Here is a 144179-nt window from a genome sequence, read left to right as displayed (position 1 = left end):
GCCTCTGGGTTGTTCTGATAGATGCCTATGAAATTGATCTGGAGTATGTTTTTATAAAAAAAAAATGTGTAAATGTTCTCAAAACGTCTATAATTCCTTGCCTTACTAAACTCTTTTATTTATGAAAACACCTTAATAAAGTCATCATTTTTAAAAACATGTGCAAAGATGGGGTCTTAGGAAATATTGAAAACAAATCTTTTGTCATTATTGAGTGAGACAGATTGTAAATTTTCTCTTGGTGAGTAAGGAAACGAGCTTTCTCGTTTGAGGGGACCCTCAAACATAGAGAGAAGGGTCCCGGCGGAGAGGGCCCCATGGAGAGAAAAAGGCAGGGAGAGATCCCAGGAATGGGAACGGATGCATCAAGGAAGTGATGCCTGATGCTGCATTATTACTGATTCCTCTGTTGTACTCCAGCCCATTACCAAACCCTCGGTGAAATGACATTGCTGTGTCCATGGTGCTGTGAGGGACAGAGGAGGAGAGATTGATGTGGGGCAGACACAGAGAGCAGCGACAGGAGCAGGTCAGCATCCAGAAGGGGAGAAGGGGAGATGGTGAGTGGGCGAGCCCCTTGGAAGTGCCAGGAAGTTTGAGGATGGTGCCGGGCTTCACGCTGGGAAATGGATACATTTTGTTCAGTCATTTAAGGAAAGGGCATCCAGAAGGTTGAAGGAGACACAGTCCCTGCCTCTAAAGCTGGCGATAACCCAGTTAAGGAGAGGAGGCATGCGTGTGCATAGAAGCACACACACGAAATGTACCTGGTAACTCAGGCAGCAAATGTGACATGCCCATTCACTGAGCAGAAAAGATAGGAAGGCTATGAACGTTTAGATTACTTTGGCTGGGGCCAGTGGCGGTGCTGGTAAATGTTTAACAACTGCCTAGAAAGAAAATAAAAACTCTAATTTGTAGCATTTGCCAATTTTCACGGTGTAAATACCATACTTCTACCATGATCAGTTTCAAGTTGCCAAATTGACTCATTAAACATGGAGTCGGGGAGAGACACACAAGGGTGCCTCATCACAGAGTAGTTCCACTTTAAAGGTGCAATAGATGTAAATGAACTCGAGCATAGATTATAGTAAAATGTATTATAATTCAGAGGTGATGAGTTCTGGACATTTCCTACCTTAGTTTTTAATATAATTTATTTACTTGTGAGTTTATATAACTTAATTTTTAATAATGCCTGCGTTCCATAACCAGCTCACGAAATTCATGAAATATTAACAAATGGTTCTTGTGAGCTGGTGTGAGCCATCTCTAGTACATTGTTGGCTGAAATGTCAGGGCAAGCTTTCTGGAGAAGACGGACTTAAAACTGGGCTTTGAAGGATGAGGAGGAGTTTGATAGGCTTGACAGAAGGCACACTAAGCAAAATAAACATGTGGCAAATGAGTGGCCAGAAAAGCAGAAGGCATGAATAACAATGATGAAGTTTCCTCCTATTTCTGTAATATTTTAAGGTTAATAAAGTACTTTTTAAACAGACAAAAAAGGGATGGAGAGACCAAGTATGCATTAAATACACTTGTTAGGCATTTAAAATATATAAACAAAGTATCAAATATTCATGATATACTAAATATACTAAATATATGAGGCACTCACTATTCATGAGGTCTAAAAATGGTCCCTTTGCTCACACCTCAACTCCAGTCCTCAGAATCCCTGCCATCAGTGGGGAAGGCTGGTGAGGCAGGGAGAGAAATTGGATAGATATACGAATATTGCAAAATCCAGGGCTCAGCTCATGTTGTCCTTCACTCTGCTTACATCTGAACCCATCTCTTTCCCCTTGTTTCTTGCTTTTTAAGCTGATTTAATAAGCTGTATTAGTTATCTATGGCTGTGTAACAATTATCCCCAAACTTAGTGGCTTAAAATAGCAAATATTTATTATGTCAAAATTCCTGACCGTGGCCAGATTCCTGACCCCCAGAAGTTATGACATAATGACACAAGATCTGTCCCAAGGCTCTAATCAAGGTCTTGGCCAGGGGTGCAGTGATCTCAGGGCTAACTGGGAGTGATCCACTTCTAAGCTCACTTAAGTGGTTACTGACAGGATCCACCAATTTCTCATGCGGTTTGGCCAGGGGCCTCCCTCCTCCATTCCTTGCTATGTGGCCCCTCCATAGAGCAGCTCACAACATGGCAGCTGCTTCCCTCCCATTGAGAGAGAGACCCGGCAGCAGAGGGTGAGCAAGACTGAAGCCAGAGTCTCTGTAGAACCTCATCTCAGAAGTGACACTCTATCACTTTTGCCAGATTCATTAGAAGTAAATTGTTAGGCCAGGCACAGTGGCTCACGCCTACAATCCCAACCCTTTGGGAGGCTGTGGCGAGCAGATCACTTGAGGTCAGGAGTTTGAGACCTGGCCAGCATGACAAAGCCCGGTTTCTACTAAAAAAACATGGTGGTGCATGCCTGTTGTCCCAGCTACTCGGGAGGCTGAGGCAGGAGAATCGCTTGAACTGGGGATGTGGGGCTGCAGTGAGCCGAGATCATACTACTGCACTCCAGCCTGGGTGACAGAGCAGTGAGACTCTGTCTCAGAAAGAAAAAAAAAAAAAAAAAAGAAATCATTAGGCCCAGGCAATACTCAAGGGGAGGGGATTACACAGTGTGTGAATACCAGGAGGTGACCGCTGGGAGTTGTCCTAGAGGCTGCCTACCACACAATGCTCTGTGACCTTTGATTGAGCCTGCTCAGTAGTGAACTTGAAAGTGGTCATTGAATCCAGATAATTCCCATACCACAGATCTCAGTCTTTCTCACTCTAAGTCTCACAACAAGCTTGAGATGTAGGTATCATCATTATCATCATTTCCATTTTTTAGCAGAAGATACTGAAGCATTGAGAGTTGAAGTGATTTGTCCAACCTAGTAAGTCAAAGACCCAAACCTTGAACCCAGATCTCCTCAATTCTGGGCTGTGGCCTTTGCCTTTTGCCATATTGTCCTGGGCTGAACAGTGTCCTCTCTCCAAATTCATGTGTCCCCGGAACCTCAGACTATGACCTTATTTGGAGCTAGGGTCTTTGCAGATCCAATTAGTTAAATAAAGACAACGTCCTGCTGGATTAGGGGTGGGCTCTAAATCCAATGACTGTGTCCTTGTAAGAAGGCTGGTCAGACACAGTGGTTCACACCTGTAATCCCAACATTTGGGGAGGCTGGGGTGGGCAGATCACTGAGGTCAGGAGCTTGAGACCAGCCTGTCCAATATGGTGAAAGCCCGTCTCTACTAAAAATACAAAAATCCGCCGGCTGTGGTGGTGCACGCTTGTAATCCCAGCTACTCCGGAGGCTGAGGCAGAAGAATCACTTGAACCTGGGAGGCAGAGGCTGCAGTGAGCCAAGATCGCACCACTGCACTCCAGCCTGGGTGACAGAACAAGACTCCATCTCCAAAAAAAGAAAAAAAAAAAAAAAAAAGAAGGCTGTGTGAATGCACAGAGACACGCTCGCTGGGAGAGCACCATGTGAAGAGGGAAACAGAAACTGGAGGGATGCCGCAGCAAGCTGAGGAATGCCATGGTTGGCCCACAACCACCAGGAGCCAGAAAGAGTCCTGGAAGTGTTCTTTCTTAGAGCCTTCCGAGGGGGTGTGGCCCTGCCAACACCTTGATTTCAGACTTCTAGCCTCTAGAACATGAGAGAATAAATCTGTGTTGTTTTAAGTCATCTAATTTGGACTAATTTATCATCCCATCCCTGGCAAATCCATACATGTATTATCTCTAAAAAGAGATTCCAGGCCGGGCGCGGTGGCTCAAGCCTGTAATCCCAGCACTTTGGGAGGCCGAGACGGGCGGATCACGAGGTCAGGAGATCGAGACCATCCTGGCTAACACGGTGAAACCCCGTCTCTACTAAAAATACAAAAAACTAGCCGGGCGAGGTGGCGGGCGCCTGTAGTCCCAGCTACTCGGGAGGCTGAGGCAGGAGAATGGCGTAAACTCGGGAGGCGGAGCTTGCAGTGAGCCGAGATCGCGCCATTGCACTCCAGCCTGGGTGACAGAGCCAGACTCCGTCTCAAAAAAAAAAAAAAAAAAGAGATTCCAGCCACAGACTGCCCCAATATCTCCAGTGTTGAGGGAGGACACCGTACACCTCAGGACAATATGGCAGAAGGCGAAGGCCAAGCCTAGAGGTTGCAGGCCATCCATGGCAATCCTTGGCTTGCAGTGGCATCAGTGTAGTTTCTGTCTCCCTCTTCACATGGTGCCCTCACTAGTACGTGTCTCCTTGTGTTCACATGACCTTCTTATAAGGACACAGTCATTGGATTTAGGACCCACCCCTAATCCAGTAGAACTTCTTCTTTACTTAACTACATCTGCAAAGACATAAAAAATTAAGACATAATATCTAGTGGGTCAAAATGCACAGATAAACCCAGGTTAGGCCCCATCTTCTAGCCCCTGAGGCTCCAGCTAGGACTCAGTCTTCTCTTTCCTCTCTCGGTAGCACATATCCTGTCTTCTCCAATTCCAAGCCGGCAGCCCCGACGCAGGGCTGGGGGAGGAAACGGGACACAGGGAGGAGATTCATTGCCTGTGATCTCAGACGATGAACATTACAGGACCCAGGCGTGAGGACGTGATATTTTCCTTCTCCCATGTGACAGGCCAAAGATTAAAATCTCTCTCCCCTTCTCCCACTCATGCTCTTGAACTTGAATGCACTTGAACAGTTTGTTCACAGCAGCTCCATGTCTGTGTGTGAGTGCGAGAGCACGTGTGTGTAGAGTCTTTGGTAGTCTCTGCTGCTCGTAATTATGTTGGCTTATAACAAGAAGCAAAGGTCAGGGTTCTGCTGGAAAAGGAGTGGGTGTGGTGGGACCGCTGTAGGACATGTCCTTCTGTCCATCCAAGTTGGTAGGCTCACACAGAGGAATCAGCAACATTCTACAAAAGACAAGGGAGGCCCCGTGCAGTGGCTCATGCCTATAATCCCAGAACCTTGGGAGGCCAAGGCGGGTGCATCACTTGAGGCCAGGAGTTCGAGACCAGCGTGGCCAACATAGTGAAACCCCATCTCTACTAAAAATACAAAAATTAGCAGGGCTTAGTGGCGCATGCCTGTCATCCCAACTACTTGGGAGGCTGAAGCAGGAGAATCACTTGAATCCGGGAGGTGGAGGTTGCAGTGAACCGAGATCGCACTATTGCATTCCAAGCTGGGTGACAGAAAGAGACTCTATTTCAAAACAAAACAAAAAAAGAAAAGAAAGGGAAAAAAGAAGAGGGAGGCAGAAAGGATGCTCTTCGGATTCAATGCCATGGCAAGGGTTTGTGCTCAAATTGCAGTTTTTGAAATGCAAGAATTTTCTCTTGTGGGAGCTCAGATAGCTCATCATGTGAAATTATGATTAAGGTTTAAGGATTTTTCTTAAAATGGGACTCAGAAATGCCTGCCACTGTTTGGCTGATCTGGTGAAAGAAGTTGTACCACTTAACTTTCACCAGGGCCCAGCGACTAGTAATTCACAATTTGTGGTTCAGTGGGCTTTCAAGCTGGAAGGGATTTAGAGATGATCCAAACCCACTCCCTTGGCAAACAGAGAAGCAAAGGCACAGGGATCCTCTTCAGTCCCTTCTCTGTCCTCTCCCTGTCCCAACTAAGTGGACAAAGAACTCTGCTCTCATTTCTCTCCCTATTTGCTTCTCTGCTATCTTCTCCATAAATCCACTTTTCTACCCGCACAGCTTCTGACCCTACATCACTTAGGGTTTAAGTTGTGCGCTTCAGTGGGGTGTAACCATCCATCCATCCATCCATCCATCCATCCTTCCATTCCGTCTCCTGTTACAATGTACCTAGGTTTGGAAGGGTGACACCCTAAACCATGTGTTAGCTACTTCTTCATCAATTACTTGAAGCCCTGCTTTGGACCAGATCCTACACAGGTGACACAAAGCTGCATAAAGGTGTCAAGGAGTGCTGGGCTGTTGAGCTGAACAGGAGGTGGAATAGGATGAATATCACAAAATAGGCACCAACAAAATGCTCAGGGGGTATTCACAGGGGAATTCAGAGCAGGCTTTGGGGAGGAGTGGGAAGAAGCTTGGAGGGGATCCTGAGGGGCTGGGAGAGAGGATAAGAGACTCTTTCTTTTATTTTTGAGACAGAGTTTCACTCTGTCTCCCGGGCTGGAGTACAGTGGCACAATCTTGACTCACTGAAACCTCCGCCTCCCCAGTTCAAGCGATCCTCATGCCTCAGCCTCCTGAGTATTATAGATGGGACTACAGGCATGTGCCACCACGCCCAGCTAATTTTTGTAGTTTTAGTAGAGATGGGGTTTCACCGTGTTGGCCAGGCTGGTCTCAAACTGCTGACCTCAAGCGATCCACCTGCCTCATTTGGCCTCTCAAAGTGCTGGGATTACAAGTGAGCCACTGTGCCCGGTCCAGAGACTCTTTCTCACCCAGTGCGAGCTCTGCTAGACTGGAACTCAATGGCTGGAGACCTGAGACTCAAACCATTATAGGCAGAAAGAGTCTTTAGGGTCTTTGCATTTTAGCTTTATAGGTGAAGGCACCCTTACCCTCTCTTTCCCCAACAGCGTAAAGAAAAAATAAGTCAACGTTTCTCTTTGGATTCATACAAATCCTTTCTCTCTATGTATGGAACCAAATGGCTCCCTGAGAGGCAAATACCCACTTCATCATGGACAAATTTAACCTGAAATTAAGAAGCATGTCAGGGAACGGCCTAAAGGTATCCAGGGCTTCATTTAGCCTTGTAACCCTGACCTATGTCCCTATGTTATCACGGATGTCTTTATTTCCTCAAAGACTTTGCTTTACTGATATCTCAATTCAGATTGTCAAGGTAATTTAACATATGTTATATAATATACACACTTGAAGTGCATATACAAGTTTAAAATAGTTTTGTTACAAACAGACATTTTCTTTCAATAAAAGTTATTTTGTTCATCCAAACACACTTTGAGCACCAACTTATAGCAAACATTAATAGGGCACAAATGCCAAGAGTCACTGGAATGAAGCATGGTGTACCAGTTTTCTGGAAATCAAGCAGACACTGTGCCTCCTCCCTACTGGAGGTGTTTCCTTTTTAGAAACAAGTCTTTGAGACTTGAAACCTACTCTGTAAATCAAATAATCAATATAAGCTTTATGGCAAACTCCCTTAAATTCCATGACAAGGAACTCTGAGGCATGGTCCCCATGCTTTTCTTGATTGATACTGTATGAAATAAGGTTCAGTAAACCTTCTGCCTTGAAAACGTTTTAACCTGAGGCATGTGGCCTGTATTTGCCTTTCGTCTGGTGCTTCCAGCACTTGGTGGGCTGTGCTCTCTCATTCTTCAAGCTTGCCCATGGATTATATAAACGACATCAGAGCAAGGCCCAGAGAAGTCTGATGACCCTTTCTAAGCCGGGCAGTGAGTTGGGATGCCTGAGCCTGGCCTCCAACTTCACAAGTTTATCAGATGGTCATTCATACCATCTTGGGCTGTGATGGACCTAAGATGGCCTATTTTGTGCCAAGGCTCTTGTTTTTCGGATAAGGCAACTAAGGCCCAGAGTGGTTTTTCTTGATCATCCAAAGCTATGGAATCTTAGATTCTTAGAGTTAGAAGGTACATTAAGCCTTTAGTTATCCAGTTTCACCTCCTACCCAAAGGAGAAACGCTTTCCACACACTCTCTGCCAGGTGATCGCCCGGCCTCTCCTTGCACGCTTCTTGCACTGGGGAGTACATAACTTTTTTCTGACTTTTCTGTTTACGGACACGTCTAGTTGTTGTCAAGTTCTTCTCTATAATCAGAGGAAACCCACTTTCCTGTTGCGTTCACTGACAGCTGCATTCCAGAGATTCCAGAACAAAACCTGATGTCTTCTGGGTTCCGGAAGTGCTGCTCTCCCGCCGGCATCCCTTAGCCTGACTGAACCATTATGTTTCCTGGAGAGTTAGGGCCAGATTGACTTTCGGTAGCATGGCTTAGCTAGCTATGTTTATTTATTTTGCTTTCATTTATTAATGATAACCATCACCTTCTATAAGTCCCACCCATTTCCCTTCCTTTTCTGATGTGCAGAAAGCTCTTATTAGAACATCAGTGAGTTCACTGCACTCTTTAAAATCAAGGTTCAGAAAAAAGCTGGAGTGTGCTTCTCTTGACAAGGCTGCTTGAGTATAATCATAGCTCTGTCACAAAATATGCAGGCTTATAAGGGGTTGTCAAATTTTTTCCTGAAGCGGGAGATGTTTGGGAAAATTTTTTTTGAAAGTTAACTGAAAAGGAACAAAGAGAAAAAATCAAGGACTAAATGATTTTATGTAAGTTTCGCATAGCTACAATTTGCAAACTTTGCTTTGATTAATGAGAATGCAGAGGACTCCTGAAAAAGGGAAAAATGAAGTTCTGAGCTGCACACGTAGTTATGAGTCTTGACCTTTCCATTTGATGAGGTTTCTACTATCTTAACCCAGTGAGGAAACAGGTGATATGAATGAACTGAAAATATTAATTTTCAGCCATCCAGATTCAAACTTCTTGTTCTGAAAGGAAAGATATCCAAGGTGGTCATTTAATAAACATGCAGGTTTCTTTAAGCAATGTTCTGCTCAAATGATTCCGGTTATTACATCACATTCCACACCATGACTTTGGAGGGCTCCTGGATTCTTAAGCATTAAAGTTTTTTTAAAAAATTATTTTAAAGCTATTTGGATTTGTATCCCAACATAAAGGAGAAAAATTCAGGTCTTTTTGAGTTCTGCAGATGGAGTCAGTGAAAGGTGTCCTGGTTTTCTTCATTTCTCAGGCAAGTCTCTTGGATTTCCTGTGGACAGCTGCTTGTACCTTCAAATCCTAAATCGGTTCCTCTCTGGCCCAAGCATCCGGTTGCTTCAAGGGCCCACACAGACACAGCTCCACATCGCACAGCCTTTGGAGGAGCAAGTTTAAGGAGGGCACACTCTATGTAAACCTGGCACTGAGTGGTTTCTCTATGGCTCTCAGATTGTGACAGGGACAGTCCTGGAGTCCCTAGGGCATTACTATGTCCCTGAGGCACAAATGCATCACTCCCTTTCTTTTGAAGTGGACTCTCCCATGCACTCTAGTGATTATTAAGCCTCCTGTGGCCACTCAGCATAAGATTTCAGATCTCTTCCTGGCTTAAAATATACTTTTCGGTTTTTCGTCAGCCCTCTTCTCTCACCCCTCTTTGCCCTGAATTAGACGCATATCAGCAGACAGGTTCACAGAACCTTAAACTGCCCACATGGCAAATTTCTATCTTCTAGTTCTCCAGTTAACTTCTTCTTCCTCTTTCTTCTTCGTCAAACACCCAGGATAAGTGAGATCGCTGTCTGGGAAGAGCATGAAAACCAGCTTACCCTTTCCTCCAAATGAGAATGTAATCCCACCCTTTCAGTTTCCCAGCGACTGTAATGAGAATTATGAACAAGCACTGCAGACATCAATTTTCAAATGAAATGTAAGAAGAACCCTTTTAAGTTCCTAATCCTAATTGTAGACTAAGGCAGTATTATTGGAGTTGGTTTTAAAAACCAGATTGATGATGCTTCAAAATTAAGTTATATTGTACCTGCACATGCAAAAGAAAGGGACATCAAAGAGGGAGTCAATTTGGATGTCAAACAGAAATAAATACTGGGCTGAGACATTGAAGACATCTGGCCTTTTTGGAGCCCAATGTTTGTTTCTTAGGTGGGGACAGTTAGTGACTTTCATGAGAGCTGGCTGTGGCTTTGTTATGTCCTCCTCTCACTACTGTGAGTTTATTTCTGTGGGCATCTCATTTCCAGGGCTGAAATGATGTATTGCTTGTTTAATTTGTTACTCTCTGTGACTTTTTTTGTATTTTAATAAACAAAAGTAGTCTTTTAGGGAAGAAGTCAAGGTTGATCTAAATGCATGCAGTCAGAATTAGACTTTTTTTTTTTTAATGTAACTCCATGCACTCTTCACTTGGATGAAATCCCTAAGAATAATATTTGGTGAAAATGAAATGGCAGAACAATAAAGTAACATTTTATGTATTCAAAAATATTTACATCAAGAGGATTTCATTATAGCTTAAATTTAATAGAATTTTTAGCAAATTAAGCAGAATTTAGGAAATGTAGTTTCAGCAGTGGTAAGAATCAAATAGCTTTCCTAGATTATAAAAACTTTGACTATAAGTTTTATCCAAAGATTCATGTTTTCAATTTTAAGCAATAAAAGAGATATTGGGGCCGGGCGTGGGGGCTCACACCTGTAATCTCAGCACTTTGTGGGGCTGAGGCGGGCAGATCACGAGGTCAGGAGTTCGAGACCAGCCTGGCCAACATGGTGAAACCCTGTTTCTACTAAAGATACAAAAAATTAGCCGAGCGAGGTGGCACGGGCCTGCAATCCCAGCTACTCAGGAGGCTGAGGCAAGAGAACCCGGGAGGCAGAGGTTGCAGTGAGCCAAGACTATGCCATTGCACTCCAGCCTGAGCAACAGGGCGAGACTCCGTCTCAAAAAAAAAAAAAAAAAAAAAGGAGAGATCTTGGACATTTTAAAAGTCCAGTTTCTTCATCATGTAAAACTAAAGCCATAATTTTACACTTAGATAGTTCTTCATAACAATTGAGCCACAGAATTAGACTATTTTAAAGGAAATGCAGTTTCATTACTTTCAACCTCGAGCAATAGAAAATTGCTTAGAAGAGAGTCTTTTTGGGATTTGCTCAAATGGAAATAGGACATTTGTAATTAACATGTCATTTGTTTTACAGACTTTGAAGTGTTTTGAATTTATTCTCATATATCATTTTAACACTGCCTCCTGTGATCTTTTTATATTTTATCCAAAATATGTCAGATCCTAAATTGATAACACTTGAATTAAAAGGGTTTTGTTGCCCACGATGAAGCAGTGTCAGTGGCTCTAGTGTTGGGCAGATCTGGGTTTGAGTCCCGGCTTGGCAGCACTGGCTGGATGACTTTGGGTGTGCCGTTTACCCTCTCCTGGGTTCCGTTTCCTCAATGGTAAATCGGAGTAATGACAGTCCTCACTTCCTGGTGATGTTGTGAAGATAAGATGACCTAATGCACACTGCCACTTACAACAAGCCTGGGAACGTAATGTAAAGAACAAGAGCTGTTATCCTGAGATTTCTGGGAAAATCAGAGAGTCCCTGATTCATCAGGCAAACACCTGAATCTGGAAAGTCTCTATGGGCTGTAGCACCCTTCCTAGGAGGACACCAGAGGGCAAGGGCACCTCCTGCTGTGCCCAGGTTTAAACTCTGGGTAAATAACAGATTTAATCTCATGAGAAGCAAGCTCATTTTGTTACGGGTATGGAAACATTTTATCCATTTTCAGACAAGGTAAACAGTAGATGAAAGAATGTCATTTTTTCCAATTTTTCTGAGGTATAGGATGAAAAAATTGCAGTGTGAGTTTCTGAGCAGTCTTAGAGGCCCTTATGCTGCAATAAGTAAGACTGTGCTGGTGTTCACCACAAAGGAAGAGCCCTGGACTGGGCTTTCTCTACACCTGGGTTCTAAACCCAGTTTTGCTGCTGTCCTAGTCCGTTCAGGCAGCTGTAATGAAATATCTCACGCTGGGTAATTTATAAACAACCGAAGCTTATTGCTTACAGTTCTGGAGGCGGGGAAGTCACCAGAAGATTTGGTGTTTGGTGAGAACCTGTTCATCATAGATGACGCCTTCTTGGAGCCTCCTCACAGTCCCTAGTCCCTAGTCTAGAAGGGACTAGGGAGCTCCCTCAAGCCTCTTTTATAAGGGCACTAATTCCATTCATGAGGGTGGAGCCCTCATGACTTAATCACTTCTTCAAGCCCCACCTCTCAACACTATTGCATTGGGGATTTAGGTTTCAACATATGAAATTTGATGGGACACACATATTCAGACCATAACAGCCACCAACAATATGGCTGTGGATAAATACCAAGCTCTATGGGCCTGACTCCCCAGAGAATATGATGGTTCCACTAGTCAGTCCCCATGGTCCCTTGGGCTTCTGAGTCCACAAAACAGCTCTCACAGGTGTAACTTCCGACTCTGGGGATGAATAAAGGCATTAGATGACAACATGGGCCTGTCTAATGAAACCTGCCTTACAAAAAGGTCTAGGGCAAGAGGTGGTTTTCCTCCCAGATATGTAATCCAAGGGAGAGACCCCACCTGGCTGTGCTCTGGGGTGACACAAGGCAGGCCTGCCATCACCTAGTGCTGCTGCCCAATACAAGGCTGTTGGGCACTGTGGTTAAATTGGGGTGTAGGCAGGAGGTCCTCTACTTGGCAAAGAAACAACGGTGATTATTCAGATGGATAACAAGACTTACCTAATGCTTGATCAGAGTGATGGACGGTCTTCTGGGAACTTTCCATATTTAGTTCCAACAGGACATCCTCGTCTCCATGTTGCAAGCAGCAGTTACCTCTCAGTGGAAGCACGTGCTGCGGTTTCTTCCTCACATGGATTTATGTGACACTGTCACACTTGCTCCACCTGAAAGCCAAGTCCACTTAAAATCAAACATTGATCTCTGTTGCTTTTAGGCCCACTTCGGCCTCCTAAAGCGCCGGGATTACAGGTGTGAGCCACTGTGCCCAGCTAACAGTCATAATTTTAAAAATACAGTTTGCTAGTATTTTTCATTGAGGATTTCTGCATCTATATTCAAGCAATACTGGTTTGTAGTTTCCTTTTCTTGTGATGTCTTTATCTTGTTTTGGTATCAGGCTCACAGGATGAGTTGGAAAGTGTTCTCTGTTATTTTTTGGAAGAGTTTTGTGGAGAATTGGTATTACTTATTCTTTAAATGTTTAGTAGAATTTACCACGGAAGCCATTTGTTCTTTTGTTTGTGGGATGTTTTAAAATTACTAATTCAATCTGTTTATGGGTCTATTCAGTTGTTCTATTTCTTCTTGAGTCATCTGCAGACTTTTTGTCTTTATGGAATTTTAAAATTTTTGTCTAAGTTAAGTTGTTCATAGTATTCATGTGTAGTCTTGTGAGGTCAGTTGTCATGCTCCCTTTTATTTCCGATTCTCTACGTCACTGTTCTGGAGATGGGAGTGAAGTCAGTGCCCTGCTGTTTTTGGAGTGACACCTGTGCTTTGCGAGCAGGGCACTAGGTGATGGCAGCAGCCTCTGGTCTTCTTTGCTTGCCTCTTGCTGTGAAATCTCTGTCCTGCCAGCCAGCTGAGATGAGGGTGTTCAAAGCTCCTGTAATCTCAGCTCGTCATGCCTGGGGGAAGAAGCTCCACTTTATGAGTGGGGGCTTAGTGAAGGGAGAGGACCCCTGGACTCAAGGCTGCCCTCACCTGGAGTTTAGCCTTTTCAACACACAGCTTGGAGAGAGGAAGATGCTGGCAGCCTGCCCCTCCTGGGGAACTCCTGTAGCCCTTTACTGGGAACTGGGGAAGGGGGAGTCCCACCTTCTTGGCCACACCACATTGTTCTGGGGTAGGGGGAGGGAAGGAATGGTCATGACTCTGGTGTCACAGACTCTCACAGTTCTTATCGAGGTTTAGATTTTCTTGAATAAACCTTTCATTAACTACATGCCTTTGGGACAATTTTCAGAGACTTTAAATAGCTATTTTAAAAACAATTTTTACCGGTTATGGTTGTTCACTGGAGTTCCTCGTTTGCCATTCAGGAATATACCTTCATCTCCAGCATTGGCTCTCCTGTCCACAGAATGCTTTGTTTAATTCTTGGCTTTATAACTCCAGGTGGCTGTGAACAGTTCAGGGAAGGCTGACAGAAAACAGAAGACTGGGAAAGAAGATCTAGCAGGCATATGTGTGGGGAATTAATACTGAACTGAAGAAATGTTAAAAATATGAAATGATTCACTTTGAAATGAGAAAGTTAGGGTTATAAAGAGCTAGGAAACATGTTCACTGAACAACAAGCAAGTGGAATGCCTACATCACACAGCAGGGTACAGACATTAGACACAAGGAATCATCTCCTGACAGGGCTGTTAAACAAGAATATACTTCCTGTAAAGTTTGCAGAATAGCATTTTAAAATAGGCTAGATCCTTATCTTCACATGGTTAATCTCACAAGTGGTTAAAATGCAGCTTCTCTATCGCCTCACTCATTGTGGTAAGTTTTGACAGAAGGGCTTTATTAACACAAATTATTAAAATGACTTCAGTACTGTACCTTCTGCCTGTAACACTGAACCACAGCAAAAACACCCAAGGGTATCCTACAACTTGTAACAGCAAGGTGCAAGGGAACCAAAGAAGGCTCTTGGCCATGTAGATGATTATCTTGTTCTTCCTCCAGAAAGTTACACAAATAAAAGCAGGTGTTTTTTTCTACTTGACTTTCTGCAAGGCTGACTTAAGTTTACTGTAATACTGCCCAAAGACGAGGGAACAGGGTAAACAGCCTCATTAGCTCCCATGCAACACTAGGATTTTTAGGTCATGTTAGCTTCCTGAACATGGATAAGCTATTGTTCTTCCCCTTCCAGGATGGGCAGATAAACTATACTTCAAATATTTATCCTAACCTCCTTATCTTGCCCACTCTAATAAGGGACTTGGTTGTGATGTCATTTCCAATGAAATGCCAAATATAGAACCATGTCAATTTAAAGAGAAGGATACTACTGAATGAGATGACTCCTTTCAAATGAAAACCCTAAACATCTTAGGATAAATTCATGCTTCTCATGTGTTGGCAGCATTCCAGAACTCAGCCTTTCTTAGGCGCCTCCCACTCTTCAGTGGCAGTTCAGTGATTTCTTCAATAAGCAGAAGTAACAGCAGACACATTATACAGTGATAATCTGTTAGTTTCTCTTAGCAACTGAAATTAAAATATGCTTAACATATGTAATCCCAATTTTCAAAGTTTGATGAAAGTTACTACTTACTAAAATGATACCCTAAGATTGACTAGAATTGTGACTCTGGTATCACAAAGCGGAAACTAGAAACTGTAACTGGTCAAATTCACAAGATATATATGTATGTGTGTATGTATGTATGTATATATACACATACATACACACATACATATATACATATACACATACACATATATACATAAAATGTTGGCATACATAATTTAGTATATACAATTTGTGTACTGTATATCTCACAAGAGAGATATAAGCATAGTTTAAAAGTTGTGGAGATGTTTTTAAACTAAAAAGCTAAATTATCTGAGCTAAAAGAAAGTAAACTTAAAGTGGTTTGATGAACAGCAAAATGGCACCAAGCAGTTAATGTGAAAACATTTTCTCATTTTAGTTTTATTAAAACTAAAGATTTTAAAACTGACTTGAAGCAATTCCATTGTTTATTTTGAGGCGTTTATCTCCCTCTTGAAAAGTAACTAGCCAGCACCGACATGCTACTACATGCTGATGAAGGTTGCCTCACATACTAAAAGGCAGATTTCAAAGGGCAGGAGTGTGGAAATACGGTTGTCAGTTCAGTGATCTTCTTTGACAATTTCTGCTCCTTAGCAGCTGGCAAGATAAGACATGAGCACAAAATATCATAAAGATCTAGATGTATTCCAGATGTTATGAAAAAAAAAAACCTCAATAAAAAACAGCATATTCCTTGGAAAACTGGTAAGACTGAGGTCACAGATTTGTAAAATAGCTTGATTACTGTATGTTGAATAGCCCATGATTTAAAAAAAAAAACTTTCATTTTAATGGAGTTTTAAAATAGCTTAAGTTTTATGTATATAAAGAGTTTTGCAAATATTTCTCATGAACTACTTATACAGAAAAAAGGGAGGGAAGTGAATATCACTTTTTTCCCCCTCAAAATCCTTTTAAGTCTTAAGTTTCTCACCTAGTTAAGAGTTTATAATAAATATATATAAATCGAATTAGCGAGATTAGAGTTATACAAAATTGTATCCACTAATAAAGCTGCATTTGATGAAAAGCATTTTAAATAATTTTCTGAGCCCTATTAAAACTCCGTATCTGTAAAATGCACTATTTTTTGAATTGGTTTGTAGTGTATGTCTCATTCCAAAAAGTATTACAAAATCTGAAGGAATAAATAACAAATTATTGTTTTGAAATAAAGCGAAACAGATTTTTCCATAAATATCTCAAATCACGGTCTCTGAGAATGGCTCAGAACTTCAGGTCATCTGGTTCCATTTCTCTCGACATGATAAATACTCCAATCAGCCACCTCCCAGACTCTATTTGAAGACATTCACTGGCAGAAAACTCACTCCTCTCCATGGCATGAATAATGCAATGATTTGAGCATTTAGTAGTTGTTAGTCACTGTGTTAAGTGCTTTTCTAACATTATCATAAAATAATTCTGGGGTATTAATATCCAGATACAAATAGGAAACTGAATGTCGATGGAGATGAAGCAATTCTGTTAAGTGACAGTGTCGGGTCAGCTAGCATAGAGTTGGTATCTTAGACACTGCAGTAAGCTGTGGCACACTAACTCTCATTTTATATTTTTCTCCCTATATTCTAAGATAACCATCATAGGGTTTTTTCCCCCAAATATTTATGTATTCAACATTCTTATATTCTCATTACAATTCTGGTTACCTTTTCCAGAATGTACACAAAACAAGCCTTGTGACTGTGGGAAACGGAAGCAATCTTTTTCCCACTTATTTTTTGTGGAGACAGGGTCTCCTTATGTTGCCCAGGCTAGTCTTGAACTCCTGGCCTCGTGATCCTCCCGCCTCAGCCTCCTAAAGTACTAGGATTATAGGTGTGCGCCATCACACCTAGCCCTTCTACTCAACTTTGTTCTAAAAAAATATTAATCTATGAAAATTCAAACAATACAAAAATAGCGTAAGATCAATAAATACTAATTTCTCCCTGCCCTCTTCCCTAAATTCACCTCTATATTGTTAATTAGGAATTTGTTGTGTCCTAGTATATTTTTTTCTATTCCTTTATATATTTCCACAGATATGTGTGTAGATGCACATATATGCATATATTGTGCATATATATATGCAGGCAGTCTTTGAACAATTCTGACAGGCACAATTTCAGTTACATGGCTTAAATAACACCAGTCCCCAAACAACACAGTTCATATTTCATTTCCATGGCATATTAGCTGTAATTACTAAGTACAAACTTCACTGTTAGCTCTTCAACCCACAACTCACTAATAACAGGTGTGTCCCATGGTCAGTAACCAATAATGTCACTTATCTCAAAATCCGTCAGTGACTGGTCACCGTGCATCTGTTACGCACAGACAGCAACATGTCGTAGTTGTGTTGCCTTTTTGTGTCCTGGTGATAGAGGCACGTGACATTTTACAAAACTGGAGAGTTAAAACAGGTAACTGGCCAAAAAAGACAAAGAATACAGCAAAGAAATGAAAAGCAGTAACACTGGAAATAAAATTTGGGCTGACTGTGGGAATGCTGATACTGCACTCTTTGATAGAGACTCTAGGTAAGAAGCCAGAGACACTTAGTGAAAGTGAACTTAGTATTTATCAACATAAGTGAAGAAATGGGTTGTAATGAAAAGACGATGTCCCAAAGGAAGTGATGCTGGCATAAACACACAAAAGAACTCTCATAGATATTTTACAACTCAAAGGAGTGTAACAATTTTCCAAGGCATAGAAAAGGTACTTGCCCTGTATTGCAAATTACGAGATGCAAGCAAGCACTGTTCAAATGCTCTTGGTAAGTTTGACAAAAACTTGAATTCTCAGTATTTGCAATGTTTTAAATTATGGTATACTAAATAAATACTAGCTTTACTATGTTTGTCATTTCCCCATTCATTTATAATTGACAGAGAGCTTTTAATATTTTCGCGGATGTTTTTAAAGGTCATGAAACAATCATCTTTTCCTTCATTGATTAAGATTGCTTTGCACAGCTTCAGCTTGCAAGGTCATTTTCATGGTCATGCATTACTGTGAAAAGCAAGGATGGGTTATAGATGTACATATGTGGATGTGTATGGAGCTTTTAAAAATAAGATTTACATTTATTCAGAAACTTGTTTTTCACATAACGTGAGTACAAGTAGACGTCTGATTATTTATTATTATTATTATTATTTTGAGATGGAGTTTTGCTCTATTGCCCAGGCTGAAGTGCAGTGGCACGACCTTGGCTCACTGCAAGCTCTGCCTCCCGGGTTCACGCCATTCTCTTGCCTCAGCCTCCCAAGTAGCTGGGACTACAGGCGCCCGCCGCCACGCCCAGCTGATTTTTTTTATTTTTAGTAGAGACGGGGTTTCACCGTGTTAGCCAGGATAGTCTCAATCTCCTGACCTCGTGATCTGCCCGCCTCGGCCTCCCAGAAGATGTCTGATTATTTTTAATGGCTGCATTATATTCCATGGTATGGACAGACCATTGTTTACTTAGTATGTTCCCATTGAGACATTTAGGTTATTTTCAGTTTTTTCCTATTACAATGTTGACACACTTTTGTGCACATAAGCAAGTATTCTACTAAATCAATTTTCACAAGTGCAACTACTGGATCAGTGAGAAAAATGCTCAGCTTCACTGGTGGTCATGGCAATGCAAATCAACACAATGACATACCATCTTGTATCTAATGGGCAAACATTCAAGTCTGACAATATAATGGAGAAAACGTGGATCCATGGGCTGTCATGTACTTGGCCAGTGTGAGTGGAATTGGTGGAATCCCTTTGGAAAACAGATGCCTACGTGGCCTCTGCACTTCCCACAGGTGGGTGCGCATGACTTGGGCTTCTCTCATCATTCAAATTCATTTGTGAGGCCTGGACTCCCCTATTTACCTTGTTACGGCATTTATCCTTTTTGTTTTATTCATTTTCTTATCTCTCCTTCCAACTACAAGTTCTAGAGCAGAGACCTTGTCTGATTTGTTCATCACTGGGCCTGGAATATGGCATACAACAGGTGCTTAATAGATAGCTGAATGAATGTATTTGCATTTCATGATTTGTTGAGACTGAACATGTTTCATTATTTTCTCTTGTGAACTGCATGCTCATATTGTTTGCCAGTTTTCCAATTGGGATGTCTTCCTCTGATTAGTTTATAAGAGCTCTTCAGATACTACACATAGTAATCCTATGTCCATTTTGTGTCTTGAAAATGTTTTCACAGTTTGCATTTCCTTTTTTCATTTCTGTTCTCTTTCGTTATGTAGATGGTTAAAATTTTTAGGGAGTCACACGTGTCAGCTTTTCCAGTCATGCTTTTGGGCTTTAGGTCAGTCTCAGGAATGCCATCCTCACCCTCAACATTATAGTTCATCTCCTTTATCTTCTGGCGTTTCTGTAATTTTATTTTTTATGTCATGTCATTCATTCCTTTCAAATTCAGTGTGCAGTGCTAGGTACAGATCTAATTTCTGTTGTTGTTCTTTTCAAATGTTCTCAGTATCATTTATTGAATAATTACCCTTTCCCGATATACATATTAAAAAATCTATAGTAATTATGATTGTATGATTTGATCTTGAGGTTATCTGCTTGCAGTTAAAAAATTTTTTTTTTAAACTAAGTATTCTGCTTTCCATTTCCCCAAAAGCTCAAGTAAATCATGGCTTACAAGTTTCTAAGTAGTAGAGCTACCTCATGATATACTTAGAAAGCACATTAAAACAGAAACACGGTTTTAGAGAGAAAATATTTAATCTATTTCACGAAAAAAATGTACAAAGCATTAGAAAAGAGGCATTAGGTTTCCATGTACAGTATAAACACATTCTCACCTTCTATGATCACTTGTATTACACTTCTCCTGACTAGTAAAGCCACTGCACTCTCATTCCAACCTTCTGTTAACACGCGCTTGAAAAAGTCACCGAAAAGTAGTCTTGAAATACATGTAGAAATACAATGTTGTACAAAAATATATTAATCTGTCTACATGAAACACTTAAAAATGCACACCAAGTACATTCTTTTAGAACTAGACTACATCTAGAAATATCAATATATGAACTTGTAAATTGGATTTTCGCTGCATTTTTAATCACCGGAGGAAAAAATATAATCAAGCCTTTGGAATAAGAAACATGAAGTTAGCACAGCAGACCAACTCTATTCTCAGAAATGAAACCATAAACTTTATCCATACAAAAGATGGGAAAGAGTCTGAGTTTCTAAAACTGACATATTTATGAAATGTTGTAATTTGAAACTGCAATCACACAGCAAACTTTCATTTGTTCATAAGCCACATGTAAAGAGATGACAATTACAACATTTCTAATTGTTTCTCAATGCAACTTAACAGCGAGAATTTAAACTTAAAAAAATTAGCCTATGTAAAGTATAATTAGGAAGGTATACCTCAAAGTAGAGAAAATTAATTTGAACTCACATGGGGTATTGTTCCCCTCCTTTGAAAACTGAGCTATTATTAAGAAATGCTAGGGAAAAAAATACTACAACAAAACTTGTTCTGCCGTATCTGTTATTTATATAACCATAATTTCTCACCAAAACTTCTACAGAAACTACTATTGTTTTTAGTAAGAGGGAGGCCTAAGGTGTGGAGAGGAAGCGATGGTTTATTTTTTACAGGTATATTTTGATGATGAATATCACAGGCATGCATGAACAATACATTCCAACTCTATACAAACAAAAACTTGCTAGCATTTTGAAAAGTGTAATAAATACAACAGGCAGCCCATCCTGCACATGCTCAAAGAATGAATATATTTCCAGTGGCACTAAGAACAGTGACTACAAATTCTAAAAACAGAAGATAGTTGTAGGACAGAGTCCTTCTAAATGTTCAGAGAGGAATGTGTCTATTTTTCCCATTAATTAGCATAATTTCTCAACTAACGTTTTGCCCTGTTTACTAACCAACATATATTTTTCATGAGCTTAGCACACATTAGATAAATAAGGAATAACAGGCCAGGTATGGTGGCTCATGTTTGTAATCCCAGCACTTTGCGAGGCCGGTGGCTTGAGGCCAGGAGTTCGAGACTAGTCTGGGCAACAAAGCAAGACCCCATCTCTACAAAAAAATTTTAAGAAATTAGCCAGGTGTGGTGGCACACACCTGTGGTCTTAGCTACTCAGGAGGCCAAAGCAGGAGGATCCTGAGCCCAGGAGTTCCAGGCTGCAGTGAGCTATGATCATGTCACTGCTGCACTCTAGCCTGGGCAACAGAGCAAGATCCTGTCTCTTAAAAAAAAAAAAAAAAAAAAAGGGAAGGGAAAAAATACTATTTAAATTGGGCGGATTTAAATCTGAGCGCTGATTTTGTCTACTTCGCAGCATTAGTTTGAGGTCTCCTTTCATTTTATTTCAAACGGAAATACATAACCAAGTATATTAAAAGCAAAAGGTAGTAAACTATGTCCATATTACTCACACTTTCAAGTTTTCAACATTAAAAAATAACTGACCATTTGCGTAATTCTATATCACTTAAAGCCAACAAGCCTGTAGTAAGTTGCTGCTTAAAGAGGAAGGAATTCATACCATGTCCTGACAGTTACAAGAATGCTTTCTGGTATAAGGCTATTTAGTGTTTGTTCGTGCTTGTTTAGTGCTTTTTAGTATACGGCTGCTCGTATAGGTAGGGAAGTATGTTTGCAAATAGTTGCAATACTTTCCTTTTGGTCCTGGGGCTTTCAATAGAACAAAATGTCCTTTGGTACACTTGAAAGCGACATGCCAGTGAAGAAGAGGGACACACCAAAACAACCAGGCAAACATTCCACAGCGAATGTCTATGGTTTTCACTTTCCAACTCCAACCTTTGAGAAGAATTAAACCAAACCAACACTCAGAAACAGGTGGGGTGCAATCAGAAAAGCCAAGTGAGGCTGCCTCCTGTTCCACCTTACCCAGGCTCTGTGACTAGGGCAGCCTTCTGTAAGCCAGAGGCAGCCAGGCGAACCTCTAGCACTCATAGGTGAAGGGGCCAGGGTTTGTTAGTCATGGAATACATACAGCTAGATTAGTAAAGCCTCTGACTTTTAATACTATTGCTTATATTACCCTATTGCAAAGACATGGGAAAAAAGCAAACTCTTAATTATTCAGGACAAAATAGTGACATGATTATTGCTAATACTTCATTTAAATAAACTGTGCCACAGGGGGAAGAAAAGGTAATCTGGGTGATTAACAGTGGATTCTACTTTTAAAATATGACACTATTATCACTTTCTTATTATCACATTTCCTTATGGATTTCAGGAGAGGGAGTTTATAAGAAAATTAACAAATTCCTTACTGCACCATACTACTACTTAATTAGCACAGTGAGAATGAAAAGGTAAGTCTGCATTCCGTGTTTACGTGATCATGAATCATAATCATTGGTACATAGCATTTTGCTTAATTTCTTTTAATAGTACTTAGTGCGCTGGGCAAAGTGGCTCATGCCTGTAATCCCAGCACTTTGGGAGGCCAAGGCAGGCAGATCACCTGAGGTCAAGAGTTCGAGACCAGCCTGGCCAGCACGGCAAAACCCCCACATCCACTAAAAATACAAAAGATTAGCTAAGCGTGGTGGCAGGCGCCTGTAATCCCAGCTACTCAGGAGGCTGAGGCAGGAGAATTGCTTGAATACAGGAAGTGGAGGCTGCAGTTAGCTGAGATTGCACCATGGCACTCCAGCCTGGGCAACAAGAGCAAAACTCCACCTCAAAGAAAACCAAAAACAAAACAAAACAAAAAAATAGCAAGTAATGCTAGGCTGGCTATGGTGGCTCAGGCCTGTAATCCCAGCACTTTGGGAGGCCAAGGCAGGTGCATCACATAAGGTCAGGAGTTCGAGACCAGCCTGGCCAACATGGTGAAACCCTGTTTCTACTAAAAATACAAAAATTAGCCGGGCATTGTGGTGGGTACCAGCAGTGCTGAGCGCCAGCTACTTGGGAGGCTGAGGCAGGAGGATCACTTGAACCCAGGAGGCGGAGCTTGCAGTGAGCTGAGATTGCACAACTGCACTCCAGCTTGCGTGACAGAGTAAGAGTCCATCTCAAAAACAAACAAACAACAACAAAAAGTACCTAATGCTGGAATAAGTTGACCATGGTAAAAACTTTACTATAACAGAATTGCATATCTTAATATTTGAGTCATGGGGAGGGGTCTACATACCTGTGTTATTTACGAAACAAGAAAGCAGAAGACTATATTTCTAGAGCTCACTTGGACTAATATTTAATACAACAAAATTTTCTTAAATATGAATAACCTCCTTAGGGTTTGAGATAGTCCTGTGCAAAAGGCTCTTTATGATAAGGTCTTAATTACCTTTTGAGGACCAACCGTTAGAACTTTTGAAACAATTTTTGAAACAGCTAACATGGGAAAGCTATTTTTTTAATACATCTATCTGCCAAGAAAAACTCTGGATAGTATCTGAAATTAAGAAAAATTGGTACATAAAATCTTTTGACAAACAACAATTATAGACTGTTCCAAGGTCTGAATAACAGTATATAATGCATAGTTGCTTAATTAAATAGATTTAAATTGCAGAAACAATCATTGCTAGTACTTTTGGGGTTCTTTGGATTAAGTTACTATAAATATACAAAGTTATGAAAGATTTATGTTTTAAGAATACCTACTTTGAGAGGCAATATAGCAGAGAGTTGAGCAGACTCCCAACAGGCCCTGCCACTCCCTAACTGTGTGATTTTGGTTATGCTGGTGTATTTGATTATGCTTACCCTCTCTGTGTGTTTCTTCACCAATTAAATAAGGAAAAACGGTATTTCTCACGTAAGGTCACTCATCACTAATAGATGAGTGCTGGCAAATAGAACTCAATAAATATCTACTCAATAAATATCTATTATTCTGTTTATTTGAAGGCTTAAGAAAACGTCCACGGAAGAACTCTTAATTGAGCAGTTTGTTTTCCCCCTGCATCTTAAGAGTTAGGAACGAGGAGACCTGTGTCTGAATAAAGGCTCCACCACTCACTATTTCCCCTTGTTTGACAGAACTGAACATCTGCTGGCACCAGGCACCACTTTAGGCATCGAGCGCTATTCTGGGAGTTTTCTATTCTTCAGCTATGTCACCACTATCGCCAAGCTGTCTCCTCCTCTGTAAACTAACATCTACCTGACTGATTTATAAGGTTATTTGAAGCTCAAATGAGGCAATATATGTGAAAGCACTTTCAAGATTTTGTGAAGCACCACTGGAGTGAAACTTTTTGGTTAAGATATAAGTACTCTGGTGCAAGCTGTTGGGCATAAGTTGTAGGAATGTGGTTTAGGATGAGTATGTCTGGACCCTCTCAAAGCAAGTTCATTACCTATAGCTCCAGAAAGTGTTTAAAAAAATTTTAATGACACTATAGGCATGCTTCTTTATAACTACAATGTTGTTTATAAAATAGTTATATGCTTCATTATAAAACATTTCTCTTCTTGAACCCAACTCTATGAAGAATATTAACATAACCAATAGTTAGTGGGAGATTTTCCTTTACAAATTGCAGTTGCAAAGAAAATGTAGGGTGATATGTGTTTATGGTCTCAAATTAGCATTATAGTAACTAAGCCAATAATTAACAGTTTCATTAATTACTAAGCACTTTACACACAATATTTCATTGAATATGAGGCAGGTACATTAGCCCCATTTTAAAGGATCAGAATCCAAGTTACTGCAAAATCCAAGCTCTTAACCACTATGCTACGTTACACAATAAAAATACCAGAACAAAAGAAGCTATAACCATTGCTATCTTCACAAAATCACATACTTAAGAGAACCGGTAGATCAAAGGATTCCAGACAATGTTCTGAGCTTTGGTAATAAAAATGACTTTAAAAAAGTTATTATATAAGTGCTTATGATTCAGTTAACTTTAACTCTTTAAACTTTATGGGTTTCCCTCCACCGTGATTTTAAAAATAACACATTGCTCACTGAAAAGAAAAAAAAAATACAAACAGCAAAGTAGAATTAAAATAAAAACATCCATAATTCCATCATTCACAAGAACCACTGACATTTTCCCGCTGTATATATTCTTATGTAACTGTCAACTATAGAATTTAAGTAGATTTTAATGACTGTGGTTAAATGTGATGCCAAATGTAACTACTGTATTTGTAATTGGTAGACATAAATTATAGTAAACTTTGTGCAGGCAGAAAATTATTACATTATAGAGATATGTATTTTCAATATCTTCCTAAATTTTCCAATTACAGAAAAACAAGCAAAGAATAATTTATCTCAGTTGTATAAGCTCAAAAGTATATTGGCCATAAAAGAATCACAAATAATTCTTAATCTTTGTATATGTACACACACACCTATATAAATATACACATACTAAATTTTTTTTTTCTGGCTGTGTTAGGATTTATAGCTTTCTGAAGGTTTGATAACACTATAAATATTATTAGAACAGTTAAGAAAAAAATTATTTTTCATAGTCATTGAATTTTGCTAGAGTTACACTTATGCGTGATTGAACTACAAAGTTTTCCCTTGTTAAATATTTGCTTAAGACAGAATGTTCAAGATAAGCTAAACTCTTTACAGGAATCATATCGAGAAATTCTACCATTTGTGAAATAATAAAGAGAAGAGGAAAAAAACAGTGACAAACTAGCAGAATAATTTAGGGCAAAGATTCAGGTATTATATAAAATGTATGTAATGCCACATTACTGGCATTTCAATTGAGGTGACTTACACTAAAATCTTGTTCTTTTTAAACTATCACTGGACATAATAATTTATGTAACAAGAAGAGCAAAAGATAAAAAATATGCAGAAGTCCTTACAGGATATGGATCGAGTTTCAAAAATAAACTTTCTAGTGCTTCTTCTTATGTGAGAGGTTTATCCTCGTCATAAACTCTAGGAACCTATTTATATTGCTTAAGTGTGATTTATTCAAAATCATATTAATCTATATGAATAATACTTTTAATGTCAAAAACAATGCAGACTGGCAGTGGGTAAGAATAAGAATGTTCAATAAAACTGTATTTTGAAAGTCAAGAAAAGTATAAGCTAAGGCTAACCTAAAACTGTCTAGACAAATGAAGGGGAATAGATTCTAAAAAATGCCTTTGCATTTTCACTGTACATGAACATGTGTAACAAACATTGTGTTTGTATATTATATTGAAAAATAAATTGTCAGATATTTCTAAATTAGCAAATTAAAATTGTATATACTTCTTAAGTGTGAAATGGCTTATGTCCTTAAACAGAAAATGATTGGGCCAAAATATTCTCATCCTGTCCATCTAGAAATGAGAAATATAGTAAGTCAAATGAGATTAAAAAATAACTAAGGCCGGCCGGCAGGGCACGGTGACTCACGCCTGTAATCCCAGCACTCTGGGAGATAGAGGCGGGCGGATCACCTGAGGCCAGGAATTTGGGACCAGCCTGACAAACATGGTGAAACCCTGTCTCTACTAAAAATACAAAAAAATTAGCTGGACATGGTGGCGTGTGCCTGTAATCCAAGCTACTTGGGAGGCTGAGGCAGGAGACTCTCTTGAACCCGGGAGGCAGAGGTTGCAGCGAGCCTAGATCGCGCCACTGCACTCCCAGCCTGGGCCACAGAGCCAGGCTACGTCTCAAAAATAAAGTAAAATAAAATAAAATAACTAGGGACTATTCTCCATAAAAGAGAGTATGTTACACACCCTTTTATTACAGAACATTTCATTTTTTTGATTGCTTGTGGAGAGAAAAGGTTTATGAGGTAATTACATATAATTTTAAACAGGATTCCTTTTAATTTTATATCTATATTTCTCTGTAAAAGTAGTTTCAGCAGATGACTGATTAAATCAATGTCATGATTTATATACATCCTTACTTCAGAGATTCAGCTAACCTTTGAATAAAACAAACTAGTACTACATTTCAAAAAAAAAATTCAAAATAGATAATGATGCTTAAAAAAGATTACACTTCAAATTTAGCACTGTTTTTACAGGGAAGGGAAGCATATTATGCCATAATGTCTATAAATATTTATTGAATAAATAAACATGGTTTACCTGATGTGTTTAAAATCTTGTAAGCTGATTAAATCACAAACATGTTGAAAAGGTCTTAAGAAAAACAAGATGAGGCTTTTAAGTAGTTATAAACTATGACAATAGAAAAAAACCTTTTCAGTATCTTTTTTAAGGGTTAAAAACCAAAAATTTAAAAAGAGTATCATTAAATCACTGTTTCGGCCTTAATATTTTGAAGAGTAATATATTAGGATATACTGTATCTATTAACAGCATTAAAGCACCTCACACTGAAAATTTCGCTTTGAAGGCTTAAAAGTGATTTTTAAAAACATCACAATAAATGACCATAATTTAAATTCTGACTAGGGGAACAAAAAACCTCAAAACCTAAACCCAACAAATCTGCATTTAATGCTTACAAGTGAAATGTACATTTCCAAAACAAGATACATAACCATCAAATTTAGCTGTCAAAATAAATTATTTATCACAGACAATAAGTAATGTGTCCTGAAGTCCCTTTTTCCTTGAAAGTCTTAATACTTCTGGGATTATCTGGTAATACAGTCACTCAAAAACAGCTAAAGGAGTCGGTGCTTAGAGATTCTATGTCCAACTTTATCTGTACAGTTTTAAGGCATTCATAATGGTATGTTAAACAACGAATAATTTATAATAAAAATAGATAAAAACTCTCTTTTAAAAATATCTCAACTGAGAAAACCACAGAAGAGAATAAAGATCGTATTTACCACTGATGTACTCCTTAAGCTTCTATAGCGATGAAAAGACTTTTTTTTGGCTTACAACAGACTTTATGCCTTGAATACTTACAAATGTGGACCGGAGCTTAAGTTCTGCCTAAAGTTACTGTGAAATTTACACATTCAAGTGTGCTGATTGTTATTAATAAAGGTAGAAAAAGTTAGTTAAAATATCTGGTATTATTATTATCAGTATTCATTGCAAATTATCTTATAGTATTCTCTACTGTAGTGTAAACTTCAGTCTTATGCCAAATAGCAACACAGATTACAGTATCATAGTTCCCATGATGATCAATGACTCAGCTAGTATTAGCCAGAGCAAAGGAGTTTGTTTATAATAAAAAAAGTAAGTAAGAAGCATAGCTTTATTTTAATATCAGTTATTAGAACTGAGCAATGGGCACCTTGTTATCCAGAGGCAGAACTGAAGTTTTCTTTCCTTAAATTACAGAAACAGTCAGGATGGGGGACAGCAGGTGGTGGCAATGGGTTGCTAGCTAGCTGGCTGGCTAAAATACATACCTGAGCTCTACTGGAGCTATGCAACCTTGCTGTGTATCCGTTATTTGTAAAGGCTGACTGAACAAAATTGCCTTCATCATGCAAGCACTGCTGTCTGCACTACAGTAATAAAGAAACACGCTGACAGATACAATGGCTTCAAGTGATAAGCAATCATCAGGAATTTGTAGTGAAATTGTTGGTTGACTGGAAATGTTCTCTATATCTCCAGATGGCATCTGTCCTTGAAGCAGCCATTCATTGCCTAAAAATTAAAAAGGAAATTATTAAGACTGTATAAGACAAGTAGAAAACTGGGACTATCTTATGAAGACTAGATAAACTCAATCAACAAATATTTATTAAAAATCTCTAACTGCCAGGCACTGTGGTCTGTGGGAAGGACATAAATATAAATAATATACACTGACCACTCATTAGAAGTTCCCAGTCTGATGATCATTATATCTAATTATTATAGTTCTTCCTTTGTTTGGATACGATAAATTACATATTTATTCCTGTTAAAATCAAGCTGAATGTAGAAAATATGGCTATAAAGCCTTAATCTCTAAAGTTAAAAACAAATCCTATTAAATTTTAGAAATAAACATACGACACATGATAAAATGGATCATTTTTACCAAATAGATAAAAGTCTTCGGGGATATAAAAACTACAAAATAAAATTTTATCTAGGGAATACAAATGTATGTGCAACTCTATAGTGACTTTCTGCTTAATAATGAATTATTAAATATCTAAAAATAATTTAAAAGTACACACACTTATTTATTTAGAAACAGGTACCACTGCATATCTATTCTCTGTGGGCTTAAGTAATGTGAAAACCAAGGGATTTTGTATATCTCATTTTAACACGTAAAACTCTTCCTAGAAATAAACAGATTATCTGTAACAAAAATAGAATAAACCACTAACAAATTTTAAGCCCTCAAGAATTAAAATCATCTTTAAATGTCTTTATTCATCTCGACCTTCTCTTAGAAGGAACACACGTGTCACAGTGGGGAAGCACAGACACATACAGACATTCAGCCTCAGAGGGTGGCAGCGTCAAGAGTCAGCATTTGGCAAATATATGAAATGCTTTCCCACCATGTAAATGGAGAACACTGAACATTTTCTAATCACTTATCAATTACTTGGGGCATCTGTACAAAAACTGGACCATCTACTGAGTGTGATGAAATGCTGTCTACTTTTTAGCTTTTCTGTCTCTTTCTTTTGTTCTCAGGATGAGTCAGCCAACTCAGGGTACCTGCCTTTATCAGTCCTCTTGATGTCTCTTTTAATTTATTGCTTTAGTTTACTGAAAAATCAAATTCGGCCAGGCGCGGTGGCTCAAGCCTGTAATCCCAGCACTTTGGGAGGCCAAGATGGGTGGATCACGAGGTCAGGAGATCGAGACCATCCTGGCTAATATGGTGAAACCCCGTCTCTACTAAAAAATACAAAAAACTAGCCGGGCGAGGTGGCGGGTGCCTGTAGTCCCAGCTACTCGGGAGGCTGAGGCAGGAGAATGGCGTAAACCCGGGAGTCAGAGCTTGCAGTGAGCTGAGATCCGGCCACTGCACTCCAGCCTAGGCGACAGAGCGAGACTCTGTCTCAAAAAAAAAAAAAAAAAAACTTGCATATATTCTAACTTCTTTAAGATTATACAGACCAAAATTTGGCTAAAAATAAGTGTTTCTAAAAAACAAGCCAGAAGAGAAAATGTCCTTTAAATATAAGTGTACAAATGTACTCTATAATATTCAAAAACTTTAAATTATTAGGATTATTGCCTGAAAATTATCTGCTCCTATATAACAAAAATGGGGCCAATATCTTAGACAAATAATAAAGTCTCTATAGACTACTTTACTTGAATATTATCTGTATTTTATATCCCAATGACTCAATATTAATTAGTGTGTCTGACAATGCAGACAAATGTTAATTTGTCAATATCCTATTTTAAAAATTAATATACTGCTCCCACAGTGACACCATTTAATATACTACTCTTACAGTGACTGCTCTTACAGTTACACTGAGAAAAATTAAATTAATGATCTCCAACTGATGTAATACTTCCAGACTTAAACTGGCAGTCTAGGACTTGCTCCGAACCCACAGATAGCTATGGAGTGGCCAGGGTTTGAGTATTCTTCTGTCTCAAAGCAAGCTCCAAAGGTCCTACTACTACATGGTTAGCCTTCTCCCTTGTGGGGAGTGACAAGTAGTGGTTTCCCTACAGACTCAATCACCCTAGAATCAGCCTCCCAAACACTAACCAGCAGTTCCTCCCAGCTAGTCTACCAAGATATCATTATCCTCTTGGTTTAGACACTAAGTTGATATTATAATTGCGGGCCAGTAGCTGCTGCCCTGAGAAAGTCGAAGGTAAGAAGGCATGAATTACCCAGGATTTGGGTAATATACAAAAGTGTGTGAGAGGGTATGAAGGACGAGGAGTTGGGAAGGAAATGGAAAATTGAGTGAGAAAGTGTGAAAGAGCGTGGGAGACCAGGACAGAGGAACATCATTAGAGACAAGTTGTAATTTAGAAGTTCTGAACCACTAAAATTTCACTTTAAAATTTTTGTCCACCAGGTTACAGATGTTGGAAAGCACTACTGCAAGGCAAGCAGTATACTGATTCCTTACCATAGACAAATGAAGTAAGGAGTTAGCTCACACTGTGATTCACAAATAGAAGAAAAGGAGGAATGCGTAACAGTGACTGAAAGGAAGAGTTACAAAAAAAGATGTTAAATAAGGAGGCTCCACTTTATTTTTCTATTTCAGACTTTTTAAGATTCTTTTTGGAACAAGAATAGAATGAAGAATAGGACAGAATAAGTGATGAGGTATAGGAAAGCCCATATTCCAAGCAATCATGCTAACAACTGACTCGTAACTTTTGGTGAGTTACACTACTCTTTAATAAAAGGGAGGAAAGACTCTTGAAGACTAAAGCAAATGGCCAATGTGGGGTTGGATCTGGATTCGTTTGTTCACATCATCTCCTTCAAATCTTGCCCATACAGAGTAAAAATATCTCCTAACAAATAAAAAATAACTAGATTAAACATCAAGAATGTACGATGTATTAGTATTTGCAAGCTTACACTTATACCTTCAGCTCTTAGAAACCAGCAACTGGGTACTCCTTCCGTTAGCTTTGATCCTGATGGGAGGTCCAATCTGAGTTGGAACTGAAGAGTCTGGCCAGCACACACAGTCACAGGGGAAAGCCTAATGCTTGGAGCAGATTTAGGTAGTTTGGGTAATGTCTTCTGTTTTTCTACCAGGAATGGGCCATCTACTACAGCATTTTCAGATCTGAAGATGGGGAGCTAGGAAGTAAGAAAATCTATTAAAACATAAGAACTTTATATTAATTATAGAATGAGAAAGCATATTTTTAGACTTTAGAAGAATAATGAAGTTCTATGTCAATGAAACTAATTGCCATTCTAGTTTGAATTAGAATGTGTTAGTTAGAGGCATACAAGATTTTTGTAGACACAGAAGTAGTTTATCTTAGCAACAACAACAAAACCCAACACTTATGAATGAGACAGAATAAAAGTAACTGTCCACTATATATAGATGGCAGGAGATTAGCAAAAGTTTATAAATTTAAACACAGTAGATACACATTTTCTTATAATTTTCATTGTCAACTATAAGAAGATGTTACTCATCTTATATCAGAGATCTATGTGAAGAGAAATGACACTTACATTGCAACAGTAATCTGTGTTTTTTATTTTAAAAATATACCATGTAAATTACCAGACTTTCAGGAAAAAACTGCTGCATTTTTTTCAGGTACATGTCATACAACAAGAATTAGTTTATAACAGATATTTCTCCTTGAAAATTCTATAAGAAACCATGTCCATATCTTTAAAAATTGGCTATAACTCATTTAAATAAGTTTCTTCCACATTCTTATTTTCAATGTCTTGAGAAATGTGGCTTCTAAAGCTTTTGTTAGATGATTATTTGGTAATGGATTCATCACAGGGAAACAAAGGCTACACGCTGATCTAAAGATCACTGAAAAAAACAAAAAGCTAAATAACCCAACCCACAGAGCAGGTGTATGTACTGTATGTCAGTATGTCTGTACACTTAAAAACAGATCTGAGTCCTCTCCTTTTTTTTTTCTTGAAGGTTCATTAGATTCTCTCCAATTTCCAGTATTTTTTTCAAACTCTCAGCACAGATGGAACTTTTATTTTAAGAATAGAAGGATATCCTTAAAGCAGTCCTGCTGGTCTCTTTGTCAAAGAACACAACAGAAGTATCCACTTACTACTCTCCGGAGACAGCCTAACCGAAAATGCCTGTCAGTGCTGTGAGGATCTTAGTATCATTCTTAAAACCATATCCTTTAACTTATATTTTAAAATTACTTACCACAGATACCATTTTTGTTTCTAAATCCATTATTTTAATTTGATGATTATTGGTGTCTGCCACATACAATAATTGTCCATTCTCTCCAATACACAAGCCTCCTGGTTCATTAAAAGTTGACTCGGTAAAACTGGAACTGGTAACATTATTTGTGTCTCCAGTTCCTGCTAATGTTGTACAGTTTTTTGTTTTTGGATCCACAACTTTAATCTAAAAAACAAAGAACAAAAAAGATCAATCTCATTTTTGCAGTATTGCAGAATATAGTATCAAGCAAGCTAATTTCTGACTGCCATTAATATTCTCAATAAATCTCACAAAAGGAATAGTTATTTCCATATTTTCTTGAAAAGCCAAACATTCAAATTACAGTCTAAGGGGAGATATTCTATTCTAAGAACTAAAAACTACGTAAAATCCCTAGCTCCATCTTGTCTTCTGGAAGCAATCTTTGATGAAATCATTTCTGGAATTAAAAAAAAATTTTTTTAATTGAATTGTGTTTCTTCACAATGGGACACACTTTCACAACTGAACTGACTTTGTCTTCCTGAGCATCCAGCATTGCCTGAGGATTTGCTACCTTTGTTAAACTTAATGATTGCCAGTTATGTCTCAATTACATTAAATTTATGGTCTCACATCATGAAGTACTGTATGAATATCTATTATCCAGTGATTTTTTGTAAAAAGTAAAAGTGCAATAAAACTTAAAACAATTTAATAGACAAAAACGGAAATGCTGCTGAAAACAAAATTATTTACTAACAGGCATTGTAACTATGCAACAGCTCAAAAACGTTCATTTGTTAGTTGACATATTAATTTCCCTGCTACTTGCCTTCTCTTGATATACTGAATATGTTACTAAGCAGCTTTGATGGGTTACAATTCACAACTATTGGCTATTGCCATTGGAACTGGTTCAGTGCTTTCCCTAGTTCAGAATACCATCACAACCTCTTGGCAAAGAAAGGACCAAGAAAAGAGCAGAACAGGCTGGGTTATAGTTGTCAAATACTGTTACTCCTTTCTATATTTTAGAGTGGCAGTTGTAGGAGGCTCACAGATCTTTCAGCATTTTAAACGCCACACACAAAAAGCAAGATATTACATAATTCTGTCACGACTCACCTTGTGATTGTAGGAGTCTGCCACATAAAGTAAATTCCTTTTTTTGTCCCATGTTACTCCAAGGGGGTGCTGAAGCTTTGCATTGATTCCTACTCCATCAACATCACCAAAAGCAAATAAATTCTTCAATTTTTTTAAAAAGAAAAGAAACAGCAGTTATTATAACTTGTACAGTGTTTTGCTAGGATATGAAGTGAAAATTCAAATAGCTATAAATGGTATTTAAGTTAAAAGGGAAAATGCTGATTTTCATATAAATAGGGTTGGATACTTCATTCAGATTAGAAAAAAATGACAGTATTTTCAACCTGTATTAATCTGTGGTGCTTAGTAGTTTTACTCACAATACTACATCTGATTAGGAATAGGTCAAATCCACTAGTCTGGTGCTGTTTCCACCCCACTGCCCAACATCTAATTTACATTTTTTTTCTTTTCTCCAATAATCAATGCTTCATCCTTTCTTTCTCCCGGAAACCTTAACATTTATACATAATAGAGTCAGTTCACTTTTCTTAGATGGAGTGTTCCTCATGTTGCTTTATAGTCCCATTTCCTTTGGTTTGACTTTCATTTTGATTCGCAGATAGGCCAAGGATGATCTCTTTTAAATCTTATTAATTTTCTATAATTCACAAAATTGACAGCTTGCTCAGTGTCTGACTGCACTGTGCAAGAGTGACTGTCCTTACCATGGGGTCTCTTTCTCCTCCTACGAGGTGCTTCACTGCTCCATCTTTCAGAGAAACGCTTCTCACTGTACTGCTCTCACTATCTGCTACAAACAAGCAGCTCCAGGGATCTTCAGAGGCCAAGGAAAGGCCTGAAGGTTGGGCAAAACCTGCCTTGTGAGGATAGGCGTTGTTTCGATTCTCTTCATTTCCACTTCCAGCAAACCTAAGGCAGGTTCCTTTTGTTAACTCACTGAAAAAGACAAGTTCATAGGTGGAGTTAACATGTGGTATATTGTGTGCAATTTAGTTCTTAAATAAATGAATGTAAATAATCAAATCAATAGTGATAAGCCTCGTAAAAAATAAACTAGTGATCTTGGCCTACTTAAATTGTTCAAGTCAGCTTTCACTGTCATTTTTCCAACCATTAACTTATTTACTCACTGTGTAGGGAACTTCTTACTTTACTTTGACATACACAAAACTGAAATCACTTTCAAATGTTAAACAAGTAATCCCTGATAGAGTTAGAATTATAAGATAAAAATAATGATCAGATTATTGATGAGATAGGTTGGTTTTACTACCTTAAATTCTTAACTTCTTAGTTTCATACAATATGAGGTTCTTGAAAGGGAACTAAAAAGACTATCTAGCTCTTGATAGTTAAAAGCTTCAATTTGCATTAAAAATGTTTTGTGATCTTGTATATAAATAGAGACTAGCAAAAGGAATTAAAGAATAGTTTTTGAAAGATAGCCAGGTCAGACATTACTATTATATGAAAAATGATATAATTGTACATAATTATCTTACAATTGCATGGGATAATTACGTACAATTATATCAATTGTACAAATCAATTTCTTATATACATTAGGGAAATTTCTATTTAAAGAACTATTGCAATGATTCCTTTTGTAATGCAGAGAAAGTTTTAGACCCTGGCTTTTAAGTTTATGCCAGAGAGATTGTAAGGAAGACATGGTAGTGTGTTGTGTTGAGGGAAGAGAAGCAGTTGACTCAGGACACAAAATGAGAGTCTGTGTAAATCATTTCTGAATATGCAAAAGCCTGAATTCACCATCACTTACTGGCTGATATGTTCCCGTAATAAGTTAGGTAAGGAGCAGGGGACAGAGGCAAAGGGATTTAGCATGCACAAAATATGGCCACTTATTCAAGAAATGTATAAACATAGCAAGTACCATGTATGTAATAACTAATATGCTAAACAAATTAATTGAAAGGAGTCTACAAGGAGTCTTAATACTTTAAAAAAGAGTTTTCTTAATTAAATAAAAAAAAGAGTAGGGAGAAACAATAACTCTTAAAATGCTAAGGGTCATTACTACTTGAAGATCGGTAGTAAAGATAATACATCCTTAAAACTAAAATACAGGTCAGTGTAGTCCTAGTGCCAATTTCCTATTATGAAGGAGAATGACAACTCTACTTATGAGGAAATTTAGGCAGCTCTGGACCATCTCTCTCTAAAACAGCCATCACCCAGAAGAGCATATTCTGGCAACTTCTGTTACTTCTGTTTGCTGTTTACAATTATGCCTCATGCAAAATCTTATTGGTAATCTCACTGTTCAGGCTACTATCATCTCCTGCCTCAATAACAGAAATAGGCTCCTCAGTGGTATCTCTTATCTCTGCCTCTAGTCTTGTTCCACTCTGAGTGCTGCTAGTGTTCTTTCAAAAACACAAATCTAATCGTGTCACTTCCCAGCTTAAACCTTTCTAGAAAGGCTTGTAGAATATCCAAATCCCTTAAAAGTACTCACAAGGCATGGTGTGATCTGGCTTCTACTGACATCACTAGTGCCAATTCTTGCCTGGAAAACTTCCCACTCTCCCTAACTCCTACTACTCTATCAGGTCTCTGTTTAGTTGCCTCTTCCAAGAAGCCCTCCTTGACAACCAAATCTTACTGATGTTGCGTCTTCCGCTTACTTATATAAGGAACAATTTCAATTTTTTTTTTTTTTAAACAGAGTCTCGCTCTGTCGCCCTGGCTGGAGTGCAGTGGCACAATCTCCGCTCACTGCAACCTTCCGCCTCCTGGGTTCAAGCGATTCTCCTGCCACAGCCTCCTGAGTAGCTGGGATTACAGGCGCACACCACCACGCCCAGCTAACTTTTTGTATTTTTAGTAGAGACGGGGTTTCACCATGTTGGTCAATCTGGTCTCGAACTACTGACCTTGTGATCTGCCCGCCTCGGCCTCCCAAAGTGCTGGGATTACAGGCGTGACCCACCGCGCCTGGCCGAACAATTTCAATTTGCAGTGATTCCTTTTGCACACACTAATTTTTAATTGTTTGCTGATCTGATTCTTCCTCTGTAAGTTCGCTGATGACAGCAACCACATCTTTTCATTTTATCCTTAACATAGTGAGCATATTATTTCATCCCTATTGCCTAGCATATAGTATGTTTCATAAATATTTACTAAACGATTAAATGTCGTAACACATTATATAAATGTGTCCAAAGCAACACGCACAAACATAACACACTATTTGGAATATCTGCTATTTTGAATGATCTATATAAATCATGCTTTCTATTAATGGTAACTTGAGATGATCATCTTCCATGGCTATTTGACAGCCTTTCTGGTTAATGGCTTTTACTCATTTATTCTCAAACCCTTACTGAGCTCCTCTTAGGTACCAAATACTGTGCTAGGTACAAGGGACACAAAAATGAATGGGAGAGGATTCTTTCCTTTAAGAGACAGTTTAGTAGGAGGAAATGGCTAAAAATAGGAACAGTCAAAAGAGAGAAGAGAAAGAGGAAGGGGCAGCGGGTTGGGGCAGGAAAACTTAGTGCAGTGATGTAACTACATACCAGGTACGGTGAGGTCACAGAGAAGAGTATGGCCCGTTCTGCCTGGGGTAGTGGGGGAAGAGGAAAGGCTCTAAGGAAAAAATATGAGAAACTTGGCAGACACGACCCTTGCATCCTTATATCCTTGTGACAGCAAAGCCACCTATGTTTACTGTACATGTTAGGCACCACGCCAAGCTCTCCACATGTATTATTAATCCTCAAAGCAAGCCTATGAGGTAATATCAAGAAGGAAACTGAAGCTTTGGAAGTTCAAGTGGCTCTCCTAAACTCACACAGATGATAAATGGCAGAGCCAGGATTCAATCTCAGGCCTGACTACAAAAACTGAGTTATTAAGCACTCTGCTATGTGGTATTCAACTATTTGAATGAATGATTAGAAATAGTTCAACTATGTCTTAAAAGATAAGGGCCCACTGAATATTCTTAGTTCTCTTCCTAGACATTAAGGCGAATGATTCTTTGCAGGTTCCCTGAAGTGAAGTGTGGCCCTAAGACTTACTCTGGCTGATAAAATGAGAGTAGAAGTGATGTGTGTCAGAGTAGAAATTTTAAGAGTCAGTGAGTAACTTACCACCTCTTTCTCTCTCCCTGTGCCAGGATGACTGGCAAAGCTCCCCACAGCTCCAGGCTGTTTCGTCAGCCTGGGCAACAGAGTAGTGGTCCCAGTGAACCCATGCCAGTGAGCAAGAAACACACCTTGCTTTAAGCCACTGAGAATCTGCATTGTGTGCTATTGCAGTATAACCTAGCACATCCTGACTGGTACAGTGAGGATGGTGATTTTGAAAAAAGAAACTCTATGAACACCAAAATAGTACAGTCTACTCAAAGAGAGAGGCTGTCACTTACTTTTTCTTTGGCAGTTTGCCAGAGTCCAGTAGGAGTGCCCATATCTGATGAGTCCCTGCCATGGCTATCCACAAAATGTCACCTCTTTGGACCTCTGAACCTTTATAAGAATAAATCATTATAATTATATACATATCTGGTTAATACAAACACTCCAATGGTTTTAAAATGTTAAATTTATGGAGGATAACAACATGTTTATGAATCATCTGATAAATAAAAATATTTCCAATGTTTCAAGTTATCTTTGAAAATTTTGTTTTCTGGTGAAAGGTTTACACTTTTAGACTTGTAATTTTACCCACAACAATTTCACAGGAATCCAAAGTATTCTCACTAGGAACACGTCCTCTGCATCTCTGCATCTGAACTCTGCCTCAGCAGTTTGTTAATTTTACAGTGAGCATTAACAACATTTTTAAACATTTGATTTCTTATTTTACATGACACAAACTATTAGAAGTGACACTGGCACACATATATTCTGGGGACTGTCTCTGCTTAATCACCTTAAAACTACATCAAAAGCTTTCCACAATTAATTTTTAGTATACCACAGTGTTTCAGCTATTCTAAAGCCACAACCTGGGACTACTAAAATGAACAGGAAACATAAGCTAATAAAATATTCCGTTATTTTAGATATACTGACATTCAAATAAAAGGCTCAAAGCATGTGATGCACTCAGAGTAATGCTTAGAGGCAACAACACTCAAATGTTAGCCATGATCATTTAGTGAATCTGGACCTTAATTTTACAGTATTTGTACTAGGAAAATATAAATACTTTTACAAACTGAACAGCCCTTCAATAGACACCATAGAGGGTAAAAAGTATAATACAACCTCTTCCGCTTAAGAAGTTTGTTAATTTTACAGTATTAACAATGAATGTATTACCAACAGATGATATTTGGTACCTAAGAAAGCATTCAGTTTAAAATTGCTTATTTCTGTTAAACCTACCATAAATCTAAGATAATAAATTTTTTAGTATTAAACAATAAAAATGAATGAGTTTTATGTTCATGCATAGTCATTGGTATTATCAACTATGGAAATGACCAAGTAAAACAAAAACTTTTAGGAGGTAATAGGAATAAAAACATGGAAAGCCCACGAAAATGAACAATCTTACTCATTCTAACTTAATTTGGAATGTTTTCCACTCACAATATTTCAAAGCCTTTACTGGTTCAAATATTGCTTTTTTCTTTTTTTTTTGAGACAGAGTCTCACTCTGTCCCCCAGGCTGGAGTGCAGTGGCACGATCTTGGCTCACTGTAAGCTCCGCCTCCTGGGTTTATGCCATTTTCCTGCCTCAGCCTCCAGAGTAGCTGGGACTACAGGCGTCCGACACCACGCCTGGCTAATTTTTTGTATTTTTAGTAGAGATGGAGTTTCACCATGTTAGTCAGATGGTCTCAGTCTCCTGACCTCGTGATCTGCCCTCCTCGGCCCCACAAAGTGCTGGGATTACAGGCGTGAGCCAACGTGCCTGGCTGGTTCAAATACTTTTAAAATGCTACATGAAAAAATGTAAATGATTATGTTTTCAAGTCCTCTACCCAGTTCTCTCATTTCTCTGAATGAAATGTAATTACTCTTGTGGCAATGTGACAGACCACTAAAAGAAGAGGGCTCCTGAAAGCATTCCTTCACCAATTCCTTAGCTTTGGAACCAGGTGGGTCTGGATTTGAATTGTAGTAGCTACATCACTTTCTAATGTGTGTGCCTCAATTTCCTCATCTGTAAATTGAGCACACCATCACTCTCTACATAAGATTCCTGGAAGGAATAAAACAGTGTAAGCAAAGCACCTAACATGATGCCTGGCACCATGTTAGGTGCTAAACAATTTGCTGTCTTTCAACTTCTATGCCTAGTGTGCTCCCTCCTTTCCCAACCTAGAAAGCTTACATCCAGATATGAACATTCAGATCTCTGCTCAAGCTTCTTCCCTACTCCCTCGCCCCCACCCTACACACACCCATCATTCTTAGCTCCTTACCTTGCCTATTTTTCACTGTAGCGTTTATCACTATCTTACACGTTACATATTTATTAATTTACTGCCTTTCTCTTCTACTGAGCATAAGGTCTAAGAGACTAGCAGCTTTGTTTTATTCACAGTTTTATTAGCAACCCATAGAATAGTGCTTGGCACATGCCAAATACTCAGTAGGTATTTATTTGTTGAATGAGTAAACTTTCCCCTAGAAACAACAAAAAAGAAAAAAAGCCTTAAAACTATCCTAATGATGGCTGGTATTTCCTAATAGTACTACTGATTCATCTCTAATCCCAGAAGTCTGCTATACATGTAAACCTGTGCTATTATCCTCTCAAACAATGATGCTGAATGGGAGTGGCGGCCCACCCTAAAAAATGCTGTGGATATTTGATGGGTAATATATTATATGATAATATAGTCATGCCAGATCATTTACATGATGACTACACTATTTTATTATAAATTACCCTTATTTCTTCTCTATTTTTTATATATATATATAAAAAATACATAGCACAGGTGGATTATATTACCTATGAATTTCACTTTAGGTATGGTAAAGGAGGCTTTTCTTAAAATGTATCATAGGAAGGGGATTTGGGATCTGATAGGGCTGAGAACTCCAAAGCCACCCATAACAATAAAGCCTTTCAATATCTCTAACAAGCTTCCATTCAAGATAAAAACTCTTAGCAAACTAGGATCAGAAAGCAATTTATTTAATCTTATAAAGAACATTTTTAAGAGAGTCACAGCAAACATCCTACTTAAGAATAAAATACTACAAACATCCCCCGAGAATAAAAATGAGACAAAGATACCCACTATCAACACTTCTATTTAACACCTTATGGAGGTCCTAGTTTGTGCAATAAAGAAGGAAAAAGAAGCAAAGTACAAAAAGATTAGAAATAAAACTGTAGTTATTAGCAGATTGCATAATTATGTACACAGAAAATCTTTACAATTTTATAGAGGAATTTAGCAATGTTGTTGGGTATAGGGTCAATTAGCAAGGATAAATTCTTTTATCGGTTTACAGCAGCAAACAAATATAAAAGAAAACTTGTAACGCCATTGAAAAACATCAAACACCTAAGGGTAAATCTAGCAAGATTTATAGCCTTCTACACTGAGAATCATTATTGAGGGAAATACAGACAGATATTTTTATACAACTTATCTTGATTGAAAAGTCAGCTCCAGCCAATGTTAGGACCTTTTGGGTAACATGACTGCAAGCAAGGTTGACCAAGTAAATGAAAATAAAAACACTCCGTCCTTTCAGCTTCTCAGGTCATAAGCTTTGGAGTCACCTTTAATTCCTCCTTTCTCTCACATGTCACGCATGATCCATCAGCAAATTATGTAGGCTCCTTATTCAAAATATATCCAAAATCTGACCACTTCTCACTACCCCCACCTTGACCTAAGCCACCATTAGGGATTACCGCAAGAATTCCTTCCGAACTGGTTAGTCATCCTGTTCCCACCTTGAAAACTGCCTCTTTCTTTCTCTTTCACATCAATGTCCCACTCCAAGAAAATCTCAGAAGGGTGAGTTAGGCAAATTTAGCTCTAAGCTTTAGGAACAAAAACATTTGCTTTTCTTAGCTTGCTTTTAGAGCCTCTGTCTTGGCAAAGGAGAGCTACGTTGGTGCAGAGCTGAGTGAAAGATCAAATTTAACTCCATTATCTAGTTCTCCAAACAGGTCGGTCTAGCTCAGCTGGGGCTTACTGTAATAAGGCAAAAGCTTTCCAGTGATAGATAAAGTATGGGCATTGGTTTAGTTTTGGTCTCTGTGTATTTATTTCCTTCAGATGCCCGAGGAATGAGAAAAAGTAGAGAAGCAGTGGCAGTGTCAGGTCAGGGTTCAGGTGTTTGGAATTCTACATATCAACTTATGAGGATAATGACTATCATCACCCAGGTCACTTTCTGTGTTGATGGTACCGAGCTAATCATTTTACATGGATTATTTCCTTCAATTTAACAATCTTAAGAAGTCTTATTATCATCATCTTCATTTTATAAAAAGCCAGCTTCAAAGAGGCTAAATAATTTGCTGAAATTCACCCAGCTAAACTTGGAAAATGAATTCATTAGTGAATCTGACTCTAGATTATGAGTGTTCTGATGAGAATGAAGGAACTATGGAAGCGAGCTTGTGCTCTTTGGTTCAGTTCTCTGCTTGCCCCCTTTTCGCCCTCCCTTCTGCCTCTGACCCATGGACTTAGCTCTGGTAACAAGCACCCAAGTGCATTTCTGTCTGTGATCAGAAACAGGGATCTGATTAAATGTACCCATAGCCTTCTACTCCGGGATGCATAGTGAGGTTTACCCCTCTGCCTTTCTCTCCCTGTACCCCTGGGAATGGTCTATGGTTGGATAATGTGTTTAAAGTTTATTTTCTAGTCCCTTGCCTTCCCATTTTTGGTTTGGTTCAGACCATCAGCATCTGTTTGTGACACTTTATGACAAAATTCTTATCTTATAGAAAACAGTGACAACAGCAAACAAACACGAATATTATATTACGCTTTCTATGCACCAGACACTGTTCTAAGTGCTTTACATATATTAATTCTTATCCTCATGATAAGCCTTTCAGGTAGGTACTATTTGTATCGTCAATTTAGATAGGGAAGTTGAGGTATAAAGAGGCTATGAAACTTGTCCAAAGTCACACAACTACTAAGATGTGGACCTGCAAACCTAGCTGGTCTGGCTCCAGAGTCCCTGCTCACAGCCACCGTGCTAGAACTGAAGAGTTTGTTTTTGTAAACAAAAAAAGTTAAAAAAAAAAAAAAGTGGGCTGGCATTTATGTCTATCAAAGTAACAAGAGTCATATTAACAATTTACAACTGTTCATCCTGGAGTGTGGACTCCAAAGCACATAGTTCCATCACTGAGTACGGGTATTAGTTTTGTTCCCTCTAACAAGAATGTGGTAATCATGAACATTTCCATTTTAAATTAAGAGTATACTTAGACCTACACAACAAACCTGCACACATACCCCCAAATCTAAAATAGAAGGTAAAATTACAAAAAAGAGTGCACTTAATATTACTAACTTTCAACAGTCACAAATTAAAACTTTTTTAAAAGGACAATAACAGAGGCTGAAAAGGTTTTAAGAATATTTTTAAAGGCAAAACTCACTCATAATTATCAGTAGAGATCAGAGAAATATTATTAGAAAACAGAAATAAAATCAACAAAAGAAATATGAACATGAAAATTACCTGAAATCCAGCTTTTAAAAAATTCTGTCATTTTAAGCACCTATGACTAGAATCCTCCTAAGAGCATCTGTGAAATTCTCCATCAGTGCTTCTACACAGATTTGCTTCTACAAAGTCTCTAAACCTCTTAGGAATCAAAGTCTTAAGCCACTAGGGAAAGGCAGCAAAGCTGGTCATTTTACAGAGAGCACAGGAAAACACCATTTACAGCTGTGGGAAAAGGAGATGAAAAAATGCTCTACTGCCACCAAGCAGAGTTCTCATTCTGCTAGGGCAGAAGCAGGAGGCTCCCCAAACCAATCGCAGACACCAGATAGAGTTTAGCTGCCAGAAAGAGGAATAGCAACAATGAAAAAGCTCCCTGCATCCTTTCCTCAAGGCCTAGGCACTCAGGGCCTTCCCAAGACTGAGGCTGAACAACAGAGAACACCCCTATCCACAACACAAGCCTGGGGCAGAATAACAACCAGTAGCAGTCTATCCCTGGGACAGCTGCAAGAATGGAGAGAGGGAACCACCACGTGGCTTCGTTGTACAGGGATGACTGAAAGCTGAGAAACACTGAGAAAACCCTCCATCTAATCTAGGCCCATGTACTGAAGCAAAATCAGAAGGCAACAGCTGCCCAACTAGAGGAATTTTTAAAATATGGTGCACTGACATAGCAATAATAAAACCAAGGCCCAGCTCAGCTCCTGACCAAATTGACTCAATCTTTCATAAGTACTATTTATCTCAGCCTCTATTGTTTTATACAAGATGACTGACATATAATAAATAATGAGAAGACACACATAAAAGCAAAAAAATTATCCACTTCCAAGTAACAAAGGAATGATCAGAAACAGACTTGAGGATAGTCCCCAAATTTGGAACTATCTAATACAGACTTTGAAATAACTATGCATAGAATGTTAAAGAACCTAGAGAAAAAGGTGGCCAACACACCTAAATAGATAAGGAATTTCAGCAGAGATGAATCTGTAAGAAATGCAAATGTTATATTAAAAAGGCATAATATTAGAGATGAAAAATTCCTTCTACAAATGATATGGTTTGGCCATGTCCCCACCCAAATCTCATCTCCAATTGTAATCTGAATCGTAATCCCCACATGTCGAGGGAGCGACCTGGTGGAAACTGATTGAATCACGGGGTTAGTTTCCCTCATGCTGTTCTCATGAGAGTGAATGAGTTCTTACGAGATCTGCTTGCTTGGTAAGTGTCTGGCACTTCCCCTTTGGTACTCTCTCGGCTGCCTGCTGAGTAAGATGTGCCTTGTTTCCTCCTCACCTTCTGCCATGATTTTAAGTTTCCTGAGGCCTCCCCAGCCATGCGGAACTGTGAGTTAATTAAACCTCCTTTCTTTATAAACTATAGTCTCTATAGCAGTATGAGAATGGACTAATACAACAGGCTCATCAGTTGACTAGACACAGCTGAAGAAAGAATTAGTGACTCTGAAGATAAATTGGTAGAAATTACCAATACAAAAAGAAAAAAAAGAAGAGTGAATAAAAAGAACGCCATATGCAAGAGTTATTGAATATAATATTAAGAGGAAATCTAACATATGAGTAACTGAAGTCCCAGAAAGAGAAAGGAAGGGGCAGAAAAAAATATCTGAAGTGAGAATTTCTTGAAAATAATGAACATCAAACCACAGACTCAAGAACTCCAAGCAGGATAATTCTTAGATATATCAAACTGCTGAAAACCAAAGATTAAATCTTAAAAGCAACCAGATAAAAAAAATACACTTTACATATAAAGAAAAGAGATAATATTAAAACAGATGTCTTGTGGAAAACTATGTAAGTCAAAAGACAATGGAGTTTTATCTTTAAAATATTAAAAGAAAAAAATGTTAATCTAGATTCACATATGGAGTAAAAATAACTTTCAAAAATGAAAGCTAGATACTTTTTCAGACCAGAATAAAGGCAAGAGAAGTCACTGCCAGCAGACCTGTGTCATAAGAAGTTCTTCAGACAGAAGCAATGACTCCCAACAGACATTTGGGACTTTAGGAAAACAGCCACTGTGGAAAACAGTCTGGCAGTTTCTTGTACACATTCACTTACCATATGACCCAGTAAGCTCATTCCTAGGCATTTGCCCAAGAGAAGTGAATGCACATTACCACAAAACAAGAACTGTGCACATATGTTTATGGAGGTTTTTTATAGCCACTGAAAACTAGAAATACCTTCAAATGTCTATCAACTGGTGAATGAATAAACAAACTGTGGTAGAGCCATACAATGAACTACTACTCAGTGAAAAAAGAGAACAAATTACTGATACATGGAACCACAGGGATGAATCTCAAAAGCATTATGCTAAATGGAAGAAGCCAGACATGAAAGATGACAGAGAATAGGAAAGAGATCACTGCTGCCAGTTGTTGGGGTCAGTGTGGTGATGGTGGGGGGAGACTCAACAACAGGCTATGAAATAACTTTCTGGGATGAAAATATTCTGTATCTTGACTGTGGTAAAAGTTACAAGACTGCACATATTTGTCAAATTTCACAGAATTATATACCTAATAAGGGTAAATTTTACTTTATATAAATTATACCTAATTAACCTAAAAAAACTTAATACCAAGTCAATGTGATAAGGCAGTGTAAGAATCTTCTCTCAAATTTTAGACATAAAGATATAACTTCTTAACAAAACAAAAATGTATTAGTCATACCGCATCAAATTTATTCCTTCAAAACTTCCTGTGTCATCTGATTTTTTTAAAGCAAAAATATTTTTTTCTTGGTATTTTATATCATATTAATAATGGGAGTCAGAGAAGCATATTATTGAAGCACATAAATACCAACACTGTAGATTATCAGACTAGCATACTAAATAGTTGGATTTCAACCATTAAAGGTTGTAGAAGAATGGCTAAATTTCTATCTAGGGAAATTGTTGATTAAAGGGCCAAGAAAGGTTAATGGGATTCTGGTACATTATCCTTTCTATAAATGACTCAAAATCAGGTAAAGTCTTAAAGTACTTAGATACTGATAGGGGTTTTGGCTGGGCGCAGTGGCTCACACCTGTAATCCCAGCACTTTGGGAGGCCAAGGTGGGCGGATCACTCAAGGTCAGCAGTTAGAGACCAGCCTGGCCAACATGGTGAAACCCCATCTCTACTAAAAATACAAACATTAGCTAGGCATGGTGGTGCACACCTGTAATCTCAGCTACTCGGGAGGCTGAGGCAGGAGCATCGCTTGAACCCGGGAGGGAGAGGTTGCAGTGAGCTGAGATCACGCCACTGCACTCCAGCCTAGGTGATAGGGTGAGACTCAGTCTCAAAAAAAAAAAAAGAGAGATGCTGATAGAGGTTTCAACCTTAGTGTCTTTCAGGTTGCTGTCTGGTATGAATGGAGTCAACAGAGACCTGATACACATTTTAGAAACATTACAACGTACCTGCTGAAAAAAATGAACTTACTGTAGTAATTATTTTTGGTGCATGATGTTCTGACCATATTAAGAATGACAATTAAAAAATGAACACAGATAAAACGTAATTTTGTAAAAGTCACTTTATACTAATTATTTTATGACTGTACAGTATAGTTAGGTTAAATATTCAGATACTATTTAAAATACATAAACACATGCATTTACATATTACATGTAGATTTAAAATAATGAGATATTTCTAGTCTCTTTCCTACATCTCTTTTTTCAAATTTTTAATTGACCAATAATAATTGTGTACATTCGTGGGGTACGTCATGTTTTGATCTATGTGTACACTGTAGAAAGATTCACTCAAGCTAAATAACATATCTATGACCTTACCAACATTTTTTTCTCTGGTGCAAATGTTAAATATTCTTTTAGCAGCTGTGAAATAATAACTACAGGTCAGTCACCATGCAGTGCACAATTATCTCTAAAACTTATTCCTCCAACTGAAACTTTGTACCCTTTGATCAACCTCTTCTCTTTCCCCATACCTTTCCCTTATTCCTAGCCTCTAGCAACCCCTTTTCTACATTCATTTTCTGAGATTTTCTTACAATTTTTTTAAATTTATTTTTTATTTTAAAATTTCTTTTGTAGAAATAGTGTCTCGCTATGTTGACCAAACTGATCTCAAACTCCTGGCCTTAAGAATTCCTCTCACCTTAGCTTCCCAAAGTGCTGAGATTACAGGCATGAGTCATCATGCCCAGCCTAAGACTGATGTTTTCAGATTCCACAAGTAAGATCATACAGTATCTGTCTGTGTTTGGCTTATTTCACTTAGCATAATGTCCTCTGCTTCCATCCATGTTGCCATGAATGACAGTATTTAAAGCTGTATAGTACTCCAGTGTGTAGATACACATTTTCTTTTCGTTGTTTTAGACACGGAGTCGTCCTCTGTTGCCCAGGCTGGAGTGCAGTGGCGTGATCTCGGCTCACTGCAACCTCTGCCTCCCAGGTTCAACTGATTCTCCCACCTCAACCTCCCAAGTGGCTAGGATTACAGGCACCTACTATCATGCCCGACTAATTTTTGTATTCTTGTAGAGACGGGGCTTCACCATGTTGGCCAGGCTGGTCTTGAACTCCTGACTTCAGGTGATCTGCCCACCTCGGCCTCCCAAAGTGCTGAAATTACAGGCATGAGCCACCAGGCCCAGCCTTAGATATACATTTTCTTTATCCATTCATCCACTGATGGACACTTGGGTTGCCTCCATATCTTAGCAATTGTGAATAATGCTGAAATAAATATAGGAGTGCAAATATCTCTATGACATAGCAATTTTAATGCCTTTGTTAAGTTGGACTGCTGGATCACATAAATATTCTATTTTTAGTTTTTTGAGGCACCTCCATACTATTTTCCAAAAGGTCTGTATTAATTTACAATCCCAACAGTGTACAAAGGTTCTCTTTTTTCCACATCCTCATCAACATTTATCATTTGTCTTTTTGATAAAGTCATTCTAACAGGTGTAAGGTAATACCGCATATTGCTTTCGTTCTCATTTCCTTGATGATTAGAGATGATCAATATTTTCTCATATATCTGCTTGCCATTCATATCTCTTTTGAGAAATGTTTGTTGATACCCTTTCCCTATATTTTAGTCAGGTTGTTTTCTTGATATTGAGTTGTTTGAGTTCCTTACATATTTTGGATATTAGCCCCTTATCGGTTACATGGTTTGCAGATATTTTCTCCCAACCCATAGGTTGTCTCTTAATTCTGTTAATTGTTTTCTTTGCTGTATAGAGCGTTTTAGTTTGATGCAATCCCATTGGTCTATTTTTGCTTCTGTTGCCTGTGTTTTTGGAGTCCTATCCAAAAAATCATTCATTGCCCAGATCAATGTTGTAGAGTAGAGCTTTTCCTGTTTTCTTCTTGTGACTTTACCATTTCAGGACTTATAAGTCTTTAATCTATTTTGAATTGGTTTTTGTATATGATAGGGTCCAATTTCATTCTTCTGCATGTGGATATCCAATTTTCCCAACACCATTTGTAGGAGGAATCGTCCTTTCCACATTGTGTGTTCTTGGCACTTGTGTTGAAAATCATTTAACTGTGAATACTTGGGTTTATTTCTGGGTTTTCTATCCTGTTATATTGGTTGATATGTGTGTTTTTATAACAGTACCATGCTATTTTGATTACAACAGCTTCATAGTTTGAAATCAGGAAGTGTGATGCCTCCAGCTTTGTTCTTTCTGCTCAATAATACTTTGGCTATTCAGGATCTCTTCTAGTTCCATATATATTTTAAGATAGTTTTTTTCTATTTCTAAGAAAAACGACAACACAGTTTTGATAGAAATTACACTGAATCTGTAGAATGCTTTGGGTAGTATGAACATTTTAACAATATTAATTCTTCCAATCCATGAACATGGGATATCTCTCCATTTATTTGTCTTCTTCAAATTATTTCATCAATGTTTTATAGTTTTCTGTGTACAGATCTTTCCACCTCCTTGGTTAAATTAACTCTTAACTATTTTATTTTTTTAAATGCTACTGTCAATGAAATTGTTTTCATAATTTCCTTTTTGGATAGTCCACTCACTGTTAATATATAGAAACACTATTAATTTTTGTATGTTGATTTTCTTATCTTTAACTTTACAAAATTTATCAGCTCTAATAGTCTTTTGGTGTAGTCATAACGATTTTCTACATATAAGATCATGTCCATCAGCAAACAGAGACAATTTCACTTTTCTTTTCCCATATGGATGCCTTTTATTTCTTTTTCTTACCTAATTGCTCCTCCTCCCATAAGGAACCACTAGCATAAAAATGTACATTTATCATTCTTCTTACTTTTTAACTTTATTATGTCTGAATGGATCTCCCAGTGCTTGTATTAAATGCTATTGTACTTGCTATAAAAGAAATCACATTGTAGATTTCTACAAATAAATTATATTGTACATATTCTGTAACTTTCTTTTATTACTCAAAATATCCCTTGTTATATTTGTCCATGCTGCTAAATGTAGCTGTAGTTTGTTTACTTGCACTATAGAACAGCTCATGTAATAAATAACATCACACTAAATACAATTTAGTAAAAATAATCATAAGTAAAGCAAATAAGGCAGGGAGGTAAAAGTGAAAAGTACTGGTGAAGATTTAGCCCTGGAATTATTTAGAATTGCTAGTGCATGGTAATAAAATGGAGACTGAGTTTTAGTTCACTGTATATTTCAAAATTCTCTACATATGAAGTATCCCTTTAGTCGGATGCACTGCTCCTACTATACCATCCCCCTTGGTGAGCTACAAAACAAATTATAAATGTTTACAACACACAATTCCACAAATAGAATTCTCAAAAATAACCTATATAAAATACTTAAGTGTTAAGTGCAGGTAGTACTAGAAGTTCACTCATTTATTTTATGAATTTTTAAGTGCTTTATAAAAGTTAATAACAAAAAAAGTAGGGTCTTTGAATCATAATTAAATTGGCATCATAAAAGAAAATTATCTCAAATGTACAGGCTTTCAACTAAGCAGGTACTTATATACTCTTCAAATATATGAAGACAACACCAACCATTTAGTCCAAAATTCCATTTTCGATGTATTCTAACTTTGTTTACTCATCAATCCAATTTTAGACATGTAAATGACCATCTCAGTATCACTGACAGCCAATAAAAAATAAGAATACTAATAAGAGTACTCCTGGATTTCTTTTAGTCAATTAATATAAATAATAAAGGTAACATTACGTTTCATTCATTATCAATGTCTACACAATTCAGTAGGGTAAAAGTTCAGTTGTTCAAAAGAAGCTATCATACTTTAATATAAATTTTTTAAATCTAAAGCAAAAGCAGCTGCCTCTTTTTCTTTTCCAAACTAGAGTATATAATGACACTGTAAGTTCCTTATTTATGAATAATAAATTTATTTTTATTATTACTGATTACTGTTTATGAATAATCTTTTGAAGTTCTGAAACTATAATCCTTTCAATATAAGAAATTCAGAACTACATTAATTGGAGGGTGCATCTAATACATAATTCTTCAGAGTAACACATAGTCTATCTTACAGATAAAATAAAATAGGTAGTATTATATATAATACATACTCTAGTATATATAATATATACCTATATTACTGCTAGCTTTGTTTTTACACAATTAACAAACTCTGAGGCATAGGTATAAAAGTATAAAATAAAGCAATTAGCAATAGAATTAATCCAAATGACCATCTCAAGAATATTTTTAAAACTTATATGAAGCAAAATTTACTTTTACATTTAATGTCAAAAGTTCACATACCTGATGTTCCAAAAACTACATCCCAAGGGGAACTAATGGGTTGTTGTTCTCCTTTTGCTCCACCTTCTTTATCTGTACCTTGAATTCCAATGCCAGCTACAGTACTCACCCTCTCAGCCTCTAGGTCAATCTACAGAAATTGAAAGGATGGTTTTATGCAAGGAAAGTTACTTTTGCTTTTGTCTTTTGCTGTGTAAAGATTTTCAATAGAACATTTAGAGTATATGTGCAATATAAAGTTTTATTTTAAAAAAGGCCAATCAATTACAGCATGAACTTCTTATTCAAAAGCACATAATCAGTCCCTTTCATTTCCCCACCTGTCCATTCTTCCACTTTTCCCCTCTTATCCCCGTCTCCCATCATGCCTCCAGATCTGGCATTGACCTCATCTTAACTAAACAAAAATTTTTAAATGAAATTTTAAAACACAATGTAGCAAAATACATGTTTCTACAAATTAAATGCACATATTTCAATTGTGCTCAGTTAGTGATTGACACATACTAAAACTTGTATGTGCCAAGCACCGATCCAACAGTGAGGAAGCCAACCAGCCATCCAGCCATACTCATAACTATATGACGATTTTAATATTTTAGAGAAAACTAAAACACAGATCGTTAGGTAACTTTTTCAACATCCCACAGTTGGTAAGTCAAGAATCTGGGACCTGAACCCAGGTAGTTCCATGACACTATATCGACTTTACTTCATAAACTGAAAACTAATATATTCTACTGGGAAAATATGTTCTGCTTTCATCTCCTGATACCCTCTCCCCAACATTGTATTGGGAAAATTTTCAAACACACAGGAAAGTTAAACGATTTTTGTAACAAACATCCATATACCTACCACTTAGATTCTATTCAATATTTCACTTAATTGCTTTATTATATATTTTATCCAGCTATCAACAGAAAGAAATTTTCCTTACTTCACAGATATCTTATTCCTCAAAGTTACACCAAATATTACACTTTTAGGTAAAATTTACATGTATTCCCTTTAAGATTATGAGCATCACAAGATACCCACCATCAATGCTAATGCTTAAAAGCAAGAGAGGTACTGGTCAGCAATATAATAAAAGGCAACAGGAAGTTTAATATCATAAGGGAACTTGTTTTTGCAGACAATTTGTTTACATAAGAAACAAAAGATTTTGGCAGAAATGGATAAGCTGGTCTTAAAATTCTTATCAAATTGCAAGGGACCTAGGATAGCCAAAACCATCTTGAAAAAGAAGAAAGTGGGAGGACTTATACTTCCCAATTTCAAACCTTATTAAAAGCTATAGCAATCAAAACAGTAAGGTACTGGCATAAAGACAGAGAGATCAATGGAATAGACCTGTCCATACATCTATGATCAACTAATTTTTAACAAGGCTGCTACGGCTATTCAATGGAGAAAGAATAGTCTCTTGGATAAATCTTTCTGGGGTAACTGTATATCTGCATGTAAAAGAATGAAGTTGAACCCTTACTTCACACCATATACAAAAATCAACTCAAAATGGATCAAAGACCTAATTATAAGAGCCATAACTAAAAGACTTTTAGAATAAAACACAGGGGTAAATAATTGTGACCTTGGATTTAGTAATGGATTCTTACGACAACAAAAACATAAGCAACAAAAGGAAAAAATGGACAAATTAGTCATCATCAAAATTTAAAACTTCTATGCATCAAAGAACATGATTAACTAAGTATAAATGCAAGCAGAAAAATGTGAAAAATCATTTGCAAATCATATATCTGATAAAGAACTTGTACCTAGAATATATAAAGGATTCTTACAGAAAAGACAACCCAGTTAAAAATTTGGCTAAGAATCTTAACAGACACTTCTCAAAGATATAAAAATGGCCCATAAGCACAGGAAAAGGTGCTTGACATCATTAGTCATGAGGGAAATGCATATCAAAACCACAATGAGATGCCACTTCATATCTAGTAGGATGGCTAAAATTTTTTAAAACTGAAAAATAACAAGTGACACTGAACACATAGAAAATTGGAACCCACATATATTTCGAGTGGGAAGGTAAGATGGTGCAATTGCTATGGAAAATAATTCAGCAGCTCTCAAAAAATTAAATACAAAACATGTAACTCCTCAATACCAGTTCTAGGTATCTACCCATGACAAATGAAAATGTATGTCCATGTAAAACTTATATATCAATGCTCACAGCAAGATTATTCATAACAGCCCAAAATAACAAAATATACAAAATAGCCAAAAAACAATCTAAATATCAATGGTGAATTGGTAGATAAAATGTCATATTCACACAACAGAATACTATCCAGCAATACAAAGGAATGAACTACTGACGTGCCACTTCACACATGAACTTTTCATTATGCCAAATGAAAGAAGCCAAATACAAGAAAACATATATAATTCTATTTAAACAAAATGTTTGGAAAAAGCAAATTTACAGAGACAGAAAGTAAATTAACAGTTGCCTAGGGATGGGAGGGGATAAGGACTATCTGTAAGTGGTCATGTGGGTTCTTACTTGGGGGATGAAATGTTTTAAAAACCACATATGGTTACAGTTGCAAAACCTGTTAAATTTACTAAAAACTAATGAATTGTAGATTTGAAATGGGTGAACTTTATGATATATAAAATATAGCACAATAAAGTAATTAAAAATATAAACAAAACACTTTGTTTACAAGATCACGTACAAATAAAAAGTAAGCATTAAAAATATCACAATGGGTATGTTAATGTAAGGGGAGTGACAGTGGGGGGTATGGGCAAGTAGGAGAATTTATAATTTAAATAAATTATTCTAAATGAGAAGGGTCTGCATGAAACTATGTTTGTGAACCGTGAATGGAGAAGTGTAATCAACTCAATCCTCTGCAAATGAGGTCTTAAACAAAAATAAAACACAACAAATATTCTTGTATTTTTAAATGGAAAAAATTCTACTTTCCATTTCTGCAGACACCATATTAAGTCATATAATAGAGAACAATTTCAGGTAACCTAAATTTGTTGTGATTACGCTACTTAAATGCATAAATATTTGAAATGCAGCACATGGTCAATACTCCAAAACCCATTAAGTTGTAAAGCAAGAGAAATGACATACAATTAGAAAAGAAGGACAAGTACTCCCTGAATGTTGCAGGCTGGCTATTTTACCAATTCAATACACCATTAGAGGTCTAGCCCCTCTGATGAATTATAAAAGCATACAACCCCAAAAAGATAATGATAAAGAAATACTAATCATTAAAAATTCAGTAATAAAAAACCCCACTTTTCCATAAAATATACACAATGGAAACATTAGTCCTATGAACAGTTCTGCCTATAAAGGGATCTCTGGTCAAATAAGTTTAGAAATGCTGCACAAATATCTCCCTATTAATGCACTCAACAACACATTAGCATATTTAAGTCTGGAAGAAGAAAGTCTCCAAGACTTTAAAAAACACGTCTGCTTTAATGTATTAACCCACAAAATCTGTTTTTCATGTAACACTTTTATATTAAGAGGAATACACACTTTCGAAAGTGCTTCATGAAACAGTATTATTTGCTCACAAATTCATCCAACAAATATCTGTTGAACACCTACCATAGGCCAGGTCTTTTCTAGATGCCAGTATTTAGTAGTAGACAAAACATATTTCTAGCCCTCAGGAGGACTTACAGTACAGTCGCTATCATTATATATTATATGTATTTTTTTCTACTATGTGTATATAGGTGATAATATTGTCAAATAAATGAGGATAAATGTCAATACTGAAAGAAACAGTGAGAAAAACAAGGAAGTATCTGAAACAATGTATTTAGACAGGATGAGTATGACGAACTTATTTTCCAAACACATAGCAACTTAAAGACCAATGGTTTAGCCAAAACAGCCACAGGTAGGAAATACTTGAAATAACTGAGTACATCTACAATGAAATGTGATATAGTCATATCATTCAGGTGACTAATATGCAAAAAAATAAAGTTAGAAAAACCTACAAAACATTATGTATGCATAGTATCGTTACCTTTGTTTAAAAAAATTCTCTACAAATAGGCTTTTTAATATCAATTTATTTTTATAAGAGTAGAACATTTCCAAAAAGACACACACTTTAACAGTGGATGGTTACCTCTGGGAAACTGGAATTGATGGTCAGGGGACTTTCTTTTTAGCTTTATGTATTAGCTGACTTTTTAGAAATAAGAACACATATTACTTTTATAATAAGATAAAACAAGTTTTAAGACGAATTGGCTAATCAGTATTTCCAGCCAAAGCATAAGAGTTGAAGAGAAGCAGGAGTGATATGATTTTTTTTCTAGTTTGAGAAAATTTAACTGAAAAAGGACAAAGGATCATTGTAAACTAGTAGTTAGGAAAATACTTCAAAATGAGGAGCTTTTGAGTGGTTAGGGACACAGCTTTGAAACAAAGGGTTAAAAAAAGAACTCAGTGGGGTTTTCTTTTGTGGTAACGACATACTGACACAAATAGCAACAGGATACTTGAGAATAAAACTAAAGTAAGTACCTCAAAAAAAGCAGAACAAGGACATTGACATACATAAGCATCACCCTTTAACTTCAAATATTTAATGTAGCAAATACAATTCATTTTTTCTGATTATAAGTATTAAAACAAATTTAAAATGAAAATTACCTTTCTTATAAGGTGGTTTTCAGTGTCTGCCACATATATGATATTATTCATTATGGCTACACCCTGTGGAGAATTGAAAGTTGATTCTGAAAATATTCCATCTTTTCTTCCAGGGTTGGGTCCTAAAATGAGATAAAATTTCTCACTTAAGAAGTGATCTCAAGGTAAAACAAAACAAAACAAACTTGTATTTAATGCTGGGATTTTAATATTTAATATTTAATATAAAAACATGGTATGTCCATATAAAAACTAAAATGTTCCTCAAGGACCATTTTTCTTAAGAGTGAGTTTTGCTAATGACAGGGCTCATAGTGTAATTACTAGTGCACTTAAGCATAGTAGCATATAGTGAAGAAAATAATTTTAAAAGCATTCTAATTATCCATTACCTAGACTACAAAGATTTAAAAATAACTCCAATTATTCAACAGATGAACAATTTTTAACATTTTTGAAAGATATGCTCCTTGGATAATACAAGCCCTTTCCCTAGAAAAATACACATGGCTAAATTGTTGCAAACAATCCTAGATCCTGAAGACCACTGAAGCCTTTCCTTTAGGAGCCCAAGGACCCCAGATGAAGAATCCTTATCTACTATTTCACTTTGTCACAAAGTCCTACGATATATCGTACACACTATGAGAGAGAGTGATTCTAGTACACTTCTCAGTTTTAACAATTCATGTAGAGTTTCAAGGGTGGAGAGCATAACACAATAAAATGTAATTGTTACTCCCCTGGCCAGCAAACAAGCCATTCAAGGCCTCTAAATCAGCAGTTCAAACTGCTTTGTGGAACTCCATCGTCCGAGGCAGCCATAAAAAGGTAGTGTAATGGAGTGGCTAGAAAACAAACTCAAGGCCTGGTACAGTGGCTCACACCTGTAATCTCAGCATTTTGGGAGGCCGAAGCAGGCAGATCACTTGAGGTCAAGAGTTCGAGACCAGCCTAGCTAAAACAATGAAATCCCATCTCTACTAAAAATACAAAAAATTGGCCAGGTATAGTGGCAGGTACCTGTAATCCCAGCTACTTGGAAGGCTGGGGCAGGAGAATTGCTTGAACCTGGGAGATGGAGGTTGCAGTGAGCCGAGATCATGCCACTCCACTCCAGCTTGGGTGACAGAGTGAGACTCCGTCTCAAAAAAAAAGAAAACGAACTCAAGAGCCCAATAGACCCTGTCTAAATCCCAGGTCTGTCTCTTTCTAGCTGGTGGTTTGGGCAAGTTCTTTGTGTCTCAGTTTTTCTTCTGTAAAATGGAACTAATTACCTAACTCATAGCATTGTGCAGGCAAAAATGAGTTCATACAAGTAAAATGTTTCGAATAATGCCAGACATATAGTGTCTGCTGTAATTATAATTGTTAATAATACTATTATTATTGTTGATATTGATAAGAGTTCCCTGAAAAAAAAGGGAGAGTTCTGTGGTTATGCGAGATTGGAAAAGATTGCGTACTATACCCCCTCATGAGGAAAATTAGCAGAGTAAAAAATTCGAGAAATATTATACCATCACCAACAAAAATCTGTTAGATAACATTAAAGTAGTGTTTCCTGAGTGTATCTGACCAAATAATTCTTTTTTAAAAATTAAAGAATAACTATATCAAAAGGTAACAGTATTTCTAGAAATATGTTTGGGTAGTATAGCTTGCTTGGTTTCTCTTTCAACAAAGAAATATGTTTGGGCAGTGTAGCTTGGTTTCTCTTTTAACAAAGAATATTCACCTACACTATTTTGAAAATCACAGAATCTATTAAACACTTTAAAACCACTTAAGTTCAAGCTGCTAAAAAAGACACTTTTTGAGTAACAATTCAATTCTCATAACTGCCTGTCATAAATCAAAATACCAAGTAGCCAAAACAAAACAAACACCACAAAACACAACACCTACTGTATCTTGGCACATTAAGAATAACATCAGGGCATAGGACTACAACTAGCTTTTTTATATTAGGAACTGAGACATTCCTACTTTATGTACTAATGCTGCATATATTACTAAAACAGGACTGACTGCAAAGAGATGAATTACTTTTGTCTTTGACTAACATGTTGTCAGATGTCAGTTTGGATAAGTAAGATTAATAAGAATGTACTCCGTAGAGTTTATTAATTATGTACATGTAACCAAGAGGTAGTTTTAGATCTAAGACCAGGGAGATATAGAATAAAATGATCTATGCTTGCATGATACTTATACTCTGCTATACCTATTTCTATTCTGGAAATAGACCCAGACACATGTTCAAGTTCTTATGGAAAGAAAGAGAGAAAAGTAAAATTATGCATAAATTCTAGCTTAATTATTTTATAAACTACTTCTCAAGTTCATGGGGCACTGACATGATCTTTAAAAAGATATGGCTACATTTTATTGGAAAGTGAAACATAATACTTCTACTTAAAATGTCTGAAATCCAAAATTATGTTTTCATAAGAAACAGTAAGTACAGCAGTTAAAAAAAAAAAAAAGATAGAATATACAAATGTATCTAAAAGCTGAACTATTTCCTCTTTTTCACCTGGAGCTTTTTCAGTGTTTCTGTTTGTTTTATGAGGGAGTGAGAAGAGGTTAATTCAGACATCATGCATTAACTAACAAAAAATTTTTGTTAGGAAGTTAAGTCAATGTATATCACTTTTCTATAATTAGTTTTCATTTAGACATTTCAACTTTTATATTTACCTGAGCTATTTTTTTTTACTGTAAAACATATTATATATCATAATCAGAAGCTTTACCTCCAATGCTATATTGAATTTGTCCATTCTTCCAAACGACCAAAATTCTATGATGTCCAGTGTCTGCTATTACCAATCTATTAGTAACTTGGTCTACTGTTACTTTGCCAGGAAACAGCAATGGTGAAGGTGGCAAAGAATCTTTATAGAGTTTTATTCCAACTTTATCATCTCTGATCTGCCCCCTGTCTTTGTAATACTTTAAAGCAATTGAAGTATATAAAAATAATTTATCTTTGTGTCCCTCTCCAATCAAAGAAAACAACATGTTTCCGCGAGGTCCAAGTATGACTAGAGTTGGCCAGCAGGAAACTTCTAGTTCTTGCCAAAGGCTGGCATGTGCATCATTAACCACAGGGTGGGTGATGTTGTATCGAAGAACAGCACTCTTAATGTTATCCAGGACTTTTTCATTTGGAAACTTAGCTGAGTGAACACCAATAATGAGAAGACCATCTGAAAGGAAAACATTATATGTTAAACATTATTAAATATTTATGTTTGAATATCATCATCCACACATTAGGTTTTGGGTCACTAATATTAAAAGTCCATAGATCAAAAAAAACAAAAAGTAGAACTACGCTGGGATCTTCAACTGCATTTTAACACACATACAAAAAACTTACAAATTTAAATCTCGTAACAATCTTGATTATCACATAAAAACACATATCAAATTCATATGGTTATTGAAGGATTAAAACTCCTTTTTTCTTTTAGTTAGATAACGCTATAAAAATAATCTTTATTTTCTTATTAAATGTGGAAATTTTTTCCACCTATAATAAGCCCCTTTGAAATTCAGTTGCTTATGTCTGCTTTTGGGAGGTATTTATTGTTATATCACTCTCTTATATTTTTTGATCTAACTTTACATTACAGATTAACAGAATAAATATAAGCAAGATGTTTCCATAATACAAAGCTTTTGATTTATTTAAAATTCCTATTGTATGGTTCTTAGAACAAGCCTTTCTGTAGACATAACTGCTGAAAACAACATACGTCTCTTATCTAATCAATACATTATTTCAAGAAGTTAGTGACAAAAAAAAAAAAAGTGTTAGGCTGGATTCAGTGAAAAATTTCAATATTTACTACCAAACTAGTAGAGATAATAACAGCTAAGTACATTCAAATCTCCCAACACACCCATCAAAAACTACTCAAACCTGCAAGATGAACAAATAAAACCACACAAATCAGGAGGTATAATTTCCCAGAAGCTCATGCTTTTATTACAACTATTAATTCCGAATCAAAACACAAACATGCATGCTTGAAGACACACCCTGCTTGAAGACAGAGAAAAGTAAACAAAACCAGGTAGATTGTACAGGAGGGTCAAAACTCAGAAAAGCAAGTGACAGAAGAGTGAACTGCCAATTTTATTTTCTTTTTCCATCCTTTTCCTAGCTTTGCCCTGAGAGTGGGTTCCAGTTTTGGAGCTGTATGGGGAGCCAAAACTCCCAATAGAAACCTGGCTGCAACTCTGGCCCAAGAAACCACGTAACCTGGACAGTGTGGGAGAAACCCTGAGGAGAAGAGTTGGGGAAAGCAACTCCTTATCTCTGAGTATGAACACTCACAAGTCTTAGTTTAACCTCTAAACTACAGTACATGGAACAGACTCAAAAAAGTGTAGCAAATGCTTGGGGAGCTGAGAACTGAATAACTGGGTTTACAGAAGGAGAGGGAGCTGATGGAAGATGAGACAGAGTTATAATTTGAATTAAGAGGGTTGAATGCCTACTAAAATAAAGCTACCAATATTCCCTACAGGACTACAACAGAACCCAGAGTTCACATATCATCACATTCCAACGTCCAGGATACAATCCAAAATTACCTGACATTCAAAGAAAAGAACAAGGAAATATGGTCAACTATCGAGGGGGGAAAAAAATCAAGAGATATCGATGCCAAAATAAAGCAGATGTTCGACTTACCAAAGACTTTCAAGCAACTAGACAACTATGCTCCATGAGGTAAAGAAAAACACATATGAAGTAAGTAAAAAGACGGAAACATAAACAGAGAAATGGAAATTATAAAAAATAACTAAAAATTTTAGAACTGAAAAATACCACAAGTTCACTGGATGATCTCATGGGCAAAAAGGACATGACAAAGAAAAGGTTAATGAACCTGAAGACAGCTCAACAGAAATTATCCAATCTAAAGAACACAAAGAGAGAAAGAAGATTGAAACAAAAATAAACAGAACCTAGGGGCCTGTGGAACAGTTTCAAAATATCTAAGTAAGTATAACTGGAATCCCAGAAAAAGTGAATAGATTGGGGCAGAAAAAAATAACTGAATAATGCCCAAACTTTCAAAATTTGATTAAATATACAAATTTAGAGAATTCAAGCTCAGCACACACAAATTAAAACCATGTCTAGACACATCATAAACAAACTGCTGAAAACCAAAGGCTGAACACACACACATACACACACACACCTTGAAAGCAGCTGGGGAAAAAAGATGCAGTGAGGAATGGTTGCCTGGGGAATGTGGGTAAAGGTGGTGGGGCAGTGTGGGAAGGACTGCACACCTGTTACCTTGGGCAAGTTACTTAACTGTTCATCTGTTTTCTCATTTGCAAAATGAGGAAAATAATAGTAAATGCCTTGTAAGTCAGGTGGATTAAAAGAGATATCTGTGTAAGGCATTTAGCATAGTACCTAGTGTAAAGTAAAATTTCAACAAATTTTGCTATTATTATTTTTTAAAGTTGTAAGTACAAAGATTAACAAAAGATAAATGTAAACATTTATAAATATCAGAAGAGATTAGGAAAATAAAACAGCAAAGAAAGTGCATCATGTTGATAAACACAACAGATATAACCAAATACACATAATATTTGTACATTACCAGTCATACGAATAAATACCAATGGGCTTAACTCATTATTAAAAGAAAAAGATTTGGATAAGTTCTTTATATAAAAGATACATCTAAGAAAATGTGAATCAGAAAGGCTAAAAATAAAGGGGTAAAAAAAAGATATGAGAGGCAAATGAAAGCAGTAATATCAGGGTTGTAGATCTTCTCCTTCCGCATCTCCAATTTCTGGGCCAGATGAGTGTTTTGCTCCACTTCATTATCTAAACTGAAGTTTACATAGGTTTCAGTTTATCCTTGTGAGTTCTAGCTCATGTTTGCACGTGCTTTCTGGTTTGCCCTTGTTCTCTGCTACTTTATATCCATCTTTCCTTCTCAACCGCCTGACCTGCCATCAGGAGATATAATTTGCCAACAATTACACTTTAATTCCAAACCAAAGCACAAGAACATATACACACTCATCTCTGCTTGAAGACCCTGAAAAGTTAGCAAACTCAGGTGGGTTGCAGGAGCACACAGAAGCAACAGCCTCACATATACTGGTTAGCCATGTAACTCCAATAACATAAGGTCAACTACCTAAAATGAATCCCCTATTAGTTCTCTCATTATTATCCCCAGTTGTTGTGCTTCTCTGATCAAACTATGACTAATATACCAAAACTGTAATTCCTAGTTTTGGTGTTAGCTCTACATGTGTAAAATCTCCATCCATCCATTAGCAGTTTCCCTACTCACCTATGGTTCCCTTGATCTCCCTATAGTAGATTCACCAGAAAGGGCACATGTGCACAGTACTCTCTGAGTTTTTGGACATTCAAACTGTTTTTCTTTAACCTTGATTGATTCTTAAAGGACAAATGGTTGGATATAATCTTTTTGGTTTATTATTTACACTCATTAAGATTTCTGAAATGTCACTGTACTGTTGCCTTGCTTTGTAAGTTATTTGTGAAAAGCATGGTCAAACTTAAATGTCTTTGTAAACTACCTTTTCTGTTTTTCAATGTTTAAAATATAATAATTTTACTAGGATACTTCTTGGACTGTTCTGGGTCAATTTTCCCTGGTACCTGGTAGGCCCTTTCAATACGTAGATTCAAGGTTTCTTTTCTTTCCAGAAAGTTTTCTTGATTCTAATTTAGATATTTGCTCCAGTCAGCTGTTCTGATTTTCTTGAGGGTCTCCAAGTAGTCTTATGTTGGACCTCCTCTGCCTGTTTTCCAATTCAATCATTTTTTTCTTTAAACCTTTTAACTTTTTTGTTTAAGCTCATTTTCATTATTTAGGGATCCCCCCTGCTTTTAATGCCCCTTAATAAATTTTTATACAAATTTATTGTCCCTTGGACAAACTTAGTTTTCATTTGTAATACAATTTTGAATTTGTCTTCTCTTTTCTGGATTCAGTTAACACTCCTTTCCTTTTTTCTTTTTTGTCCATTTCTTAGTTTTCTAATTTGTGATTCAAACTGTTTTTTTCATTACTCCTAAATGCTGACTGAGGATATTTAATCCAGTATGAAGGAAGGTGTTACAGTTTTGTCAATTTTGTGATTGTTAGAGAATCTGTATCAACATTTTAACTCTGAATTGCACTTTCAGCAATTTTTGCAGTAGTTTTTATATAGGTGTGATCTGCTTTTTTCTATTCCTCTTCATTTTGTGAACAGGGTTCCTAGTTTGACAGCGCCCTCTTCTGACAGTTTCCTTTTTCTGGGCAGTTTCATTTATGAATAGCATTGGTGGAAGGAGGGGTTGGTATATCTTCTTTCTCTTTTGTTTCCATTAGAACCTTAGCTTTTCCCTCGTATTTCCTTCTTTCCCTTCAGTGGTCTGTCTCCAAGGGAAACCACATCTTTCCTAGATAGCTGATTATCTCCCAGGAGCAATACTTCTCTGAGGCTTCCCTAGTCCTGCACTCTTTTAAGAGCTGGTGATACGGTCTAGTATATCCAAACCTGTGTTCAGTATTTTATACTTTGTATTGGAGCTTCTCTTTCTGGGGGTAAGGAGACTATTCTGTTTGTGCTTTGTCTAAGTACTCTGAACCACTCTACTTATTCTCATGGAGTCTTTTAAGTCTCTCCTATACTTGTTCTTGGCATCCACAGACTTACAGCAATAGAACCTTTATGGGAATTTAGTTTATTTCTGAACTTACATGTAATGTGAAGCCATGATATTCTCTGTCTCCTAGTATCGTGAAATGCAGGGCCAAGTGTGGTTTTACTTGCTCTCCCCTTTTTTATTGTTTGGAACAGAGGGGAGGGACAGTGGGGAGATTCAACATCAGGTGGCCACCATCCTCCTCCAAACCCAGAAGTAGCAGAGATAGATTCTTTTTAATAATCAGGTTTATTGACACATAATTATTTACATTAATCTTTCATACTTTAGATTAAATTTAATTGAGTATAAAACCAGAAACTGGTATAAAAATAGGAGTATAGTATAAAATAGAAGTATTTCCAATAGTATAAAAACAGAAGTACTTCCAATATGATAAAGAATAAGGAAAAAATGCCTACTATCTTTACTATTGTTTAACAATAAATTGGGGTGGTGTGTGGGGGATTAGCCAACATAATTAGACAAGTGAAATCAATTAGAGGCATAAGACTGAAAAATTTCTATGTGGAGATATAACAGTACATCAAGAAAAGTCCAGAGACTCAATTATAAAACTAAGTCAAATAATAAAAGATTCAGGGCTAGGTGCAGTGGCTCACGCCTGTAATCCCAACACTTTGGGAGGCTGAGGCCGGCAGATCACCTGAGGTCGGGAATTTGAGACCAGCCTGACCAACATGGATAAACTCCGTCTCTACTAAAAATACAAACTTAACCAAGCGCCATGTAATCCCAGCTACTTGGGAGGCTGAGGCAGAAGAATTGCTTGAACTTGGGAAGCGGACGTTGCAGTGAGCCGAGATTGTGCCACTGCACTCCAGCCTGGGCAATAAAAGCAAAACTCCGTCTCAAAAAAAAAGAAGATTCAGGAAGATAGAATACATAATTAACACATGGAAATCGATAGCCTTTATATACTCAAACAATAACCAGTTAGGGGATATAATGGCAGACAAAACTCCATGTACAATAAACAGCCATATAAACATAAGATTAACTCAACTCAAAAATGCATCTTAAAATTATACCAAGATACCATTTCCTACCTATTAGATTGGTAAAAATTAAAAAGTATGTCAAAACATTTTATTGAAGCAGCACCTAAGAAAGAGGTACACTCACACACTGCTAGTAGAAATACAAACTGGTACAACTTTCCTGATGGAGAATTAGGCAATACCTAACGAAACTACATATTTACTTAACTTTGACCCAGCAATGCCACACCTAGGAGTTTATCCTTAGGCGATTCCACCAGCAAGACAAAAGCATACCCACAAGATTATTTATTGCTTATAATTGCTAAATACGGAATGATCTAAGAGCAAACACACAGGATAGGAGAGTGGCTGAAAGAGGTATGGCACACACACAGTGGAGTACTATGCAGTTATTTTTAAAAGTCAAGAAGTTCTCTATGAACTGTTATGAAGTGACTCCTGGGATAAATTTTTACATGAAAAAAGCGAATGTATAAAAATGTCTGCAGAATGTCATGTTTTGTTTAAAAAAAAAAGAAATTTTTAAAAATATGGGACAGAAATGGGAAGGCAGGAACAGTTAGAAGGGATGGGTGGATAGAATAAGTATCTGTTTCATCCTCACTATGAAGACCATATTGTCTTACACACTGAAAAACAAAGTCAACAAAGATAGGGAGGAGGACTTAAAATGAAATACAAATAGAAAAAAATAAATCTAACTATACTTCAAATGAATAACATAATCTAATGGGGGAAGCTGAGAAGTGGGATGGAATAGCCTAAGTAATTTCCGAATTATCTGAGAGACTAGAAGCAAAAACATCATAGTAGCAATGAGCACATCTATTTCCCAGACCTTGGTTTCTCAACACCATTCCCTACTAAAAGGAATCAAAGCTCCTTAGAGAAATAGCTGACTCCGGGTTGGACTGGAAAAACATTAGATACATCTGGAAATATTTTGGTGTGATTAGTAAGGAAGGGCTCAAAAAAGGACAAAGAAATGCCAAAAGAACACAGAACACAGCCTGAAGGAGATCCTATTAGTCAAATCTTGGACAATTTGAACACGAAAATAAATTATCACAGTAATGATTTATAACCCAGTGTATTTTAAATAAGAATCCATGAGTTAAATCCATATACATTTTATGTACATTATATATATGTAATATTTATCATAAAATGTTATCATGTATCACACATATTTTCCTTCTGATGAATATATCCCAACATTTCCTTGAAGAAGTGATGACTGAAGTGAGATGTGAATGATGAAGTGTTAGGTGCAGAGAACACTGAAGGAGATTCCAGGGAAAGACAACAGCACCTACAAAGACGAAGCATGAAAGATAGAAGAAACTTACGAAGGTAAGCGACTAGGCACAGAGAACAAGGGAGAACGTGGGACAAAATGAGAATAAACATACAGATGGGATCAGTCTCATAAGTCATGGTAAAGATTTATATCTTTATCTTTTAAGAAAAATGGGAAGTCCTATGGAGAATGAAGTGCAACTTTCAAAGATATTTCAAACTAAAATCACAACCTTCCCCTCCAAATATGACCTTTTCAGTGTTTCCTGTCACTGAATGGCACCATCATCCATCCAATTATACAAGCAAAAAAACAATATAGGACATCTCTGTAATAACCAATCAGCCCTCTCTCATCATCCATACTTAATCCACAATCAAGTCCTATTGCTCTTATCAGCTATGACTGGTTTCAAGTTGTTATCTGATCTCACAGAGAGCACAATAGCCTTGTCACAGATTTCCCACATACATGCTTGTCCACCAAGGAGTTATCCACCCTGAAGTCACTGATCTTTTAAAAACACAAATCTGATCATGTCACCTTGTTGCAGAAAATCCTTCATTGGCTTTCAATTGTTTCCAGTATAACAAATCTCATCTCTCCAGCATCTTCTCCACACCCTTTTCCTCCTGCAGTATATTCTAGGACTTCCCTTGGTTCCTCAATAATATCATTACTCCTTTTGCTTTACAGGGTTGACATACAGTGTTCCCTCTGACTGGAATGTTCTCATCTGTTTTCACCTACTAAAGGCACATTGTCTTTTAGAACTGAAGTTCAATTTTTACTTTCATAAGAAAGATTTCTTCCAGATTAAACTCTATGTCATCATAGCAGCCTATAATTTTTTCTATAGATCACTAATCAGAAATTATAAAAATATGTATGTGATTATTTAATTATATGCCTTCTCGTTAGATTATAATGCCTACTAATTACATAGTGCCCATGCATGTTTTATTATTCTCCAGTACAGTGCCTAGTACATAAACGAATGATTTCACAGGACATAAATACTGAAGGAATTTATAAATCTGTATAATAAACCATATCATATTGTCTAAATAGGAGATCTATACTGATGTACATAGAAATACAATTGCCAAATATCCACTCCCATTTTTTTCTGTAAGAACCTCAATATTCAGGTTTTTCTTATTTTGCTTTTTCTGTTAATCATGCATAGTAAAAAGCGGGTGTAAAAGATTCTTCCATTAATGAATCCTTTGCCAATACAGGGATCAAAATTACTCCATTTAAGAGAAAATACAGAAGAAAAGGAAAGGAGAGGGAGACAGGAAAGAGGGAGAGAAGAGGGCAAGGAGGAATGGAATGAGGGAAGGAGAAACTATATCAGAAATTATAACTTCCTTCTTTTCAGTGAAGTAAAACAAACAACAACAAAAACCACACACACATGGTGGCTCAGGCTATTTGTAATACCAGCACTTTGGGAGGCTGAGGCGGGCAGATCACTTGAGCCCAGGAGTTTGTGGCTGCCGTGAGCTGTGACTGCACCAGTGAACTCCAGCCTGGGCAACAGAGTGAGATCTTGTCTCTGACTAACAAACAAAAAACATGATAAATATATAACTGCTTCTAAAATATTAGTAATAAAACCACTTTTTAAAATACATATTTTTAAAGCTTCAAAGGTCTTATTGAGAGATGTATACTTCTAAGTGCACTCAATTACAATTGTATATACTATAGTAGAACGTGTAGTTTAATCACAAGCAATGTAAAAACCTAGTTAAATGCAAGGACTGAGAATATTTGAGGCATTTTTGAAAGATGTTTAAAAAGAAAAAAACACCTGTAATGGTGACATTCTGAGATCCAGAAGACAACCATGGCTTCACTAGACAAAAAGGATGAGACGATTCCAGGCAGAGGGAACACTGTGTCAAGGTGTTAAAGCAAGAGGAATGATGATACTTAGGAACTGAAGGAAAGCCAGGGAGGCTAGAACAGCCTTGAGGAAGGATGAGAAGGGTGTGGAAAAGATGCTGGAGAGGCAAAATTTTCGTTTTTATACTAAGAACAATGGAAACAGGAAAATGAAAGGATCAAAATCGCTGAACACTAAACTGGAAAAGAAATAAGAAGCAAATTTGAAAGCAAATCAAACACTGATGTCAGGCTGTTGTCCACACTAAACATCTGAAAATGTGCCATAAATTGGTAATATTTTCATAGTACTCTAAGAACACAGAACAATACATAGACGAACTACTGAATAAAGAAAATATAATGTGTGTGCAGAAAGAGTTAACATAGTAACCCTGGCTGCTATCCTTTAAAAGGTGTGCAGACAAGATTGGCTCTTGCCTGGCTTCTGGGAGCTTAGATTTCAAGAGGGTTTTCAGCATTCCTAGAACTGATAAGAGTGCCTCACTATGCCTAAAATGTTTGTACAAACAACACAGTTTATGCTGAATACCTGCTTTCCTTCTGAGAGTCTGGACTTTTGAAACATGACAGCAAGCAGAAGCTGCCTACATGATCAGCCCCCAAGAAAAGCCTTGGTTATTTCTGAGCCTCTCTGGTTGGCAACATCCCAAATGTGCTGTCACAACACATTACTGAGGAAATTAAGAGCATCTTGGGTTGACTCCACTGAAAGAAGACTCTAGAATCTTGTATCTGGTCTCCCTTCAACTAGCCCCATGCATCTTTTCCCTTTCCTGATTCTGCTTGGTATCTTTTTGCTATAATATAGCCATGAGTACAACTCTATCTTTTGAGTAGTTGATTCAGTACAACTGAATCTTGTGAGTGAGTACTCCTAATGAAAACTATCAAACCTGGTGGAGGAGCTGGGTGGGGGGTGGCAAGGTTTGAGAACCATGACACAAAGTGAAATTACAGACAGACTTATTTAAAGGCTTAGTTTTACTCTAAAATTAAAAGTGCATTCTTCTAATTTTTAATAAAGTACAAAACAGAAAAAAGCATATACTACATGACAATACTAGCATTTACTCAACAGTAATATGAAATTCAGATTTTTAGAAAGTCTGATTTAGTTATACATTAACATAATATACACCCAGCAATCACATGAAAATACACAAGGTTTTCCTAATAGATGCTTTCCTGTAAAACAAAAGTGCTTTTCCTTAGATAATAGCCATTATGTTCAATTTCAGTACCATATAATAACATACCATTAATGTACACACCATAAATAAAAAACTTAGAAGCTCTCAAGTAGAAAAGGGTTGCAGTTTAACATAAATATGTACTAAGTTATTATTAATTAATAACAATCTTAGGGCATAGTTACTTCTTTTAAAATGTTTAAACATCAGAACAATTCATTACTATTAAATACGTTTTGCTTTTTGCTTTCAAACTTTTTGGCACTTGCGATTTCTCATTCACTACTGTGAAAGTGGCACTGCCCCCTATTACAAACCCGTGTTTAAAAGCTGATTTAGAGGAAGCAAGTTGATTATGAAATTGGACCTCTTTCAAGGTGTTCTGAATTAATAAACACTTCCTTATTCAGTGGAGCATTTTTGGCTTTATGGTAAAATGAGCGGAACATTTCATGGAATTTTAAATATGCTGCCAAATGTCACTTCGAGAACATAAATAGCACTGCTGCAGATACATTCAGAAGTACATCAAATAGTAATGGAAGAAGACATTTAACTACAAAAAAAGCAAATTTAATTTAGTGACTTAGTGACAGCTTATTGAGCTGTCATGTGATCATTTCTGGGTATGTCCGCTTTTATGAATATGAACTGAACTTATCTTCTAATCAGTATAAAAATATTTTATTAAGTTATCAGGATTTTCATATAGCAGCATATTACAGAAGTAATGTTTCTTTGAAATACAATGTTGAGACTACTTACAAAATATTTTTAATGGTTAAAAATTTATTCCACTATGTAACAAACCTGTACGTTCAGCACATGTATCCCAGAACTTAAAGTTAAAAAAAAAAAAAAAAAAAAAATCCATGTTATATTTAAAAAAAAGAAAGAAAAAGAAAGCCTCTGTGAACACGCATCACAATGGCATTCTCAACTATTTCTCATGCTTTTCCTTTTTTCCAATATTCTTCACAAGCCTGCGGCAAATTAAAGTTCTACGGTAATCTCAAAAAAATATATATTCCACAAACAATATTCTAACAACCAAATATAGAAAAACACTAGTCAGTATTCTCTACCACACTAACAAGTAGTTATTGGGCCAGCAAATCATACCCAGTAATATGCTAATAAACCAGCTCTTTTATATGGTGAGAGGAATGGGGGATGAATAGCGATTTTTAAAACCTCTGATTTGTAGCATTTGTTGATTTCCATGGTCTAAATACTCCCACTAAGGCTGATTTCAAGATTACCACTGGCTCATAAAATTTCTTACATACTTAACAAATGGCTCTCACCAGCCTACAGGAGCCAGCTCCAACACACCACTGACTATTCCCTTCCCAGTGGTGCACAATTCTGACCTTGTAAGGTTCATTTTTAAAATAGTTGTTAAAACTTGTTAAATCTTGGCTCACTGCAACCTCTGCCTCCTGAGTTCAAGCAATTCTGCCTCAGTCTCCCTAGCAGTTGGGATAACAGATGCGCGCCACCATGCCCAGCTAATTTTTGTATTTTTAGTAGAGACGGGGTTTCACCATGTTGGCCAGGATGGTCTCCATCTCTTGACCTCATGATCCACCTGCCTTGGCCTCCCAAAGTGCTGGGATTATAGGTGTGAGCCACCGTGCCTGGCCGATTTTTGTGTTCTTATGGTTTCTTCCATAAAATTTATTATTTTAACCATTTGCAAGTGTACAGTTCAGGGTGTTTACTACATTCCTATTGCTGTGCAACCATTGCCATCCTCCATCTCCAGAACTCATTTCATTTTGCAAAACTAAAAATGTTCCCATTATACAATAGCTCCACATTCTCCCCTCTAACTAGTCACTAGCAACTACCATTTTACTTTCTGTCTCTATGATTCAGACTACTCTAAGTACCCTGTATAAGTGAAATTACACAGTATTTGAATTTTTATGTGTGGCAAAAATTGTGAATTTTTTTCACCTAGCATAATGTCCTCAAAGTTCATCCATGTTGTTAGAATTTCCTTCCAAGGTTGAATAATATTCCATTATACGCATACACCACATTTTCCTTACCTATGATCCATCAATGGACACTTAGGCTGTTTCTAAATCTTGGCTATTGAGAATAATGCTACTAGATATAGGTCTATTCAGGTTTTCTATTTCTTCATAGTTTCGTCTTAGTAGGTGTTGTTTTCAGAAATTCATCTACTTCATCTAGGTTATCCAATTTGTTGGTGTACAATTGCTCATAGTACTCATAATCCTTTTTACTTCTGCAGAATTGGTAGTAATGTTCCCATTTTCATTCCTGATTTTAAAAATTTGAGTCTTCTTTTTTCTTAGTCTAGCTAGCTAAAGGTCTAGGAATTTTTCTGGTACTTTCAGAGAATCAACTTTTGGTTGGTTGTACCCAAATTGATCTTTTCTATTATCTATTTTGTTTCTCCCTGCTTGAATCTTTATTTTCCTTCCTTCAGTTAGCTTTGGGTTTAGTTTGTTTTTCTTTTTCTAGATATTTAAGGTGTAAAATTTGATTAAGATATTTGTTTTTTAATATAAGCATTTATAACCATAAATTCTTCCTTAGCCCTGTTTTCACCATGTGCCATAAGTTTTGTCACATTTTGTTTTCATTTTTCTCTAAGTATTTTCTAATAATTACCTATGTGTTTTCTTCTTTGGTCCACTGGTTATTTACGAGTGTGCTCTTTGATTTCCACACTTTGTGAATTTTCCAGTTTTCCTTTGGTTATTGTTTTCTAACTTCATTTGTGATCAGAAAAGATACTTTATCTTTTAAAAAAATCTACTGAAATTAACTTGTGGCATTAACTTATGGTCTATCCTGGAAAATGTCCCATATGCAATCCTGTTGTTGGGTAGTGTTCTCTTGTTGGGGAGAGTGTCCTATATATATTAGGTATAATTCTCCAACTACTATTATAGAATTGTCTATTTCTCCCCTCAATTCTGTCAATTTTTGCTTCATATATTTTGTCTGTTATTAAGTGCCTAAGTGTTTATAACCATTGTATCATCTACATATTAATTTTTTTATTTTTTAATAAATGAGGTATTGCTATGTTACTCAGGCTGGTCTCCTACTCCTGGCCTCAAGTGATCTTCCTGCCTCAGCCTCCTGAGTAGCTGGGATTACAGGTGCAATCTGTGCTCGGCCTGGGCTTTTTATTAGTATATAATGCCCTTCTTTGTCTCTTGTAACCTTTTTAGATTTAAAGTCCATTTTGTCTGATACTAACATAGCCATCCTAGCTCTCTTTTAGTTACTATTTGCATAGAATATCCTTTTCCATCCTTTCTATTTTAATGTTTGTATCTTTGGCTCTAAAGTGAGTCTCTTGAAGAGAACATACAGTTGGAATATGTTATATATTCATTCTGCCAATTTCCACCTTTCAATTAGAGGGCGTAATCCATTTACATTTAAAGTCATTATTGATCAAGAGGGACTTATCTGTCATTTGGCTATTTGTTTTCTACATGCCTTAGAGCTTTTTTGTCCCTCATTTCCTACAGTACTCTTTTTTGTTTGGTTGACTTTTATTTTGTAGTGAAACATTTAAATTCTTTTATTTCATTTTGTGTATGCTCTTTAGTTTTTTTTTTTTTTTTTTGGTAACCAGGGGAATTACATTTAACATCTTAAAGTGATTACACTCTAATTTGAATTTATGCCAGCTTCAATAACATACAAAAACTCTGCTCCTTTAACACCTCCACCCCATCCCTTTCAGTTGTTGATAGCCCCAAATTATATCTTTGTACCTTGTATCTCCAAATATATAAACTAATAATTACTTCAATGCATTAGTTTCTTAAATTACATAGAAAACAGGCCAGGCGCAGTGGCTCATGCCTTTAATTCCAGCCAGCAGTTTGAGAGGCCGAGGTGGGCAGATCACCTGAGGTCAGGAGTTCAAGACCAGCCTGGCCAACATGGCAAACCTGTCTCTACTAAAAAAAATACAAAAACTAATTGGGCATGGTGGCAGGCGTCTGTAATCCCAGCTACTTGGGAGGCTGAGGCAGAAGAATTGCTTGAGCATGGGAGGCAGAGGTTGCAGTGGGCTGAGATTGTGCCACTGTACTCCAGCCTGGGGAATAGAGCGAGACTGTCTCAAAAAAAAAAAAATTACATAGAAAACAAAATGTGATGTTACAATAACATTAGCTTTTAGAATAATTTTAAAAATCTAGTAGTCTCTTAAATCATGTAGAAAACAAAAAGTGGAGTTAAACACCATTGTTACAGTAACACTAGTTTTTATACTTGCCCACGTATTTACTTTTACTGAGATCTTTATTTCTTCACAGGCTTCAAATTATTGTCTAGTGTCCTTTCATTTCAACCTGAAGAGCTCCTTTAGCATTTCTTTCAGGGCAGGTCTATTAGTGAACTCCCTTAGCTTTTATTTATCTGGAAATGTCTTACTTTCTCTCTCACTTTTGAAGGACAGTTTGCCAGGCATAGAATTCTTGGTTGACAGTTTTGTTCCTTTTTAGTACTTTGAATATATTGGCCCACTGCCTTCCGGCCTCCAAAGTTTCTGATGAGACATGAGCTGATTATTGAAGATTTCTTGTATGTGATGAGTTGCTTCTCTCTTGCTGCTTTCAAGATTTTCTCTTTGATTTTAGGCAGTTTGATAATAATGTGTCTTGGCGTGGTTCTCTTTGAGTTCATCCTACTTGGACTTCACTAAACTTCTTAGATGTTTGTGTTCATGTTTTTCATCAAATTTGGGATGTTTTCAACCATTATTTCTTCAAATATTCTCTGCCAAAATGCATATGCTGGTCTGATTGATGGCGTTCCAAGGTCCTTTAGGCTCTGTTTTCTCTTCTTCAATCTCTGTTCTGTTTGTTCCTCAATCATTTCCATTGCCTTATCTTCAAGTTCACTGATTCTTCTTCCTGCCTACTCAAATCTATCTTCGAATCTCTCCATGGCCTCTGACCTATGAGGGTTTGACTTACGATTTTTCAACTTTATGATGAGTTTATCTGGACATAATCCCACTGTAAGTCAAAGAGCTCCTTATGATTTAGGAAGTTATGATTTCTACTGAGTATCACCTTTCCACCATCAAGTCAAAATATTTTAAGTTGAATCATCGTAAGTCAGAGACCATCTGCTGTGCTACCAAGCATTAAACATACTTTCTCAACTTAATATTTTCAACTTACCATGGCTTTATCAAGCTTCACTATAAATCAAGGAGCCTCTGTAGTGAGTTTCTCTTCTCCGTTAGTCCCCACTTTTCAATTTCAGAATTTCTTTCTAGCTTCTATTTAGGTTTTCTCTTTATTGTTATTTCCATTTTCTTCACACTTTTTTTTTAAACTTTTTCCACATTTTCCTTTAGTTATCTGGGTATCTTTAAGACAGTGTTTTAAAGTTTTTGTCTCATAGATAGGCTATCAAGTATTTTTCAGAGACAATTTCTATCGGTTTACTTTTTTTCCTTTGAATGGGCCACACTTCCCTGTTCTTTGTGTATGCTTTGTGATTCTTTGTTGAAACTGAGAGTGAATTCTTGCTCCACTTACAAAGTATTTTACTTTTCAGAAGTGTATTTGTATATAAAGATATTTTCAATTTTTTGTCACAATAGGCTATAAAAACAATGTTTCCAGTAAAGTGGTAGGCGATTATAAGGATCCATTCTAGGAAGTCACTGAATCTGCTTAAGGTATGGGGTTAACCATACGCTCACCAAATAGTCTTTTAGGGGTGATCTTAGGTATGGAACTGGTAAACTTTGAGATTCTTAACTTCATGTGTAATGCCATTCTAAAACACAAATGTCATCTGTCTACTAAAAAACAAATCAAAAACAAACTTCAATATCTCTGTATCCTCAACAGAAGGAAAAGTCTAAACTATTAAGAACGCTATACAATGCATTTCACAAGGTGGTCCTAACCTAACCTACCTTTGTCTCCTTTTACTTTTACCATGAACCCTTACAATCTTGCCACACTAAATTATTTACCTGTTCTTGGAGCAAGAATCCTACTCCTCTGTGCTTCCATGCTTGTTTACCTGACGCTTCCTCAGCCAGGATTGTCCCTTCTGCCCCATTTTCATTTTCAGCTGCACTCCTGCTCATTTTTCAAGTTCTAGCTCAATTGTTTCCTTCTCTGAGAAATCTTTTCCAATGTTTCTAGGCAAAGTGACTTACTCCTTTCCTCAGGTTCCATATGCTTTTTATTCAATTTTGTTACATATTTCCTCAGCAGTTAGCAGAATACCCTGCACATAACAACATGTTCAATAAATGTGATGTCTTGAACAAGAAACACTGGCATCCAAAACCTAGGAGATAAGATATCCACATTTCTTAAATCCATACAGATATATTTTTAATAACAGGATTTAGCTAGTAGAAATATTTGAGTTCTTGATAAATCATTTGACTGGTAATTTTAATATACAATCTATTACAATTCAGAAGCATCTGAAGTTTAAGTTGCACTGAAGATTTCTCTATCACTTCCTCTTTAAAGTTTAGTTTCAGAATATCTTTTACTTTTGTACATATATCGTCTATTCTCATCTTTACTATCACAGGATTAGTGACCCTATCTCTTTTTTTTAATCCACTCTAAGATTAGTGCTTCAATTCATTTAAACCTAACTAAATGGTACCTTTAATTAATTTCATTTACTCCCATGCTCTTTTTTTAGACAGTAAACAAAAAAAAAATTTAATTTTTCAAACTTCTAAAGCCAATAAGTGTAATCTACATCTTTAGAATCTGTAATACCATAAAAATGGATTTCCTAGTGTGCTTTGAAAAACATTAGCTGTAATAAATCATTTTTTAATGAAGCAGGGTCAATGAAAGAGTATCTGTTATATTTGGCATTCCACTGCAGTTAATGTCATTCAATATTAATGAAAGCCTAGTCACATTTCCTAATAAGAACTTTAAACCTTTATATCACAGTGAAAAGAGTATAAAATTAAGGTCATATATTTTATTTTTTTAATAGAAAAAATTTAAGTAAACCTCAACATACAAAGACCTTTTAAAATACCTGATCATGAAAAAAGCAAATTATGCCCTTAGCCTCAGAGAAAAAAACCATATACTAAATGCTGGTTCTTTAGATAGGCAGACCACTATCACTAAGCTTAACCCTTTATGAAAAGGTACATGTCATAGATTAGAGATTACTTTTAGAATCACTGAAGTCTTGCCAAATGTTCATTCTCCTATGAGCTAATGAGTCAGCCACTCTTCCAGTGACTATGCCAGAACAGTCTGTTAGAAACTAATTAAAGAGCAGATACCTTTATCAGAGTATGTGTGCTCTAATGCATGGAGATCAGGCAATAGGTGAATACAGTTTATGCAGCAGTAGGTGAAGAAATCAAGGATGACTATTTTTCCACATAGATCCTTGTAGACAGAAATAGGCTCTTCTGTGTTCAGCCATTCTAATCCTGAAATTTACATAAAATAAATTACAATGATTAAAGGGAAAAGGAATTTACCTGAAACTTTCCATTAAAATGTGATCCTTTTTTTTTTTTAAAGACTAATGTGAATAGTCAAACACTTTAAGAGAAAGTAGCACCATTTAAAGTCTGTGGCAGTTGCATGCTATTTACTATTGTTTACTATGAACCATCATTTTCTATCAACAAAAGAAATAAAAGACATATCTGTATGACTGTGACTAAACAGATTATTTGTGGTTTGGAAGAAAAGACCAAGAAGGCAAATCAATGGAGATTAAAAGCCCAAAAAGGGAAGAAAGAAAAGGAAGGGATGGGGGTACGGGTTGGGGAGCAGGAGGAATAGAGGATGGGAAAGCTGGCTATTATAATGCCGTCCGCAAATAAAGCAAGAAAAAGCTACTAAATTCTTTCAGAAAGAGTGTAATAGTCTGTGAAAAGGAGTAAGGGCAACACACTTAGGCAAAAAAAAAAAAAAAAGGAAGAAATATCAAATAGTAAATCAACCTAATTACATAAACAATTAGATATAAATGGGCTACCCAGAATAAAGGTCAAGCTTAAGAATAGTAAGACATAACTAAACATCAAAAAGGAGTGAAATGTGTGTAAGGATAAACATACAAAATGCCTAAGCCAGTTTCCTAAAGGAGAAGAAACTGAAATATTCTGGATTTGAATGAGACCGTAAATACAAAATAAAATATGTTAAATGTAAAGTTAAGCAAAATACACTTATTGTTGTTATAGATTTCATTGAGGTAACATTAATATTGATGAAAAACGTGTTCCCTTTCCTCCAAAAAAAGTAAACTCTGTACTATGAAGAAAGATTTTGTTAACTAATAATAAAGTACAGCATCTCTATTTAATCAATTTAAGAAAACAAAGTTTACTGCTTATAAATAACTTAATGCAGCTGTTACAACTATTAATTATACCTTGAAGCAGGTATTTAGAATAGCAGCAACTGAAAGCCAAAGTTAAGAGGAATAAGTAAACAGTAACAACTAATGACTAACAACAATAACTGTAGCTACTCAATCGTAACAAAATTCTAGAAAAAAAAAATCTGCAGATCAAACTAGTATTTGGGTCAATTAGTCCAAACTAATGAGGTTTCAGTATACAGTGACCTCAATTATCCATTTTGCTAAAGTATTAATTATATACCAGATCAAGTGATCATACAAAACTTCACACTAATTAATGTATATTTCATATCCTACTTGCAAAATATTTATGAATCTGTCTTCTATGATTTTTCTGTAAACAGTCAAGAGTGGCTTAGATCTGGGGGTATAGAAAGAATTATTATATCTCAGTTACTGTGCTAGATACTTACCAGACTTAATAATAATGTATTTTATAATAACAATAATTACAATGAATACAATAAAAAGGTGCTAACATTTAGTAAGCTTTCCTGTAAATTAAGAATTTTACATATATTACTTTCGAAACAAATAATAATCCTGAAAGGTAAATAATAGTTCAATTTTGCAAGTGAGAAATATAAGCCTTGGAGGTCAAGTAACTGGCTCAAAATCACACAACAACAAAATGGAAATAACAAGGATCTAATTCCAGGTCTGTGTGAATCTACCCATTACACTGCAATGTCACCCATAAACACGTAAGTCTTCTAAGAAATAAAGCATACAGTGTTTTAGATAAAGTTATGTGTATGACTTCTTGATTATAGTTTACCGCTAAAGAAACCAAGAAAATAGTCATTTCCAGCATTCTGTCCTCAATAATCGGGTCCAGGAGAAAATCATACTATGTTAAACACAAACCCTGAATATTTTACTGTGTTTTTTTACTTATGAGTCACAGAAGTCAAATCTCATGGGAATAAAATACACTCCCTGTAAATACAAACAAGACTAGAAAATAAAAAACATTCCCCAAATCCCAGTTGATGGCCTGCTTGTTTATAACAGTGTACTTAACTGTATAACTACCTTCTGTACCAAAATTTTTTTAAATCATCTATTTGTATAGATGTAAACAATATTTTAAAGTTTATTTGATTTGATAAGCTTTCATGTACCCAATTCTTTTGTAATAATTCCACAATATTTCAAATCCAGTATAAGATTAATAGTAGGAAAAATAAGCACTTCTCAAGGTGGGTAGTGCAAAAGGCTTGGAAAAACACCAAATACTCTAGAGGCTGGTTCCGGTATACCTCCCATGAGATAACTGAACTCTGCCACATCCAACCAATTAACTATACATGTGGTTTCAGTGTCACGCCAGGACACATGCCAGAACCACCAGGCAAAGCAAAGCTACTCCCATCCAAAGAAGGTAAAATACGTTTTCATTTATCATGGCAAGATGTGCTTCACAAACATCCCTGCTGGGAATATCTATTCCTTCATGCTCCAAAAGCTCACATAGCCAGGATTTAAACCCTGGAAATAGGCTATAATTGATTCTAATTTTTAAAAGTATTAGTTTCACGACTTTGAATGGAGAAGCACAGCACAGCTAAGAAACCAGCAAATCTAGGGTCTGTATAATCCAACTGGGGCAGTTATCAGCTGTGAGGCCCTGGGCATGTTATTTAACCTCTCTGTGCTTCCATTTCCTCAACTGTAAAAGAGAAATGATACGAGCACCTCACTGGGCTATAGAGGTGAATGAATGTTTAGGACTGTGTGTGGCAAGCAGGGCGCAGTGGCTCAAGCCTGTACTCCCAGCACTTTGGGAAACTTGAGGTCAAGAGGTCGAGACGAGCCTGGCCAACATGGTGGAACGCCGTCTCTACTAAACACACACACACACACACACACACACACACACACACACACAAAACTAGCCAGGCGTGGTGGCGCGGACCTGTAGTCCCTCTACTAAAAACACACACACACACACACACACACACGCGGACCTGTAGTCCCTCTACTAAACACACACACACACACACACGCGGACCTGTAGTCCCTCTACTAAAAACACACACACACACAAACTAGCCAGGCGTGGTGGCGCGGACCTGTAGTCCCAGCTACTCAGGAGGCTGAGGCAGAGGTCGCAGTGAGCCAAGATCACGCCACTGTACTCCAGCCTGGGAGAGACGGCGAAACACCGTATCAAAAAAAAAAAAAAAAAAAAAAAAGGAAGTGTGTTATACATGAAAAAGTGATCAATAAGTGTCAAGATGATGCCGAAAGATGAGACGACACTGGGGAACCACACTGAATGGATAGAATGGTGTGGACGTTGCAATCATTGCCACCGGGGACACTTAACATTCACGGAGTGTCTACTTGACTATCAGGCGCGGGCAGGACTCAGGATACACAGGCGAGTATCCACCCCGTGCCAGGGAAACCCCCAGTCGGTGGCCGCCTGGGGACCCCTGGGAATTGCAGAGTACGCGAGCAGCGGCCCAAGTTAGGCGAAGGGCCACTCCCTGGGGCGCCAGCGACACATACCCGCTTAGCCCCCCGCTTCGGGCGAGGGCGCCGTCCCCGAGGAAGGGGAGGTGCCGGGAGGGGCCCCCACCCCGACGCCAGCCCCTCACCTTCCGGAAACTCGGGTACTGACAAGTCCTGCTCCCAGCCGTCCACCTTCTGCAGATACTGGTAGACCAGGCTGTCCTTCTCCTGCTGCGTAACGGCGTCGAGCAGGGCGTACTCTAGCGAGGTCTGCGCGGGGAGCAGGCCGGAGAGGCTGCGGCCACGGGATCCGGGCGCCGCCATGTTTCCGCCGGGCTCCCGAGGCGGCCGCCGGGCTCGCGGGAGAGTCTCGCTGGGAAAGACAAAACGTTCACTGTCCTGTGGTTTCCAAACGGCGCATTCACTTCACCCTCCACTAGCCCCACTCCACGCCAATGACACTTTTTTCTTTTTAAAGCATACCTCCAAGTGCCAAAAGTCCAAATCGGCGCAGTTCCCGGGCACGCAATTAAACTGCCGTCCCGACCCACCCCGCCCCTTCTCGGTCCCCACGCCGCAGCCGAGCCTGGACATTGAGAGCGCCAGATTCAACATGGAATGAGGCCTCAGGAACAGCTTCCCAGAGGCCCAAAGGGAACCATCCCCCACCCTTCACATTGGGAATTAGCAGGCTTCCGAACAAAAATAAAATACAATAAATCCGTAGGACTTAAAAGAGCAACCTATTTTTTTAAAGTATTTTTAAAGTCTCTCTCTTTGACCAGCATCCGCCGATTCGACACGGCAATGACAGCGGGAAGTTGTTCCCGCCAAGACGCTAAAGGTAAAGGGGGTAGGGATAACCTCCAGAGAGAAGGTTTTGTAAGCTGGGAGTGACTGGCGCGAATGGCATTCACTTACAAATACAGCGTTTTGTCATCTGGGAGTGCTGAAAGTGCGGGTGCGAACAGATTTTTAGGTGGGGGTGCGGAGGGGAGCGGATGCAGCTGGAGCGGCTCCCTTGGGGCGCCGAGTGGCAGGTGGGCGGCGGCGAGGGTCCTTGAGGGCAGACCTCAGAGTCTTCAAAAGGGGAGGACTCTGAGGGCTTTTTTGGAGCTGGCTGTGCTTCCTGGAGAGGGTTAAGGCCCCGCTTCCTGGCCTTGCAGCCTCTAATGCCAGAAGATAAGGGAGAGGCTGGCGTGTGACCCCGTTTTGAGGTGGACAGAGGGCTGGCCACCTTCGGAACCATGGGTGCAATACGGAGTCAGACGTCAATACAAGCCCACCGTTTCACATATTTGAACTTTTTTCACATATCTGAACTTTTCTTGTTCACTGTGCAGGGATTGTTCATTGCTGCTGGAGGAAGATCATGGACTGTCCCGGGAAACTGAAGTGGTTGAGTATCCACTAGTCGTGGATAATGGCAGTGACTTCGCAGTTTTTTGCGAATTACACATCTCTTTGATTATGTTGTGACTAGTTTTGTTGGTAAACTGAGATAGCCATTTAGTGTTTAGGATACCTGTTGATCCACTTGTCCAGGGAGTGTGGTTGGATTTATGAATTATTTGGACGGTTGTCCACTTGAGAGAACGACAGTAGCTTCATAACAATGTTACAAAGCTCATTCTAAGATTAAGCTGTTGAACCTATATTTCCCATTAGTGCTTAATTTTCGAAGTATTATTCTTATTTTTATGAATCAAGTCCTGGAAAAGGACAAGATATTTGAACGAAATAGCACCCATAATGGAGAACTCCACAGTTGCTGCTCCTGTGATAGGTTTATCTTAGTTTTATTGTGGTATGTATGGAACAGCAGGTGTTGTCAGATACAAGGTTTGTAGCTTGCCAATATGTGCATTACCAACATTCCAGATTCCCATTGAGTTGGTGGGGGTTTTGTTACCTTTGTTTTCCCAGCAAAATAATTCTATAACTTCTTGTGACAAGAAATGGACTCTCAATTTACTTAAGATTAATACTTCTTGAATGATAAAATCATTTTGCCATGTTAGAAGACATTTCCGAAGAAGACATTTGGGAATACAAATCTAAAAGAAAACCAAAACGAGTTGATCCAGATAATGGCTCTAAAAATATTCCAAAATCTGTTGAAAAAGGAACAGATGGAAAACACCAGTCAAAACGGAATAGAAACAGAAAAAGAGCCACAGAAGCTAAAGAGGTGAAGGACCATGAAATGCCCCTTGAAAATGCAGATTGTCAGACTTCTGTAGCTTCTAGTCAGAATTCAAGTTGTGGAGATAGTATTCAGCACACCCAAGACAAGGAGACTACTCCAGGAAAGCTCTGTAGAACTCACAGAAGCCAACGCGTGTCCCCAAAGATACGTCCAGTTTATGATGGATACTGTCCAAATTGCCAGATGCCTTTTTCCTCATTGATAGGGCAGACACCTCGATGGCATGTTTTTGAATGTTTGGATTCTCCACCACGCTCTGAAACAGGTAAGACTGCAGAAAAGCTAGCAGTTTCTAAATCATCTAAAAAGTCTTCATTAGGTCAGACATACCAATTCAGTGAAACAAGGAAGGCAAGCAGTAAACTAAAAGAGAGATGGGACACTGGGAGACACCCCCCATACTTGTCAACGGTATAATAGTAAAGAAAATGGCAGACTAGAAAACAGTTTAAATACGTTGGGTTGTTTCATAAAAGTTCCTAAGTATCTGGATTATTTTCCATAAATGTTAATTGAATCCTTACTATGCTGGGTACTTTCACACTGTTTACTTACCCGACTTTCACAACCACCATATAAGGTAGGTAGTATTGACATTTTATAGATGAAAGTTCTTAAAAGTCAAGTAACTTGCCCAGTTGGTTATTTTTATGGAACTCCTTAGAAAACTATAAATAGGCTGGGCACAGTGGCTCATGCCAGTAATCCCAGTACTTTGGGAAGTCGAGGCAGGCGGATCACTTGAGCCTAGGAGTTCACGACCAGCCTGTGCGACATGGTGAAACCCCGTCTTTACAAAAAAAAAAAAAAAAAATACCAGAAATTAGCCACGTGTGGTGGGCTACTTGGAAGGCTGAGGTGGGAGGATCACCTGAGCCCAGGAGGTGGAGGCTATGAGGCGCTGTGATCATGCCACTGCACTCCAGCCTGGCGGGGGCGACAGAGTGAGACCTTGTCTGAAAAAAAAAAAAAAAAGCATAGATATAGTATGGTTTCTAAATATGGTTATGTTTTAGTCATCATGCTAATGTATACAGGAAGAGGAACTGTGAGGGAGTCTTAGGTGATTAAGATTCTAACAATAAATGTGTCAAATGATAATAAAAGTATGCTTTTTTTAATCTTCTAAAATATGTAATAAGTATTTAACGTAGAAAATCCTACTTGGAATATATATGGACAACGGGTTGTTGTGATTATTTTTATATTTTAAAATCATTTATATTCCATATATAGATTGTTTCATCTAAAAAAGTTAAATTCAGTAAAATAAAAAAATACTCAATATGGCTTTCATGTTAGCTATGATTCAGAATAAATTTTATTGTTAACCTGTAGTTATTTTAAAGTACTGCATGAAGACACACACAAAAAAAACCTCTTCTTTAAATTTGGCATTAGCCTTTCCCATAAAAGGATAGCAAGTGAAAACCTCATAAATTCTTTCATGTAACTTGAAAATCAAGAATGGAAATTGGAGTCCGTGATTGAAGACCTTAGGGTGAAATGTCTTATGGATGAAGCCACCTCAAAAAAATTTTCCTTCGGTTTTTCACTAAACTCCTGTGAATAGACTCTCAGATGGCTCTCTTGAATTAAATTCCATTCTATAACAAATGCTTTTAAGAGGCATTTTTAAGTTAGGTTGTAAGCCATGACGTTTTCTAATTTAATATAAGAAATATAACATCTTTTTTGAGGGGAGGGAGGTGTCATTTTTTTATAAACCTGGAAATTAACATATACAGGGATATGCCAAGATGGCTTATAGAAAGTTTCTCAATCATGGTAGTATGACAGGGAATAGTTTCCAAATTAGTAAAGCCTTATCATTAACCAATTTCTCAAATTCTATTCTTAGAATAGAATCTAAAACTTGTTCAGCGTATCAACAATTATAACTACTCTTATTAAACTTGTTACTTTTTATTGTATACAACGTGAATGTTAAATAATGGAACCCAATTTATACTGCTAATGTTGTCAAAGCTTAGTATATTCTTTGATCCTGTAATTTTTTTTCTTTATTAAAATTTCAGAATGTCCTGATGGTCTTCTGTGTACCTCAACCATTCCTTTTCATTACAAGAGATACACTCACTTCCTGCTAGCTCAAAGCAGGGCTGGTGATCATCCTTTTAGCAGCCCATCACCTGCGTCAGGTGGCAGTTTCAGTGAGACCAAGTCAGGTGTTCTTTGTAGTCTTGAGGAAAGATGGTCTTCGTATCAGAGCCAAACCGATAACTCGGTTTCAAGTGATCCCTTACTGATGACACAGTATTTAAAAAAGTCTCCATCTCCAACCAAAGCCAGTGAAAAGATTTCTGCTAATATCCAAACGTCCCAACAAGCTCTACAATTTACAGAATTTGTTGAGAATGACAAACTGGTAGGAGTTGCTTTGCGTCTTGAAAACAACTCAGAACACATAAATTTACCATTGCCAGAAAATGACTTTAGCGACTGTGGAATCTCCTATTCTCCACTTCAAAGTGATGAAGACACTCACGATACCGATGAAAAACTGGATGATTCACAACAACAACTATTTTTTACCGAAAGCTCTAAAGATGGCAGCCTCGAAGAAGATGATGACAGCTGTGCTTTTTTTAAAAAACGACATGGTCCCTTACTGAAGGACCAGGATGAGAGCTGCCGCGAAATGAACAGCTTCTTAACTCAGGATAAGTATGATGAAGGATTGTATAGATTCAATAGTCTAAATGATTTGTCTCAACCTATTTCCCAAAATAATGAGAGTACTTTGCCTTATGATCTGGCATGTACTGGTGGTGATTTTGTGTTGTTTCCACCTGCATTGGCAGGAAAGCTCGCTGCTTCTGTTCATCAGGTAGCTAAAGCAAAACAAGATGAGCCAGAATTTCACTCAGCTCAATCAAATAAACAGAAACAGGTAATTGAAGAATCAGCTGTTTACAATCAGGTTTCTCTTCCGTTAGTTAAGAGTTCAATGTTGAAACCTTTTGAAAGTCAGGGAGAAGGGTATCTTTCTTCCCAACCAACCCAAAGTAAAATTAGAAAATTATCAAGTGAGAACTTGAATGCTAAGAATAATACTAACTCAGCATGTTGCTGCAGAAAGGCATTAGATGGTGTGCCCGTTGGTAAAGCTACAATTTTAAATACAGAAAACTTTTCTAGTACACCTGCTCCTAAGTATTTGAAAATATTGCCTTCTGGTCTTGAGTGTAATGCAAGACATCCTTCTACCAAGGTAATGAAGCAAATGGATATAGGTGTGTATTTTGGACTACCTCCCAAAAGAAAAGAAGAAAAATTGCTAGGGGAAAGTGCATTAGAAGGGATAAACTTAAATCCAGTTCCAAGTCCTAACAAAAAGAGGTCCTCGCACTTCAAGAGGAAGGCAGAAAAATCTTTAAGTGATTTAGAATTTGATGCAAGTAATTTAAATGAGAGTCAGCTTTCTGTGGAACTTTCTAGTGAGAGGTCACAGCGTCAAAAAAAGAGACGTAAAAAAAATTCACTGCAGGAAGGAGTGTATCAGAAGAGATCAGATCACCTTATTAATACTGAATCTGAAGCAGTCAATTTAAGTAAAGTCAAAGTGTTCACAAAATCAGCTCATGGTGGGCTGCAAAGGGGGAACAAGAAAATCCCAGAGTCATCTAATGTAGGAGGATCAAGAAAAAAGACATGTCCGTTCTACAAGAAAATACCTGGTAAGTTGAAATATCAATACTCTATGTATCAACAAAGACAACATTTTTGAACTTTGTGTGTGTGTGTGTGAAACAATTTTTCGTATGTGTTTCCTTTGCTTTTGTGATACTTCATGAGCCTCTAACGTAGATTTGGTTTTTGCCTATTTTATTTTTTTTTGCTCCATTCAGTTCATCAAGTTTCTATTAAACATGTCCTCTATGTAAGTGACTATACTAGTTAGGTAGATATTACAGGCTATAGAAAGATTAGTAAGAGAGGAGTAGGGATTCAGCTTAATACAAAAGGAGGAAAGGCATCTCTGTAAATAACTATAATAAAAGACAGCCTCTAAATGCTTGTGAGAAATGCAAAGTACTAAATAGTTTCAAAGATGGGAAATGTCACAGGTTTTACCTATCATAGTAAATGCCAAAAATTTAAAAACCGTATTAGAACTTAGTTTCTCTGCCCTTTCATATACTTGGTTGCTGCCAGCATATACTTGGTTGCTGAAAGATTTTTAAAGTGCTTTATTGATGTTCTAGATCTATAATTTGTTAATATAGCATTTATATATAGAATAGCATTTATATACTTCATAACACAAGTGGTGTTTTTAGTAATTATTTTGATTAATTTTCTGTACTTTATTTTATTTATTTATTTAGAGACAGAGTCTTGCTCTGTCACCCCGGCTGGAGGGCAGTGGCGTGATCTCAGCTTACTGCAAGCTCCTCCTTCCGAGTTCACGCCATTCTCCTGCCTCAGCCTCCCAGGTAACTGGGATTACAGGCACCCACCACCATGCCCAGCTAATTTTTTTTTGTATTTTTAGTAGAGACAGGGTTTCACCATGCTAGTCAGGATGGTCTCGATCTCCTGACTTTGTGATCCACCTGCCTCGGCCTCCCAAAGTGCTGGGATTACGGGCGTGAGCCACTGAGCCCGGCCAATTTTCTATACTTTAAATGATCCTAAAACCGTGTGTTGATAAGCCTCAGTAGAATTGAGAAGTTATGCTTATTTATTTGCACATCGCCAGTCAGTACACTTAATTATTTCTTGCATGAGCACATTTTACAACAGTATTTCTCAACCTCTTCTTCATCACTGCTCCTCTAAGGAACCTTTTTAGACATTTTTTTTCTTGTTTCCCACCCCTCTTCTCCAGTTTGACTGTGCAGCGAAATTCAAAGATGATAGATACATTGTTTGTGTCATATGTGAGATTATGTTGGCCCTCAAGCATTTTGGCTTCCTTAGATCAATACTGCCCCCACTGAAAATTCATGTTTTAGAAGAAAGTTAGCATTCTCCTTTTGCTGTTTTGCAGAAGTCAAGTGCTAAGTATTATGAAAGTATTAGTTAAAACAAAGAAGTAATTGGTTTGTAACCTAGAATTTTAAAAAATTCTTTGGTGCAGTTATTCACAAATAAAGGTCTCTATACTGAGATACTTGGTAGAAACTTTTAAGACATTCTCATATTTAGTGTTACCTTTTGCTAAATTTATGTGGTATAAGTTTTTAAATATAGTTAAATTGGAAATAAGAGGTAAAGAGGATAGAGGGTTCATTCAGTATTTATCATCAAATTGGGTATCTTTGTTAGCTCTTGCTCAGCCTACTGTGTTGGTATTTTTATTGCAGGAACTGGCTTTACAGTTGATGCCTTTCAGTATGGCATGGTTGAAGGTTGCACAGCCTATTTTCTCACACATTTTCATTCTGATCATTATGCTGGATTGTCTAAACACTTCACATTTCCAGTTTATTGTAGTGAGGTAAGTTTTAGTATTCTAACTTTTGACTTTGTAGAATGCTGTGAATTTCTAAGCAATTTCGTTAAAAAAGAATAATTAAAACAGTCAGATCTTTCATTCTACTAGAAAAAAATATGAGAAAACATATTCCACATAAAAGTTCTAAAGTTAAACGAGTTAATATCAAGTTTCAGTTTTTAGAAAATATATGTTTTATTACATGGAAACAAAAGATAAACTATTTCACGAAGTACTAAAAACAAGAAGTTGCATTCAGTAAACATTCACTGAAAGCCTAAATGGATTCTAGGCAAAATACAGTCAGCCTGCTGTATCTGTGAGTGCCCTATCCATAGATTCAACCAACTGCAACCGAAAAGATTCAAAAATAAAAAATAATACAACAATGAAAAATAATGCAAATTTAAAAATATAGTATAACAACTATTTACATGGAATTTACATTGTATTAGGTGTTATAATTAATCTAAAGATGATTTAAAGAGGGTATGCATAGGTTATATGCAAATACTGTGCTATTTTATGTAAGGGACTTGAGCATCCTGAGATTTTGGTGTCCTCAGGGGGTCCTGGAACCAGTCCCCTGCAGATACTGAGGGACATGACTGTATCGAGCTTCAAGGAGCTTATAACCTCCAGAGGAAACATTCATAAATAATGCCACATGGGAATTGGTATTATAATAGAAAAATGAATGGAGTACCTAGGAGTAGGGAGAAGAGAGTGCTTTACCCTGTCCTGGGCTAAGGTTAGACACAGTTTTGTGGTAAAAGATACCTTGAACTAATTATTAAAAAGTGAACACTTTAATGCTCATTACCAAAGGCTTGAACTAGAATTTGATTTAATCCTCACAGCATTCTTGAAGCGTGCTTCAAGAATTCTTTTTATTAATGAAACACCTGAGGTTTGGAGAAGTTAAGTGACATGCCCCAGGTCACAGAGATAGTAATGGCAGAGTCTGAACTTGTATGCAAATCTGTCTGATTCCAGGACCAGGCAGAGGAAAGAGCATTCTAGGTAGAGAATAAAGTTTATGTAAAGGCACAGGCACCTGAGAAATATGCCCATTCCAGGCACTTCAGATAATTCAAAATGGCTAGAACGCAAGGTAGGGAATAATAGGAGACAAATCCACAGGAATGGGCTGGAACCAGATCAGTCAGGCTTTTGTATGTCATAGTGAGGATTGACTCTTCACAGATGAGGTGAAGTCAGTGACGATGTTCAAGCAGAGTAGTGGCACAGCCATTACAGGAAATTCTTTCTGGCGTTGTGGAGTGTTTACTTAAATATGAGCAGGAAAAGGGATGTTATTAAGATGCTATGGTTCTAAACTAGATACGAAATAAAATACTTATTTAATGTTTTACTGCATCAGCGATAAGCACGTCCTGTTTTGCAGATAACTGGCAATTTGTTGAAGAACAAACTTCATGTGCAAGAACAATATATTCATACATTGCCACTGGACATTGAATGTGTCGTGAATGGTGTCAAAGTTGTTTTGCTTGATGCCAATCAGTAAGTATTAAAGTCATCTTAATAGCACATTTTTTAAATGTTCAAAAGGACAACACATTGGCATGATTATTTAATAACTTTTTCCATTATAATTAATATGCTTGATATTTCTTAAAACTTGAGTAAGATGTTTCTCCTTTTGAAAAATAATGTGCCCAATTATGGAAGCAGAGATTAAAATTAAAGGGATCCTCTAAATGTTATCTAACCCATTTTTTTATCCGGTTTAAATTACTACACTTGACATCTGAGATTCCATCTTATTTTTTAAAATACCTTAACGTATTGTTGCTGCTGTTCTTTGCAAGATAACATTTTGCCATTTTCTTTAGTATCATATATATAAATTAACAGCTTGTACTCCATTCGGATACTAGAGGGTCAGTTTTTTCTCCTCCTACCCCTCTTTAAGAAATCATTCAGGCTTTAGATATTAGAGATTTGTAAGATTTTTGTTTCTTGGAAATAGCCTCTATTTTTCCCTCTTTTTTTCTTTTAATATAAAGTACTATCAGCATTCATGTTGTCAAAACACATTCATGTTATCAACTCTGCCGCTTTCTGCTTTCCATAGAATGTTAGCCCTCTGTACCATAGAGGTCATAGATGAAGAGAAAGAAGACTAAATACAGGTTTCCTAAAATCCAGGCCAAGCTATTACATTAGGTTGCCTTTAAGTTTTTGTCTGCTAATTTTGCTGCTGTTTTTTTTTTTTAATTGCCAGTTTGAGTTCTGATTTGAGATAGAGTTTTGCTCTTTTTGCCTAGGTTGGGGTACAATGGCACAGTCTCAGCTTGCTGCAACCTCTGCCTCCCAGGTTCAAGCGATTCTCCTGCCTCAGCCTCCCAAGTAGCTGGGATTACAGGCGCGCACCACCACACGCAGCTAATTTTTGTATTTTTAGTAGAGATGGGGTTTTGCTGTGTTGGCCAGGCTGGTTTTGAACTCCTAACCTCAGGTGATCTGCCCACTTCGGCCTCCCAAAATGCTGAGATTACAGGCATGAGCCACTATGGGTGGCCAAGTTCTGATTTTTAAAGTCAACTTTATGGGGTTTTCACCATAGATCACAAAGTTAGCATCAAGCTAGTATCACATAGTTTGATGTCTCAGGCATACAAAACAGTCTTACCAGGCATAATATTCCTAGGATTCAGAGTTCATTTCCCAGGAGCCAGCCAAGGGCCAATCCTGAAGACATGCTTTTCTTGGGAATGTGTGGAGGTTGAGCAACCTGGGTCTGCCTTTCCTGCACATCAGTTCTTTTTATGATGTAAATTGCCTTGAGTTGAAGTGCTGCATTTCCTCTGTAGTGCAGTGCTATGTCATTGTGGTCAGCTAGTAAAGTGTGCTAACTTGGTGATAATTGAAATAGATACTGTTCCTTGAGGTGCTTGCCTGTGTTAAGAACACTCCTTTGAAATTTGTGTTCAGCTGTCCAGGTGCTGTCATGATCCTCTTTTATCTTCCTAATGGTACTGTCATATTACACACGGGAGACTTCAGAGCAGATCCCAGCATGGAACATTCTCTTCTTGCGGACCAGAAAGTCCATATGCTGTACCTAGATACCACGTAAGAGAGGTTTTTTTTGTGTGCTTCCTTTTCCCACTGACAGCCTTTGCTCTCTGTATTATGGTTATCAAAATGACGGCTTATTGCCAATCATTATTTTAAGGCTCTTTATCAGAGGGCTGCTGTTTGAAAAATACATATATACTTGGTTAAGGGCAAATTTGAGATTGCATGTGTTAACTGACTACAGCTCATTTTTTTTGCAATTTATTTTTGAAAACATGTTATATGAGAATCCTGTTAAACAAGGAAGAAAAACTTAGGAGCAAACTTTAGGAAGACACCCTTTTAAGAGTAACTGTGTAGCTACTAATTGTGAAGAGAAGACAGAGGCCAAAATGTGATTCTGTTTTTGGGTATCCAAAGTTACTGTTGTTCTTTTCTTAAAAGATAATTTATAAGTGACAGTTTTGAATTCCTGAGTACTATAAATATAATGGCATAAGCCATTACATTTTAACTGTGTGTGTATTTCTCCCTAGCTTTATTAAGTAAATAAAAATTGTATATATTTCTGGTATATGACGTGATTTTATATATTAAAATATCTCACCAACTTATTAGAAATTATCTTAACCATTTCAACCTGTTTCAAGGAGAAGTACGTTTGGGTACGATATTTTAATAAAAGATGGTCTTTCCGCATCCAGTTTTCTCACATTGTAACTGATTTTTCCACTCTTCTATATGAGTTTTAAGCACTGGATAAATTAAGAAAATAAGTTTTTTTAAAAAAAACCCTTTTTTGTTACCTAGTTCTATTCTGATATGATTCTGAATTTCCTCATGGGTTTTTAATGAGAAAGTTTTTCTTCCTCTTCTCTAATGGTTGACTAGCAAAAACAATTCCAAAAACTGGGAAAAATGTTTGTTTTTTGTGGCTTATTACATTTTTAGTGAAAAAGTGCTTGCTTTTCATCTCAAATATAGATAGATAGATAGTAGCTTAGAGTTAATTTTTCACTGGGTTATACTGTATGGAGATAGAACCAACTGGATCTGTTGTATTTGTGTGTGTGTATATGTGTGTGTGTGTACGTATACGTATATATACACATAGTATATATATTCTGTGTCTGTAAAGAATGATATTAATATCAACCATGTCAATATTAACTGATTTAAAACTGTTTCACTAAATTCATGTTTAGTTTAATTACTTTAATCATTTTTTATTAAGTCAATCTTTAGTCCAGATATAATCCTTATCAATATGATTTTTTGATAGTGTTTGGAGTTAAATAAAAGATACTGAGTTTTATAATTTATAACTAAAATAGCTGGCTTGCTAGAAATATTCTTGTGGAAAAAAGTCTTCAAAAAGACAATATTTGAGAGTGATAAAAGAAATATAATGAAAAAGATATATTGAAAACTTACAATTTGATCATAAGTTAGTAGTAACTGGTAAATAATTCTAACTACAGGCAGTGAGATAACTTGTGGTGTTAATATATTATACTGCTGTTGTATGTAAGTTGCTAATGCTTGTTTTCTAAAATAGCATCCAGCTTAAGGTGATGGCTTTTTTGTTGTTCTTTTAGTAAGTACCATGATTCCATGTTACAGATATTGTAGCCCAGAATACACCTTTCCATCTCAGCAAGAGGTTATCCAGTTTGCCATCAACACTGCCTTTGAGGCTCTAACTCTAAACCCACATACTCTTGTTGTCTGTGGCACTTACTCTATTGGAAAAGAGAAAGTCTTCCTAGGTAAGTGATAGGTGTATCTAATTTACATTAATATATTATAAAGATCAGATTCTTTTTGCATAAAACCCTTTAAGTTTCTACTCTTGCATTTGATAATTATTTCCTGTAATGATTCAATATTACCTTTGAAGTTGAAGGAAAATTTGATAGTTTGAAACATTTAATCTTTGAAAGGTTTGACTTTAGGGAAACATTTGATAAGTGTGTTTAATTTAGGCTTTCTAGATATAAGAAATTTATAGAGCAACTGCCCGTGCTACATTATTATTTAGTAAACTTTGAAAGATGATTAATGCATAGTTGTATCGCTGCATTCTTTGAGGATAATAATTATGTTAGCAGTTTTAATTTTTGTTCCTAAATGATTTCTGGTTGTATAACTTAGTTTGTCCAGGTAGTATTGTACTAATTTGCAAAATACTTTCTATTTCATCTTAAGTATGGCCACATTATATCAAACATTAAAGATGATAAAGCCGGGGCTTTTAACTTCTTCAAATTTAGTTCCTTCCCTTCCTCTATCCACTTTCTATACACTTTTGCAGTTTTTAAATAGTAAATAGTAAGCCTTTAAAACTAAATTATTTGGTTTTCTCACAATTTATTCCACACAGTAAACTAACAAAATGTTTCTGTCTTTTTGAGATATCATGGTAAAAGTGTGAATGTTTTGAATTTCCTTTTATTTGGTAAATTCTTACCTTAAAATTTGCTTAAGCTGTAACTATTTTTTTCACAAGCTGTAAGTTTACTATTTTTAACCTTTTCTTTTGCCCATAGCCATTGCTGACGTTTTAGGTTCAAAAGTGGGCATGTCCCAGGAAAAATATAAAACTCTACGGTGCCTCAATATACCAGAAATTAATTCACTCATCACTACCGACATGTGCAGTTCATTGGTTCACCTTCTCCCAATGATGCAAATTAATTTTAAGGTAAGCATTCAAGAGATATGTCTTTTAGGGTGAACTAAAAAAGGTAATCTTATGATTTTAAACTACATTTAACTTACAGGAATTCGATTATAATAGAGTCACCCATAGTAAGATTTGCCCTAGACGATCTTTTAAGAGGAATTTTAAATGTTCATAGTTTTTCCAGATGTGCAACTCTGTAGAGTAATTCATATGCCCACCAGAAGTTTAGGAACTAGAGAACTAACATATAGGAAGGAACAAAAATGGAAAGGTATGCAGCTATCTGGTCATTAAAACCTTCAATTTTTAAGATAATTTTCCAGTTCTTTCTGGGTGAGTGGAGAAATGAGTGGAGAATCTAAGAGGTTCTTACTTTACTTCAGGTCTATTCTATTCTGTATTAATATTAAGCCTTTCTAGATTGATAAATATTGAAAATTTACTTGTTATGACAATTAAATGAAATAGTGGAAGTGTATCCTAAGAGGAAGTTTGAACATTAGTTCTAAAGTGTAAGTTAAGACATATGGTATGACCTTGCTGGGATTTGGGGGCTTATTTGTCAGATTTATTCGTATACTAACTAAAGTTTATTCCATATACTAACATTTTGACACCTGGCAATTGAATACATCAAACCTGTATATTAAAACAAATTCAGAACATAATGCATGAAACAATGTATTTTCACATTTGTTATTGTGTTTATGAAATAAAAAGAATGAATTTTCGGTGAGGCAATGGAGGCAGGAAGACTAGAGCATGGCGTGAAGAGGGGCTGGATACTTTGATGGCCAAAGGGAGGAGGGTTGCATGTTTGTTGGCCATCAGAGATGAGGATTTTTATGTTGTGAGGGACAGAGAGAATCTAAGATAAAAGAATAATTGATGAAGTAAGGTTTCTGAGCAAGACCTGAAAAGTAGGTAATGAGGTGCATCCACTTTGAACAGGAAGAGGGCCACCTCTTCCTCTCTGACAGTTCTCTCGCAGCCTACCACTCTACAGACTGTGCGTTCTGATGCATATGGCCTTCTTGTAGAGAGCATATATTTACAAATCCCAACTTAAACAAGATTTAGATTTTCACTACTACTCAAGCGTAATTTTTTTTTTTTTTTTGAGCAGTCTCACCCTGTTGCCCAGGCTGGAGTGCAGTGGTGCAACCTTGGCTCACTGCAACCTCTGCCTCCCAAGTTCAAGCCATTGTCATGCTTCAGCCTCCTAAGTGGCCGGAATTACAGGCATGTGCCACCATGCCCAGTTAATTTTTGTATTTTTAGTAGAGATGGGGTTTTGCCATGTTGGCCAGGCTGATCTCAAACTCTTGAACTCAAGTGATCCGCCTGCCTCAGCCTCCCAATGTGCTCATATTACAGGTGTGAGCCACCACGTCTGGCCTAAGCATAACTTGTTAATACAGGAATTCAAGTTGGTTTTAATAACTCAGAAATGTTGATTCTGAATGATTTTTTGAGGCTAGTGTCCTTGGAGGAGTGATCTGGAGTCATTAAATCTATATTTTTGATAGTCAAGTCTGTATGTTTCCACATCTAGGATTTTATAATAAAACACAAGTTCTTTGTGAAAAGGTCAATCTGTAAGGCTCCTAGGTGCTGATGGTATAATACATGATGAGAGATAGAAAAAGCTGAGAAAGAGCAGGTGGTTTCCATTAGGAGGTGGGGTTTACTGACCTCCTGCCCACTAGGCTGTAAGCTTGCAGAAAGTGAAATCTGTATCCTCTTTTCCTCCACACTGACCCTAGCAACTGTGTAACACCAGAATGGATATTTACTGGTATTGCCTTCCATCGTCCCTCCCCTTCCTCCATTAAAGTGACTGGGTATTGATTTTTTGAAGATTTCTTTTTTTTCTTTTAATATTTGTTTATTAAACATTCCAGCAATGATAATGGAAATACATATTTAAAATGTTTTTAAATAGGTGATACATTCACAATGGTAAAAGCAAAAATATAAAACGGCGTATTGTGAAAAGCTTTTTTTCCTCCCCTGTCCCTCGTTTACCTACATATTTTTGGAAGATTTCTTTTTTTTTTTTTTTTTTTGAGACAGAGTCTCGCTCTGTCGCCCAGGCTGGAGTGCAGTGGCTTGGTCTTGGCTCACTGCAACCTCCGCCTCCCGGGTTCACGCCATTCTGCCTCAGCCTCTCGAGTAGCTGGGAATACAGGCGTCTGCCACCACGCCCGGCTAATTTTTTGTATTTTTCGTAGAGATGGGGTTTCACCGTGTTAGCTAGGATGGTCTCCATCTCCTGACCTCGTGATCCTCCTGCCTCGGCCTCCCAGAGTGCTGGGATTACAGGCGTGAGCCACCGTGCCTGGCCTTGGAAGATTTCTTACCTCCAAAACACACATGGAGCAGAAGCTGATGTTTGTAATTAGAGCCAATTTTTTTTTTTTTACCAGCCAAAAGTTGTGTTTCATGAGACATAATTACTTTTTGTGAAAAGGTAATCCTAATACAGTTTTCAAGGTGCCCGGGGTATGCCTGAAAGCCTTTGAAAGGCTATAAATAATACCATTCATGCTATCTAGTTCAACATCCCAAGTTCACGTATGTGCTACATAGTTGACTACCAACTGATTTAAACCTGACTGATTGATTGTGGTAAATTGTTGTAACAGTGATGTTATAGATGATTATTTGCATGCTGAAAAAATACTTCTAGTAACATTGCTAAAAGTATTTTTCTCCCAAACTGGTTACAAATAAACTAATAAAGAGAGACAAGTCATAAATCAGGGATTTCATATTGACTAAACTATTCTTAATAAATTTCCTCATGAGAATAGTTCTCAAATTGTGGTTAATGGGCTACTTGTAGCTGCTGGTAGTCTTCTTTTCTGTAGATTTGGCTTATATGATAATACCTGAAGTTTTTGTTTATGGTACAGGTTAATGATGTTTATGTGGTAACTCTAATTTGTCCCACAAAAAGCAAATATTAGTTATCATTTAATTCTTCTGGATGGTTTTACAGAGACAAATAGGAATGGATAGGTTTGATGATGTGTATTGAAAGTTGGACTCAGTTTATGTATTATATGTATAATTACTGTAAACCTCAGTTTCTTATTTTCTTCCTTTGTGAGGACAAGGGCAGAAGGAATAGTGATTAAACAAATAATATTACATTAGCAAGGTCCTAGACTGAGCAAGGCAAAAACTTGCAAATTTGCAGAGCCAAGAATATTGAAATGGAAATTTAGTTACGTATCAATAACTTTAACTTTTTTGGTGTGCATAGTAATTGGTAAGAAATATGGTTGTCTTATGGTAGGTATTTTTATATTCACTTCTAATTAATAAAAGGCTCTTACTTGATACAAAAGAGAGATCAAAGGATTGTTACCAGTTCATCAACAAAATGAATTTTATTATTCATTCTAAGTCTTTGAAACTATGGGTTTTCATCTCCAGACCAAAAGTGTTAGATTTTTTGTATCCCTCATGCCATTATTATTTTAACTGTATTTCTCTTATCTTTCAAAGACTGAACTTCGGTCATTGATTTTCTAAGAGTTTTATCAAACGTCATCATTTATGATTACTTTAGGGAAGTTTTATTTTACTCAAGACTTATAAGGGGAGCATATTACTTTGAACAATAGTGGTATGAAAAGTTTTAAAATAAATCTAGTTCGTGTTTAAAGGGTAAAAGTCTTAAACACCTGAAAAGAATGCTATTAAGCAGCTATAAAATGTATCTCTGTGTTGAGTATAATGCCATTCGCATAAAATTATTTGTCCACCTAGCTATCCCCTTTTGGTGTATATGCATGGAGATATGTTTGCATTGGTGTTTACCGTTGTTGATATTATCTCTGTGGAGTAAGATTTGGAGAGTAGTTTTTTTTTTTGTTTTTGGTAGCTATCGGAATTGTAATTTGTTTATACCTATTTGCTTGTGTTTAAAGTTGTCTCATTATACTTTTTTTTTTCCAGACTGTACTTGTTTAACTTCAGATAAGTAAAGGAGAAAATATTTTATATATTTTTTCAGTGATTATTTTTTAGAAGTATGGCACTAGGTTGTTGAAGCTAATGCTTAAAAAGTGAAAACTCCCCACACCTGCGCCAGTATAACATCTTTAATCAGTCTGTTTTATTCCACATAACCCGTCTCCATTGACCTCAGTGTGCTATTTTTATTTAATAGGGCTTACAGAATCATTTGAAGAAGTATGGTGGGAAATACAATCAGATTTTGGCGTTTCGACCTACAGGATGGACACACTCTAACAAGTTCCCTAGAATAGCAGATGTTATTCCCCAGACCAAAGGAAACATTTCAATATATGGTATAGTTATTAAATTTTCTGACTTTTAATGTTTATAATTACTTTACATTTTTAAAAATGTTGTAAAGTTCAAATCCAACAAAAACAGGCACCAAAGAATTTAATAATTCAAGAGTTTTCAAAGCTCTCTACAACTCTAATCCTGTGTCTAGTCCATTGTAAACTGATATAAAGGAGCTTGACTAGTAGATAGACATTAACAAATACAGATCATTTCACTTTGTGATCAGTGATATTGAGAAGAAATTGCAGAATTACTTGAAAGGACTACTGTGTTTACATACTGGAAGTATAGATGACAGTGTGAGATTGGGAGCAGGAAGATGATGGGTTAGATGTGGTGACAGCAGGAGATACAGACTTGCCTGTTTTCATCCTTGGAGGAGGTTTACCACTGCCTTCAGAGTTGGCTTATTGTAGTGACAGCTGATGGAAACATGTTTGACGTGTCACCAGACCAGTGATTTACCCTAAGCCTCTAAAGACCCTAGCATACTGAAAATAGGACCCTTTTCACCTTTCTTTGTGGTACTTGATCTTCAATAAAGAAGATAAAGTGTGTGTGGGGGGGGTTTCCTATTTTTTTTTTTTATGTGTGCAAAGCTTGGGGACAAATCCACTTACCTGCTCTGGAAGTGAGAGTCTCCTGCTTGTTATTCTTCACATTTGACTCATATTTCTTCCATATTTTCCTGAAACCTGTAGCTAAGTGAAGTGTCTAAAGGAAGAATTGTTTAAAAAGAAGAAAATCCTAATTAAATAGGACTCTCTAGAAATGCATGTTATTAAATATACACACAAAAAAGTAATAGATTTTTGAAAGTTCTAAGTTTCATATCTGTATTAGTCCATTCTCACACTGCTTTAAAGAACTATCTGAAACTGGGTAATTTATGAAGAATAGAGGTTTAATTGACTCACAGTTCCACAGGCTTAACAGGAAGCATGACTGGGAGGGCTCAGGAAACTTAAAATCATGACAGAAGGCAAAGGGCAAGCAAGCATGTCTTCCCTTAGTGGAGCAGGAGAGAGAGAGAGAGAGAGAGCGCGCGCAAACAGGGAAATGCCACACACTTTCAAACCATCCGATCTCCTGAGAACTCACTCACTATCTTCTTCTTCTTCTTCTTCTTATTATTATTATTATTTTATTTATTTATTTATTTCTGAGACAAGAACCTTGCTGTGTCGCCAGGCTGGAGTGCAGTGGCAAGAGCTTGCTTGGCTCACTGCAACCTCCATCTACCCGGTTCAAGCAATTCTTCTGCCTCAGTCTCTTGAGTAGCTGGGATTACAGGCATGAGCCACCACGCCTGGCTAATTTTTGTATTTTTAGTGGCGATGGGGTTTTACCACGTTAGCCAGGCTGGCCTCGAACTCCTGACCTCAGGTAATCTGCCTGCCTCGGCCTCCCAAAGTGCTGGGATTACAGGCATGAGCCACCATGCCTGACCAAGAACTCACTCACTATCAGAAGAACAACAAGGGACAGATCCACCCCCATGATCCAGTCGCCTCCAGCTAGGCCCTTCCCGCAGTACATAGGGATTACAATTTGAGATGAGATTTGGGTGGGGACACAGAGCCAAACCATATCGGCATCATTTTAATGTCTTAATCTTTATTATTCATAAAAGATATCAACAGGTTTTCTTATGAAAACTAAAGCACCAAGGAGTTTTTGACAAAAATACTGTGGATTGCTTTTCTCTTTTGTTTTATTCTATTTTAGGATTGTGTATTTTTAAATTAATTTGATTTTAGTGTACAACTTCGTTTCTTTGGTATTACAGGAATTCCTTACAGTGAACACAGCAGCTACCTAGAAATGAAGCGCTTTGTCCAGTGGCTGAAGCCCCAGAAAATCATACCTACCGTAAATGTTGGCACCTGGAAATCTAGGAACACAATGGAGAAATATTTTAGAGAGTGGAAATTGGAAGCCGGATATTGATGATACCTCCAAGTATTCAGTAGTAGTTGTAGCTTGGATGTAGCTTGTTAGTAGTTAAATCTATAGAGATATGAACTGCACTTTGTGTGGAAAAACCTCAGTGAGATTATTCAGATAGTTTACTTTCTCATTTATGTTTGAACAACATGTTCATGGTGCTGAATGCCTCTCAGTGTCATCAAGGATAACTGAAACTGGGTCTCCCTGGGACCCTTAATTTCTTGTCCCCTGCCCTCCATGGGCAGTTATATTCTGCATCAAGCCTTGGAAGAGGAAGCAGAGGCAGATTCAGAGACCAGGGATTAATGATAATTAATAAACTAGATGGAAGTATTATATATATAAGTAATTATGTATCTTTAAAATTATGAGATGAAACTTTTATATGACATGCATACCTAAATAAAATTAATATAAAATTTGTTCTAGTGTCTTTTGGTTTTTTTGTTTTGTTTTTAGTAGACTTTATTATTTCTTTATCTATTTATTTTTGAGATGGAGCCTCGCACTGTCACCTGGGCTATAGTGCAGTGGCTCACTGCAGCCTCCACCTCCTGGGTTCAGGTGGGTCTCCTGCCTCTGCCTCCCGAATAGCCGGTATTATAGGTGCCCACCACCATGCCTGGCTAATTTTTTTTTTTTTTTTTTTTTGAGACGGAGTATCTGTCGCCCAGGCTAGAGTGCAGTGGTGCGATCTCGGCTCACTGCAAACTCTGCCTCCCAAGTTCACCCCATTCTCCAGCCTCAGCCTCCCGAGTAACTGGGACTACAGGTGCCCGCCACCACGCCTGGCTTATTTTTTGCATTTTTAGTAGAGACGAGGTTTCACCGTGTTAGCCAGGATGGTCTTGATCTCCTGACCTTGTGATCCGCCTGCCTCAGCCTCCCAAAGTGCTGGGATTACAGGCGTGAGCCACTGTGCCCAGCACAAGACTTTATTTTTTAGAGCAGTTTTAGGTTCACAGCAAAGTTGAGTAGAAGGTACAGAGATTTCCCTTATACTTACTACCACCCCCACGTGCTTAGCTCCCCCGTGATCAACATTGCTCACATGAATGGTACATTTCTCACAATAGATGAACCTATGTTGACACATCATAGTCACTCAAAGTCCACAATTTACATTAGGGTCACTCTTGGTGTTGTACATTCCTTGGTTAGTATAATGTGTAATGACACATCCCCCATTGTAATATCCTGCAAAATTTTTGCTATCCCAAAAATCCTTGTTCTCTGCTTATTCATACTTCATACCCCAAAACCCCTGGCAAGCAGTTATCTTTTTGCTGTCTCCATAGTTTTGCTTTTTCCAAAATGTCATGTAGTTGGAATCAGACAGTAGGTATCCTTTTCAGATTGGTTTTTTCACTTTGTAATATACATTTAAGGGTCTTCCACGTCTCTTTGTGGCTTGATAGCTCATTTCTTTTTAGCGCTGAGTACTATTCCTTTGTATGGATGTATCTCAGTTTGTTTATCCATCACCTACCGAAGGAAATCTTGATTGCTTCCAAGTTTTGGCAATGAGGAATAAAGCTGCTATAAACATCCTGATCTAGGTTTTTCTGTGGGCTAAGTTTTCAACACCTTGGGTGAATATCATACTACCCAGCTATCAATCCTTGATAAGAGTATGTTTGGTTTTATAAGAAAGCGCCAAACTGTCTTCCTAAGTGGCTATACAATTCTGTATTCCCACCCACAACTAATGAGCGTTTCCTGTTGCTCCACAGCTTCACTAGCACTTGGTGTCAGTTTCCTGGATTTTGGTCATTCTCTTAGGTGCATAGCGATATCTCCTTTTTGTTTTCATTTGCATTTCCCTAGTGACATATGATATGGAACATCTTTTCATATGGTTATTTGCCATCTATATATCTTCTCTGATGAAGTGTCTGTTCAGATCGTTGGCTCATTTTTTAATCGGGTTGTTCATTTTCTTATTGTTGAGGTTTTTTAAATTTGTATTTTATTTTTTCTTATTTAAAAAAAAATTACAGTACTTTGAGTTGCTGTTTTACGTTTTTTGTTTTGTTTTGTTTTTTTAACAGATGGGGTCTCACTAGGTTGCCCATGCAGGAGTACAGTGGCTATTCACAGGTGCCATTATAGCACAGTACAGCCTCAAACTCCTAGCCTCAAGCTGTCCTCTTGCCTCAGCCTGGGGAGTAGCTAGGACTCCTGGAGCATGCCACTGTACCTGGTTATTGTTGAGTTTTGAGAGTTATTTGTATATTTTGGATAACAGTCCTTTATCAGATATATCTTTTGCAAATATTTTCTCCCAACTTGTGTCTTGTCTATTCATTCTCTTGGCAGTGTACAATGTCTTTTTTTTTTTTTTGACTGAGTTTCCCTCTTTGACCCAGGCTGGAGTATAGTGGCATGATCTCAGCTTACTGCAACCTCTGCCTCCCGGGTTCAAGTGATTCTTCTGCCTCAGCCTCCGAAGTAGCTGGAATTATAGGCGCCCACCAACATGCCCAGCTAATTTTTGTATTTTTAGTAGAGATGGGTTTTAGCCATGTTGGCCAGGCTGGTCTCAAACTCCTGACCTCAGGCGATCCTCCTGCCTTGGCCTTCCAAATTGCTAAGGTTACAGGCATGAGCCACCGTACCTGTCCTACAGTGTACAATGTCTTTTGCAGAGCAGAACTTTTTAATTTTAATGAAGTCTGTCTTATCGATTATTCCTTTCATGGATCATGCCTTTGGTGTTGTATTTAAAAATTCATCTCCATACCCAAGGTCGTCTAGATTTTCTTTTATAATGTCTCCTAGGAGTTTTATTGTTTTGTGTTGTACACTTAGATCTGTGATCCATTCTGAGTTATAGTGTAAGGTCTGTTTCTAAATTTATTATTTGGCATGTGGATGTCCAGTTGTTCCAACACCATTTGTTGAAAAGACTATCTTTTCTCCATTGCTTTGCTTTTGTTCCTTTGACGAAGATCAGCTAACTATATTTATGTGGGTCTATTTCTGGACTCTTTAGTCTGTTCCATTGATTTATTTGTTATTTCACCAATACCACACTCTCTTGATTACTATAGCTTTATTGTAAGTCTTAAGTCAGGTAGTGTCAGTTCTCTTTCTTCTCCTTCAGTATTATATTCACTTTTCTTGGTCTTTTGCCTCTCCATATAAACTTTACAATCAGTTTGTCAATATCCTCAAAATAACTTGGTGGGAGTTTGATTAAGATTGTACTGAATCTATAGATCAAGTTGGGAAGAACTGACATCTTAACAATATTGAGTCTTCCTACCTATAAACATGGAATGTTTCCATTTATTTAGTTCTTCTTTGATTTATTTCATCAGAGTTTTGTAGTTTTCCTATTACAGATCTTGTGTGCATTTTGCTAGATTTATACCTAAGTATTTCATTTCTTTTCTGCTAATGTAAATTGTATCGTGTTTTAAATTTCAAATTGCACTTCTTCATTGCTGGTATGTAGGAAAGCAACTGGCTTCTGTATATTAACTTGTATTCTTCAACCTTTGTATAATCTTGATTTCCTATATAGACAGTTATGTCATTTGTGAACAAAGATGGTTTTATTTCTTCGTTCTCAATCTGTATACCTTTTACTTCCTTTTCTTGACATTGCATTAGCTAAGACTTCCAGTATAATATTGAAAAAGAGGGATGAGAGGGGACATCTTTGCCTTATTCCTAATATTAGTGGGGAAGCTGCTAGTTTCTCACCATGAAATATGATGTTAGCTTTAGGGCTGTTTTTAGATATTCTTTATTAAGTTGAGGAAGTTACCCTCTATTCCTAGTTTACTGAAAGGTTTTATCATGAATGGGTGCTGGATTTTGTAAAATGCTTTTTTTTGCATCTATGATCTTGTGACTTTTCTTCAGTCTTTTGTTGTGATACATTATGTTATTTGATTTCAAACGAGCTTCGCATACCTAGGATAAATCCCACTTGATTATGATTTACAACTCTTTACACATTGTTGGATTTGCTGTAATATTTTGTTAAGGGTTTTTGTATCTATGTTCGTAAGAGATATTGGTTTATAGTTTTCTTATAATCACTTTGTCCAATTTTGGTAATAGGGTGATGCTGGTCTTTTAGAATGAATTAGGGAGTATTCCTCTGCTTCTGTCTTCTGAAAGAGATTGTGAAGAATTTGTGTAATTTCTTCCTTAAATGTTTAGTAGAACTCACCAGTGAACTGATCTGAGCCTGGGACTTTATGTTTTGGAAGGTTGTTCATTATTAATTGAATTTCTTTAATTGATATGGGCCTATTCAGATTGTCTATTTCCTCTTGTGTGAGTTTTGACAGGTTGTGTCTTTTAAAGAATTGGCTCATTTCCTTGAGGTTATCGTTTGTTTTGTTTTTGGATTTTAGGATTTATAGCTGTGACATTCATGAAATTTTATAGAATCTCAGTGAAAATAATTCAACTTGTGGCTTTGAACAAGACAATTCAAAAAGCTTAGATAATCACCCAATAGAGGAGGCAGAAAAGTTTGCATGTTTATCTGAACTATTCCACTTAAGACACCAGAAAACTAAAAGTTTAAGTTGCAGTGTTTCATATAAAGTGAGATTATGTAATTTATTTATGTATCCTAATCACTTCAACATAGATTGAATAGCTGATCTAAAGTGAAAATTTGGGGCCAATGCATATTAAAGATCTTTTTATATGGTCTAAATAAGACAACAGCTAGTAAAATGCATGTATGCATGTGTGTATTTGTGTATTCTTGCATTAGCTCTAGCAATGAAATTAAAGACTTTAATGTTTTTATAGAAATAGTCATGGAAATTTTTCAATAAAAATCAGAAGGATAGTATTCTCCATGAACTTTATTTCATGGGTTTGGATTTTACTTTGTAGAGGTAAGAGTTATGGGGGATCACATTTAGAAGAACAAAAGCGTTTGGGGGGACACAGTGGTAGTGTTTATGTTCTCAGTTAACTTCAATTACAAATTTAAAATAATTTAGCTTGTTTTGAGGTTTTAAACTTTTTGTAAGCTATTAAGAGTTATCATTAGAAAAACTTTATATTGTCTGTGATTATAGACATTCTTAACATAGGGGAGATAGTCAAGTTGTCTGGGGTTATTTTTATTTATTAATTGAACGATTTTTCCCACTAGAATTGTCATTTTTCATTGGTAAAAAGATTTTTTATGATTTTAAATGTTTTTGAAAATCCAAGCATGTTATTTTAAGAGCAGCCTCAGCCTTTTTATTATTCTGTGCAAAAACATCTTTCTACATGAACTTCATCATTTGTGGCAGCTTGGAATAATGTCCCGCTATTGCTAGAAATGTAAAACCTCATTTAAGGGACATACCAAATAGTATTATAAATAAGTCACAACCACAACTAAACTTTTCTAGGTTCTATTGACAGCATATATTGAAATTCTTAGTTCTGATACAACATTTTGGTAGGTAAAAATTTTCCATTTTTAAGTGAGATGAAAGAAAAAGAAACCTACCACCAACCCAAAATATCTGGCAACTCTTAACATCCTAAAATATGTGAAGAGAAGGGGAAGTAGAATCAAGCCAATGTAGGGGAAATGTTTTGCTTTATATTTACTTGGAACTTTTCAGAAAGTTTTTTTTTTTTTTTTTTTTTTTTTAAATGGAGTCTCGGTCTGTCGCCCAGGCTGGAGTACGGTGGCACAATTTCAGCTCACTGCAACCTCTGCCTCCCAGGTTCAAGCAGTTCTCCTGCCTCAGCCTCCCAAGTAGCTAGGACTACAGGCGCACACCGCCAGGCCCAGATAGTCTTTTGTATTTTAGTAGAGTCGGAGTTTCACCATGTTGTCCAGGCTAGTCGTGAACTCCTGAGCTCAGGCAATTCGCCAGCCTTGGCTTTCCAAAGTGCTGGGATTACAGGCCTGAGCCACTGCGCCCGGCCTTCAGAAAGCTTCTTTATAAGCTTATTTGACATTGAACATTGTATTACCAGGTGTAGTAACACTTGAAAGGCTGATTACAAATTCATTTAACTTTTATCTGATGGGAAAACCTCTCCCACTTAATGTCAATGCCTTTTACATTTAAATTATCACTTATTCTGTATTTACTAATGTACCTAAATATGAAATTTCTCTTTTGGAAACACGTTTAATTTTAACTTTAATTTTAAATTTCATTTAAATTTAAAAATTAAATGAGTTGTATTCCTGTGGATCAAGTGCATCCAGAATTTCCTTATTCAGTCTTGAATAACCATCAATAACTGCACTAAGGAATTAAGAAAATACTCTTCAGGTGCTAATCTCTAAAATAATCTGTCTTAAAACAGAGTCGATATTAGTTTGTAACTTATTGTTTTATTTTTATTCATTTAGTTCATTTGGTATTGATCTTAGAAAAATGATACTGTTGGTTGTGTCCCCACCCAAATCTCATCTTGAATTGTAGTTTCCATAATCCCCATGTGTCCTGGGAGGGACCAGGTGAAGATAATTGAATCCTGGGGCTGGTTTCCCCCATCCTGTCCTCATGATAGTGAGTTAGTTCTCACGAGATCTGATGCCTTTATATGGGGCTTCGCCCCTTCACTGGGCACTCATCGTCTTCCCTGCTGCTCTGTAAAGAAGTGCCTTCAGCCATGATTGTAAGTTTCCTGAGGCCTCCCTAACCATGTGGAACCGTGAGTCAATTAAACCTCTTTTCTTTATAAATTACCCACTCTTGGGTATTTCTTCATAACAGCATGAGAATGGATACTTACAGATGCCAATACAAGTTATTTGAAGTTAGCAAAAGCATAAGTTAATGGTTATGAAGAGTAGAACAGTTGAGTCATGAGAATTACTTCCAATCTGAACACTTGAAAGCTTTTAACTTGGCAATCATTTTAATGTGCTAATTCTGTTTCATTTATCCTTTTCCCTTAGTATCTACTCCTTCCTCCCAAAAGTAGACATATTCCCTTTGCATCATTATGCATTCCCTCCATAATTTCACAGTTCCATTTTCTATAAATCAGAAATAATTTATAAAGCATTTGTTATGGAGTATACCAAGTATACGCAACCAGGTATAACACAAAATTACTAATTTCTTAAACATTCATAGCTGGGCCAGAGCTAAGGTAAGGCAGAGGAGGTGGCTAGGGTGATGAATTTAAAGAGGTGCTCCTTTTTAAGGCTGACCCTGTACTTACGGGACCCTGAGAGTGAGTGGCCTCATGAAATTTTGCTCTAGAAAACCTGTCTTTACTCACCCTACTCCTAGCCCTGAGTCATAGCATCTAGTTATGTTCTTTTGCTGTTTGCATGAATAAAAATGGCTTTCTAAGTAAAATATTATTATATCTTTGTTTTTAGTACACATTGAAACATAAACATTTAAATCTGAATGTAAAAGAGTACTTTTTAAAGAACTTCCGAATTCCTTAATATCAAGATAATTACTATCAGTTTTTCTGAAGCATCAAACCTAGATTCCTTTGAGACCCTTCCCCTAGTATACTGTAAACACTTAAGGTCAGAGCCTGTATCTTATTCATGATTCAGTACCTTTTTCAGTGTCTGCCCAGAGACAGTTCACATAAGTGATAAATACTTGAATGAATCTTGAATAAACAGTGACAAAAATCCATGTATATTATTTTTTATTTTCTTTTTGAGACAGAGTCTCGCTCTGTCGCCCAGGCTGGAGTGCGGTGGCGTGATCTCGGCTCACTGCAAGCTCCGTCCCCCGGGTTCACGCCATTCTCCTGCATCAGCCTCCCAAGTAGCTGGGACTACAGGCGCCCGCCACCATGCCCGGCTAATTTTTTTTGCATTTTTAGTAGAGACAGGGTTTCACCATGTTAACCAGGATGGTCTCGATCTCCTGACCTCGTGATCTGCCCGCCTCAGCCTCCCAAAAATCCATGTACATTCTAAGAATTGACTTCCAAAATTATTTTACGTGTATTCCTGGGATGAAAATAGTTTTATTCCACAAGGAACACTGGAAATAAAAATATACTGAAACTAAACACTCAGCTAATTGTTTTCGTACATTAAAGCATCTGTTACTTAAGCCCAAGTCAGTGTAGGAACAATTTAGAGAATAAACTTTTTTTGGTGATGATCTATCACTTCACTGTCACTAAAATCAGTCATTGAGCATCTGAATCTTTGTCCCAGGAATGTATATTCTATCAAGTAACATTATTTATTGATTAACTGCTATATGCCCCACACCATTTTTGGTGTTTTGGGGAATTCAAGATAAGAATAATTCAATCTAGCAAGCATTTATTTTATTTTACTTTTTTAAAATTTTACTTTAAGTTCTGGGATACATGTACTGATTGTGCAGGTTGGTTACATAGGTATACATGTGCCATGGTCGTTTGCTACACCTATCAACGTGTCATCTCTAGCAAGCATTTATTGAGTGGTTTTTTTTGTAAAGGGTGAAAAGGATACAAGCACAGTGCTTTGGTAGCGGATTCACACATAAACAGTTGCAAACATCAGAGAATTAATACTAGGAGAGAAGGCATGTCCTTAGGCACCATATAAGTCAAGCTGTGATAAGGGGTAGAGTATTAGACAAAGTGCTATGAAGGGATTTAAAAAGGAGAAATTCTGAAAACGAAGGGTCTATACAGAAGATGGCTCTTGACATGGACTTAAAAGTTTAGCAGATTTTTCATAGACTGGATAGCAATCCAAGGGACAGCAGAGGCCTGGAGGTGCAACAGCAGAGGGGTGGAAGAGGAGCTTTACGTAACTGATGTGTTGGCATCTGACGCTCAGGCTAGAAAGGGTAGATGGGGAAGTTGACAAAGAGCTTTGAAATCCATAGGAAGGTGCTTGGGGGTTATTCTGAAGAAAATTGGGAGTTCTTAAAGATTTTGGGGCAGTCAATATATTATGTGTTGGAAATGAAGTATAAAAGAAAAATAGATGGTAGAGGGATAAAGATACATAGCTATAAAATTGATAGACACACACAAATATATACCTTAATAATATATACAGTATAGTATTGTAGCTTGACTGGAGAACTGGCCTACGCCTTAGATCTTGAGAGACACATCTCAATTGTGGGGTCTCTGTGAAGTGTTGAAGCTTAAGACAAGGTCCTTGCCTTTAAGGAATTTAGAGTTTACTTAGCCTGGACGAAACCTAATATATGTAAAATACTTAAGAAATTAATTCTGTGGTTTCATATCTTGAGAATCGTGAGATTTAGGGTAGATTGAAATTGTATGCTCTAGCTGATGAAATAGAACACACAGGAAACTAATTTAGAAACACAAAATAAAAGTGTGTAAAGTCATAAGTGTGTGTAGTCATAAGTGATCAATTGGACTGATCTTTAAACAACTTATTTGATTTAAATCAAACTTGGTTTTGCATAAGTGCTCCTTCTGTGTTTTAGACTGAATTTGGGTGGGGGGTGGTTAAATCCTGGTAGAACTATAGTAGATTACGTAGAGATTTAAAAACACCGCTTTGTCCCAAATATGATAGGCTTTTTTTTTTTTTCCCAAAGAAAAAGGAAGTTTAGCAAAGTCAAATTTCATTACTGTATAAGCCCTTCTGTTATTTCAATAGGACAGCAAGTGCTTAAGATCATAAAACAGCATCAAAGCAGGGCTTTAATACACCATTAGATAATGTTACTAAACTGTTTTTTAAATTTGTTTGAAAGGACTATTATAAATTTCCTGCTGAAGCCCTGAGCTCTGATTACATAACACATGGGATAAACAGATAAAATTGTAAAATAAACTAAAAGCAACAGTATCTGCAAGCAGGCAAGAAAGCCCAAATATCCTTGTGTGCTAAGTCAGCCAGGTTTTTTTTATTAGTGTCTTTTATCTATGGAGAGTGCTGAACTCTATTATTTATTTATTTATTTATTTATGAGACGGATTCTTGCTCTGTCTCCCAGGCTGGAGTGCAGTGGTGTGATCTTGGCTCACTGCAACCTCCATCTCCTGGGTGCAAGCGATTCCCGTGCCTCAGCCTCCTGAGTAGCTGGGACTACTGGTGCACGTTACCATGCCCGGCTAACTTTTGTATTTTAGTAGAAATGGGGTTTCACCATGTTGGCCAGGCTGGTCTTGAACTCCCGAAGGTGACCTGCCCACCTCAGCCTCTCAAAATGCTGGGATTACAGGCGTGTGCCCGGCTCCCAAACTCTATTTAAAAAATTTGTTTTAAACAGTTTTATTGAGAAATGATTCACATACCATATGATTCACACATTTAAAGTGTACGACTCATTGGTTGTTATTATATTTACAGAGTTGTGCAACCATCACCACAGTCAGTTTTAGAACACTTTTATCATCCACAAAGAATCCCTAGACTGGGCGTGGTGGCTCACACCTGTAATCCCAGCACTTGGGGAGGCTGAGGCGGGTGGATCACAAGGTCAGGAGATCAAGAGCATCCTGGCCAACATGGTGAAACCCCATCTCTACTAAAAATACAAAAATTAGCTGGGTGTGGTGTCACGCCCCTGTAGTCCCAGCTACTCGGGAGGCTGAGTCAGGAGAATCGCTTGAACCCAGGAGGTAGAGGTTGCAGTGAGCCAAGATTGTGCCATTGCACTCCAGCCTGGGTGACAGAGCAAGACTCCATCTCAAAAAAAAAAAAAAAAAAAAGAATCCCTGGACCCATTAGCAATCATGCCTCAGTGCCCTACTACCTGTCTTCTCTGGTCCTAGGCAACAACTAATTTTCTGTCTGTATAGATTTAACTGTTCCAGACATTTCTTTATAAACAGAGTTATATAACACATGGCTTTTTTCACTTAGCATAATTTTCAAGGTTTGTCCATGTTGTAGCATGTATCAGTATTTCATTCTTTTTCGTGGCCAAATAATATTCCATTGCTTGAAAATGCCACATTTTGTTTACCCATTCATCTGTTAGTGGATATGCGGGTTGGTTCCACTTTTTGGCTATTATGAATAATGCTGCTATGAACATTGGTGTGTAAGGTTTTATGTGGATATATATTTCATTTCTCTTGGGTATATACTTAGGAGTAGGATTGCTGGGTCATATGGTCACTGTAAACTTTTTGTGGGACTGCCAGATTGTTTTTCAAAGTGCTGCATCACTTTACATTCCCACCAGCAATGTATGAGAGTTCCATTGTCTCCACATCCTCACCAACACTTGTTATTGTTTTGCTTGTAGCCATCTTGGTGAGTGTGAAGTGGTATCTCATCGTAATTTTAATTTGCATTTTTCTAATGACTACTGATGTTGAGCATCTCTTCACTAACTGTTTTGAAAGGGAGCAATGTACAGAAAGCTCAATTAAACGGGTGTTCTAAAATGTATTATTTAAACCCAAGCAAAATAGTTTTATAGACTTTGGCCTTGAATTGCTAGATGATTATGATGTTTAATCATAAGATTACAATTTTGGTCCAATGAGAATTATTTGAATTAATTATAGGGTAAAGTTAAAATGCACAGCAGCATTCCAGGTGTCATGAAGTGGTTACATGCAGTGCAGGTAGGACAGTTACTGCTCCAGATTGCAGAATGGAATGAAAATGAATTCATAATTATAAGTTGCAGTGGAAAACTTGAGATAGGAGAGTTTTAAATATTAAGGTAGATAACATCAGCTGACCTCAAATAAGCAATGTCATTTTTAAAAATTGTTGATGTGAATATATGAAATGTAAATCTTTAGTTTTTAAACTTTAAAATTGCAGCAGGCTCTTATAGATCTTCTCTGAAAGTCGGATAATGAAATTGATAAACTATTTGAGTTACTTTTAGCTCCAGAGTCTATAATTATATAATTCCTGGTTAAGATCAAGTTTTTTAAAACATACATAGTAAAAGCATAGAGTTTTAAACAACCCAGCTATTCACATGTCATGAGAATAGACAAGCAGCCAAGAAACTTATCTTCTAGTTTCCAAGGTCTTGACTTTTATTTAAGAACTCTATTCTTATTCCAGGTTGTATCCTAGTACTTTATTCATATTTATTAGAGTTTTTAACAAGTTTTTGACAAAGAGCAGGTAAGATAAGTCAGGAGTCATTAGAAGTTCAGCACAAAGCGTTTTTGGTCAGCATTTGAAATCCCTGGACGAGAGGAAACAGATGGGTTTGGTTACATTATCATTGCTGTGCCAAATAAACAGTTGGGGGAAAACATTAAATATCCTTTTGCTACATATCTGCTTCCAGGCTAGGAATGGTGTTTGATGTTAACAGTGGTAGCCTTTTCATCTAATTTAGTGATAGAAGCTTGAAAATGTTTTTAAATATATAACATAAAAAAACAAAGTTTATATGAATCCTCATCAGGTGACCTAGTTTATTAATTCAGGAAACATTTGTTGAATGGTAATTATGTATAAGATACTATGATGGACAGAGGACTGGAACTTAGATTCATTCCTTTGGGAAATCTTCAGGGACAAGGTAGCATTTGAGGCGCAATTTCATTTTATTTTATTATTTATTTATTTATTTATTTGAGATGGAGTCTGACTCTGTGGCCCAGGCTGGAGTGCAGTGCCACCATTTTGACTTACTGCAACCTCCACCTCCCAGGGGGTTCAAGCAATTCTCCTGCCTCAGCCTCCCGAGTGGCTGGGACTGCAAATGCACCACCGTACCTAGCTAATTTTGTATTTTTAGTAGAGGTGGGATTTCACCATGTTGGCCAGGCTGGTCTCAAACTCCTGACCTCAAGTAATCTGCCTGCTTCAGCCTCCCAAAGTGCTGGTATTACAGGTGTGAGCCACAGTGCTCGGCCCTGAGGTGGAATTTTAAACAGGAGCACAATTGGGATACTCGTATGTGAGATAAAAGCTAAGAATGGCAATTATATCTTAAAAAAAAATCAAAGATGGTTGTGAGTAAAACCTTCATCTCAGGGAAGAGTTGGACAGAATCCATACATGCAAGAAATATTTAAGTGTTCACTGAAATAGTTCAGGCAATAAGGTGAGCAGTTGAAAAACAACCAAAAAGGCCGGGTGTGGTGGCTCACACCTGTCATCCCAGCACTTTGGGAGCCTGGGGCGGGTGAATCACGAGGTCAGGAGTTCAAGACCAGCCTGGTCAACATGGTGAAACCCTGTCTCTACTAAAAATACAAAAATTAGCCAGGCGCAGTGGTGCATGCCTGTAATCCCAGCTGCTGGGGAGGCTGAGGTGGGAGAATCACTCGAACCCAGAAGAGGGAGGTTGCGGCGAGCCAAGATTGTACCACTCTACCCCCGTCGGGGCCACAGAGACTCCATCTCAAAAAGAAAAACAACCAAAAAGTCAGAGATGCTGGCTTTTAAAGGGCTTGTGGACTATCCAAAGAAGTGAGCAGATCATAATTCATTGCTGGGGAAGGAGAATGGTGTGGGTAGAGGTGAAGTCAAAGCTGGAAGTTGAATATTAAGGAGAAAGACAGCCCCATTAAAACCAAGCCACCTCATCATCTCCTTCTGTCATTCAGTCATATTCAAAGGAACAACCATTTCACAAAGACATATGGAAACCATTTAAATCTTTTCTGTAGCCTCACAAAAATGTCAAAAGGGAGTCTCATAAGGTATGTTACAAGGTCAACAGTCATTGTTAAATGGGAGAATTCTTAAGCTAAAATATTAATATAATTTCAGTTAAATTGGTACATAGATAATGCTTATTTTCCTCCTCTCATGCCAAGATTCATTAACATGGCAGGGAAGATACTAAAAAGGAATATGTTCACAAGGATAAGATGGTAGAGGAGACATCAATCGATGAGATATTTCAACTAGATTTCAGAAGACAGGAAAAAACTACAGAATAAGTGACGGATAGGTGGCATAATGGACAGTCTGGAGTGAGTTGAAGCTGATATGCACACAAATTCAATTCATTCCCTATTCCCCACCACATCACCTATCAAGTCACTTATCCTGTAGTTTTGTCTGTGTGTGAGAAACAAAGGATATTATTAACTTGAGGCAAGCTAAGAGTTGTATAGAAAAAGAAATGTAATCTCAGCATACTATTTTTTTCCACAATGAACAATATTTATATACTAATGATGAAGTTGTGAAAAGAAAATATCTTGGGCCCCCAAAATCACTAAGCTAAAGGAAAAACTCAAACTGGGAGCTGCTTAGGGCACACCTGCCTCCCATTCTACTCAGTCATCCCTCTGCTCACTGAGGTAGGTGCATATCTGATTGCCTTCTTTGGAAAGGCTCATCAGAAACTCAAAAGAATACAACCATTTGTCTCTCCCCTATCTGTGACCTGGAAGCCCATTCCCCAATTTGAGTCTTCCTGCCTTTGCTTCAAGTGGTCCCACCTTTCCAGACTGAACCAATGTACTTCTTGTGTATATTGATTAATGTCTCCTGTCTCCCTAAAATGTGTAAAACCAAGCTGTGCCCTGATCACCTTGGGCACACGTTGTCAGGACTTCCTGAGGCTGTGTCATGGGCCCGTGTCCTCAATCGTGGCAAAAAAAAAAAAAAACCAACCAAAAAAACCCTTTCTGAATTAACTGAGACCCGTCTCAGATGTTCTGGATCCACCATGTAAACAGTGATTAATAATTTAGTCAAAATTAAGGCTGTAATGCTATTAAGAAATGGGAAAGAGGTAGATATGAGAGAGAATGGTTGAATCAGTTCCCCGCTGAAAACTGTCCCATGGAAATTCCTTAGCCTGGTTTTAAAATCTCCACATTGTTCAGTCCTATCCGCTACCTGATCTAAGATTCTCCCACTCTCTGCTTCTTTAACCTCTGTTCAGTGACCTGGCCTTCTCTTTCTCTCTCTCTCTTTTTTTTTTTTCCTTAAATAACAAGAATGCTTGGCACAGAATCAAGAACACAATAAAGTGGCTGCCGTTACTGCTATTAACAGAGACACCAGCAAACCCTTCCCCAGTCCTGCCCTTCGTGATCCTGACACAGTGTGCAGCATGGACCAGCACACACCAGACCTGATCGATCCTCTCACAGTCTCTTAAAACTCACTAATGAAGGCTGCTCCTGGTGAAGGCACCCTCTACCTTCCCACTGTCCCTTCAGACCCCTAGTGGCCAGCCCAGCCCAGCGCGAGGGTCAGAAAGCCCACTCACAAGGCCCGCCCTCTCTCCCAGATACCAGTGAAGGAAAACAGATGCCAAGTCCACAAAACAGGAGTGTCAGACTATTAAACATTCGAACATTCACAGGGCAGAACACTGAGCATTGACATAGCCGCTGCCACCTAATGACACAAATGTGACACAGCAGCCACGTCTGCAACGCCTCTAGAGGCAGTTCTTTCTCTTTAACAAGTCAAGTTCTTTCCTTCCTCGGAGCCTTTGCCTTCAATCTTTCCTCTGTATAAAATGTTCTTTTGGCAGAAAATCAGTTGGTTCCCCATCATGTTCTCCTCCTCTTCCACAGTAACAGAATTTTCGCTTAGCATGTAGCTGCCCAGAATAGAAATTACATTTCAAGTTTCTCTTGTAGCTAGGTGTGCTTATGTGACTAAGGTCTGGCCAAAAAGATGTGAGCAGAAGAGATGGGAAATTACTGAATTGTGTCCTTATAGAGAACTGCCCTTCTCCTTCTTCCTCCAACTTGCTGTTTGGAACATGGAGGTGGTGGAGCCACAGGGCACCTTCCAGATGAAGGACCGAAGGAGCCTGGGTCCCTGGATGGCCTATTCTCAGGCTACTCCATGAGACAAATAATAAACGTACTTGCTTATGCCATTGTTAGAGGGTCTCTGTTACATGTGCTGATGCCTGTCACGGCACTTCCCAGAGAGCTTCACATGGCAGACCCTGCTTATCATTTAGGGGCTCGGCTCTGACATCACCTTAGAGAAATATTTCTGACCACCCTACTGAAAGTCAGGCGGTTAAATCTCTACCACTCTCTTTTATTTTCTTGATAGCACATAGCAGTATATGGAATTGTTTTATTTCATTATTTGCTTTTTACTTGTCTTTCTCCTGGAATTTAAGTTTCATGAATGCAGTGACCTTGTTGTTTTGCTCATTGCTGGAGTCCTAATGCCTGGAACAGTGCCTGGCTCATAGTGGGTGCGCAATATATATTCGCTGCATGATTGACTACATCAAGCAGGGAATTCAGTAGATGGGAGGTCAGTAGATAAATAAATCAGTAAAAAGTGACATACTCATACTGTTCAGACATACAGAGTTACATTAGGAAAAGCAACAGCTAAAATAGTCTTAAGTGGTTGCTTCTGGGGATCAGGGCTGAAGTGAGAACAGGTGAGACAGAGTGCTATTTTTAAAAAATTTTTGATACTATTAGATTTTTAAACTTGTGCATATATTATTTTGGAAAAGACCAAATTTAAGAAATAATTAAGAGGCTGTGCACAGTGGCTTCATGCCTGTAATGGCAGCACTTTGGGAGGCCAAGGTAGGTGCATCACTTGAGGTCAGGAGTTCCAGACCAGCCTGGCCAACATGGCAAAACCCCATCTTTACTAAAAATACAAAAATTAGCCAGGCACGGTGGTGTGTACCTTTAATCCCAGCTACTCGGGAGGCTGAGGCAGGAGAATGGCTTGAACCTGGGAGGCGGAGGTTGCAGTGAGCCGAGATTGTGCCACTGCACTCCAGCCTGGGCAACAGAGTGAGACTCCATCTCAAAATAAATAAATAAATAAATACTCTGTAGTCATTAAAATGATGCGGTAGAAGAATGCTTAATGACATGGAACGACATCTATGACAATATATCATATGTAGAGCAAGACTCAATTTTTATACGTGTATGAAGCACACAACTTTAAAAAGATGCTGTTAAGAGTTCATGCACACAGTCAATTCCTAACTTTAGATATAAATGGATATACCATTTTTATTAATAGAACCAGTGTTTCCTGGTTAACAATGTTGAATGAATATCAAAAGACTTCAGGTTTGAAGGGACAACACAGTGTCTTCCTTCCCAGAGCTCCTATGGGCCTTTGTCCAACCTTCTTTTTAGCCACGTACTGAGGAGTTTTGCCCTTATCCTAAGAGCAGCGAGGAGCCAGTGAAGTATGTTTAGCAGCAGTGGTATGATAAGATTGTTTTTAGGCAGATTTGTGGAAATGGCTTTCAAAGGCGAGCTTGGAATCAGAAAAATAATTAGGAGGCTATGAAGTCAATCAAGGCAAGAAATGATGGATACTTAAAACAGGAAAGCAGCAGTCAGGTTAGAGAGAAGAGGACTGTCTGAAGAACAGCGCAGAGGGTTGGCAGTGTTGGCGGGAGTGAAGAAGGCTCCAAGGCTATAAGCTCCATGAGGGCAAGGACTACTTTGACTTTGTTTATTACTCTGTCCTGGGCCTGCCTAGCACAGTGCAGGCACAATATATCCTAGCACATATTACTGACACTCAGGAAATATTTGTGATCTTTTTTTTTTTTCTTTGAGACGGAGTCTCGCTCTGTCACCCAGGCTGGAGTGCAGTGGCTGGATCTCAGCTCACTGCAAGCTCTGCCTCCAGGGTTTACGCCATTCTCCTGCCTCAGCCTCCCAAGTAGCTGGGACTACAGGCGCCCGCCACCTCACCCAGCTAGTTTGTATTTTTTAGTACAGACGGGGTTTCACCGCGTTAGCCAGGATGGTCTCGATCTCCTGACCTCGTGATCCACCCGTCTCGGCCTCCCAAAAGTGCTGGGATTACAGGCTTGAGCCACCACGCCCGGCCATTATTTGTGATCTTAAGAAGAAAAAATGATGAAGGATGCGGCTCAGAAGTATAGCCAGGTTGCCTGGTGAACCACAGGTTGTTCACTGAACATGACAAGAGGACCAGTGTGGGTAGAAGTAGATACTCTGGACCTGCCTGGTGTTCATTCCAGGGAAGGTAATCTGTGAAGAGTTGGCTGCCCAAGTCTAGAAGATCTTGGCAAGGGATAGGCTTAGGGGTCCTCAGCATACAGATGGTACCTTTAGGCAGAGAGTGAATAATACTTTACTAGAAGAGTATATAGGCTACTATAGGCCAGGCATGGAGGCTCATGCCTGTAATCCTAGCACTTTGAGAGGTTGAGTGGGGGTGGATCACTTGAGGCCAGGAGTTGCAGACCAGCTTGGCCAACATGGCGAAACCCTGTCTCTACTGAAAATACAAAAATTAGCCAGGTGTGGTGGCAGGCACCTGTAATCCCATCCACTTGGGAGGCTGAGGCAGGAGAATTACTTGAGCCTGGGAAGTGGAGGTTGCAAGTGAGCCAAGATTGTGCCACTGCACTCCAGCCTGGGTGACAGAGGGAGACTCTGTCTCAAAACAACAACAACAACAATAACAACAACAACAAAAAACAGTATATAGCATTGAGAGATGAGAGATGAGAGATGATAGGACAGAACCTCCAAGCAACTCCAAAATTAAAGGACAGGGGCCTATGGAGGAGAAGACAAAGGAGCAGCAGAGAGGCAGGAGAGGGCTATCTACTGTCACAGAAGAAGGGACGATCAGCAGTAAGAAATGCTGCCAATACAGCCTGAAGATGGGCTCTAAACATCGTCTATTGTATTTAGAACTAATACATTGTTAGTGATGATCACTTGAGGTGCTTTGGAATATATATATATATATAAATTAGAGACCGGGAACCATTTTGTTGTGTTAAGAAGGCTGAATGACTAATCTGCCACTTTTTCTTCCTTTTTAACTTTTTTTTCTCCTTGAATTTTAATGAGTCTCTGAACTTGTACCCACCACTAGATTGTCACCTTCTTATCAAAGTTCCAGTGACTAGTTTGGCAGCAGGGAAGTTTTTCCACTGGGTCACATTTTTAATCAGGTCACTATCAGTAAGCTGACAGAGACTTGTGCTGTTCAGAACGTGGGGCCCACAAAACCAGGCCTCCAAATACTTGGCTTTCTTTATGATTGCATTTACAGTTCGTGTGTATCTTTTTCATCTTTCCCAGAACAAAGATACACCCACACCCACACCCACACACACACACACACACACTCTCCAGAAAAGGACTGACATGAAAAATTATGGCATGAAAAATTATGCTGCCATTATATTCTTGATTATTGATTGACATGTGGATTGTGTATTTTTCCAAATTTTCTTGGCCAAGAATATTCTCAGCGCATAGTTATTTCCTGAATACAGCTTTTATTCCCCTCTTTTTTCTTCCTTCAATATATTATTTCTATTTTTATCACCACGCCAGAACAGGACATCTTCCTTTACAATTAACCAGCTTGTTTCTTGCTTTCACTTGAACAGCATGAATTCTGTCATCTTTCCCTCTTGTTTCATAATTTTTTCTTTGTAAATAACTTTCTTTGGTGGGGATGGGCAGAGTCTCACTCTGTTGCCCAGGCTGGAGTGCAGTGGCGTGATCTCAGCTCACTGCAACCTCTGTCTCCCAAGTTCAAGCCTCAGCCTCTCAAGTAGCTGGGATTACAGATGTGCACCACCATTCCTGGCTAATTTTTGTATTTTTAGTATAGATGGGGTTTCACCATACTGGCCAACTGGTCTCAGACTTCTGGCCTCAAGTGATCTGCCCGCCTCGGCCTCCCAAAATGCTGAGATTACAGGTGTGAGCCACTGCACCTGGCCCCTTTGTAAATAACTCTTGGAAGCAATAAGTTATTTGGCAAATTGCATAAGAATATTAAGAGCCTGATTGTTTTGTGGTATATTCAAACAATGTTTTTAATTGTATACTACCTGTTTTGTCATAAATTTATTCAAAAACACTTTATTGACACCACCTGGGTGGTAAGTACCCTGTACGTACTGTAGATATCAATAGCAGATACAGGCCCCAGCTCAGTACTTTGCACCTAGTAGCTGTTCAATTAGTCTGTGATAAATGGGAAGCCTCAGGCAGCCATGAATACCATCAGGTTTTGGGGGAGAGGAAGAGATGAGGTTAGACCCCCACCTTTGGAAAGCCCTGGAGATAAAGCCATGACAGCTTTCCTCAAGGACATGGTGGTCTCTGCCAATAGACACTCAGACAGGGGCAGACAAAGTGGTGGATGGTAGGTCCTGGGGACCTTTCAAAGATGTCCATGAGTGGGTAAAGCACTCCCACTGCCCTGCCTGGCTCTTTAGATGACTAAACACTTTTGGTTGAAAAGGCCACCAACCAGAAGAGGAGGAACATTTTGCTGGCTCCAATTAAACAAGGTGAAATTAGCCAAATGAGCTGGGGACGCATCTTTAGTCTGTTTGTGCTGTTATAACAAAATACCTGAGACTAGGTACTTTATAAATAATAGAAATTTACAGAAATAATAGACATTTATAAATAATAGAAATTCCAGTTCGGGAGGCTGGAAAGTCCAGGATTGAGGTGCCAGCAGGTTCAGAGTCTGACGAGGTTCCTGTCTTTGTGTCCACGATGGCACCTGGAAGGCTGTGTTCTCAAATGGTGGAAGGGATAGAAAGGCAAAAAAATGCCAAATTTGTGAGAAGCCCCTTTCCTAGGGCCTTAATCCCATTGACTAGGAAGGAGCTCCCATGACCGAATCACTTCTTAAAGACCCCACCTTTTAACACAATTGCATTGGAGATTACATTTCAACATGAAGTTTTGAGGAGATACAAAATTCAAATCATAACAGGATGTTAGCACCATTTCATGATGATCAGAGGGTTCAGGGGTTAGCTCTGCAAAAAGGCCATCTGTATGATTTATTTTCTAGTTATTATTTTTATTTTTTCTTTATTCTAAAAACCAAAACCAAAACAAAACAACAACAACAAAAACAGGATACATGTGCAGAATGTGCATGTTTGTTACATAGGTATACATGTGCCATGGTGGTTTGCTGCACCTATTGACCTGTTCTCTAAGTTCCCTCCCCTCAACCCCCACTCCCCAAACAGGCCCTGCTGTGTGTTGTTCCCCTCTCTGTGCCCATGTGTTCTCAGTGTTCATCTCCCACTTATGAGTGAGAACATGTGGTGTTTGGTTTTCTCTTCCTGTGTTAGTTTGCTGAGGTTGATGGCTTCCAACTTCATACATGTTCCTGCAAAGGACATGATCTCATTCCTTTTTATGGCTGCATAGTATTCCATGGTGTATATATACCACTTTTTCTTTATCCATTCTATCATTGATGGGCATTTGGGTTGGTTCCATGTCTTTGCTATTGTAAACAGTGGTGCAATAAACATACGTGTGCATGTCTTTATAATGGAATGATTTATATTCCTTTGGGTATATACCCCATAATGGGATTGCTGGATCAAATGGTGTTTCTGGTTCTAGATCCTTGAGGAATAGTCATACTGTCTTCCACAATGGTTGAACTAATTTCATTCCCATCAACAGTGTAAAAGCGTTCCTATTTCTCCACAGCCTTGCCAGCATCTATTGTTTCCTGACTTTTTAATAATTGCCATTCTGACTGGTGTGAGATGCTATCTCATTGTGGTTTTGATTTGCATTTCTCTGATGATAAGTGATGTTGAGCTTTTTTTCATGTTTGTTAGCCATGTAAATATCTTCTTTTGAGAAGTGTCTGTTCAGATGTTTTGTCCACTTTTTGATGGGCTTGTTTTTTTCTTATAAAGTTCCTTGTAAATTCTGGATATTAGACCTTTATCGGATGGGTAGATTGCAAAAATGTTCTCACATTCTATAGGTTGCCTGTTCACTCTGATGATAGTTTCTTTTACTGTGCAGAAGTTCTTCAGTTTAATTAGATCCCATTTATCAATTCTGGCTTTTGTTGCAATTGCTTTTGGCATTTTTGTCATGAAGTCTTTGCCCACACCTGTGTCCTGAATGGTATTGCCTAGGTTTTCTTCTAGGGGTTTTGTGGTTTTGGGTTTTACATTTAAGTCTTTAATCCATCTTGAGTTAGTTTTTGTATGAGGTGTTAGGAAGAGATCCAGTTTCAATTTTCTGCATATGGCTAGCTTGTTTTCCCAGCACCATTTACTGAATATAAGATCCCTTCCCCATTGCTTGTTTTTGTCAGGTTTGTCGAAGATCAGATGGTTGTAGATGTGTGGTGTTATTTCTGAGGTCTCTGTTCTGCTCTATTGGTTTATATGTCTATTTTGGTATCAGTACCATGCTGTTTTGGTTACTGTAGTCTTGTAGTATAGTTTGAAGTCAGGTAGCATGATGCCTCCAGCTTTGTTCTTTTTGCTTAGGATTGTCTTGGCTATATTAGGTCTTCTTTGATTCCATATGAAATTTAAAGTAGTTTTTACTAATTCTGTGAAGGATGTCAATAGTAGTTTGGTGGGAACAGCATTGAATCTATAAATTACTTTTGGGCAGTATGCCATTTTCACAATATTGATTTTTCCTATCCATAAGGATGGAATGTTTTTCCATTTATTTGTGTTCTCTCTTATTTCCTTGAGCAGTGGTTTGTAGTTCTCCTTGAAGAGGTCCTTCACATCCCTTGTTAGCTGTATTCCTAGGTATTTTATTCTCTTTGTAGAGATTGTGAATGGGAGTTGTGTCTATTATTGGTGTATAGGAATGCTTGTGATGTTTGCACATTGATTCTGTATCCTGAGACTTTGCTGAAGTTGCTTATAAGTTCCAAGAAGTTTTGTGGCTGAGATGTTGGAATTTTCTAAATATAAAATCATGTCATCTGCAAACAGAACATGACTTCCTCTCTTCCTATTCAAATACCTTTATTTCTTTCTCTTGCCTGATTGCCTTGGCCAAAACTTCCAATACTATGTTGAATAGGAGTGGTGAGAGAAGGCACCCTTGTCTTGTACCAGTTTTCAAAGGGAATGTTTCCATCTTTTGCCCATTCAATATGATACTGGTTGTGGGTTTGTCATAAATAGCTCTTATGATTTTGAGATATGTTCCATCAATACCTAGTTCATTGGGAGTTTTTAACATGAAGGGATGTTGATTTTTTTCAAAGGCCTTTCCTGCATCTATTGAGATAATCATGTAGTTTTTGTCTTTGGTTCTGTTCATGTGATGGATTACATTTATTGATTTGTGTATGTTGAACCAGATTTGCATCCCAGGGTTGAAGCTGACTTGATTGTGGTGGATAAGTTTTTTGATGTGCTGCTGGATTCAGTTTGCCAGTATTTTATTGAGGATTTTCACTTCAATGTTCATCAGGGATATTGACCTGAAGTTTTCTTGCTTTGCTGTGTCTCTTCCCAGTTTTGGTATCAGGATGATGCTGGCTTCATAAAATGAGGTAGGGAGGAGTCTCTCCTTTATCATTGTTTGAAATAGTTTCAGAAGGAATGGTACCAGCTCCTCTTCGTATTTCTGGTAGAATTCAGCTGTGAATCTATCTGGCCCTGGACTTTTTTGATTGGTAGGCTATTAATTACTGCCTCAATTTCAGAGCTTCTTATTGGTCTATTCAGATATTTGACTTCTTCCTGGTTTAGTCTTGGTAGGGTGTATATGTCCATGAATTTATCAATTTCTTCTAGATTTTCTAGTTTATTTGCATTATAGTATTCTCTGGTGGTAGTTAGTATTTCAGTGGGGTCAGTGGTAATATCCCCTTTATCATTTTTTACTGTGTCTATCTGATTCTTCTCTCTCTTCTTTATTAGTCTAGCTGGTGGTCTATCTATTTTGTTAATTTTTTCAAAAGACAGCTCCTAGATTCATTGATTTTTTTTGGAGGGTTTTCCATGTCTCTATCTCCTTCAGTTATTCTCTGATCTTAGTTATTTCTTGTCTTCTGCTAGCTTTTGGATTAGTTTGCTCTTGCCTTTCTAGCTCTTTTAATTGTGATGTTAGGGTGTCTATTTGAGATATTTCTAACTTTCTAATGTGGGCATTTAGTGCTATAAATTTCCCCCTTAACACTGCTTTAACTGTGTCCCAGAGATTCTGGTATGTTGTCTCTTTGTTCTCATTGATTTCTGCCTTAATTTCATTATTTACCCAAGATTCATTCAGGAGCAGGTTGTTCAATTTCATGAAATTGTGTGGTTTTGAGTGAGTTTCTGAATCCTGAGTTCTAATTTGATTGCACTATGGTCTGAAAGACTGTTACGATTTCAGTTCTTTTGCATTTGCTGAGGAGTGTTTTACTTCCAATTATGTGGTTGGTTTTAGAATAAGTGCCATATGGCCCTGAGAAGAATGTATATTCTGTTGATTTGGGATAGAGAGTTCTGTGGATGTCTACTAGGTCCACTTGATCCAGAGCTGAGTTCAAGTCCTGAATATCCAGTGATGTGGGTTCACAGGTGGGATCTTCTGATCTGTGGGTTGCACAGTTCCATGAGAAAAGCACAGTTTCCTGAGCTGGGTAGTATGCTCGCTCACTACCTTCCTTGGCTGGGAGGAGGAGGTTCCCCTTCCCTGTGTGGCTCTCAGGTGGGCTGCTGCACCACACTGCTCTTCCTTCCCTCTGTGGGTCACGCCAGCTTCTAGTCAATTTTGATGAGAGAACCTGGATACCTTGGTTGTCAGTGAAGGATTCACATGCTTATGATGTTTTTTCCCAATGGGAGCCTGCAAATGCTGCTGCTTCTAGTTGACGATCTTGGCCCTGCCCCCGGCCATAGATATGATCACACAACTTCTAATTATTTAGGATTCTTTGAAAAGAGATGTTGCTTAATCAGCCAGTATAGTAATGAAAGCTGTTGACTTAGTGTTCAGAGACTATAATTTAGGTAGACCTGGTTCTGCCACTAACTTTGTGACATTGGGCAACTTAGTTCACTATCCTGCATCTCAGTTTCCTCCACTAGAATGAGAAGTAATCGATCTTAGGTCCTGCCTGGAAGATTATATGAGTCTGTTAGCTTCGTTGCTATTTTTTTTTTTCAAAGTATTGCATGGTTTGCCAGGGCTTGGACATGATCATATTTTTCAAGCTAATTATCACAATAGATGTATGCTATAATATTAAGATATGTCAGGTGAGAAAATATTTTGAGCCAGTGTGTTTATTTTACTTATTATTTAATATGTATTTATCTAATGCTTTTTGACATATAAACAGCAGAACTGGCTGGGCGTGGTGGCTATGAGTTCAAGACTAGCCTGACCAACATGGTGAAACCCCATCTCTACTAAAAATACAAAAATTAGCTGGGTGTGGTGGTGTACACCTGTAGTCCCAGCTACTCAGGAGGCTGAAGCAGGAAGATCACTTGAATCGGGAGGCGGAGGTTGCAGTGAGCCGAGATCATGCCTTTGCTCTCCAGCCTGGGCAACAGAGCAAGACTCTGTCTCAAAAATAAAAAGATAAAAAATAAAACAGCAGAACTTCCTCCAGCTCGGGTTTGGGGCCTTGGAGGTACAACAGTGGAATAATCAATCCCTCATGGTGGTGTAAAGTATAAAATGGTTGTATTAACCATAAAATGAGGCAGTGAGCTGACAGCAACAGAACAGTCCAGCAGTAAGTGAGTGAAAGAGAGAGAGAGCACAGCACACCAGCTCTTCAGCACTCCCAGGGTGAGCGCGCAGGCGCGGAGCACATCTGTAAATACAGATTATTCATTCGGATGAACAATGTGTTGACGCAAATACTTGGCGAAACCTATATATCTTATATCAGTTGCCGAACAACGGCTTATAGTTCAGAACTACAGTTTCCAGATTCGATTTCGTGGTGCAATACACGAACAGGCTTTAGCAGCCTGTGGAACGTCTTTGGTGATTCCCATTGGACAATAAACACACCGCAATATCTCCTGCTCCCCTGCACGTGGAATAAATTGATGGCCCAAGAGACATGAACAGAAAGGATACATTTGAAGCTTTGACATGGCTTTAGGGAGAATCGGAAGTTGAAACCTATAGAAGCTGAGTGACCCTGAGTAAGAACTGCTCATTTCCTACTCACAGGAGAGCCCCCTTTCATGCCATTCTCTGCCATGTACTCCAGATACCCTCTTTAGTCATAGGAGAGCCAGGTTCCCAGATGGAAAATGGGTTAATTCCCTATCTGGCAAGTCCATCCAGGGGTCTGACTCCTAGTGAGGGCACAGAGGACAGAGCTATTCCACCTTTCAAAAAAAAAAAAAAAAAAAGTAGTTGTTAAAAGTTCTTTCTCTCCCAGGACAGCACCTCTGACTACAAGGAGGTGAGTAGAGACACTGGCGGGATTCAAACCCCACCATTCATTGTTCACCCATGTTTTGCAACTCCTTTCTTCCCTTTCCAACAGCTAAATGGTCAAAAGACAATGAGCACTCCTTCTTCCCACCCACCCATTTATCCCTCAAGGGGTCCATGGAGATACTTTGTCACCATTTCCTGGTTGGATGAAAGAGATGTTGCTAACCATCTGCTCAGATGACAGCGTCAAGACTAACAGGGCAGCAGATTTGCTTCACTGACAAAAGAATGAAGGACCTTGCTTGTAAATAGTTTCATCTGTGTTCACAATCTCTCTCTCCCTCTCTCTCTCTCTCTCTCTCTCTCTCTCCCTTTTGAGATGGAGTTTCCCTCTTGTTGCCCAGGCTGGAGTGCAGTGGCTCCATCTCGGCTCACTGCAACCTCCACCTCCCGGGTTCAAATGATTCTTCTGCCTCAGCTTCCTGAGGAGCTGGGATTACAGGTGCCCGCCACCACTCCCAGAGTTTTTTAAATTTTTAGTAGAGACAGGGTTTCACCATGTTGGCCAGGCTGGTCTCGAACTCCTGACCTCAAGTGATCCGCCCGCCTCGGCCTCCCAAAGTGCTGGGATTATGGGCATGAGCCACCGTGCCTGGCGCACAGTCTCTTAAATTAGTCTTGCTACCCTCCCATTCCCCAATGGCTCCTTCAAAAGCACTGCTCCCTTCCTAGGCTATGAGTTACTCTGGTGCTAATCCTGATAATCAGTTCCTGGAGGATACTAGTAGGGCTGCCTGAGAATCTTATGGCAGCCTCTTCCTTAGGTCCTGTGTGTGATGGCTTTGAACTTGTTTGAATTTAGTGGTACTCCACAGACTGCCATCTGTTTGCCTGTTCCTGTTGCGGTGTATGGAGTGGAATGGGGAGAAATACTCCTTTGCTAGATCCAAGCAATGGTGCATTCCTGAATTTCTCCACTATTTTACATCATGCCTATTAGATTCATCTTGAAAAATAAGAAAGGTGATTTATTCCCAGCCAGTTCCAGGACTCTGGAGAGAGTGGTCTCTAGCCTTAAGTTTTGAGTCCTACCTTTAAGTTCTGCTAGCAGTAGAGACGTACCTACTTCATCTTCTTAGAGTTATGTGGCAGACTTCACTTCAGCCTCTGAAAAAAGGAGATTGGATAAGGAGAGGAGAAAATAACATTTGCCCAAATGAACTAAAAGAGGAGAAGGAGGCAGAAAGGAAGAAGAAAGGGAAGAAGAGGAAGAAGAGGGGGGATAAAGAAGACGAGGAAGAGAAGCCAAAAGAAAAGGAGGAAGAGGAAGAGGACAAGAAGAACAAGAAGGCAGAGCGTGAAATAAAGCCACTTGTTTGAAACAAAACATTTGCCTTCCTCTCTTCCCAAGGCATCTAAAACCACTTGTTGTAGAATATTCAGTTCACTCACAGAAAGACTTGCGTGGGTTTCTTTCTGAATTCAGACTGAAATTACCCTTGATGGCAGTTGGAATATTAGGTGAAAATACCTCAAACCACTCGTCTTCATTCTAGGGTTTCTCAGAGCATGGTCTGTGAGTCTTTCTCAGAATCAGCTAGGGCCCTAGCTTTAAAAAAAATAGACAAATTCCTGAACCTAAATCAGCATCTCTAGGAGTGGGGCCTGGGAATTTGTAATCTGCAGGACTTTTTTGCTTTTGTTTGAAAGAGATAAGGCCTCCAGATGGTCCTTGATGCCAACAAAAATTTGAGAATCTGCTTTAATCCATAGGTCCCAGAACTCTGTTTTTCTCCCTATAAAAGATAAAATTTAGTTCTGCTTAATTCGGCAAGGCTTTTTTAAAAAAAAAGAAAAGAAAAAGAAAAAAACACATAAAATTTAGCAGGTTTTTTTAGCACTTGAATCATCAGGCAAGAAATGTGGGTGTTGCTTAGCTCTAAGCCTCCTGAAATATTAAAGAAATATGTATGTGCAAATACCGAAAGAGGAAAACGTTTCTGCATTGCTACGCCACAGACAGCCTAAAAGATATCAGCATTAACGGGTCTCTAAAGAATAAGATTTGGAAGTCTCATCTGCTGGGAGCTTAAGAATATAAGCGTGTATAAATAAAAAGATCATGTACCTGAAACAAAGTTTTAATAAGGAAATAGCTTTACTAGGAATATCATAGCACATTATACAGTAGTGCATTTCTAGCACTAACTGCTTTTTCTCCTCACTGGAAGCTCTCTTACCATCTCATAGAGGGCAAGGAGTTCATTACCCACAGTTTGGATATTGTGGGGCCAGGAAATGCAGCCAACTTTTAATAGTTTTATTTATTTATCTATTTATTTATTTATTTATGAGACAGAGTCTCGCCCTGTTGCCAGGCTGGAGTGCAGTGGTGCGATCTTGGCTCACTGCAACCTCTGCCTCCCGGGTTCAAGTGATCCTCCCACCTCAGCCTCCCGAGTAGCTGGGACTACAGGCATACGCCACCACACCCAGCTAATTTTTGTATTTTTAGTAGAGACGGGGTTTCACCATGTTGGCCAGGATGGTCTCAATCTCTTGACCTCGTGATCCACCCGTGTTAGCCTCCCAAAGTGCTGGGATTATAGGCGTGAGCCACCGCACCTGGCCTATTTATTTATTTTTGAGATGAAGTCTCGCTCTGCTACCCAGATCAGAGTGCAGCGGTGTGATCTCGGCTTACTGCAACCTTATCCTCCCAGGTCAAGCGATTCTTGTGCCTCAATCTCCTGAGTAGCTGGGACTACAGGCGCCACCATGCCTGGCTAATTTTTGTGTTTTTAGTAGAGATGGGGTTTCACCATGTTGGCCAGGCTGGTCTCAAACTCCTGACTTTAAGTGATCTGCCCGCCTCTGCCTCCCGAAGTGCTGGGATTACAGGCCTGAGCCACTGTGTCTCGCCACAGCCAACTTTTAAGAGTATTCATAGTATTATGAGGTGGAAAGACGTTGAGATTTAGTGCCCGGCCAGGTGGCTGGCTTAGCCTCATCATGGAACCCGTGCTGCTGGGTTTTCTCTACTGTGGCTTAATGTGCAGGAGCTCTCAGAAGATGATCATAAATGACCCACCCAGGGGAGGGAAGGGAAGGAAGCATCAGGGGAGAGGACCATCTAGCTAACAATGTGGTGAAAGATAAAATATCACCAAACACACCTGAAAACCTGGCATCTGAGAATAACCCAAGGCAAAAAAGAAACAAACAAAAATATTCTTCTTTTTTTTTTTTTGGTATGGGTGGGGGGTCTTGCTATGTTGCCCAGGCTGAAGTGTGGTGCGATGATGGCTCACTGCAGCCCCCAATTCATGGGCTCAAGCCGTCTTCCTGCTTCAGCCTCTTGAGTAGCTGGAACTACAGGCGTGCACCCCCACGCTCAGCTAATTTTTGTATTTTTTGTAGAGATGGGGGTCTTGTGATGTTGCCCAGGCTTGTCTCAAACTTCTGAGCTCAAGTGATCTTTCTGCTTCAGTTTCCCAAAGTGCTGGGATTACAGGCATGAGCTACAGTGCCCAGCCTATTTTACCCTTCTTAATGACCTGTTAGACTTCATTTTTCATGGGTAGGGGTAGAAGACTCCTATTTATTTAAACTTAAACCAAACTACAGTTTATCAAAAATAAGCTGTTTTAAATAAATAATTGAGATGAATGATTAAAAACGTAAAGAAGACAGTTCTCTGCTTTTTATTGATAAAGTTTTATGTTGCTAAACTGTTTTCCATTATTACTCAGTCCTAATAAGTTTTGGGAAATAGTGCTCACCTCTTGGCTCCATACATGTATTTTGTTTTGCATTTTGGTTTTTCTAAAGAGGCGGTAAACAAGAAAGATCTAGCTGGCAAAGGCAGAGGAAGAAAAAGCTGGAAAGGAAGAGGGAACAGCATGTACAAACAGCTTGCTGTGGGGAAAAAAGCTTGAAGCATTTGAGGTACAAATGGAAACCAGTATGGGTGGAGTGTGGGAGCTCTGGAGACAGTGACGATGCTGGAAGCAATGTTATTTTACAGGACCTGGCTGACTACAGCAAGGAAGTTGGGTTTTATGCTATGGGTGATAGAGTGCTAACAGAGGAGTAACCTGATCCACATATTCAAGATATAAACTTGTTTCTCAAAATTTGCAATAAAGAAAAATAGAATAAGGCCAGGCGCAGTGGCTCACACCTGTAATCCCAGCACTTTGGGAGGCCGAAATGGGTGGATCACTTGAGCCCAGGAGTTCAAGACCAGCCTGGCCAACATGGTGAAAACCTGTCTCTATAAAAATACAAAAATTAGCCAGGCGTGGTGGCATGTGCCTGTAATCCCAGCTACCTGGGAGGCTGAGGTGGGAGGATCACTTGAACCCAGGAGGCAGAGGTTGCAGTGAGCTTAGGTTGTGCCACTGCACTCCAGCCTGGGTTGACAGAGCAAGACCCCATCTCAAAATAAAATAAAATAAAAAGAATAAGAGAAAAATGTAATAGTCCCTATTGTGGTGTTGTCTTGATTTTTAGGTTGGTTGACTCTTTGTTGCTACTAATTAATTGAGTAGACCTTGTATTATTTTGAAAAAAAATGAATTCTTAAAGCAATGACCACACTTTGGGAATAACTGAAAAGGTAGCCAGCAACTAGCCCAGGACCCCAAGTCATAGGAGACACTTGCTGACTGCTTATGGCTAATGCAGACCATACTTCCATCTGGGAAGGAGACATTCAGATAATAAATGTCAATCAGCAATGTCTGTAAAACATTATCAAAATAAATGCATGAGGAGGAAAATATGACTCCAATGAATGGAAACAACGGAAAATGTTGTCATAAAATAGCTACAGAAGAGCGGGTAACTACATGTTTTTTTTAATACTCTGCCCAAAATTGTTGATGCTCGGGATCCTAAAGAAAGCTAAGTAAAAATTTTCCAACGAGGCTAACCTCTAAATCCATGCAGTGTAAAAATGACCTTTGATAGTAACACTGAGGGATGTGATGTCAATTTCAACACTGTACATTTCCAAAGGATTAGAGATGTTCCTCTGGCATTCCCCGTGTCCTCAAATAAGCCATTTGGACGCATCATTGACTCAAAAACTTATTTAAAACTTTCTTAAACTCATCTATGTTTTCAATCTGCAGCTCCCCATGGGATGAGGAATTTCTCGATTTTTTTTTTTTAGACATTCAGAAATTTGTTTATCCTAAATTCGTTTCTTTCAAATTATACTTTCAAAATATCACTACTGCTCTACCGTGTCTCCACCCAAACTTAGTGGCTCAGTGTCTTCTCTTTCTGGGGAACGTTGCAAGAAGAAGGGAGAGCCACCCCTTTTGTACCTTTTGAAGAGAAGTTGTTGAGGATGGGAGGAGGGGATGCAGGAGGAGGACAATGACCCAAGCACAAATCAAAAAGGAGCCACTGATTACTAACAGCTGGTTTGGACTCCCTAGAAGAAAAGAAATCAACATTTTATAAAAACCCTAAAGAAAAGCAGTTTAGCGTCATCAGTGACTTGGGACTCAAACAGCCTTTGTTGGAATTCTTGCCCCTTAGTAGAAGGTTATTTAACTTCTCTACACCTTAGTTCCTTCTCTAAAATGAGCTACCAGTCCTCGTTCCATGGAGTTAATTAGTCCTCACTCCATGGAGTGACTACATTGTAAGTGAGAAGATTCATGTATGCTAGATGTTTAGCACAGAGCAGGTGCAATCAGCACCCTGGAATGTTTGCTCTGACTTTCCCCAGTTGTGCTCCCACTTTACAGAATGTCATGTCAAAGGCCCCTCCAAGCTTTCATCCTGAGGGATCTTGACATGGCAGCCCTCACTCCCAATCCCTTCAGACCCTTCAGAGGCATTCTGACTCCTCTCCAATGAGTCTTGGAATGTGGCAACTGAAATTGTCTCAGAGATTCTAGGTTCACTGCAATTTGCAGAGAGTTTAGCTTGCATATCCCTTCCTGAGGATGCTTTACATTTTGTTGACGTTTGCTTTTAGTTCCAGTACTCTGAGCTCACAGGAAACTCCACAAGGAGAACTCACAGGGATTGCTGAATCCCATAATTATTTAAGTGTGATTTCCTTGTTCTCTTGCTTACCTTGAAATTTTCTGCTTCTATTCTGGCCGCTCTCAGAACTCAGTGAGCTCTTTTGCCATTTATTCTTAGTAGCTTGGCATTCTGCTTCTAGAAAACATATCGTGATGTACAAACTTGGAATTTCAATTCTGAATTACTTATATAAATTTAAGACTAATTCTAGCACAAATGTCTGGGAGGTCATTAGTATTTGCAGTTTTTCTATTTAAAGAAAAATCATCCATCTATCCCCAGTCTTTGGCTGAGTTCTCAGTTCTTCAGGCCTGGATTCATTTTGTTTCAGGCACTAAATCCCTGTGCCTGAGCTAACCTGCATTTTAACTTTACGTGGTCACTCTATCCATATCTGAGACTTGGCTTTTTGCACGATTAGATTTTGGCTCCTGAGACCCACGATTGGGGATAAGAACAGCCTTCAGTTTAGACCCTCAGGAACACACTCAGCTTAGCTGCTCCTCTAACCATCTTTTTGCTGGGCATCGTGCCAGCACATCCATGCTAGATCTTGCACTAGGGAGGCGTGAATTACAACCCCAATGTTGTTTTCCTGTCTTTACTACCTCAGAGATTTCTTGTCATGAATCAAGCAACAGAGCTGAAATTGATATTTAACTTTGTAAACTTCCCAGTGCCAGAATGCCCCAAATGACTACACTAAACAAGAGCTACTTGCAAAGCTGTTCTTTTGTTTGTATGTTTTGTCAGCCTTTGAAAGATTAACCATGTGTGGATGTGAATCCAATAAGAGATATGTACTTCCTATGTACCGTGGAATGAGGAAGTAGCAAGGGAACTTCACTGATAGCAAGCTGGGTCATTCTCATGATGAAAATAACAGTGTAGGCCACACGTGGTGGCTCATGCCTGTAATCCTAACGCTTTGGGAGGCCGAGGTGGAGAGATTGCTTGAACCCAGGAGTTTCAGACCAACTGGACAACATAGTAAAATCCCATTTCTAAAAAAAACAAAAAAAAAATTAGCTGGGTGTGATGGCACGTGCCTGTAGTCCCAGATCCTGGGGAAGCTAAGGCAGGAGGATCTCTTGAGCTGGGAAGATCAAGGCTACAGTGAGCTGTGATCATACCACTCCATTCCAGCCTTCATGACAGAGTGAGACTATGAAAGAAAGAAAGAAAGAGAGAAAGAGAGAAAGAGAGAAAGAGAGAGAGAGAGAGAGAGAAAGAAAACTAGCAGTGAAGCCATTCTGCATTTTAAAGGCCAAGATTGATTGAATTCTGTAGCATTCTTGGTAATGTTTTGTTTTGTTCTGACTCCAAATTCCAACAGTACAATGAAAGCCAAGCCTTTTTTGGATTAAAATAAATGACAGACATTAATCTCCCTCTTGCTCATCTACTGCTTTATTATTTACAAAGCCTTGCCCCAGTCATCTCACTTAGCCAAACCCAGACCAACCTGTGCAGCTGTCCTGATAGCCCTTACTCAGAGCTTTGGTAAACCAGTTTGTTCTTTTCTTTCCAGAACCAGGTTTGGACCAGTTAAGAAAGTTCCTAGAAGCAGGCTGGGGTAGAAGAATTCTCCCACTTTCCCCCTATATCCTTCTCTCTTCCAAAATACTCCTACTCTGCTTTTGTTTGTTCTACTCAGACTTGTAGCCTAGTGTCCCTCCATCACAGGGGGCCTGCAGAAAACCAGGAGGGGAAGAAGAAGGACTCCACACCCTTTACTCCTTTTCAGCAGCAGCCTTTGAAACCACCAGATCATCTTCTAGCTTCTCAGTGCTCCCTACTGATTCATACAACAGATTTCGAAGTTAGAAGTCCTCAGTTCAAGTTCTCATTTTGCTACTAACTGAGTCAACTTGGGCAAGTCTTTCAACTTCCTGTGCTCCTTAAACCTCATTTTGTAGATGAGAACGTTTGATTGGATGGCCTCCCATACTCCGTCCAATCCCAGTGTGCCATGTATTATAGAAAGGCTTTGAGTGCCTGCTATGAATGAGACAGAGTCTTGGTACCTGCTCCTCAGTAACTAGAGTGCGGTTGGGGAGTGAAGGCGCCACACGCAAGAGTCCAGTGTTACCAGTATAAGGCTATGTGTCATGGAATGCCCAGGCCGCTGACAGCTGAGACTCACAATTTTGACTGGAGCACTTGAAAATAATGCTGAATGCAGTTCATAAACAAGTCTGTGAGCTCTTCGGAGGCCAAATATTCTTTTGCAATTTGTTAACATAGGGCCAGATGTTTGCAAATTGTAGATACTTACATAGATGAAATACAATACTCTAAGGGGATTTTATTGGAATGAAATGTCCAGTCACCATATTGTAAATTTAATTCCAACCAGAATCGTTGTTAAGCCTTTGGGGCAGGCGGACATGGGGATATAAACATTTTAAAACTCGTCTGCTCTCCAGAAGCCAGCACTTGAAGATGAAGCAGTCTTCTTTCCAGTTGCTGAAAAGTTAATGTCCTATTTTAGTCACATTTAAGTAACTTTAATTGAACCATTAGCTCCTATTAGTTAGTTCTTGAAACACCAAAAAAACGCCAAGGCATGCGCAGGTATTTGGAACAATAGCTATGTTTTCGGTGAGTGTTCTTAGCCACACTTGATAATGCACCAGGGTTCCCATTAAATGACAGCCCTTAGTTTAGGCCTCTCCACATGGAAGACCCTCAAAAAAATTATCATTAGGGGATTTCACTTGAAATTCCAGTATACCTGAAAGCCAACTTGAATTAAAGAAAGTAGACCAGGCGCGGTGGCTCACGCCTGTAATCCCAGCACTTTGGGAGACCGAGGCGGGTGGATCATGAGGTCAGGAGTTCAAGACCAGCCTGGCCAAGATAGTGAAACGCTGTCTCTACTAAAAATATGAAAATTAGCCAGGCATGGTGGCGGGTGCCTGTAATCCCAGCTACTTGGGAGGCTGAGGCAGAGAATTGCTCAAACGCAGGAGGTGGAGGTTGCCGTGAGCCAAGATCGTGCCACTGCATTCCAGCCTGGGCAACAGAGCAAGACTCTAAAAAAAAAAAAAAGAAAAGAAAATAATTAACACTGGTACACTTGAACATTATAAAAGTCATTTGCATTTCCATTATTTTCTCATCTAAACCCCATTTTACAAAGGAAAAAACAGATTTATGGAGATTAGCCTGCTCAAGATCACATTTTCATGGCACCAAGAGTCCTCTACCTTTAACTTAAAATTCCATGATTCTTTCCGAAGTGCTGATGATTTCTAACACAGATCAATGAAGACATAAACATAGATAGAGATGTTGATTAAGGGGTACAAAGCTTCAGTTAGGAGGAATAAGTTCTGGAAATCCATTATACTGCATGGTGACTATAATTAATAATAATATAGCGATAGTATACTTGGAAACTGCTACGAGAATAGACTTTAAATGTTCCCATCACAAAAATACTAGGTATGTGAGGTGATGGATACATCAATTAGTTTGATTTAATAATTCTATAATGCATATGTGTATCAAAATTACCATATATATCTACATAAACATCACCATATATATATAATATATAATATCACCATATCTATATTTATCTACATAAATATCTATATTTTATGCATACTATAAGAAGAATAGATAAATAGATAGATGGATGTATTTCTTCTAAAAACTTTGCATTCTTTGGAGGTAAAGAAGTCCTCGAGAGGGCAGTGGCTCACGCCTGTAATCCCAGCACTTTGGGAGACTGAGATGGGTGGATCACCTGAGGTCAGGAGTTCGAGACCAGCCTGGACAACATGGTGAAACCCCTGTCTCTACTAAAAATACAAAAATTAGCCGTGTGTGGTGGCAGGTGCCTGTAATCCCAGCTGCTTGGGAGGCTGAGACAGGAGAGTCGCTTGAACCCAGGAAGCAGAGGTTACAGTGAGCTGAGATTGTGCCACTGCACTCCAGCCTGGGTGACAAGAGCGAAATTTTCTCTCAAAACAAACAAAAAACAAACAAACAAAAAAAAACTCGAGAGAGAGAAGAAATCCTTTATTCAGTGACATTTTTCCTCCCTATACTTTTCCAGGCTTTCACATACCTTGCCTTGGTTGCATGTATTGAACTTCCCAAATATCAGACCCAAGTATGAATTTCAGGAAAAGCCAGAAAACGCCACACCTATGCTTGAGAATGATTTTAAGAAATTCTTCAGTCCTTAAAGATTCCTTTTGGTGTCCGGTGTGCTTCTTAATCAGGACTGGCCTCTGGCCTGTGTTTTTAATTTCCCTCTACTGCCATCTGCTGGTAGTACATCTGCAGTGGCATCTTCCAGAACATAAGCCACAAGATCATGGGCGATCCTGGGGTCAGACTCTCTACAAGACTTAAGCAATTCTCAATTCCAGCTGCATATTAGAATCATATGGGACATTTTCAAAAGTATTGATGCCCAAGTCCCACCCCTAGAGATTCAATTCATTTAATTTGGAAACGATCACCAGTATTTTCTGAAAAGCTTAACAGGGAGTTAATAGGTAATGTGTAGCCAGTGTTGAGACCTACCGGCCTAAACAATCAAGTCTAACTAGTACAGATAATGGGAAGATTAATGTAACCAACGAAAATCTGCATTCAATTTTGTCATATCTAGAGCAGTTCTCCAATTAATTTTATACTGTTAAGACAACTCATTTCAACTCTATGTGCTTTTTATGGATTAAAAAATTGAAATCAATTATTTTATTTGCAGTCTTTCAGGATTTTCCTGATGATTAAATAGGAATGCAGCCTAAAGTAAATCAGCTTTATTATTTTTTCCATATTTCATATTATAAGCTATGATATAAACAAATACTAAAAATAAAATGAGTTCTGAAAAAGGTATAATTCAGAAAGAAATAGCTTTTTTTTTTTGAGACAGAATGTCACTCTGTCGCCCAGGCTGGAGTGCAGTGGCGCGATCTCAGCTCACTGCAAGCTCCACCTCCTGGGTTCCCGCCATTCTCCTGCCTCAGCCTCTTGAGTAGCTGGGACTACAGGCGCCCGCCGCCACACCCGGCTAATTTTTTTGTATTTTTAGTAGAGACGGAGTTTCACCATGTTAGCCAGGATGGTCTCGAACTCCTAACCTCGTGATCCACCCGCCTCGGCCTCCCAAAGTGCTGGGATTACAGACGTGAGCCACTGCGCCCAGCCAGCCTTGTATTTTATATTAATGTTCCTATAAATGTTGCATCCCTTTTCCACAAGGGTCTGATGTTAGACTAAGAAATCAGAAGCTTGATTACTTTGTAAGCAGGTAGATTGAAAAGGCAATTTATTTGAGATTGAATTTCTGTCTAATCATGAGGAAAACTGAAAATTTGCAGAAAATAATGTAAGCTTTATACACACACAATGCATTATGTACAGATCCTATGTATTTTTACATATTTCAAATGAGTGGAAAGAAGAGTTTGATTTTCTTGGGAGCGATTTTAACAAATGATCCAAAGAATATCTAATAAAATAAGCAAGCATCAATCCTGTTTTCCCAGGAGGTATTCTGTAGGTCTGAGGGTCAGGAAGCATCCCCAGACCCCAGCTAACCCCAATCTCAAGCAGCCCACATAGAAATGTGGTGTGCTTATTCTAATAGATTCTCATAATTGTTGGAATGCTTTCCTTATTGTCAGCAGAGAATGTCAGGTTTTTTAAATCATCGCCTGTACCTCTGACTTGCTGAGCCACCTGGAATTAGAAACACTGAAGCGGTGGCATTTTCTCCTTAACTACGTGAGCTTTCTGGAAAGACAGATCCAAAATCAAAACCGACTAACCAAGCAAACGACAACAACAAAAACCCCACTTAGTACCTTTTGGCTTTTAGACTTTGAGCTTTAAAACTTTTAGGAACACCACACAAAATTCACCGTCTTGTTAAGGAGTGACTTTTCAGTCTGATGAGAGAGACTTGTCACTCTTAGCCCCAATGGCAACTTTCTGGGGAAATAATAGAATGGAACATAAGCAATTCTTGAATAAGATGGATCTGAAATTTTCACTGAACTTAAAAGATTTCCAATAAATACTAACCTTACAACAATTAAGGCAAGGTGAAAGAAAGGCAGAGTAAATTCAGTTGTTTTCAGTCTTTTTGCTTGATTTCAATTTGGTTTAAGTTCTAAAAATATTGTATAATTATTTCCATGGCTGAAGAAATGAGTTACAACACTAGAGAGGTGTGATCTTGAAATAATTGGAAAACAACCCACTAGCCCTTATTTTATCTAGAAGATTAAACGATTGTCCCGGTGAATTTCTCAATATTAAAATGAGAGGTTTAGAACAATGGCTATATCTTTGGTGAGTATTCTTAGCCATACTTGATTAGATTAAGATTATTATTCTGATTATTCACAACAGATCTAGGGGGACAATGTGATTTTTAAAATTTCTGTTAAAATTATTTTGTACATGGAAGGAAACCATTTCAGCACCCTTTGATACTGAAATGTAAACAGCTAGTTTTAAATTCCTGAGATTAGTGTTGATCTCAACCAAAATGTTATCACTAAAATGAATTGTCATACCTATTTAAACTATTTAAAGCTAAACAGGATTACTCACGGAAATCCAATTTACTGGATTTAAACATCACCAAATTGTTTGGAAGGGAAGTTTCATTATTTGGAGGGCAGACACGTTTAAAATCAAGGTGAGACATAGAGAACTTACAACATATTCAAGGTTGTACAGTGAGTAACTGGGGAGGGCGGGACTAAATTCAGATGTTTTGATGGTCACCAACATCCCATTGCCTCAGGAACCCTGCTGTTGAACTCATGCGTGACAATACTCTCATTTTAGTTCTCTTGATAAATGCAAACCTCTGCAGATTTTAGACCAATTTCTTGCCTTTTTCAAACTGTGCACTCTATCATTTGAATGTTAAATTCCAGAGCTCTTTGTTCCAAACGATGTCACTAGGAAATGTCTGATCCATTCCAACCGCCTTGCAGAAATGCAGCAAAATTATGAAGCAAAAAAATATTTGGAGCCTTTACAAGGGTACTCATGTGGGACTGCTATTTCTCAGGACAAAGACAAGTTCTTCAAAAGATTACATTTGTCAGACAAGAAAGGAGAAAGGCAAGATTATGCTGGCAGCAGAAACCCAATCTATCAAGACTCAAGATTTTAGGAATAATAACACATTCACAAAAGGGTTTTGATGTTATCAGTGTGTTAAATCTATTGAAAATTTTTAGATGATTACTTTAAAATATGTGTATTTAGTCCATAGCATAATTGTACCTAATTTTAGCATAAGTACACTATTTTCCTTCCTTCCCTCCCTTCCTTCCTCCCTCCCTCCCTCCCTCCCTCCCTTTTCTTCCTTTTCTTCTTTTTCTTCCTTTCTTCTTTTTTGAGACAGGGTTTCCCTCTCATTGCTCAGGCTGGAGTGCAATGGCACAATCTTGGCTTATTGCAACCTCTACCTCCCGGGCTCAAGCAAGTCTCCTGCCTCAGCCTCCAGAGTAGCTAGGACTATAGGTGCATGCCACCGCTTCTGGTTAATTTTTGTATTTTTCATAGAGATTATGTTTTGCCATGTTGGCCAGGCTGGTCTTGAATTCCTGAGCTCAAGTGATCCACCTGCCTCGGCCTCCCAAAGTGCTGGGATTATAGGCGTGAGCCACTGCACGCGGCCTCACTATTAATTTTCAATTCAGATGTCAGTCATTAAAAAGTCCCTAAAAATTGGCAGGAAATATATAGCCTCTAATAACTTTGTGTGGAAAACAGATCTATTATTATAATTTTTATGCTGGAATTGATGATTTTACCAAAATGTAAGCTCCATGAGTCCATGAGATCAGCAATTTTTTTTACTTCTTTGGTCTGTTTTGTTATTGTTATTGTTGTTGTTTGTTTGTTTGTTTGTTTTTTAGATGAAGGCTTGCTCTGTCGCCAGGCCGGAGTGCAGTGGCATGACCTCAGCTCACTGCAGCCTCTGCCTCCTGGGTTCAAGCGATTTTCCTGCCTCAGCCTCCTGAGTAGCTGGGACTACAGGCGCTTGCCACCACGCCCGGCTAATTTTTGTATTTTTAGTAGAGACGGGGTTTCACCATTGTTGGCCAGGATGGTTGCGATCTCTTACAGTTCTGGTGCCTTGATTCGTATTTGGAATGTAATTGGTCCTACAGATATTTGTTGAGTAAACGACTTTTCTTAAAGAGATACAAATTGGCTAGCAAGTAGACAAAACTAAAAATGTGGACAACTTACAAAGGTAAAGAGCACTTAGTACTAGAGCTTATTCGTATTTTCAGGTGTCATCAATTTGAGATTAAGGAAGGGAATTTGATTTTGACATTGATTTTGTTTTTACCAAATCTTCAACCCATGTATTTGCAGCCATGTGCTCACCTTGACAGTTTGCAATGCCAGAGATGGCAATAGAAAGAGGAGTTATATTTAATGTGTCTTTATGTCTTCAGGGTGTCTTGTGCATAGTGGGTATTCAATGCATAGTTATAGAGTTGTGTTGGAATAGGCAACTTAAGTTTTAAGCATAGCTTTCTATTTTTCTTGGCAAATTTTATTCTGGGAAAGGAACGACATAAGGTCTGAACACATAGACATATTGTTATTCAGTCCTGCCACAATGATTAAGTTTGGTTTTATTTCCAGACCTGAAATGAAAATCAGTTAACATATGGGAAATACTGCACAATTCCTCTCCACCTGCCTGTCATTTTCTAAGGAAGTGCTAGCTGCATACTTTCCCATGTGGTTTTACGTGGATTTATGTTGTATTAAGATACTGTGGTTACTAAGCATTTCGACATGAGGCCCCTTTGAGAGTTAGGTAAGTTGACACTTACTGGCTAAGTTTGCCCTGTGCTGCCCCCACCTAAGCAGGGCTCATGTGACAGAGCTGGGGAGACCTCACGGCTGAATTTTCATAGGATGGCACCAGGGGCCATTGGGCACTCAAGAAGTGGGTGCGGTGAATGCACTTTCCACCTCCTCACCACACCTTCCCCTGTCGTATCGGTCCACATTCTTTAGTCACTGCAGTGTTTTTGAATGCTAACTTTCAATACACTTTGCTTCCGTTCCAAGTGGCAGTCTTCGTGTCTAGAGCGATGGGATCCAGAATTTTCCCATCTGAAAAGACATGTTTTTCCTAAATATTCATTTAGTCTTTAATAATTGCAATCCCAAGAAAATCAACAGAGTGTTTAACAGTAGCAGCTTCACCTGATGCCTGAGTCTTTAACTGATTCTCTCCTACCATGCACTTGAGACACAAACTCCCACTAACTGCTGGGGACCCTAACTTTTAAGGCACAACATTTATACTGAGAAGCTGGGTGATAAGTAGACTGACTGCCATTATAGATGAACAGAAGCAGGTGTGGATGCTTCAAGCCGTGGTGGTGATCAAAAAAGTAGTTCTTTCTCAACCTAAAAGACAATAACCAATGTTGGCTTACTTTGAAGCCAGATCACTTCCAGAACCCTGAAGTCACACAGTCACAGGATTTGATTGGTTTATTTTGTGAAGGTCAGTGAGGGAAGTGACTTTTTCAGATCATGTCATTTCTATATTAGAGGTCTAGCTTTAAATTCTTGAACTGCTTGGAGCACAAGGACTGACAATATGATAGAACCCAAGCTTCTAGCCTAGACATTCTCTAATACAATATCATGCAGAAAGAGTTGTATTTGTTTAAGGGCTCAAAGAAATGAACAAAGGATTAAAAATCCCTAGAGAAAGACAGAAAGAGACAAATATCAATAGGCACACAAGAGAATGAGTCTAAGATTATAACAATAATCAAATTTGGAACTCTTTTTTAAGCATAATGGGATTAAAAGAAATTTTGACTGTAAAACAAAGACCTCAAAGAACTATCTTCCTCTGAAGAATTTTGGAAATGTGTCTCTGGAAAGTACGTCATGTGGCTGCCATCTGTCGGATGAAATTAAGGAAATAAATCTGCTTATTCGTTGACCAGCCAGCCTGTCATTGTTATTCCCTCAACATGAAATAATAGACAAGTTATTAAGTTTAAAGGTTTTTTTGATATTAACTTTAAAAAGGAGAAGAAAGGTAATTTTCAAAAGGGAACCAAAGTAGTTCCTGGAAACCACCTTGATTTTGTGTTGACATCAAAATATAACAAACAAAACATGACGTCTATTGACATTGGCAAAAATAAAATGCTTCAGTGATGCCCAGAAAAGGTCAAGACAAATGAGTGGGAATTGTTGTTCCATCAAAGGGTTGGACAAGTTTTAGGAATCTGGGTGAGATGTTGCATCAGTTAACATTTTGTGGGGAAAATTAGTTCACATCAATTGATAGTCCCAGTGACTAGAGAAACCATCTGGATTTCCATATTCCTCTCCACAACCTCTCTCAAGCATGTACTGTCTTTCCTAGTTAGACAAGAATGTGGAGTTAGATCTTAGTTCTACAACTTAATAACTGTATGATCTCTCTGATCTTTAGTTTCCCCATCAGTAAAATGGGAATAATCCAACACCTAACCTTAGAAAAATTATTAGGAGGATGAAGTGAAACAACGCTTATAGAGGGCTTGGCTCACTTCCTGCTGTAATCATTCAACAGATGGTAGTTTTCACTATCGTTATGTGCAGTGTCTCTTCACTATTATGTTCATTTGAAGTCATTTTTGTCCCTATGCTCAATCTACTTGTCTTTCCAAATGTCATTCATGCTTTAAGTCCCAATTTAAGCCCTACCTGTTCCAAGGAGACTTGTCTGAGTACAATAGGTTGTATGCATGTTCTCTTTCTCTGAATTCTTGCATCACTTATGGTTTATACGGTGGGTTCAGGCACTTAAATACGTTCTCTCTTCTGTTTCACAATACTTAGTTCATGCTAATTATTCACATTTCCTTGAATGGATTCAGAATGATAGGCCTTAGGGTTTCATGGGTTTCTTAAAAGGTTACATTATCATAATTTGTCAAAAAAATTTCCCATTTTACCGATGCAGTAATTGTGACCCAGAAAGGTGAAGTGAATTTTCCAGGCTAAAGGTCAAACTCAGTGGCACATCAGTAGGACTCTAAAGACTGTGCCTTATACAGTGGTGCGTGGGTCTTGGAGGGAGGCCAACCTGAGTGAGAATCCATCACCTCAACACAGTTATTTAACCTCTCTAACCTGAAAAATGACGTTGACAGTATTTACCTTGCAGAGTTGTTGAGGAGATTAAATGGAATAATGTCCATAAAGTCCCAGTAAGGCACCTCACATTGTTGAGTAGATGTTCAAAAAATCAGATCTCTTTCATTTATTTTGTTTGTTTTCAGACAGAGTCTTGCTCTGTCACCCAGGCTGGAGTACAATGGCATAATCTTGGCTCACTGCAACCTTCAAGTGATCCTCCTGCCTCAGCCTCCTGAGTAGCTGGAACTATAGGCGTGTACCACCAGCCTGGCTAATTTCTGTATTTTTAGTAGAGACAGGGTTTCACCATGTTGGCCAGGCTGGTCTCAAACTCTTGACCTCAAGTAACACACCCACCCTGAAGTGCTGGGATTACAGATGTGAGCCACCGCGACTGGCCCATTTCTTTCTGCATCTTTAAAGAAGATACCTTTTGTAGCATCTATATTCCAAACCTATATTAAGCAGCACTGAATAAATTCTTGGTTTAATGACTCAAGGGCAAAGTGGAGGGCTTTTGCTAGTGATAAATGTTAGAACTCTATTATCCCTAGAGTCTCTGAACTAAACAGCTCTAAGAACTCATCTACGTAACCAAAAGCAACAAGAGACTTGGGGTACCTGTGGGCATTGCAGCTGTACTTTGTGGAAGGCTTTGCATTGTGAGATGGTTACCTCATATTTAACTTCAATTTGATATGCAATTGTTATTATTTTAAGCACTCTTTAAGACTCTCTTGTGGTTTTAAAATTTTTTTATTTTTAAAGACTCTTAAATAGAAACATGACCAAGGTATGGTTTTGTCCTCAAAGAATCCACGCATTTATGTGGAATAACAGATATATTTACAAATAACCTCAATAGATTTACATGCTGCAGAGGTAATGGATACAAAGTGATGTGGAAATACAGATAGGACAATCAATTAGGCCCAAGAAGGAGAAGCAACGAGAGCTGTTGAGAAGCATGACATTTGAGCTAGACGCTGTGGGTTGAATGTTTACCAAATAAATACAGACTTTATTAAAATCGTTCAGGGCACTGCAAGATGCTTCAAGCTTCTTTTCTCTTCAATTCCTAGATCACAGAGTTAATAAGGTAATCCTGATATTGTTTTAATGATCTGGGTAATCTACACTCTCAAAATCCAGCGAATTGGGAAGGAGGGATAGCAGGGGAAAGGAGGGTTGCAGAGATGAAAATGCTTTGATGATCACGAATAGGGTGCTAATGCCTAACAGCCACCATGAGACCATGTGAAGGGAAGCATCCTTCCTAAATTG

At 38.0% G+C, this 144179-nt stretch overlaps 2 protein-coding genes and 1 non-coding gene across 14 annotated transcripts; 1 reads left to right on the top strand and 2 right to left on the bottom strand.

The window, feature by feature from the left end:
• Positions 1 to 27397: 27397 nt before the first annotated feature.
• On the bottom strand, positions 27398 to 80574 carry NHLRC2 (NHL repeat containing 2). 11 transcript variants are annotated; one of them, XM_074002766.1, is made up of 13 exons: positions 80487 to 80574; positions 80150 to 80376; positions 76444 to 76596; positions 75139 to 75461; positions 58736 to 59191; positions 55977 to 56098; positions 51296 to 51425; positions 38237 to 38336; positions 34539 to 34770; positions 33847 to 33969; positions 32713 to 32922; positions 31421 to 31640; positions 27398 to 28540 (listed from the first exon to the last, which is right to left on the bottom strand). In XM_074002766.1, exons 4-13 carry the CDS (start codon positions 75176 to 75178, stop codon positions 28284 to 28286), a joined length of 1890 nt encoding a protein of 629 aa, XP_073858867.1. In that variant the 5' UTR covers positions 75179 to 75461; positions 76444 to 76596; positions 80150 to 80376; positions 80487 to 80574; the 3' UTR covers positions 27398 to 28283. The 11 variants fall into 11 exon arrangements, with proteins under 11 accessions (XP_073858867.1, XP_073858870.1, XP_073858866.1 ...); XM_074002769.1 differs by having other exon boundaries at positions 75328 to 75461; XM_074002765.1 differs by having other exon boundaries at positions 75139 to 75398.
• Positions 80575 to 80796: 222 nt separating this feature from the next.
• Positions 80797 to 100112, top strand: DCLRE1A (DNA cross-link repair 1A). Of its 2 annotated transcripts, none has more exons than XM_005566484.4 (10): positions 80797 to 80847; positions 81347 to 82477; positions 84252 to 85913; positions 87546 to 87679; positions 89085 to 89203; positions 90638 to 90778; positions 92348 to 92493; positions 93274 to 93428; positions 97594 to 97735; positions 99529 to 100112. In XM_005566484.4, exons 2-10 carry the CDS (start codon positions 82018 to 82020, stop codon positions 99687 to 99689), a joined length of 3120 nt encoding a protein of 1039 aa, XP_005566541.3. In that variant the 5' UTR covers positions 80797 to 80847; positions 81347 to 82017; the 3' UTR covers positions 99690 to 100112. The 2 variants fall into 2 exon arrangements, with proteins under 2 accessions (XP_005566541.3, XP_005566542.3); XM_005566485.4 differs by having other exon boundaries at positions 80797 to 80964.
• Positions 100113 to 114822: 14710 nt separating this feature from the next.
• LOC123567003 (small nucleolar RNA SNORA17) lies at positions 114823 to 114945 on the bottom strand. Its single transcript, XR_006689714.2, has one exon. It is a non-coding gene; the product is annotated as a small nucleolar RNA SNORA17 (small nucleolar RNA).
• Between the last annotated feature and the right edge of the window lie 29234 nt (positions 114946 to 144179).

The sequence above is a fragment of the Macaca fascicularis genome, chromosome 9 (assembly GCF_037993035.2).
Source record: "Macaca fascicularis isolate 582-1 chromosome 9, T2T-MFA8v1.1".
Taxonomy (NCBI): Eukaryota; Metazoa; Chordata; class Mammalia; order Primates; family Cercopithecidae; genus Macaca; species Macaca fascicularis.
This window is presented reverse-complemented; position numbering and strand designations above follow the sequence as displayed.

Excerpts from the sequence above, each read along its gene's own strand:
- NHLRC2 (XM_005566481.5), bottom strand. The coding sequence starts at position 80,327 with ATGGCGGCGCCCGGATCCCGTGGCCGCAGCCTCTCCGGCCTGCTCCCC. Across the intron at positions 31,641-32,712 it reads AAACAAAAATGGTATCTGTG|CTCCCCATCTTCAGATCTGA; the intron begins GTAAGTAATTTT and ends CTTACTTCCTAG. Across the intron at positions 28,541-31,420 it reads CTGGTTTCTAAGAGCTGAAG|GCAATGAATGGCTGCTTCAA; the intron begins GTATAAGTGTAA and ends TTTAATTTTTAG.
- DCLRE1A (XM_005566484.4), top strand. The coding sequence starts at position 82,018 with ATGTTAGAAGACATTTCCGAAGAAGACATTTGGGAATACAAATCTAAA. Across the intron at positions 82,478-84,251 it reads TCCACCACGCTCTGAAACAG|AATGTCCTGATGGTCTTCTG; the intron begins GTAAGACTGCAG and ends TTAAAATTTCAG. Across the intron at positions 90,779-92,347 it reads ATGCTGTACCTAGATACCAC|ATATTGTAGCCCAGAATACA; the intron begins GTAAGAGAGGTT and ends TCCATGTTACAG.